This window comes from Rhinoderma darwinii, chromosome 2 (genome assembly GCF_050947455.1).
Source record: "Rhinoderma darwinii isolate aRhiDar2 chromosome 2, aRhiDar2.hap1, whole genome shotgun sequence".
Lineage (NCBI taxonomy): Eukaryota > Metazoa > Chordata > Amphibia > Anura > Rhinodermatidae > Rhinoderma > Rhinoderma darwinii.
The window spans coordinates 378,091,804-378,235,982 of record NC_134688.1 but is presented as its reverse complement, the minus strand read 5'-3'; the positions used below and the strand labels follow the sequence as shown (position 1 = coordinate 378,235,982).

Below are 144,179 nucleotides of genomic sequence, written 5' to 3'. Positions count from 1 at the left end.
GGCTGCTTGTGGCACCCGGGGGGGGGGGCCCAGTCAAGAGTTTGCTATGGGGCCCAGTCTTTCCTAGTTATGCCCCTGCTTTAGAGTGTATGCGTTCAACTTATCTTATCTGCCAAAACTCTTGTTGCTCTGATTCACTCTTGTCTTGACTACTGTAACTCATTACTAGTCGGTCTTCCCCTCACTAAACTCTCCCCTCTCCAATCTATCCTTAATTCAGCAGCCAGGCTCATCTTACTGACCAACCGCTACACCAACGCCTCTACCCTGTGCCATTCACTGCACTGGTTGCCCATTCCCTTCAGAATAAAATTCAAACTTATTACTCTCACCCACAAAGCTCTCCACAGTGTTGCACCTCCTTACATCTCCTCCCTCATCTCTGTCTACCACCCTACTCGGGCTCTACGTTCTGCCAACGACCTTAGTTCAAAATCCTCCATAATCCGAACCTCCCACTCATGTCTCCAAGATTTTTCTCGTGCTGCACCAGTCCTCTGGAATATGCTACCGCAGACAATCAGATGAATTTCCAATATCCCCAGATTTTAACGTGCACTGAAAACACATCTATTTAGACAGGCCTATAACATTCCCTAATCTAACTCCTTTCCATGGCCCTCGTTTTAGATTAGTCATCAGAATTATATTACCTCACACTCCTTCACTTCATGTCCGTCATACATGGATACTGGCTGGTGACCTGTTCATGCAGCTTTATGTACCACCCATTTGTATAAAAAATGGCTGGACTATTGTACAGAACAAACACTGTTACACTGTCTCCCTTATTTCTTCATAGATTGTAAGCTCTTGCGAGCAGGGTCCTCACTCCTCTTGTTTGAATTGTAAATTAACTTTGTCACTATGTAATGTCTGATATTGTCTGTTTCATGTTCCCTCTAAATTGTAAAGTGCTGCGTAATATGTTGGCGCTATATAAATAAAGATTATTAGTATTATTATGTCTCGTGTATCTGAAGAGCAAGAAACAGCTGCGTTTTCTTGGCTCTTTAGCTAAGATGTAAAGCAGTGTCTGTTTTTATCAGTAACAGGGATGTGACCATACATACAACATGTAACTCTTCATCTGCCTTGAGGCTGCTGGAGGCATGCACCTGTATGAGCTGTCGATATGCTTCTCAATGTATATTATTGCTGTGGTTGGAAGACTGGGTTTTTCAGTGTTTAACACTGATTGTATTACTGATGTTGGAAAGACTTTTTCTCCTATCTATACCACATTAATCTGTATTGTGTCCCTTTATTATTTCGCTATCCTCCTGTGCTTACTCTAACAACTGTCAAATTATACTTCAATGACTTCACCTGTTTTATTTTACTCCGTACAAAACAAATATAATTATTGACATTACTCATCGCCCAGGGGGCCATCAAGAACTCCCTGCATCAGTGATTACTGCCATTGGCTGGTCAATTCTGAATGGTCAATTGCAAAGTTTTTGGGCACAGTGAATGGTGCTGATTGGCGCTGTATATGACAACACCAATCACCACTATGTACAAAGTGGGCGGTGGTGGTCGTAGTACCAGCTCCCTGATGGCTGCAATTGGTTGGTCCTTTACAGGCCGTCTATTTGCAGTGTTAGCGGCGGTACTAAAATAAGGGTCACCGCTCAGCCCACCTCATTCTTGGACAGGAACAGCAAGCAGAGCAGTGTATACTTAGCTGTGTGGCATGTGCTGCCCTGCATTGGTGATTGTAGTGGCGATCTGCAGCTGCCATCTCCTCTATATCTCCCTGCAATTGTTAACAGCGTCGAACTGGCCCACAGGAGGATCCTCCGGTGGGCCCAGGCAGCGAGCTGCTCTTATCTGGCAGCAAAGCAGAGAGACATTGTCTCCCTGCCCCGCTACTTACCAGGAGCGTCGCTAGCACCGGGCCTTTGGGGCCCAAGCCCCAGATCTTTGGCCCGGTGCCTGCTACATTCAGGTTGCAATTGCGACTAGGTCTCAGCCGCCCCCACCACATCTATAAAAGTTACTATAGTAACTGGAGCATATGTCATAAAATACATGGGGCCCTGTCACTATAGTAACGACATATACTTACCCATCTTTTTTCCCGAGCGCAGCGGAAGTCCTGATGTCTTTTTGCGTCATGACGTCACGATGCTATGCGCCGCGGATGACGTCACGGTGCTAGATGGCGTCAGGACATCTGCTGCACCCGGAGCCTAAGAGGATGGTTAATGTAACATTACTATCTGCTGGGGTCCTGTATCTAATCCTGCCTTGTGGTAGGCTTAGATACAGGGTCGAACAGACAGTATCCTATATGGACCACACAAACAACACAAAACTTTGAACAGCATATTCCAACAAAATGAAACAAAACGTGTATGCAGGTGCAAGAACGCCTGTGACTTATGAAAAGGTTAGGAAAATTGTGGGCGACCCCACATCATTTTTTAAATTAACTTATTCATTTTTTAAATAAATAATTGGAAAAAAAGACATGGCCCGCCCCCCATTTTTCATAAACAGCCAGATACAACACAGCAGCAGCCTAGCATCACAACAAGAGTGGGAAGGGCCATTGTGTTTGGCCTTTCCCAACCTAATAACACCAGCCTGCAGCTACCCTAGTGCCCGACCATAACTACAGATGGTCAGGTACTGGATCACTGGATTAGTAACACAGAAAAGCAAAACAATTATTATCTTACCTTTCCTGGGTCCAGCGCTGGAGCCACAATGTCAGCGAGCTGGGCCCTTTACTTAATCCTATCATGTGTGATACTGTCTGCTGAACCACTGTATCTAATCTTCAAGAATTGTAGTCTGTACACCTTGATTGTGTTCAAAATAATCTTTATTTATTTCTCAGGATGAATGCCAGAGGCTATACGTGCAACGTCAATGTTTCGGTCGTGAGACCTTCGTCGGGCACTGAGCCGTACTGGGGACTCGATTTGTGTATAAATTGCGTAGTAGCGCTGCTAAAAATCATATATGGCGGCTTACCGCTCTTTATGGGCAGTCATAAAGAGCGGTAAGCCGCCATATATGATTATTAGCAGCGCTACTACGCAATTTATACGCAAATCGAGTCCCCAGTACGGCTCAGTGCCCGACGAAGGTCTCACGACCGAAACGTTGACGTTGCACGTATAGCCTCTGGCATTCATCCTGAGAAATAAATAAAGATTATTTTGAACACAATCAAGGTGTGCAGACTACAATTCTTGGCCTACATCTGGGTTGGGACCCTATCTCGAGCACCCGAAGATACCGGTGCTATCTGAACACAACCATAGATATATCTAATCTTCGCCATGGCTATAGGCTCAGAGTGCTACAGATGTGAGGTCTCATATGTATATATATATATATATATATATATATCTCTAAATGTGCACTAAGAACCTCCGTATTATAAGTAGATTTAGCTTTAGTGCATATTTATTTATATTTAGTGGTTTAGGTGGCATAACTGTCGCAGGGTGCTGTCGCCATTCTTTTTCTGCTATATATATATACAAGATCTAGCAGCCCGGCAGTGTGTGGGTGCAAGCTCTGAGGGACAGACCAAGTCCCAGATACACAGAAGTCAAAAAATTAGCCGCAACTCCAGATATCAAAGTGAAAAAAGCGGGTACTTTATTGCCCATGTAACGTTTCAGCTCCGTACACTGGAGCCTTTCTTAAGCCCCCCAGGTGCCACAAGCAGCCACCCTTATAAATAGTGCCCCTTGTAGAATGTCCCATGCAGCACCCCTGTTGACAGTGCTATATAGCCCAGTTTATAGACAGTGTCACACCCCATTTGTAGATAGCGCCCCCACCTCCCCCTTGTTGATAGTGCCATACAGCCCCCTGTAGATATCGCCATAAAGACCCCACTGTATATAGCGCTATACAGCTCCCACTGTATATAGTGCCACACAGCCCCCCTCCCTTGTATATAGTGCCACACAGCCCCCCTTAGTAGATAGTGCAGCACAACCCCTGTATATTGTGCCACACTCAGCCCCCTGTAGAGCCACAGCACTCCCCCTTGTAAATAGTGCCATACAGTTTCCCATGTGTATAGTGCCACACAGTCCTGTAGTATGACCAGGCAAAAGATTAATGCCACATGTAGGGTATCTTTAAAACAAGGAAACAAAGCATAATAATTAGAGGACTGTCTTTGTACTGTGGCACAAGCTAGGCCCAACATATTGAGCAAAGAAATGATATTTCTGTGAAAAAATGTTAATTTTCAATCTACTGCACATTAACTTTTAAAAAATACCAGTGGGGGTCAAAATGCTCACTAAACCTCTAGATGAATTCCTGGAGTGGTGTAGTTTCCAAAAATAGGATCTTTCTGGGGACATATCTTATGTTTTGGCACCTCATCTTCAAACCTGAAATGGTGCCTAAAATATATTCCAATAAAAAGGAGGCCCCCAAAAAAACTGCACAATCAGGGTTATAAATAACTTTCTTTGTTAAAGGGGTATTAATAGATTTTGCCAATTATCCCCTAACCTCAGGATAGGAGATAATTGTCTGGTCACTCGGGGCCCCACTGCTGCGACCCACACTTATCCCCCACCCCCCCCACAGTGAGGAAGATCTTGAATGGTGTAATCGTCGAGCATGCATCCGCTGCTCCATTCAATGTCTATGCCGCAAACATCCGAGTGCTGTACTCAGTTGTTTTCCACATTTTCATAGACTTTGAATAGAGCGGCAGTGAGCATACTCGACTGCTGCTCCATTTAATCAGGACCCCTGATCTTGCAATCGGTAAGGGTATTAGCAGTGGAGCCCCCAGTGATCAGACAATTATCACTGTGGATAGGTTATAGTTTTTGATTCTGGTACAACCACGTTAATGCCTGCTGTGTTACAGAAAAAATCGATCAAAGTTATATTTCTGCAAAATATCACCTTTACAGCGTACCTTCCTTTTCAGTGGACTTTCAGAATAACCTGTCATATGTGTGTACATGAGGAATATCAATATTTCTGGCAATTATATGACTTGTATGTGGCAATACTACAGTTTTCCCCTCCGAAGGCTCTCTCTAATTCTCAATTGTGTCAAAGCTAGGGGGCGGAGCCTAATTGTATCATGTCTTCTATTCACTGCACACAGAGAAGAGGCTAATCTTGCTCTCCTATGTCTATCTATCACATATCTAGAAGCAGCAGCAACATGGGGGAGAAGATTACACACCAGTAATGAGTAGTGTAGCTGAGAATCCAGCACTAGGGTCACATTTAAATTTTACCAGCAGCGTCTCTGCGTGTTTCTGTCAGTTCCTTCTTCCTCTCCTGTTCACCCCTCCGTAGACTTACATGAAGCGTGTGTGTTTGCTGACTCACTCCCTCTCTGCTCCCTCCTCCTGCTTCCCCCTCCATAGGCTTATATGCAGCGTATGTTGCTGAGTCACACTCTCTCTCCGCTTCCTTTCATGGCTCACCCCTCCATAGACTTACATGCAGCATGTGTTGCTGAGTCACACTCTCTCTGTACTCCCTCCTCCTGCTCCCCCCCTCTCCCCTCCATACAAAGTTATGGACAGGCAGGAAAGTCACACCCTCCACCTTCTGTAGTCGTCTCTTCTGCTCCGTTTGAAAACAGGGGGATGAACAGAGGATTACAGGTAGGGAGACACCTAGTGGCAGTAACTTCACACAGAATTTTCTTGGATAAAACAACTACATTTTAACAGCAAGGACATTACAAAGTTGATTTATATCAGCTATACTATTAGATTAGAATAAGTTGCTTGAAAAAAGTTAGTGTCCATTAATGGCTTCCCAGCAAAATATTGCCCAGAGCATCACACTGCCTCCATTGACTTGTTTCTTCCCATAGTGCAACCTGGAGCCATATTTTCCCTGGGTAAGACACACACACACACACACACACACACACACACACCCAATATCTTCCAATGCACCATGGTCCAGTTCTGTTCACTTGCCTATGGTAGGTGCTTTCGGTGGTAGACAGGGGGAAGTATTGGCACTTAGACTAGTCTGCAGTTAAGCAGCCCCAAACTTAGCAATCTGCGATGCACTGTGTGTTCTGACACCATTCCTATATAGCCAGAATTAACTTTTTTAGCAATTTGTGCTACAGTAGCGGCATCAAAGAGCCTTGGAGGCCCATGGCCCTGTCACCAATTTTTCTTCCTTGGACCACTTATGGTAGGTACAAACCACTGCAGGGAACACCCCACAAGACCTGTTTTTTGGATATGCTCTGACCCAGTCACCTAGCCATCAAAGTTTGGACCTTATCAAAGTTGCTCAGATCCTTTCGCTTGCCCATATTTCCTGCATCCAACACATCAACTTCAAGAACTGACTGTTTATTTGCTGCCTAATATATCATGCTAATACGATAAACAATGTTATTCACTTCACCTGTCAGTGGTTTTAATGTTATGGCTGATCAGTGTAGAACATCCCATTATTCCTATGTGTGTTAAACATGTTAAAGATATTTGGGCCTTGTTTATCAAAAACTAGCCTGGTTGCCCATAACAACTAATGACAGTGCAGGTTTCATTTTTTCAGAGCATGAAAGCTCACACAGGATTGGTTGCTGTGGGAAACAATTCCCAATGTCTGATATTGGCTACATAGTATTAAATGAAAGTGTGGTTCTGTAACTCAGCTCAAACTCCCCCTCAAAAAATATTCCACCAAGGTTATCTAGAATTCAGAGAGGTTGACATGGATAACGAGCAGTCCACAGTTTTAGATTCTCTGCAGATTCATCCATATACTTGACTGCAGTGATTTGGGGACTACATAGACATTTCACAAAGTCACTGGAGCTATTCAATAAAAGGTCGTTCTTAACTCCTTGCCGCCGCAGGCATTTTTTGCTTTTTTAGTTTTGTTTTTTCCGTTAGACTGACGGAGGGGCCGCCCTCTCTTATACTAACGGCCACTGTCGCTATTGACTGCAGAATCTATGTGGTTAAACGGCCATATCGGAGTTATGAAACAGCAGATACTCAATGGCGGATTATCATTAGGGTTGTTCGGGCGGCCGCCCGGGGCCCAAGTCTCCCGGGGGCCCCATGGCTGGCTGAACTGCACATGATCACACGGGCCCCCTCATGCCCGGTGGCATCGCTTGCACCAGAGGGGGCCCAGGTTCTAGCAGCAGCCACATTCATTTATATCTGAGTCCTCAGGACCAGTGGCGTAGCTATAGGGGTCGCAGCGGTCGCAATTGCGGTCACTTCATTCCGGTCACACTGAGGATTGGCCATCAATGTTTAGGGACTGGACAACCCCTTTAAGCCTACGATGTAGCAGGCTTAGAGGGCCCATTAGACAGGATCACAGATTGTGTGATCCTGTCTGCTGGGCCCTGTATCTAAGCCAATCATATGGTAGGCTTTAGATACATGGCCCATGTGAGATCCTGTCTGATGGGCCCTGTATATAAGCCTACCACACGGTAGGTTTAGATACAGGGCCCCAGCACACAGTAATCTTATACTGTATAAGATTACTGTCTGCTGGACCCTGTATCTAAGCCTACCTTGTGGTAGGCTTAGATACAGGGTCCCACAGACAGTATCACACATGGGCCCTGTATCTAAGTCTAACACATGTGTTACTAATCGTTTTTTTGGTGTGTTTTCTTACAGGTTCGGTTGTTGGACTACATCGGATTCCAGGACTGCTTTGATGACGGCTTTTTTTTTTATTATCAATAAAATGGTTAATGAGGGTTGTGTGGGTTTTTTTTATTTCAATAAAATATTTTTTCTATGTCTTTGTGGTTTTTTTTTAAACTATATTACTACCGCCTTAGTAATGGCCGCCGGCTGAGTGACAGTGTCCATTGCTAAGGCGGGGCTTAGTGTTAGCCGGTGCAGAGGCTGCTGCTGCTTTATTGTATCTGGCTGTTTATGAAAAATGGGGGGGACCCCACGTCAATTTAAAAAAATTAAATAAAAAATAATTGGAAAGAACGATGTGGGGTTCCCCCCCAATTTTCATAACCAGCCAGATACAATAAAGCAGCAGCAGCCTAGCATCACCACGGTGGGATGGGCCACTGTTTCTTGCCTTTCCCTGCCTAATACCAGCCTGCGGCCGCCCCAGTGGCCGACCATGACTACAGATGGTCGGGTACTGGTTCGTACCCAGCTCTTCCCAGTACCCCTGGTGGCAGTGGGTACCGGGGTAATAATGGGGGTTAGTGTTGGCCTTTGCACCGGCTAACATTAAGCCCTGTCTTAGTAACGCAGGTTGTCAATCAGCCAGCGGCTATTACTAAGTTTAAAAAGTTTAAAAAGATACAAGCACATAGAAAAAATATTTTATTGAAATAAAAAAACACAACCCTCATTAACCATTTTATTGAGAATAAAAAAACGCCGTCATTGAAGTCCTCGTATCCGAAGTCCAACAACCGAACCTGTAAAAAAACACAAACACACAAAAATAATTAGTAACACATAAAGAAGCAAAACAATTATTATTCTTACCTTTCCTGGGTCCAGCGCTGGAGCCGCAATGTCAGCGAGCTGAGTCCTGTATCTAATCCGATCATGTGTGATACTGTCTGCTGGGCCCTATATCTAATCCAATCATGTGTGATACTGTCTGCTGAGCCACTGTATCTAATCCTATCATGTGTGATACTGTCTTCTGAGCCACTGTATCTAATCCTATCATGTGTGATACTGTCTGCTGAGCCACTGTATCTAATCCTATCATGTGTGATACTGTCTGCTGAGCCACTGTATCTAATCCTATCTATAGTTGATAGGGTCATAGTGCTATAGATATGCTGTCTCCTATACACACATAATTTTTTTGGGGACGGACACATATGTATTGGGGCTATTTCCCCTGACATTTTAAGTGCTTAGTGACGCCCCTGGCTGCTAGTGCTGCATTGTTGGGTCACTTAGGAGACCCAGCGATGCAGCTGAAAGCTGCGGACCGTCGGCCATGAGAAGTTTGCGGGGGGGGGGGGGGGGCCCAATAAGAACTCTTGCATCGGGGCCCATGAGCCTTTAGCTACGCCCCTGCTCAGGACGTAGATACAAATGAATACTACAGGCTGCAGTTCACGTTCGGCTTGCAGCCTATAACGCGCTGGGAAGACTCCCTGCGCAGGCAAGTGTGATGAGGTACTGCATCAAGCTGGTCTGCGCATGCGTCTAGTCTGGAGGATTCACACGTGTCCAGCTGGAGCGGCTGCCACGGGGCAAGGTAAGTAAACTGTATATATTTTTTTAGGTGGGGACTATCGCTGTGTATATATTCAAGGAGGGGGCGGATTGCTCCGTTATACTATATACAAGGGGGAGTGCTGGGTGGCCCTATATGCAAGGGGGAGGGTAGCGCTGTGTGGTCCTGTATACAAAGGGGGGAGTGCTCTGTGACACTATATACAAGGGGGGAGTGTTGTGTGACACTATATACAAAGGGGGGAGCGCTGTGTGACACCATATACAAGGGGTGGAGTGCTGTGTGACACTATGTACAAAGGGGGAGGGCTGTGTAGCACTATATACAAGGGGGGGCTGTGTAGCGCTATCCACAGCGGTATGTGTGGCGCTCTTTATAGGGGAACTTTTTGGCACTATTTACAAGAGGAGGAGGGCTGTGTGGCACTCTCTACAGGGGGCTGTATGGCACTATCTATAGGGGGCTGGGTGTAACGTAACGCTGTCTATGGGGGGGATGTGTGATATCTACAGAGGGCTGTGTGTGGCGCTATCTATGGGGGTGTGTAATATCTACAGGGGCTGTGTGTGGCACTATGAACAGGGGGCTGTGTGTGGCACTATGTACAGGGGGCTGTGTGTTTGTGGTGTTTTACAGTGTGTGGTATTATTATATTCAGGCGCGCAGTGTTTGGTGCTATTATATTAAGGAGCACGGCATGTGGCACCATGATAACTTTATATTCGTTTATAGGTGTGTAAATGTGGAAAAGTGAGGAGCCGAAGACATATGAGTGGCAAATTCTGCAGAAATGAGTCATGGCCGGGAGAAGTCGTCATGAGCTCTGGACCGGATGGAGAAGAAAAGAGGAAAAAAACTACTAGAATCTGAGATGTCGTCACCTGTGAGTTACTAGATTTATAGAGAATCTGTCACCTCTCCTGACATGTTTATTATAGGAAATCCTTTTATTTCACAAAAAGTCTTTCTGCAGTCCAGGACTGATAGACAATTCCCCTTGTCAGGAGGATGTGTCCCTGCAAGGTGTGATACTGTCAGTATGTAGGGACACAGCCCTGTGACAAGGGGAATCGTAACACCCATTTGTTAATGCTTGCCCAAAAAGGTAGTCTTAAAAATAGTTACGGAAAGGCAGGGCGGCGGTGCGGAAGGGGGGCCCAAGTTCGGGTAACAGCCCAGGGCCCATGGTCTACTTAATCCGCCACTGCAGACACTCACTAAGAATAGTGCAGGCTCAGCCTGTGAGCTCCCTCCATACTTCCCCTTCCCGGCTATGATGTAACTGTCAGAGGATTCATCGACAAATATCTGCAAATATATGTGCTTGATCTCATCATGACACTCTCTTTTTAATTGAAGCTGGTCTGATGATCGGAAGATTGCCGCAGGTCCAACTTCAGGAGCCACCAGTGATCAGCTTTTATTACTGGGAGAATAAGTCCAAGTTGCATACATCTGTCGTTACGTTTTGCGGGGTTATTTTTAAAATGGTTCTGACGGACGTGATGGGATTGCAGTCTCAGTAGCACAATGCTACTTAGGCCTCTTTCACACTGCATTATTTTGGTCAGTATTTGTAAGCCAAAACTAAGATTGCGTCCATAGCATGGAAGAAGTGCAAATCTTTCCATTATACTTTTTCTGTTTAAGTTTCACTCCTGGTTTTGGCTTACAAGTACTGATGCAAAATACTGACCAAAATACAGCCGTCTGAAAGTAGCCTTAAAAGCATTTTTTCGTAAAACCCTATTATTTTATTTATGTTCAAAGTTTCAGAGGAATATTGTATTTAAGTACAGAAATGATTGTTCACAGAAGGTCACAACGAAATACATTTCCCGCATGTAATAATGTTTATGGAATTATATAAACAAGTTCTAGTTTTATTGCTCTATGTCACCTAGGGGCATAGTGGAACAGTCTTTTTTTTATAATAAACATAATTTTTGTATAAAAAAGTAACATGCAATAAACATGTGGAAAAGCAGAACAGGGATTCTGTAACTAGCATAACTGGAACATATGTTACCACTTTTTTTTCTACTTATACATTAAGTACATCATTTATGTTTTGTACCCCATAATGTTTCAGTTGTTTTTTGTTATGCATTATGCTCTTTTATAGCACAGTAAATATCAGATCGCACACTCATACTCCTCTCCTGGGAAAAGTCAAATACAGAAGTGATGTGGGCAGGGAAAGGAATACATACAATATAGGCAGCAGGGCTCAGGGAAAAGAATAGTCTGAGCTCAGACTGATCCCATTTGATAATCTTGAGGCCCATTATCAGTCTCTACTATTTGAGGTATCCCATACGCAGAAAATTTCTTGTCCAAATTTGGTATACTGGCACTTGCAGAGGTTGTTGAAACGGGTTCAATAACTGGAGACCTCGAAAAATTCGAAAAAACCGCATGCACCACAAATGGGTTATCTTTGCAAAGAAAGTCAAGGACAAGGGATACACTGAAATCAGGGGCGTGGCTATAGGGTTTGCACAGGTAACAGTTGCATCCGGCCCTGGAGCCTAAGGGGGCCCCAAAAGCCTTCCAGCCGCATAAGAAGACACTAGTATTATAAATAATATTGTAAAGGATCTGCCAGACACAGCGTCTGTGTCGACGCCCGTGGTTAATCAGTCTGCATCTGCTCCTAGCTCTGATAGAGTGACTCGATCTGCTACCACTCAGGCTGGTAGGCTGAGGAGTGGGAGAACCTATCACAGCCTGGCCAGACGGTTCTAGCTCCCGCCCTCGGTCTATTTAGACCTTCATTTGCTTCTGTCTTTGCCTGTGATTCTCTCTTGTTTCCTGGCTCTGCTGTTCCAGCTATTACTATTTACCTCAGCTTCATATTGACCCTGGCTTTACTGACTACGCTCCTGCTCTGTGTTTGGTACCTCGTACACTCCTGGTTTGACTCGGCTCGTTCACTACTCTTGTTGCTCATGGTGTTGCCATGGGCAACTGCCCCTTTTCCCTTAGCTTCTGTGTTCCCTTGTCTGTTTGTCTTTCGGGCACATATTGAGCGTAGGGACCATCGCCCAGTTGTACGCCGTCACCTAGGACGGGTCGTGCAAGTAGGCAGGGACTGAGTGGCAGGTAGATTAGGGCTCACCTGTCTGTCTCCCTACCCCGTCATTGCACCCCCGTATGCGATCAAACAGTTCAGAGATTAAGGGCAATGGGTGTCTGTTCTTTACCGTGATCTGGTTGAGACAAAGGTAGTCAATGCAGGGTCTTGACAAAGAATAATCCGGCTCCGGCCGGGGATGAGGATTTACGTATGATGCCCCTCTCTAGACTCTCCTTAATATAGGCAGACATTGACTGGGTTTCAGGTAAGGAGAGAGGGTATACTCTACAGTGAGGAGGGGATTAATCAGGAACCAAGTCAATAGGACAATCATATGCTCGATGTGGTGGCAACGTTTCCGCTTCCTTCTTGTTGAAGACATCTGAGAACTGAGAGTAACAAGGAGACAACCCTGCCAATGACTAATGTGGAGGAGACTGAGGCAGATGGATATGCCCCAGACAGCGGTTGAAACACTTGGGTCCCCACTGGAGAACCTCTCCAGAGTTCAAATCCAGGACTGGGGAGTGTAAAGGGAGCCAAGGCAAACCCAGCAGCACAGGGTTGATGGCCTTGGGCAGGACAAACAGGGAGATGAGTTTAGAGTGAAGGGCTCCCATTTGAAGCCTCAGCGGCTTGGTCACAGACAATATTGGGTCAGGCAGCGGCAGCCCATCTACCGAGGCCACGACCAAAGGCTTCTCCAGAAGAAAATCCACAAGGTCTTGGCGTATGAAATTGGCTGCAGAACCAGAGTCTAGGTAGGCAAAGACTGGACGGGTCCTCTCGCCAGCGACAATGGTCTCAGGTAGAGATGAGCGAACTTATGAAAAGTTCGGTTCGGCTGGTTCGCCGAATATCACGAAAAAGTTCGATTCGGACCGAACTAGTTCTGACCGAACCTGTAATTTCCGTGCGCCGAGCATGGTACTGTCCAGGGTGCTGAAAGAGTTAATGGGCTGCACTAACTCTTTCAGCAACCTTGACAGTACCATGCTCGGCGCGCGGAAAATAAAATTTTAATGTAATAAAAAAAAATACGTTCATACTTATATTCCTTCTGTCCGGCCTCCAGCGATGACGTTTCATCCATGTCGCCACTGCAGCCAATCACAGGCTGAAGTAGGCAATCACACACGTCACTTGACCGCCTCTGCAGCCAATCACAGGCTGCAGCGGCCTCTGCAGCCAATCACAGGCTGCCGCGGCCTCTGCAGCCAATCACAGGCTGCCGCGGCCTCTACAGCCAATCACAGGCTGCCGCGGCCTATGCAGCCAATCACAGGCTGCCGCGGCCTCTGCAACCAGTCACAGGCTGCAGCGGCCTCTGCAGCCAATCACAGGGTTTGTTTGTAATCGGTTACCGTAGAGACACACATTGTGTTTTTAACTGGGCGTGTTTATGTGTATGACGCTGACCAATCAGTGACCAGTCAGCGTCATACACTCCTCAACATCTGCACACTCCTCTCCTGAAATATTCTGTGCTGCTGTGAACTCTGCTCTTACCATTACGTAGATCTCAGTCTGTTACCTCTCCTCCACTCCTGTCCTCAATAACACCTTCACATGATTGGCAAGTCACCACCCCGCACAAGATCTGCACGCTCATCTCCTGAAATACTCTGTGCTGCCTTAAACTCTGTGGACAGGTCTTTTAAATGCTGCTGGGGAACCTGCTCGATCCACTATATAAGGCTGTGCCTCCATCCTCTTCTGCCCCAGTCACTTATTCCCAAGTACTGTAAACTTTCAGATTGGTTGCGCTGTGAATATTCGTAGAACGTGATTGGTTTATGTGCAGGGTAATGAACATACAGACAAGCAGTAGAAGACTGACTAAGGGCTGAGTATGTCATTGAATTCAGTCTTCTACTGCTTGTCTGTATGTTCATTACCCTGCACATAAACCAATCACGTTCTCCGAATATTCACAGCGCAACCAATCTGAAAGTTTACAGTGCTTGGGAATAAGTGACTGGGGCAGAAGAGGATGGAGGCGCAGCCTTATATAGTGGATCAAGCGGGTTCGATGCTGGCACGGGAGTGGACCAGTCCAGTCACCTGACCTGTTATCTGACCTCACCGGTCTGGTGACTGGTCAGGTGACTGGACTGGTCCACTCCAGGGCCGGCATCGACACCAGTGAGAACGCCGCCGCAATACTCCTGCCTTCTTCTGACGGTGAGTGAAAGCAGAGCGGAGAGTGGCAGCAGTAGGGCCGGCTACCTCTTATAAGGGTGTTGTGTTGCAATACTACAGGGGGCTGTGTGGGGAGCTATCTACAGGGGGGCTGTTTGTGGTGCTATCTACAGGGGGGGCTGTGTGTGGAGCTATCTACAGGGGGCTGTGTGTGGCGCTATGTACAGGGGGGCTGTGTGTGGAGCTATCTACAGGGGGCTGTGTGTGGAGCTATCTACAGGGGGCTGTGTGTGGTGCTATGTACAGGGGGGCTGTGTGTGGAGCTATCTACAGGGGGCTGTGTGTGGAGCTATCTACAGGGGGGCTGTGTCTGGCGCTATGTACAGGGGGGCTGTGTTTGGAGCAATCTACAGGGGGGCTGTGTGTGTAGCTATCTACAGGGGTCTGTATCTGGAGCTATCTACAGGGTGGGCTGTGTTTGGCGCTATGTACAGGGGGGCTGTGTGTGGAGCGATCTACAGGGGGCTGTGTCTGGTGCTATCTACAGGGGGGCTGTGTCTGGCGCTATCTACAGGGGGGCTGTGTCTGGCGCTATGTACAGGGGGGCTGTGTGTGGAGCAATCTACAGGGGGGCTGTGTGTGGAGCTATCTACAGGGGGCTGTGTGTGAAGCTATGTACAGGGGGGCTGTGTGTGGAGCTATGTACAGGGGGGCTGTGTGTGGAGCTATCTACAGGGGGCTGTGTCTGGCGTTATGTACAGGGGGGCTGTGTCTGGCGCTATGTACAGGGGGCTGTGTGTGGAGCAATCTACAGGGGGGCTGTGTGTGGAGCTATCTACAGGGGGGCTGTATCTGGAGTTATGTACAGGGGGCTGTGTCTGGCGATATGTACAGGGGGGCTGTGTGCGTAGCAATCTACAGGGGGGCTCTGGTGGAGGATTTTTCCATTGACCGGTAGCAGAGTTACACAACTGGAAAAAAAAATCCCCATCATGTAACTCTGCTACCTGTCAATTGAAAAGTCATCAACCACAGGGTCTCCCTCTTGACTTTCATTGTTTTAAGCCTTTTGGTTTGTCCTGCAGCTGCTGCCGCCGCAATGAGCAGATGTTATACCCAAGTTAGGAAAAGTAACATAAAGACGATATAACCGGATCCATAATATCTGTGATATCCAGACAGTCTAGAGATCCGCAGTGACAAAGTGCATTTGTTATTTGCAGAAAGATATGGCCGTGATTTGATGTGTTGATGCGGAATATTGGGCGTGGTTAGGGGAGTGGCTTTAAATGTCCCTCTTTTACAAATTCAAAAGTTGGGAGGTATGTGTGAAGGTGAGTTGTTGTTGCTTTTAAATAGAGATGTGTCCCAGGATGTATAATATCATTATATATGTGTACTGTCCGTCGATCCCTCTGGATATATAGAAGATAACTTCTTGTATATATCCAGAGGGATCGACGTACCCTACGACCGTACGATTTTGGACCATGATGATATGGTTCCAGACCACTGTGTGTATATATATCTATAATGATGCCTCCCTCATACTATGCCTCTCTCCTATGGAACTATAATCATTATGCAACAAACGACTGTTCTAGACAAACACATTTATATACCTTAACTCCTGTGCCCGCTTCATCTTCAGGGTGTGACTGTACACCCTATTGCGGGAATATATTGTTAATCAGGACATACAGTCACGCCCATTTGCGGGAAGGGTTTAAAAACTAAAACACGACCCGCAAGTAACATGCCCTCATAAGGTTATGTTGACAGAAAAATAAAAAAGTTATGGCTCTTGAAATGTGACGAAAATGAAAAAAAGGAAAATTAGCTGTATCTCCAAGTGGTTAAATGTTTAAATCAGACGTAACTATATTGATACTTGATAATTGCTCTGCATGGGACTCCGAAGTGCATCAGCGTTGTTTCTCCTGGGTGGATAGCTTACAGTGTTCCATCCTCACAGACTCACAGACAGGTGCCGATCCTTAGGGGGATCGGCACCTGAGTACAGCAGAGGTTGCTGCAAGGGTAGGACCAAACTAGGAAGGCCTCCCTCCCAATGAGCTTCTTGGAGCCGTTCTCGGATCCTTATATCAGTCATGGATCGACCAGCAGGGTCCATGGCCTGAGCATACTGTCACTTTGGGTTCGTGGACCCACTGGGCCGTACCGCCTTGGCAGTAAGTCAGCTGGCCAACAGTATGCAGCTTACATTCTATAGTTCGTATAGGGAACCTGTGGCAGCTCGGACAGTAGCAAGGCAGGCTCGGCTGGGACTAGGCAGCAGGCAGACGTCAGGCGTGGTGTAGCAGGACAGCCGTGGTATACAGCACAGCACGACTACAGCTCAGCACGGCATTTGACCAGAATAGCAAGGGATACAGGATACAGGTACGGGAAACACTGGGAACTGGAAGACACTAGGAGACCATTTGCATAGACAAACTAGGGGTAAGACAACAACGCTCAGGCATGGGAGGAAGGGGCTGGGCCCTTCTTATAGTCCAGGGTGCTCATGGGCCAATTAAACATAAAAGTCTGGTGTGCGCGCTGCCCCTTTAAGAGCGGACACGAGCGGGACCCAGCCGAGGTGTGTGGAAGAGAGCGCTGGCGTCTCCAGAGGAGGAGACTGGGCCAGAGCTCGTAGACCCATGGCTGCAGCCGTCAGGAGGTGAGTGAGCCTGATGGCTCGTGGCCATGGGCATGAAACACAGCTTTTCCCCTGCAAAAAAAAATCACAACCTTTGTCTGTTTGTCGCGGGTTTTACCTCTCCATTAAATTCAATGGGGAAATCCCGCAACAGAAGAGCAGCGATTCCGCAGCATAAATTGACATGCTGCGGATTTTAAAAAAACGCAACGCAGGTCAATTTATGAACGGTTTCTTGGCAGATTCTTTCAACTGTGTGTGGATAAGATATGTTTAAATCTCCTCCACTCTGCTGCTACTGTAATACGCTGTGGGTTTTCCGCAGTTAAATCTGTTGCGGAAAATACGTAGTGCTTACACTGTGTGTGTCCTAACCCATAAACTCAATGGGAGCTGTGTAAATCTGCATTCATAGAGCTCCCCCTAGTAATGGTTGTAGGAAGCCCCTTGGACAGTATCATGATAAGCACAAAGACATTTTTCTTACCACAGCAAAGATCTCAAAAGGGCAATATTTGTACTCTCCAGCAAAAATAGTCCTTGCACAATTAGGGCTAGTAACGTATTACAATAACAGAGGATTGGATGAGATTTGAAAAAAAAACTCATCCACACGCTGCGTACGTGATATGCGGAGATTCCGCACACAAATTGACCTGTGGTGCGTTTTTTTAAGCCGCAGCATGTCAATTGTAGTTTCCAAATCGCCGATGTTGCGGGTTTTCCCCATTAAAATCCAATGGCGATCTAAAACCCAAAACAAACAGTTAAGTGTTGCGACTTTTGCGGCGGAATCGCATCGATTACAGCGTATCCGCTCCGGTGGCCGCAGGGAATTCCGGGCGAAAAACCGTACCAAATTGTGGTGCAGTTTTTCAGCCCCGGAATGTCTGCTGCGGAAAAGTGCAGCATCAGCCGGCCTGCTGGCAGGCCGGCCTCCTGGAATGAAGTTTCATTCCAGGAGACCGCTGCATCCTGTAAATGGCTATAGCGGCTGTCACATGGGATAAAATTTCATCCCAGGAGGCCGGCCCTCTGACGTCATCCAAGCTGGCCTCCTGGGATGACTTTTACATTGCTTATGACTGTTGCAACTAATCACAGGCTGTAGCGGCGGTCACATGGGATGACACGTCATCCCAGGAGGCCAGCCTGGATGACGTCAGGCGGCCGGCCTCCTGTGATGACGTTTTATCCCATGTGACAGCCTCTGCAGCCAATCACAGGCTGCAGCACTTTCCTGGGATGAAACGTCATCCCAGGATGCCGGCCTGCAAGCATGACGGCTAATGCTGCACTATTCCGCAGCAGACATTCCTTGGGTGAAAAACTGCACAACAATTTGGTACGGTTTTTCGCCCAGAATTCCGTGCGGCCACCGGAGCAGATACGCTGTGTACCTTTTATGCAGCGTATCCACCCCGTGTGAACTTACCCTTACGCTACTACTCATATTCTTAATCACGACTGATAACGTTTTCAACTAATGCAGCAGCAGATTCCCGTTGATCATAAATTATAGTTTTGTTACAGAGTTATAATTATTATAATAATTATCTTGCTGAAAAGAATATTGATTGACTGATGTTTCCAAAACTGAATTCCCTCTTTATCAAGGTAAATAGAACAGACTTTAAGAACAATCAGTCTTAGGGCTTATTCACACAAACGTATAATACGTCCGTGCTACACGCGTGGAAATCGCATCGCACGGACCTATGTTACTGAATGGGGTCGTTCAGACTCAGGGGCGGACATACCGCATGTGCAGCCGGTGCAGCTGCACAAGGGCCCCGCGTGGGAAGGGGGCCCGTTCCTCTGCTGGCCGACTCAGTTCTCAGCTGCGCGATGCTGAGGACTGAGACAGAGGCCCGTGGACAGTAGCTGCGAGCCAGTGGCGTAACTACCACAGTAGCAGCAGTAGCAGCTGCTACGGGGCCCGGGGCATGGGGGGGCCCGTGTCGCCCTGACAGTCAGGCACATTACATTATATGCCACTGCCAGGCCTGGAGGCACGGGCCCCCTCATGCCTAGTAGTAGCATCACGAGTCACGAACATCACGAGTCACTAACATTACACTAGGCATCCGGGGGGGGGGCCCGGTGACAGCCACGGGGGGGGGGGGGGTGTCCGGGGGCACGGTGATATTCACTGCACACTGTGCACTCCACTGATAGTCCTCCCACACACAGTGGAAGAGGACATGGTAGGAGGAGCGCTCAGGCAGGGGAGAGGACAGGGGGCGGAGCTAAACGACCGACGCGAGACTTAGGGCGGAGGACAGTACAGTCAGGAGCCAAGGACTGCCGGAGTAAAGTCAGGACTGCCGGAGTACTAGCATCCCATAGGACGGGCGGAGGACGTGCAGACTGCAGAGGACAGGTACATGATGTACATCAAATAAAAAAGTTAATTTGAGAAGGGAAAAGTTTTTAGGTAGAAAAATCTGCCTCATAATTCCTTCCGGAATTTTGAGGCATATTTTGAACACTTCCCGCGTTTTTGTTGCGTTTTTTGGTGACGTTTTTCGGCCTTCGGGCCGTGGGCAGAAAAACGCAGCAAAAAATGCATTTTCTGCCTGCCATTGTTGTCAATGGGAAGTTGGAGACAGAAACGTCCGAAGAAAGGGCATTAGGCTATGTTTACACTGAGTATTTTGACGAGTTTTTTGACGCGGAAACCGCGTCGCAAAACTCGTCAAAAACTGACAGAAAATGCCTCCCATTGATTTCAATGGGAGGCGTCGGCGTCTTTTTCCCGCGAGCAGTAAAACTGCCTCGCGGGAAAAAGAAGTGACATGCCCTATCTTCGGGTGTTTACACCTCTGACCTCCCATTGACTTCAATGGGAGGCAGAGAAAGCGTATTTCGCGGTGTTTTATGCCCGCAGCGGTCAATGGCCGCGGGCCAAAAACGCCGCAAGAATCGGCGTGCAGGCAGAGGAAAATCTGCCTCAAACTTCCAAACGGAACTTTGAGGCAGATATTCCTCCTGCAAAATACTCTGTGTGAACATAGCCTAACGCTTCTTTTTCCCGCAGGCGTTTTTTATGGTTTTCAATAGGAGGCACTTTCTGACGTTTTTTGCCATGGTTTTCGCGTAAAAAAACTCAGTGTGAACTCCCCCTAACATAGTGGCGTAACTACCGCTATAGCAGCCGTAGCGGCTGCTACGGGGCCCGCGGCATGAGGGGGCCCGTGTCGCCCGCCGGCACGGGCCCCCACCATGGCCGGAGGCTCCGCTAGCTGCCGCTATGGCTGCTACAGCGCAACACCACTGAACACTACGGCAGAGCAGGGAGGTATCTCCCCGCTCTGCCATTAAACATAAGACATGTATCCCCTCTCCACAGGATCTCCACAGGACATGTATCCCCTCTCCACAGGATATACACAGGACAGGGGATACATGTGTGATCGCTGGCATTGATAGGGAGAACGGGGGACTGAAAGTCCCCTGAAGTTCTCCATCACAAACCTCGGACTTCCGGGGTCTGTGTCGGCAGCTCCGTAGAAATTAATGGAGCGCCGGTCGCGCTTGTGCGCATGCGTGACCAGCGCTCCTTTCATTTTTCTTGAGCTGCCGACACAGACGCCGGAAGTCAGAGGTTAGTCATGGAGAACTTCAGGGGACTTTCAGTCCCCCGTTCTCCCTATCGCTGCCAGCGATCACACATGTATCCCCTGTCCTGTGTATATCCTGTGGAGAGGGGATACATGTCTTTTGTCTTTTCACACTGTAGGTCGCATTTTTTGGGGGGGTTGGGGCTGTATGGCGTTCCCTACAGGGGGGGCTGTATAGCGTTCCCTACAGGGGGGCTGTATGGTGGTCCCTACAGGGGGGGCTGTATGGCGTTCCCTACAGGGGGGACTGTATGGCGTTCCCTACAGGGGGGCTGTATGGCGGTCCCTACAGGGGGGGGCTGTATGGAGTTCCCTACAGGGGCGGCTGTATGGCATTCCCTACAGACCCCCCTGTAGGGAACGCCATACAGACACCCTGTAGATAACGCCATACAGACCCCCCTGTAGGGAAAGCCATACAGACATCTACAGGGGGGACCGTATTGCGCTATCTACAGGGGGGACTGTATGGCGCTATCTACAGGGGGGACTGTATGGCGCTATCTACAGGGGGGACTGTATGGCGCTATCTACAGGGGGGACTGTATGGCGCTATCTACAGGGGGCTGTATGGCGTTCCCTACAGGGGGGCTGTATGGCGGTCCCTACAGGGGGGGGGGCTGTATGGAGTTCCCTACAGGGGGGCTGTATGGCGTTCCCTACAGACCCCCCCTGTAGGGAACCCCATACAGACCCCCTGTAGATAACGCCATACAGACCCCCCTGTAGGGAAAGCTATACAGACCCCCCCCCTGTAGATAACACCATACAGTCCCCCCTGTAGATAACGCCATACAGCCCCCCTGTAGATAACGTCATACAGCCCCCCTGTAGATAACGCCATACAGCCCCCCTGTAGATAACGCCATACAGACCCCCCTGTAGGGAAAGCTATACAGACCCCCCCCCCCTGTAGATAACACCATACAGTCCCCCCTGTAGATAACGCCATACAGCCCCCCTGTAGATAACGTCATACAGCCCCCCTGTAGATAACGCCATACAGCCCCCCTGTAGATAACGCCATACAGACCCCCCTGTAGGGAAAGCTATACATACCCCCCCCCCTGTAGATAACACCATACAGTCCCCCCTGTAGATAACGCCATACAGCCCCCCTGTAGATAACGTCATACAGCCCCCCTGTAGATAACGTCATACAGTCCCCCCTGTAGATAACGCCATACAGTCCCCCCTGTAGATAACGCCATACAGTCCCCCCTGTAGATAACGCCATACAGTCCCCCCTGTAGATAACGCCATACAGTCCCCCCTGTAGATAACGCCATACAGTCCCCCCTGTAGATAACGCCATACAGTCCCCCCTGTAGATAACGCCATACAGTCCCCCCTGTAGATAACGCCATACAGTCCCCCCTGTAGATAACGCCATACAGTCCCCCCCTGTGGATAACATCATACAGCCCCCCTGTAGATAACGCCATACAGCCCTCCCCCTGTAGATAACGCCATACAGTCCCCCCTGTAGATAACGCCATACAGTCCCCCCTGTAGATAACGCCATACAGCCCCCTCTGTAGATAACGCCATACAGCCCCCCCTGTAGATAGCGCCATACAGCCCCCCCTGTAGATAGCGCCATACAGTCCCCCCTGTAGATAACGCCATACAGCCCCCTTTGTAGATAGCGCCATACAGCCCCCTCTGTAGATATCCTCATTGGTGTGCTGCTGAGGACAGTAGTTCCACAGCAAATCGCTGTTGAGGGCATTGATTGGCTGCAGCGGTCATGTGCCATCGACCGCGCGTCACCACAGCAGCTTTGTAAACACAGAAAGGGATAGGGGCTGCGGAGGGGGAACGGAGGCGCCGGAGGAGGTGAGTATAGGTTTTTCATTTTCTTTGCTCACATTTAGGGACTTAGTTTAGATAAGAATTTAACCCGGAAAAAAATGTGTTACTTGTGTTCTAAACTGGTAATAAAATGTACAATATAAATCTTCCTTCATAATTTTTATTAGTAAGGTTTATTTTTATATGCATATATATGTTTAGGTAACTTTGTCGGTATTGGGGGGGGGGGCGGGGGGGCCCTGGCACATTATCTGCACAGGGGCCTTTTGCAGTCTGTGTCCGCCACTGTTCAGACTGTCAGTGAATTTTACACAGCATATGTGCGCTGCGTGAAACGCACGACATGTCCTATATTTGGCCGTGTTTCGCGCTGCACGCACCCATTGAAGTCAATGGGTGCGTGCAAATCGCGCTCAGCACACAGAAGGACTTCCGGGTGCCGCGCGTGATTCTCGCAACAGCAGTAAAATAAATTAATGAAAACAGAAAAGCACCACGTGCTTTTCTGTTTGCAAACATAAAAACAGAGTGTCATAATGATGCCGGCTGCGTAAAAATCACGCATCCGCACACCATATGCTGATGACACACGGACCTTTTGCGCGCGCAAAACGCAGCGTTTTTTTGCGCCAGCAAAACTGACACGTCCGTGTGAATAAGGCCTAAAGGACCGTTTACACTGGCAGGAATGGGAATGCAGGAAAAGATCAAGAATAAATGATAAAACTATTGTTTATCATGGATTTTGATCACTCATGCAACCGTAAAAATCATTGTTATCTGCAGTACTATCCACTTGTAGCAACACTTACATTTACAACGGCATTGCGGGCCTTTGTGAGAGCCTTCACTAGGTAACAATGATGCTCATCACTGGGCTGTAAGGAACTGATCCCAGCCAGCAGCAAGAATGGTAAAAATGGAAATGTTCATGAGATCCTTGGCAAATAATTGTCAAACCAGTGATTTTCCGTCTGTGGTTTGAAAAATTATTTTAAAGGGGTCGTTAGTGATCGACTTTGTTTTATGGGTCATCTTAAAGGGACGCTAAACCTAAAGTCTATCTCCACTTACTGTGCAGTTGAATCTATTCTTCCATTTATGTTACATATAAGTCACTATAGTGTTTTTCAATTGGATTACTGACAGGAAGCCCCGAAGACTCTCTCCCCTCCCATATTTGTGAATTACCTTTATAACTTTTATACTTTTAGTGCTTTTTAAAAATGTCAACTTTGAATGATTTGTATTTTATTCAGTTAGACTAAGTTTACACCATGTTTAGTGGGACCATTAGAAACAGTCTGTTGAATGTATGCCTTAGACATTTGGAACTATATGCCTATATAGTTATGTACGTCTTCCATTAACTCCCATTTAAGAAAAGAGTAAACTCCATTGTATATGTTTTTTCTTGCATGCAGTTGTTTCAAAAAGCGTAGTCAACTCAGCTTTTTAATAAAATTAAGGCAAATTTAACCCAATGTAAGCTATCCAAACATAAGCGAAAAGCACACTCTTTTGGCATGCACAGGGGTGGACACAGAAAACAGAGGGCATCTGTGCAAAAACAGCATGCGGGCACCCTTAAGCAAACATACCTGATACTTACTGTACATCTTCTCATATTTAAAAACATCCCTGGTAATCTAGAGTGGTGAAGGCGTTAATGGTAATCTATGGTAGTGAAAGAGGTTATGGTTATTTCTCTGTTCATCCACGGTAGTGAAGGGTTTATTGTTAACATCTGTGGTGGTCTAGTGTAGTGAAGGAGTTAATAATAATATCTCTGGTGGTCTAGGGTAGTGAAGGTGATAACTCCCTGTGCAGAGGCAAGACTACTTCCTTTTGCTCATTAATCTGTGTCTGTAAAATACACATATAGTGCCTCAATAGCTATCAACCAATCTCTGAGAAGCTCAAACAATCATAGAGTCTGCGTGATTGGCTGACTGGAATGAAGCAGTATCTGTGTAATCTATGATACACTAGTGGAAAGTGTGAGCAGGAGGCTAGAGAACTAGGTCACGACCCCCTTGGAAGTTGTGTAAGGACCACTGGGGTGTTGCGAGCCACTAACCGATGTCCTAGTTTCAACAGTACCTGCATTCTCAGGACTCAGATACAGATGAATCCAATACTGGAGCAGCTTGTAATACCGGCCGTGAGCAGCTTGGCGCAGACAGGCGCAATGTAGTGACATCATCACGTCTGTCTGTACCAAACCACACACTGTACAGACTGCAGGAGCTGAGGGATCTCCTCCACTCATCGTGGGAACGGGGATAAGAGAGTATTTATTATTATTTACTGTATTTTTTTATTAGGCACTATGCTTGTTGATATTAGTGCCTAATTATTATCCTTTATTATACAGTGTATGTGGGGCCACTATGAGGCAATATTCTGTATGGGGCAGATGTAGAGGCAGCTATGGGGGCATTATACTGTATGGGGGCAATATACTGTATGGGGCAGCTATGGAGGTATTATACTGTGTGGGGGCAGCTAGCGGGCAAAATACTGTATGTGGCAGCTGTAGGGGCATTATACTGTGTGGGCAGAAATGGGGGCAGCTGTGGGGTCAACTATGGAGGCAGCTGTGAGTGCAATATACTGTATGGGGCAGCCATAGGGGCATTATACTGTGTGGAAGCAGCTATGGGGGCTTTATATTGTATGGGGCAGCTATAAGGGCATCACCTTGTGTGGTGGCAGCTATAAGGGCATTATACTGTATGGAAGGCACTAAGAGGTAATTATACTGTGTGGGGGGCCCACTCAGAAGTCTTTTGCCCCCCTTCTGTTAAATCACCAGCTACACCTCTAATGGACGGCTCAAGTCACATGACCCACCATCAGATGCCATAGTAGGGTCTCAGCGACACACAGCATCAGCATACCTTGATCCAGTCCCCTCCTCCTCCCACACAATTATCGTTGTTTTTGATGCTGCATGGACTTACTTTTCGAATGGACCTAGGTACTGGCATCTAGCTACAAATAATGTTGACATACGTCAGACGAAATGAAGCAAAGTACAATAGTGGGGGGTCCCAAATGAAAGCCTCGGCCAAAAGTGGGTTCCAGCCTCAGAAAGTTTGGGAACCACTGGTATAGAAGATACTATATGTCTGCCCCTGGGCATAAGGTTTTTTAAAGTCTTTGGCATGTCTGCATTTTCTAAGTGTATACGACAAACGTGCACCACACGTGGTGTGAAGCTAGCCTTACTTACAGCAGCCAAAAGTCAACTATATGATCAAAAACACTTTTTCCCATGTAAAATCTTCCAATACACAATTATTTTTATCAACAACATCATGTGAAAAATGTTATTTTACATTTAAAAAACATGTATATTCCATTCTTTAAATAATTTTATTGTCAGACCATTGCCAGCTTGTTCTTTTCAACCCAAACCGCCATTCAGTTTTCATCATTCATCCATACTTTCTAAAAATTTTAAACCTGGGAATGAAATTATTAAAAAATACATAGAGGAATACGCTGTACAGAAAAGAATGATAGTGAGCCCATGGTCCATACACTGGAACATATACAATCTGGACCAGAAAAGTAACGAAGCCTTTACAATAAGAGAAGGGTTCATTTTCATTGCACACTGTATGACAATATGATTTGTATCACTTATATTTAATTCACAAATAACACTTAATAAAAATAAATCACATAATTTGATGTTGTCCATAAGGTTTTAAAAATTCCCAATCCAGTTGTCTGTTAAAATGTGTCCCTAAGAATTGCATTCTTCGCAGTGACAGGAAAGAATGTAGCGGTACGTGGCGGTGAGCCGGATACCTCCAGAGCAGCGGAGTCTTATTGCTTTCAGCTTAGATGTTTGTGGTCGGCAGCAATGGCATGTGGAGCGAAATGGCTGTTTTAAAACTGTGCTGAAGGAAACAAGAGGATCAGAGCGGGATGTTTGACTGCAGCGTCCTTCACACCGGGCCAGCAATACCATCTAAAGAAAAGAAAAGTATAATCAAATGAATGGCAACATTTAAATTCCATCAACTTATTTAAAGAGATATTTTCCGTTTCAGAAAGACAGAAGGGAAATTCTTGTTATCTAGGATATGTAACATAATTCTATTACGTGCATACAGCTCCTATGTGGACTTATATGTCTCCAGACTCTAGTAACAGACTACAAACAAGCCCTTTGTAGTCTGATCCTGTAGTCATGTGTCACTCCACTCCTTCTGTCTCCTCTATAGACAGACCTACAGATAGTAGACAAGCGGGAAGATCGAATAGACATATATCTACAGGATTAGACTACACATGGGGTTTGTTTGTAGTCTGTAGCCATGGAGACACAAAGATCTACATAGAAGCTGTATGCACAAAATGGTAGGAGACTTTTAATCATGACAATTTTCTATGTTGCTCAATTTAAGATTCATTAGAGTAATAAAGAAATGGTTACAAAAATGCACAAAGCCTTTTAGGGAGTTTATCTTTTGGCATATCATTAGGAATGTTAGAAGATTACATAAATCACTTGAATGGTTGCTGAACTGCATTATCAAACAGCCCATGTACTGGAGTAATGTTTTTTTCTGGGGGAAAACACAGACCATTTTTTCTAATCTCAAAGAAATCTTTTAAGGAACATAACATCTGGGTAACAATGGCAATTGTCCAGCTTAAACTTATATAAATAGTATTCCTAAGAACTGACGGTCCTTTCTCTTTGTTCGGAGCTTCAATGCCCTATCTGCCTTCACAAGTAAAAGACTAAGATTCTGGTTGCTGCCATAGGGAGCATAAATGCCGGCCTGTCAGACACATCTGAGGGAACAAAGTAACAGACCTGTTAAAAAATAAAACATGCCGGATCATTGTTATCCCCAACAGCAGACTTCAGGTGATACAGGTGATACACATACACATAACATTTTCAGTGGAAAACTGCCAACAATTATCCAGCTTAAAGGGGTTGTCCAGTCCCTAAAACTTGATCGGTATGGGTGGGCCACCCAGCACCCCCACCAGTCAGCTGTTTTGAAGGGGCCAAAGTGCTTCTTTCCTTATCTCCTCGTACTGTAATTCGCTAAAACATGTAGTGGTGGTTCACAGTATTACAGTCTTGTCCCATTGAAGTGAAAGAGAATACAAGTGTGTCAGCGATTCACAGTAAAAGGCAGATAAGGAAAGAAGGGGAAGCAGCTCTTACTGGCACTACGGTCCCTTCAAAACAGCTGATCGGTGGGGGTCCCAGCAGTAGGAGCCCGACCGATCAGATATTGATGGCTTATCCTGAGGATAGGCCATCAATTTTTAGGGACTGAACAACCCCTTTAAGTTAGCCACTATTCACATGGCACTGTTAAACTATGCTCATATGCACAAATTCACTTCAGAAAAATCTGCAGCAAATCCACAATGATATTCTGCAAAAAATACTTGACTGGGTTTTGAGGCAAATTTTACCCTTTGCTATGGTAAGGTTGACATCTGGTTTCAAATCCACCGCCTTTTAGCAGGAGTAGAGCATGCTGCAGATTTGAAACTCTGCAGCATGCACTAAAATATGAACTGACTTATTCCACAATGTGTGAATGGGATTTTCAAAACCCCATTCACTTGCATTGCACTGTAGATGCTGCTGTAGAATGTGCTCTGAAGTACCAGAGAGAAGAAAACAGGGAAAGAGGAGTCAGGCTACCAATGCTGCCACACGCCATGCTGTGCCAGGCAGCAGAGCGTTGAAGTAATGAAGTTTGTCCTCTTGCACATGTCTACAGTACAAAGGCTGGGCAGCGGCTCCACAAAGGGGGCACTGAGAGGGGCATTTAGGGTAACAGCAGGATGGCTAGTTTGTATACAGTTTCTATGCAGCCACAACTCATAATAAGGAGCACTACTGTTATCGTTGCCCTAACTAATTAGAAACATTATAAAGACACTAAGGCTATACTTATGTCTAATGTATTTCCAATTTTAATTAGGAGCTCATTTTAATATTTCAGTTGTGTCTCTCACGCTATCTATCATTATTACCTAAAATGGGATACAGGTCCAGACATTAATTACTCACTCATATAATGTATCCGAGGCTTGGTGGTCAATACATTAAATTATTTTATCATAATGTTAAGCGTAGAGGAACAATTCCATTAATAATTTATATAGATCTAATACGATAAATGATGCGACACATATATATATATAGTCTATTTTATTTTTTATTTTTTTTGGGGGGGGATGTATGTCTTGGAGATTGTGCCCCAAAGCTTTTAAGAAACTAGCAATGTTCCTGGCTGCTAGTGCTGCATCGATGGGTCACTTAAGAGACCCAGTAATGTAGCTGAAATAGGGATAAGGACACCAGATATAATGATCTTTCATGAAGCCACATTTCAACATGGTTTATTTAAAGGGAATGCATTATCAGAAAATTACATATTATTTAAATCAGACATTATAAATATTATTTTTTTCATGTGACTATAAAAAGATATGTCGTTTTTACGCTATCCAATGTAGCAGACTTTTCAACTTTGCTGTGTAGAATGGGGCAGAATCTTCACATTAACATTAGAGAACAAGGAGTTTAATGACAGATGATAGCTCTATTGTATTGCTGGAGGTTTAGATCAGGCAGTATAAGAACACTATACACACACACACACACACACACACACACAGTCTATTGACACTTTTCTGACATGTAAGGACTCATTCAAACAGCATTATTTAAGTCAGTAATTTGCATGAGTATTTGATAGCCTAAATCAGAAAAGAAAAGTATAATGGAAAGATTTGTAACTCTTCCTTATTACAAACCCACTACTCATTTTGGCTTCAAATTTCTGATGCAAAATACTGACCAAATAATGCCATCTGAATGGGGCTTTACTTCCATTCAATGCTGCTACCCCAAAGCACATACACCCTGCTGTACTGTCCATACAGACACTACAGAAATGAAATGTGTGAGTCCAATATGGCCGCCACGGGGATGTTTTTAGAAATAAAAAGTAAATAACTACAACATTTAAAATACATAGATAATAACCACATTATTTCTCCTCTACATACCCACATTTAACTAATGAAAATAAAATGTTAATAAATTAGACATTCCCTTTCATATGGGACTTCATATTTTAGAGTATTTTGGTTTTCATAATGAATAGGGCAAGATACTAACTGTAACAGTTTGTAGAATTTCCACATATTTAATTACAGACATAGTTTGCAATTTTCTTAAATGGGCTCTCTGCTTTGATCAATCCCTACTTGCTGATTAAAAATGATCTCTCTGCTGGGACCCCTAGTGATCAGTTGTTATCTGTGGGGAAACCTGGCAGTAAGTTTCCCTGCAGCGCCACCACATGGAAAATGAGGGGTTACACAGTGCCCATTCATAGCAATAAGTTGTCTGAGCAATGCTGGACAGGACAGGTCCTACAGGGCAAGAGACTCTCTTTGTATCCACTCACCACTCCAGCGAAGAGATGAGGGTCCTGAACAGAGGACCCCCTCTATCAACTCAGAATTACTTAAGGCTGGATTAACATGGGTATTTTTAAGCCACAGATTTGGCCATAAACTCTGCATGTTTTGGATGCGGATTTGTTGTATACTGCTGCAGATTTAAACTTTTGCAGGGGTAAATCCGAATCAAATTCCATTTGTAAAACATGTCGATTTTGCAGTGTATCCGCTGCAGCAAAATCTGTGGTGTAAAAATACACTGTCACGATCCGTGGGTATGTGGACCCACTAGGCCGCACCGCTGTAGCGGAGTAGCAGCTGGCCAAACAACGTCCTAGTACAATAGTACTATTAATAGTCCACACAGTAATGGATGCTCGGCATAGATGAACTTGAAGACACCAGATCTGGTTTATATCAGCAGGCGTGACCGGTGGCACAACACGACTCCAACAGGTTAAGGCCCAGGAACAGATATACCACGAAATACAGGTAGCAGAGCACGGGAACAACGGGAACAGGATAACACTAGGGGACCATTTGCTAAGACTAACATGGGTAAACACAACAATGCTCAGGCAATGAGTGAAAGGGAAGAGCCCTTTTTATAGTCCAGGGTGATCATGGGCTAATTACAGATCTTACTCATGTGTGTGCACTGGCCCTTTAAGGCCGGACGCGCACGCGCGTACACTATGGGAACCGGTGCAGCGATGCGGAAGTGAGTGCCGGCGTCTCTCAGGAGGGAGATGCCACCCGGCACTCACTCGTCCTTGGCCGCGGTCATCGGGGGACAGGTAAGAATGATGGAACGCGGCTGTGGACGTTACATACACCGCGTGTGAACCCACCCTAAAAAGTATATATGAAAATATGTTTTATATGACAATGTACTAATTTAGGGAATTAAATAAAAATATCTTGTCCACAAAGATTAGAGAAAAATGTAAGCTTAAAGAAATATAAAGTGGAAAAAAGCCAGCATAGAAACCCAATATTGAGGAAAATAAAAGAATGGGAAGCCAGCCACCTGGTATCTTGGAATAATTTTCAATGTTCCTGTTCAAATACAGTTTACAAAGCAAATTGATTTCTGAATGGCTTTTATTGTGAAACCCTCTTTTGCAGTTAATAAGACTCGATATTAGTGTTGACTGCCATTAAATCAAACATGTTAGGCATATATTCTTTCATATCTTTCCAATGTAATTTCTATTTTTTTTATTGAAGACCTATCAATGGAAAATGTTCCAGGAAACAATGTCCTATGAAATAATAGGGCATGTCTTTAAAACAATATTCAAATGGAAAATAAAGAATCACCTTATTATCTCACTCCCATTAACAGTGGAAAATATAGATAAGACGAGTAAATACATACAATATACTGTATATTTACTGAATTTCCAATGTAATAGTAGTCATAATGGGATGTATCTACCAGTTTATCATTGAAAACACTGAAGGAAGAGGTGCGCCACAATCCATATCTCATTGGTGCTGATAGATTTTAACCACTTGCTTGAACAATTAACTTCAGTGATAATAGAATAAATTCCAAGAACAAGGATAAAATAGGAACATTTAAAACATTTTAAAATATCAACCTCTATCCCACATAAACTTACACACTAAAATAACCTATGTAGTGCTTGAATTGGAACCTTTAATTATCTAGAATTAAAAAGAAAGGGCTTAGGTACCGAATATATAAGGTACTAAACCAAAGCTGCAGTAGTATTGCTAACAAGTCCCTAAATGCTCCTGACACCAAAGGCACAATCAGAAAAGGGCACTCCAGACCAGAAGCTGTCCACAAAATCCATTAATCAAAGCCTGATGAGATCAGACAGCCTATGATATATAGATGTAGGGATTTATTGGGTTATTAATTAATCTGACAGCTCTGCTACAGATTTTCTTCTCTCTGATTGACATACTGAGATCATACTTTCTCCTCCCAAGTGCCAGAAGAAAAGAGAAAAGAACAAAAAAAAAACCTCACTAGGCTACAGCCTATATCCAAAAGGAGGTCATCCAAACCAACTGGCCCTGAAAGGGTTAGGGACCAGTTGGCTCCCTTTGCCAAATCTTAGGGAGAACCCATCTATGCGGCAGCATTTGCATAGACTGCTTGCAACATCCCCTAAAGCTCAATAGTCTAAATTTGGTTCCCCCAGAATGGTGAGGAACCCAATGGCCATACACAGGCTCCCTCCCTGCCTAGACCTTCAGAAGAAAGAATTCAATGGGTAATCAGCCACAAAAATTATCTTAATGTTCCCAACCAGGTGTCATCACTCCAGGAACACTTTGCACCTCAAGCTTTTACACTTCCCAACCGTGCAACGTCAATCAGGAGGCCCTAGACCACCCTCAATACATTCAGGTCTTAACCTTCTTTTATATTTATATTTCTGTCTAATATTAACAGTTCCGATCAACCACTGATAAGAACAGTAACTCTCTTAAGTGCTCACAAAGACGCAGACTATCACAAGTCCTCTTCAAAAGAAGGACCTCCAAGCCAAAAAGTCAGGGAGCAGGGTCAGGGACCAGTTGCTTAAGGAGAACCTGTCTATGTTTCAGTATTTGCATAGTGATTTTCGCGCAGCCGCCATCATTATAACACTCTGTTTGTATGTTTGTAAACAGAAAAGCACGTGGTGCTTTTCTGTTTTCATTCATACTTTTTACTGCCCTTGCGCGAATCACGCGCGTCCCACGGAAGTGCTTCCGTGTGCTGCGCGTGATTTTCACGCACCCATTGACATCAATGGGTGCGTGATGCGCGAGAAACGCTCAAATATAGGACATGTCGTGCGTTGAAAATCACAGACTGTCTGCTCGGCCCCATAGACTAACATAGGTCCGTGTGAGGCGCGTGAAAATCACGCGCATTGCACGGACGTATTAAACATTCGTGTAAATAAGCCCTTAGGGTGCAGTCACATGCAGAAGATTTTGTTGCGGAAATCCATGCACCTGCTGCAGAAACAAACCTATTCAGGTGAATGAAACTGTTTATCAGTTGTAGAAATTTCTGCAACAAAATTTGCCACGTCTGACTGAAACCTAAGGGCATATTCACATGGCCTATTGTCGTCCGTTTTTTGGGAAGTAAACGCCTGTTTTTCGTGGCGTTTTTAAGCGTGAAAAAGAAGTGCAGAACACTTCTTGGGACGTTTTTGGAGCCGTTTTCAATAGACTCTAGTGAAAAAAGCTCCAAAAACGGCCATAAAAAATGCAGCGAAAAACGCAGCGAAAATCGCGTGTGGCACAAAAAACTTCTGAAAATCAGGAGCTCTTTTCCCTTGAAAACAGCTCCATATTTTCAGACGTTTTTGGTCATTGCGTGTGAACATACCCGAACACTGACAGGCAGCCAATTAGCTAGTAGTCTAATAGACTTTCGTACATGGCAGACCTGGGGCCATTTTTAGGCCTCTGTCTGTCATGGCAACGCATCGGCACCCTACCATTGACTTGCGGGCGTGCCATTGGGCTTACAGAGCGACCCCCTCCCTCTGTAAAACCACCTAAGTGCTGTGGTTGCTATTGATTGCCAGCCGTGATTGGAGTTATCGTTAGAGCATGCTCAGCACTTGTGCCTGCACCATCACTGTGTCGTAATAGTCTAGCGGTTCGCAGGAACAGCCAGCTCAATGTGACGCACTATTACGACGCAGGCATTTGCACATGCAAGTATAATTAATAGAAGATTATAGGGGTTGTCCAGTCTTATGTAAGTATAGCCTAAAGCTTAATCACTGTATAATGAAAAATAAATGATATTTCTATTAGAAAAAATAATGCATATTTCTAATAAGTAATAGGCCTCATTCAAACTTGCAATATTTTGCTTCAGTATTCGTCAGCCAAAACCAGGAATGGGTTCAAAACACTGAGGAGGTGCAAATCTTTCCAGTATATTTTTTCACTGTTTATGTTCCACTGGTTTGGGCTTATAAAGAATGATTGAAAATACACAATGTACACCGTGTTCCAAATTATTATGCACATTGGATTTAAGTGTCATAAACATTTAATTATTAGTTTTTCAATTAAACTCATGGATGGTATTGTGTCTTAGGGCTCTTTGGATCATTGTAATCAATCTCAGACACCTGTGATAATTAGTTTGCCAGGTGTGCCCAATCAAAGGAAAACTACTTAAGGGTATGTTCACACGCTAGCTTGCTTTTACGGCTGAAATGACAGCCTGTTTTCAGAAGAAAACAGCTGCCTCGTTTCAGCCGTAAAAGCTCCTCCTCGTATTTTAAGAGGCGTCTGAGACGCTCGTAAATCTTGAGCTGTGCTTCATTGAGTTCAATGAAGAACAGCTCAAATTACGTGGCAAATAAGTGCCCTGCACTTCTTTGCCGAGGCAGTCAATTTACGCGTCGTCGTTTGACAGCTGTCAAACGACGACGCGTAAATTACAGGTCGTCTGCACAGTACGTCGGCAAACCCATTCAAATGAATGGGCAGATGTTTGCCGACGTATTGTAGCCCTATTTTCAGGCGTAAAACGAGGCATAATACGCCTCGTTTACGCCTGAAAATAGGTCGTGTGAACCCAGCCTAAGGGTATGTGCACACGATGAGAGGCTTTTACGTCTGAAATGACAGACTGTTTTCAGGAGAAAACAGCTGCCTCGTTTCAGACGTAATTGCTCCTCCTCGCATTTTGCGAGGCTTCTCTGACAGCCGTAAATTTTGAGCTGCTCTTCATTGAGTTCAATGAAGAACGGCTCAAATTACGTCTGAAAGAAGTGCCCTGCACTTCTTTTGACGAGGCTGTATTTTTATGCGTCGTCGTTTGACAGCTGTCAAACGACGACGCGTAAATGACAGGTTGTCTGCACAGTACGTCGGCAAACCCATTCAGATGAATGGGCAGATGTTTGCCGACGTATTGTAGCTCTATTTTCAGACGTAAAACGAGGCATAATACGCCTCGTTTACGTCTGAAAATAGGTCGTGTGAACCCAGCCTTAGAAGGACGTTCCACATTATTAAGCAGGCCACAGGTTTCAAGCAATATGGGAAAGAAAAAGGATCTCTCTGCTGCCGAAAAGTGTGAAATAGTGCAATACCTTGTCCTGCACTTCTTTTGACGAGCCGTCATTTTACGCGCCGTATTTTCACAGCAACGCGTAAAATAAAGGCTCATGGGAACAGAACAGATGTCGTCCATGTGCTGTCCGTAGTTTTCACGCACCCATTGACTTCAGTGGGCAGCTAGGTGCGTGGAATACACCAATATAGGACATGCAGTGAGTTTCACGCAACGGAAACACGCTGCCTGAAAACTTACGCATGTGTGAATAGCCCCATTGTTTCAATGCACAACACACGGACGAGAATCACGCTCGTCTGAATGAGCCCTAAGCCTATCATGTGCGATACTGTCTGCTGGGGCCATGTTTCTAAGCCTATTATGTGTGATACTGTTTGCTGAGACCATGCATCCAATTCTATCCAGCGGTGTAGCTATAGGAGTCTAAAGCCATGTTCAGACGTGGCAGAGTTTTTCCGCTGCAAATGTTGGTGCAGATTTGGGGCAATTACGCAACGAATCTCCACCAACATTTGCATATTTGACAGGTAATTCAGACGTTGCAGATATCACAGCGGACTTGCCACAGATTTAAATTTTTGCATTGCAAAGACTGAAATGTGCAGTGAAATTCCGCTTCTTCTCCGTAATGGAATGAGCATGCTGCGGAGGGGAAATTCTGCACCGCAGCCTGATTTCCCCACAGTTATTTTCTGCAACGTCTGAACTAACTTTCCTAAAAATGTATAGAAAGACGTGTGAATGTGCCCGTAGTCTTACAGATATGCTATCTCCAATATGTATGTAAAAATGTATTTTTTTATTTTTTGGTGGGTAAATATATGTGCCCCTGATCTTTTAGGACCTTAGCAACGCCCCTGATGGAACTAATAGGGTTATAATCCAAATGCAAAATCCCAGCCTTGCAATCTAAACCATAAAATGTCTGGTGAATAAACAGTAAGTCACTCAGCAGCTGGAGGCTTACTTGTGTCTTACTGTTTGGGTATACTCTGTGTAATATCTGTCGTCACTTCCTTTCCTCAGTATTATTTGCTTTTTAAATTGTACTGGGGATTCTGGGAAAACCCATAAACCACATTACATTTTAATTGCTTGGACTCGGCCATTACAAAATGTAATCCTTTGATATGTTACAATAAGCAGCAGCTCATGTCTGTGTTATACAGGGAGTTTTGTAGGATTTACTACATTTTGTATATAAATTCTGGTTCTGAAATGTTTCATGTTTTACTGGAAGCCATCGGGATGTATATGACAAAACAAATTATTGTGCATCATTGCTAGATTATAGTTTTCATTAAATAAACTGCTGGTTTCAATTATAAATTCTAGCTTGGACAATACACTGCAGGGTTGAATGGTTTTATTCTTCAGACGGGGATTTAATTAGGAAACTTTCACCTCTTCTTTTTGTAACAAATTTTATTTCTTGAATTATTTCATTGTTTCTTCACTAATTTAATTATTTCTTTAGATGTAATGGAGACAACCAGGGGATTATTTGTTGCAGATTCCGTTGGAATTCTAAATTTCTTTCATGTTGTATTTTTCATTAAAGTGATATTTCGCGAAGATTTATAATGTCTCTTTGGGGCTTAACCCCTTAAGGACCGAGCCATTTTAAATTTTTTCATTTTCGTTTTTAAGTCCCCGCGTGTCCCCGAGTTGTAGTTTCTAATGACACCATTTAAAGTACCATATAATGAACTAGCAAACTGAAAAAAAATACTTTGCGGGCAGAAATTGGAAAAAAACCTGCGATTCCTACATTGTTTTTTGGTTTTCATTTTTACAGCTTTCACAGTGCAGTAAAAGCAACTTAACTTTATTCCGCGCCTAAATACGATTACGGGGATACCAAATGTATGTAGTTCTTTTTTATATTTTACTACTTTTATATTTTTTTTTACTTTGTTAAAAAAAAAAATTTTGTTTCACCACATCCTGAGAGCAATAACTTTTTTTTTTTCCATGAATAGAGCAGGGTGAGGGCTTATTTTTTTGCAGGACGAGCTGTATTTTTTATTGGTACCATTTTTTGCAAACTAAGGTGACCAAAAATTAGTGACTTTGGCGGTTTCAATTTTTCGTTTTTTTACGGCATTCACCGTGCGAGTTAAATAATGGTTTATTGTATTAGTTAAGACTTTTACGGACGCAGCAATACCAACATTTTTACATTACTTTAGAGGGAAAATTGGGTTTTTAGAACTTTTAATATTTTTTTTTCACTACTAATCACTTTAGTTAACTTTTTTTTGCACATTTTATTAGTCCCTCTAGGGCACTTGAACCAGCAATCGTTAGATTGCTGGTACAATACACTGCAATACTAATGTATTGCACTATATTGTCATTTTCACAGGCTTCTGTTAAACTGCGCCAGAGACATGGCTTAAGAGAGGCAGACAAAAGGCAGACATGGGGACCTTCATTAGGCCCCTGGGCTGCCATGGCAACCATCGGCACCCACGATCACCTTGTGAGGGTGCCGATGAGCTGTCGGAGGGGGCTGCCTCCCTCTTTTCAACTCTTCAGATTCTGCGGTGGTGATTGACCGCAGCATTTGAGGGGTTAAAAGTCCAGGAACAGCACGAATGCTATTCCCTGCTGTTAGTCCCGGGTGTCAACTGTAAAACACAGCTGACACCCGCAGCGTATGGAGCACGCTCAGCCCGTGAGCACGCGCCATACTTCCCTATAACGCTTATCACGTACATGTACATGATAATGCATTAAGTGGTTAAAGAGGCTCTGTCCCCACATTATAAGTGCCTTATCTCTTACATAATGAGATGGGCGCTGTAATGTACAGTAGATTACATTAGTGTTTTTTATTTAGAAAAACGATCTATTTTCACCAAGTTATGACCTATTTTAGCTTTATGCTAATGACTTTCTTAATAGACAACAGGGCGTGCTTTTACTTTTGACCAAGTTGGCCTTGTAAAGAGAAGTGTATGACGCTGACCAATCAGCGTCATACACTTCTCTCCATTCATGTATTCAGCACATAGTGATCCTGCGTTGTATACTATGTGCAGTCACATACACACACATTAACGTTACTGAAGTGTCTTGACAGTGAATTGACATCACCTCCAGCCAGGACGGGATGTCTATTCACAATCCCGACACTTCGGTAATGTTTGTGTGTGACATACAGCACAGCAAGCGTAATCTCGCGAGATCTCGCTGTAAATGACAGAACAGCGTGATCTCGATGTGCTGTGTGAGTAAATCACACACAAACATTACCGAAGTTTTGGGATTGTGAATAGACATCCCGTCCTGGTTGGACGCGATGTCTATTTACTGTCAAGACACTGCAGTAACGTTATAGTGTGTATATGTGGCTGCATATAGTGAACAGCGCAGGATCACTATGTGCAGAGTAAATGAATGGAGAGAAGTGTATGACGCTGATTGGTCACTGATTGGTCAACGTCATACACTTCTCTCCATAACGCCTACTTGGTCAAAAGTAAAAACACGCCCAGTTGTCTATTAAGAAAGTCATTAGCATAAAGCTAAAATAGGTCATAACTTGGTGAAAATAGATTGTTTTTCTAAATAAAAAACACTGTTGTTATCTACATTATGGTGCCGATCACATTATGTACAAGTTAGGGCACTTATAATTTGGTGACAGAGCCTCTTTAAGCAGAAAAAAATAAACCTTTCAATATGCTTACTTTATACTGCACTTTTGCAATAGTATGTGTTGAAGAGTTGTCAAACATGTCACGTGACCATGGAGGGCAGTGATTAGCCGCCATAGTCATGTGACATGCCGTCACTATGGATGACAAATGTACAAACCTGGGGAAATCTTCACCTACAAAAAGTAGATTCAGCTATAGTATACAGCCATCAAAGATGTTTTTCACGAGAATAAAGTTGTAGTTTTGATTGATTAATTGATTAATTATTTTAATTGATCATTCACATCAATCCCTGTCCCTAATGGGGCTCACAATCTAATTTCCTATCTCAAACAAACAAGGACCAATGTTATAGGATGTCAAATCACTGGAGTAGCCGGAGGAATCCCACCCAAACACAGGAGAACATAAAAACTCCAGTTGTTGCCATTGATCAGAACCTTGGACCCCAGTGATGCAAGGCAACAGTGTTAACTATTTACACATGCAGGGGGCGCACTCAGCAAATGTTCAGGCTGAATAATAAAAGGCGGATTTCAAGAGAAAACAGACTTTGAAATCCATGCGTTTTTGGAGCTGATTTTCAAAGCATTTTTTATTTTTCCAAGTGTTTTTAAAGCTTTTTTTGAGGCATATTGTCAAAGTGTTTTTTGAAGTGTCAGTGGAAAATGGGAAAAATCTGTGTCACTTGTTTTCTATGAAGCATATTTTTATGAGGCGTTTTTTAATTCAGCAGTGTAAAAAATGCACCTTATATGAACTACACAGTGTATTTCCCGTTTAAATCAATGGGAAGCTGTTTGCAGGTGTATTTCAAGATTTAGGCCGGATTCACACGAGCGTGTGTGTTTTGCGTGTGCAAAAAACGCTGCATTTTGCACGCGCAAAAGGTCCATAAAAGCTCAGTGTGTCATCACCATATGATGCGTAGCTGTGTGATTTTCGCGCAGCCGCCATCATTATGACACTCTGTTTTTATGTTTGTAAACAGAAAAGCACGTGGTGCATTTCTGTTTTCATTCATAGTTTTGACTACTGTAGCGCGCATCACGCGCGGCACACGGAAGTGCGTCCATGTGCCGTGCGCGGTTTTCACACACCCATTGACTTCAATGAGTGCGTGATGCGCGAAAAACAGGCAAATATAGGACATGTCGTGAGTTTTAGGCAGTGGATATATGCTGCGTGAAAATCACTGACAGTCTGAACGGCCCCATTGACTAACATAGGTCCGTGCGTCGTGCGTGAAAATCCCGCGCGTTGCACGGACGTATTATAAGTTCGTCTGAATAAGCCCTTACACTCTGAAATCCGCCTGAAAATATTCTGTGTGAACTTGGCCTTAGGGGGGTTTCCTAGTGCATGAAAACCCCCTTCTGAGTAGTTCAGGAACAAATTTCCAGTTAACTGGTTGCCGATACAGGACGAAAATGCTCGTCCTGAGCGGCGGGTACTTGGCGCATTAGGCGCATTAGGACGAGCCTGTGTGACAGCCGTCTGTGAGCGCGATCGAGAACGGGGCGACAGCTGTAATACACAGCCACGGCCCCGCTCTGACAGCGGAGAGGAGAGAAACATCTTCTCTCTGCGTTAACCCTTTAAATGCCGCGAAGAAAGCTGATCGCGGCATTCAAGGAGGTGGGACTGCACATTGATCGCGTCACAGAAGATAACTGTGACACGATCAAAGCCCACAACTTGTATAGCCAGACAGCTCAGGGTCCATTGAAGGACCCCAGGGCTGTCTGAACATATTTCCTGTTGTTAGGGTATACTGAGGTATGCCCTAACAACTGCCTGTGTACAATCAGTAACAGGCTAATGTACTGGCATATAGATCTATGTCAGTACATTACAGTTACAAAATCAAAATCAAAATAATAAATCCCTTTATGGGATTTAAAAAAAAAGTTAAATGAATGTAAAAAACAATTAATGATAAATAAATAAATAAATAACTAAAAAGTAAAAAAAAATACACAAACACACGTTTTTTTTATAATAAATAAATTTTTTAAAATATAAGTCCCAAAACATAAAATATTATAGACATATTTGGTATCGCCACGACCGTAACAACCTGTACAACAAATGTATAACATTATTTATGATGATCGGTGTATGGTGTAAAAAAATAAAATATTAAAACTGCTGCGGAACTGCTTTTTTTCTGCATTTTCACCAAAATAAAAATGTATATAAATTACACGATAATGTATTTGTACCAAAAAAATGGTACCTACATAAAGTACAACTCGTCCCGCAAAAAACAAAGTCTGATACAGCTACGTCGTGCAAAAAATAAAAGAGTTATGAGCGTCGGGATGCAAAGAGGGAAATATAAAAAAATTGTTCTGTCCTCAAGGCCAAAATTGGCCGTGTCCTTAAGGGGTTAAAGGCCTAAATTATTTCTGCCACCACTAGAGGGAGCTCTTTGCATATGAATATAATATTGAGTTCAATGAGAGCTGTAAAAATCCTTATTGGGATAGTGGGAGCCGCAGGATGACTGAATTTGATCATATTACACTATGGATGTGTGAATGGGACCAGATGATTTGGAGCTTAGTAACAAAAAAACAGAGACCCAACCTTTATAAGAATTAATGACCTATTTATTAAATAAAATTATAGGTGCACTTTCCTGCCAGAGACCACCACTAACTCTGTGCCATTCTAAACAATATAACATTATTTAATAATACAATTACAATAAATGGTTAAGTGTTGACCACTAATGCATCATAGACCTCCAGGGATATTAGATATTAAGACATAACCACCCGGTGTATATCAATACACCTTCTTCACCTTAGACCACCACCAGGAGTATGATATCACTAACCTCGAAACCAGCCATGTAAAATTGTATGATGTAATTGATGAAGAAATGTGACAAATTCTGTATAACTGAGGGCATTTTGCTGTCTCCATTGGGGGCACCAACATACTTGGAAACACCCTTTAAAGAACCCTGTGTTTGCCCATGACTTGTTATTTACAAAAAAATTGTATTTCAGGTTTCATACTGCCCACAGACAACACAGAGAAAAGTCTGGGAAACACGGAATGCTGGGAAGTGTAGTTTCTACTGCAGCTAAGAATGTGACGCTGCTTAGAACTACATAACCTGCCAACTGACTAAACCCTGCAAAGGCAAAAAAACAAGCCACGAGTAAAACACAATTTCATGCACACAACTCTGATGTTATAAAGGATTTAGAGGTACCTGTATTTTTTTTCCAGAAACCTACACCACTTTTGTGCACTTTTTAGAAAAAAAATTCCAGAAAAATAAAAATTGTATTTTATACTTTTACTATCTCTCTCTCTCTCTATCTTTTCACGCAGCGTGTGTCCGTTGCGTGAAACTCACTGCATTTTGGTGCATTTTTGTGGATCACACACCCATTGAAGTCAATGGGTGCGTGAAAAAAATAGACAGCACACGGACGACATCTGTGTGCTGTCCGTGTTTTTCACGTACCAGTTGCTAAAGAAATGATGATAATTTTTTTTTTGCTTACGCATAAAACGCATGACATACGAATGACATATGTGCGCAAAAAACGCTGACGAGCACCGTACAATGATGCCACACGCAACTGCAACGCAAGAAAAACGCTAATACGCTAATGAGCAGCCCAGAAGAGGCTGGACGCAGCCTGCAGGGCTTAAGGGGAAGCCTCCATGACCTCCCTGGTAGGAAAAGGGTTAATAGGTGAGGGAGAGTTGGAGGGAGAGTTAGGAGGAGGTGGAGGAGGGACAAGGAGGAGTCAGGGGGCCGTTGCTGAGCTTCCCGCTGTTTTCGGCATTGAGCCGGAAGCAGCGGGAGGAGTAACACAGGGAAAGACAAGCTCCCCGTTGCCCGCGCTACTCACTATGTCGGAGGCAGTATTATTAGAGCGGCTGCGTGCCGCTGCTGTGCACCACGGTCCCGGATGGCTGGAGGAGAACGTGGCTGCATTAACGAGGATCCCGGACGCCGTTTCGCCACGTCAGGCCCGGCGTTCGGGGTCTGTTGCAGGGGACAGGCTCCCCTCCCCCGGCCCACTTCCTAGCATTACTATGGCGGCGGGGGGGGGGAGTCGGCAACAACCGCTCCTGCTCGGAGCAGGCAGAGAGCGTTGCCGGGGGTGACGGCGACTCAGGCCGGGTCGACCCGTCCCTCCCGGCGGTCCCGACCTCCAGAGCGCCTCAGTCCTGAGGCAGTCCCGCGGACACGGCGTCGCAGAGGGAGCCCGATCACGGACGCTGCAGGCCAGGCAGCTGGGAGGACCGCCCCTTCCCAGGCCCTGCGTCCTAGCAGGAATCCCAAGCCGCGACGGGGTCCGGCGGTAAGCAGGGAGTCGCAGGCCGGGCTCCCTGTCACCCCTCCCCCATCGGATGGAAGATTCGGAGGACAAGGTACGGCCGTCCCGCCTGGTGATGTTCCGGCCAGGGGGCAGGCTTCTTCAGGATCATCAAGACGGACGCCTAGATCTACAGCGACGTCGAGGCAACAGGTCCGGTCGGAAGTCTGGGTTCCAGCGGTCGGGCGGCAGGTTGCCGGCCCATCGGTCAGCGCTTCATCATCTCCGTTCCGAAGATGTCGGTGGGATGGCCAGTCGTCTGCGAGAGAAGAGCTGGAGGAAGGTGAACTGGACGCGTATCGTCGAGGTCAGGATGGTCCGGCTGACGGGAACACAGCGCCTGTGCAGCCCGGTGAGTGTATAACTCCATCATTGTCATATCCAGCGATTTTTATGTCGGGTGTCGGCGGGGGGGCTGCTAGCGTCGCATCGGTGGCAGGTAGTGGCGCGGGCGGGCGCGATGGCGCGGGTCTGGCAGATTTAGTGGGTTGCTTGAGAGAGCTGGTCGGGCGCCTAGATAGGGCGGCGGCGCCGGTAGTCACGGAAGTGTCCCCGGCGGTAGTTTGGGAAGGCCCCAGGGACGTGGGATTGTTACAGGCGCGGCCCGTGACGGCGGTTAGAGAGGCGGTCGCGGTGTCGGTACAGACCGAGGCACAAAAAGATGGCGATCGTGTGCGTATTGATGATCGTGCTCGTGGGGAGGTGTATGTTTGTTTCGAAGGTCCGATGGGGGCGCATTTAAAGCAGGAGGTGCGTGAGCGGATCTGGAAGGACGAATATGTTGAGATTTTTTCTCTCTTGCCGCTCGCTAAATTTAATTTGGATAAGAGCAAGCGGGACGAGAGTAAAAAGGACGAGGAACGGCGGCGGTATAGGCTTATCCCGCAGACGTTCGTTAATTGGTCGCAGGCGTTCGCCATATTAGCCAGTGTGATAGGGGAAAAGGCGCCGGAAAATTGTTCGGCGTTGTTTTGTTATTTTGATGCCATTGGGGAAGCTCACAGGGCGTATGGGGGTCAGGCGTGGCTGCGATACGATGAGCAATTCCGTCAGCGGAAAGCGGTTCGGCCGGCGATTCGGTGGGACCAGAAGGATATTGCTCTCTGGTTACGGGTTACGGCTCCGGTTAGGCAGTCCTTTCCCGGGAGCGCCGGCCAAGGAGGCCAGTCTAGTCAGGTTGGACAAGGCGGCGGGGGAAAGGCGGGTTTTTGCTGGCAATTTAATGAAGGCCAGTGTAAGTTCGGGGCCTCGTGCAAGTTCAAGCACGTGTGTTCCGAGTGTAATGGTGCATCACACGGGGCGGCAAAATGTATGCGAAAAAAGAGGTCAGGGAACCAGTCCTCCGCGGCTGGTCAAGGGGGTGTCACCGGTGAGGGTGGAAAAGATGGCCCCTTATCTAAATGAGTATCCGGATAGGGCGGCGGCTAAGTTGCTTTACGAGGTATTTTGTGTTGGTTTTGTTATTCCTCTGCCTCCTTATGAGGTTCCGGTTACGCGGAGGAATTTAAAATCGGCTTACTTGCATGCCAAGGTCGTGTCGGAAAAATTGTTAAAAGAAGTTTCGTTGGGTCGCATGTCGGGGCCTTTTGTTGATTCGCCAGTAAAAGATTTAGTTGTGTCCCCGTTGGGTATTGTTCCTAAGCGCGAGCCCGGAAAATTTCGTTTAATTCAACACTTATCGTATCCCAAGGGTTCGTCGGTAAATGACGGGATTGATCACGAGTTGTGCTCCGTAGTCTATACCTCATTCGATAAGGCGGTGGGTTTAGTGCGGGCTGCGGGTCCAGGCACGCTGCTAGCAAAAACCGACATCGAGGCGGCGTTCAGGTTGTTGCCAGTTCATCCAGAAAGCCAACGGCTGTTGGGTTGTTTTTGGAATGGGGCTTTTTACGTGGATCGGTGCCTTCCGATGGGGTGTTCCCTTTCTTGTGCATACTTTGAGGCGTTTAGTAGCTTCGTGGAGTGGGTAACGAGGGGAGTATCCGGGGTCGACTCGTTGATCCATTACTTAGATGATTTCTTGTGCGTTGGCCCGGGGGGTTCGCCGGTTTGCGGTAATTTGCTTTATGCACTACAGAAGGTGGCGAGCAATTTTGGGATCCCTTTGGCGCCAGAAAAAACGGAGGGCCCGGTAGCGACGATTTGTTTTTTGGGAATTGAAATAGATTCGGTGGCAATGGAGTGTCGTCTCCCTGCGGATAAGCTGGGTGCTTTGAGGCTGGAGGTACGGCGGGCTTGTAGACTGAAGAAAATGACGCTGCGGGAGCTTCAGTCGCTGCTGGGGAAGTTGAATTTCGCCTGCCGGATTATGCCAATGGGGAGGGTGTTTGGTAGACGGTTGGCGGCGGCAACGGCGGGAGTGCGTGCGCCGCATCATTTTGTGCGGCTCAACGAGGAGCATCGAGCTGATCTTCAGGTTTGGGATGACTTCTTGGGCCAGTACAATGGTCGCTCGCTGTGGATGGCCCCAGCGCAGGATACGAGTGATTTGAATATTTTTACGGATGCAGCTGGGGCGGGCGGTTTTGGGGCTTATGGGGGAGGTCCGTGGTGCGCAGGTCAATGGCCGGCTAGTTGGGTGTCCAGTGGACTCACGCGGAATCTGGCCCTGCTCGAGCTGTTCCCCATCGTGGTGGCGGCGACCATTTGGGGGGACAGGCTCAGGGATAAGAAGGTTCGTTTTTACTGCGACAACATGGGGGTGGTGCTGGCCATTAATAACATCACGGCGTCCTCTCCTCCGGTAGTTCAATTGTTGCGACATTTAGTGTTGGTGTGTTTGTCGTTGAACGCGTGGGTGGTGGCGGTGCATGTGCCGGGAGTACGGAACTGTATCGCTGATGCTCTTTCTCGCTCGCAGTGGGACCGGTTTCGGCAATTGGCACCGGGAGCGGAACGTCTCGGTTTGGCTTGTCCGGAACATCTTTGGGATCTGGTCTCGGTCCCGTAGAACAACTGGTACAAAGGTCTTTGGCGCGCACGACGTGGAGTGCTTATTCTGCTTGTTGGAGGCAGTGGGAGGAGTGGGTAAGAGAGTTGGGTGACGTCAATACGGATAGAGACAGGTTGGTGGCACTTTTGTACTGGTTAGGGGACGCCTGGGAGGCGGGGTTTTCAGTGGCAAAGGTGAACCGGTTCATATCTGCGGTGGCGTTTGGTTTTAAGTTGCGAGGCTTTCAGGATGTATCTAAGGAATTTCTGGTGTTACAGGCTTTGAAGGGGTTGCGCCGAGGTAGAGTGGAGGCGGATAGTAGAAGGCCTGTGTCGTTTGCTTTGCTTAGCTCGTTGGGCGGTTCATTAGCATCGGTCTGTCGGTCTTCAGACGAAATGGATTTGTTTCGGTTAGCTTTTTCGTTAGCGTTCTTTGGGGCATTTAGAATAGGTGAGTTGGTGTCGCCAAGTACCAAACAGGCAGGGGGGCTGAGATCTGGGGAAGTGAGCTTATTCGCAGATCGGCTGGAGGTATGGTTGCGTGGGTCAAAAACTGACCAATTAGGGAAGGGTAAGCTGAGTTTTGTTCGCCCTCCCGGGGTCGGTTATGTGCCCAGTAGAGTGCATGCAGGGTTTTAAGCCGCAAGCGGGGTCTCCAGATTTGCCTTTGTTACGTCATGTGGACGGGTCGTTTTTGTCCAGGTTTCAGTTTGGAGCTGTATTTAAAAAATGTCTGACGGCGGTTGGTGTCGCGGCGGGCTCATATTCATCTCATTCCTTCAGGATTGGCGCAGCAACTGAAGCGGGGCGCTGGGGGTTGGATGATGAAGGGGTGCGGCGCATTGGTCGTTGGGAGTCCAACAGATTTAAGTCCTATGTCCGCCCCCATTTGTTATGAAGTTTGTTGTTAACGCTTAAGAAATGTTTTATGTGGTGGTGTCTAATTGTTTTTTCCGTTTCAGATTCGCCTCCGTGTTTGGTGTGGTTGCTGGGTCATTCTTATGTGCACTGGGGGGCTTTGAGGGCGGACGTCCGCCCGGACGGTCGCCAGTTGCGCATTCCGCGACAGGAGGCGGTTGTGCATTGGCTGGGATTTAGAGGTATGTCATGGAGCAGGGTGTTGGCGGAATTCCAGACATATGCCCGGCTTGATAGGGTTCCGGAGGTCTTAGTGTTGCACGTGGGTGGGAATGACTTAGGAGTCCGCCCCTTTCGTGAGTTGGTGCGGGATATCAAACACGATATGTTGTGTTTGTGGGTTTCTTTTCCCAAGTTGGTGATAGTGTGGTCGGACATAGTCCCGAGGAAACATTGGCGGTTGGCTAGGTCAGTGGAGAGAGTCAATAAGGCTCGCATTAAAGTTAATCGGGCGGTGTCCCGTTTTGTAGCAAAAAACGGGGGCATTTGTGTGCGGCACAGGGATTTGGAGTCAGGAGTGGGGAACTTCTGGAGGAGTGATGGGGTTCATCTGACCGAGGTTGGCATTGATCTTTGGAGCTTGGCGATAGCAGAAGGAATAGAAAGGGCGGTGGTGGTGTGGCGGAACTCACAGGCTTAAGGTGGTCAAGGCCTGTTTCGCTGTGGCGGGGGGAGTCCTTGAGGCCAGTCAGTACAAAATGGTGGGGGGGTCGCATTGGGGGTATGCGTCCCCCAAAAAAGGTACATGGTTGAAGACTTCATCGGGTGTTATCCCTTTGAAGTGGTCTTCTGGTGGAAGGTATATCACTTGAAGGCTTCATCGGGTGTTATCCCTTTGAAGTGGACTTCTAGTGGTCGGTATATCACTTGAGGGCTTCATCGGGTGTTATCCCTTTGAAGTGGACTTCTAGTGGTTGGAGCCATCTGCAGAGGTGAACGGTGCTTCCGAGCTGGTTTACGGCTGGAGGTAATTGGTGGTTTGCAGATGGCTAACTCGGTGTGTTCTTAAAAAAGGAATATCTGAAAGGGCTTCAAGGACTTCCTCTGCTCGGGTTAATGTTAACGTTAAAATTGTTATTTACGATTCTGACCCATGTTGGGTCATGTGAATTATTAGGAGGAATTCTCTGGTGGATTCCTAACTAGTTATCCGAATGTTTCGGATTTAAATTGTTTTTATAAAACTGTGAAATTAATAAACAGCTGCTGTGGCCATTTCACAACCAACCTCGGTGTCACGTGTCTTTCCTAAAGGTGGGGGTGGAGGGATATGATGGGTAAGGGAAGGTTCATTAACACACGACTCTACTTAGGCAGGTCAAGAAGAGGCTGGACGCAGCCTGCAGGGCTTAAGGGGAAGCCTCCATGACCTCCCTGGTAGGAAAAGGGTTAATAGGTGAGGGAGAGTTGGAGGGAGAGTTAGGATGAGGTGGAGGAGGGACAAGGAGGAGTCAGGGGGCCGTTGCTGAGCTTCCCGCTGTTTTCGGCATTGAGCCGGAAGCAGCGGGAGGAGTAACACAGGGAAAGACAAGCTCCCACCCTCCCGCCCTTGGTTTGTTACCCCTGTGGGTCTTTATGTACGTCCGTCTATGAGTGTTGTGTTTGATTTGTGTGCTTATTTAACATGTTTTTTCCTTTTTCCGGAGTAGGTTCTGTTGTCATGGCAGCTGGCGGGGGGAGTCCTTGAGGCCAGTCAGTACAAAATGGTGGGTGGGTCGCATCGGGGGTATGCGTCCCCCAAAAAAGGTACATGGTTGAAGACTTCATCGGGTGTTATCCCTTTGAAGTGGTCTTCTGGTGGAAGGTATATCACTTGAAGGCTTCATCGGGTGTTATCCCTTTGAAGTGGACTTCTAGTGGTCGGTATATCACTTGAGGGCTTCATCGGGTGTTATCCCTTTGAAGTGGACTTCTAGTGGTTGGAGCCATCTGCAGAGGTGAACGGTGCTTCCGAGCTGGTTTACGGCTGGAGGTAATTGGTGGTTTGCAGATGGCTAACTCGATGTGTTCTTAAAAAAGGAATATCTGAAAGGGCTTCAAGGACTTCCTCTGCTCGGGTTAATGTTAACGTTAAAATTGTTATTTACGATTCTGACCCATGTTGGGTCATGTGAATTATTAGGAGGAATTCTCTGGTGGATTCCTAACTAGTTATCCGAATGTTTCGGATTTAAATTGTTTTTATAAAACTGTGAAATTAATAAACGGCTGCTGTGGCAATTTCACATCCAACCTCGGTGTCACGTGTCTTTCCTAAAGGTGGGGGTGGAGGGATAGGATGGGTAAGGGAAGGTTCATTAACACACGACTCTACTTAGGCAGGTCAAGGGCTGGTGTCTCCAAGGTGTAGGAGCTATAACATGGGTAGGTAACCTCACTTACATTACCACTTTGACATGCCAGACTTCTTGGTGTTACATTATGTCCATATATTTTGTGGTACTTTGTGGTACTCAGTATTACTAGAAATCTTTCTCTTATTTGAAATATCTGTGATAACAAACTATACTATCTTGGACTAGTTCAAATACATACATGGGTATTTTTTACCCATAATTACATTGTATGTACCCTGACTCTGTTTTTTTTGTGGTTCATGTATTACATTCCAAGCTATACCCATATGCCCCTCGCTTGGTAAAGACACCTTATATTGCACTGCATGCTTCATTTTTTAACCTGTCTTGTCAAAATATATGTTTATAATAAAATACTTTTTGTATTTTTCATAAAATTCTGTGTTAATTGACCTTATTTGTAGGCTATATTGTTAATATAATAGGTCAATACACCAAACTTCTACTTGGTAACTTGTTTAATCTTTCATCACTGATGTGTGTAAGATTTTTCTCCTGGATGTACAGATAGGCTGTATGAGATTTCAGTAGATTTTTATAGCGCTGGCAGGGGACCGGAAGTCTAGTTGCACAGTCTTCCTTGAGGATGACACGACCCTTCGTCTTGTGACCGGCCCCACCGTACTCCATGTACTCGCTGTACTACTGCCTCTGCTTGTACATGGAATACAGCGGGGCAGGTCACATGACGAAGAGTCGTGTCATCATGAAGGAAGACAGTGCAGCTAGACTTTTGGTCCCTCTCCAGTGCTTTAAAAATCTATCAAAATCTCATAATCAGCGCGACGGAGGACCGGAATTTATATTAGTGAGTGTACTCCCCTTCTGCAGGGAGTACACTGCTAATGAACAAAGTCAGAGCTCCAGCACACGATATGATATGCAAAAATACAAAACTATCTATTTGAGTCAAAATTAAAACAAGAAATTTAACCCCTTCCCGACATCCGCCGTATATATACGGCGCTGCCGGGAAGGTGTTCCCGCAAAGCGCAGTACAGTTACGTCGCAGTGATGGTGCGGGCTCAGAAGCAGAGCCGGCACCATCACCGCGGGGTGACAGCTGTATTATACAGCTGGCACCCTCCTGTAACTGCCAGGACCGGAGCTATTCTCCGATCCGGCTGATTAACCCCTCAGATGCTGCGCTCAATATTGCGCAGCATCTGATAGGTTTTCACCCGACCGGCAACCCAGTGATGCAATCGCTGGGTTGCTGTGGCAATCGGACGCCAGAAAATGGCGTCCGAGTCTGCCTTGTACGGGAGCCTGCGTCCTCATAGGCTTGCTGTCAGTGAATAACTGACAGCGCTAATACACTGCACTAGGTATGAAGTGCAGTGTATTAGAGTAGCAATCGGGGCATCAGGCCTTCATGTGGGACAAGTAAAAAAAGTAAAAAAAAGTTAATAAAAATGTGGTAAAACAATAAAAACACACACGTTTCAAATAAAAATAAAGCTAAACTGACTTCCCCATAGTAAGACTTTTATTATGGGAAAAACCGTAAAAATTAAAAAAACTATACATAATTGGTATCGCCTCGTCCGTAATGACCCAAAAAAACAAGCCCGCACACCGCTCAATCAACTGAAAAATAAAAAAGTTATGCCACTAGTAATGTGGTGATGAAAAACATCTCAAAGCGCAGGCCGGAGGGGAACATTCCTTCAGTTTCAGGGCCCTAGTATTTAGGAATTAGAAAAGGGAAGGGACAAAGCACATCTGCTGGAAGCGAGGGTGCCCATATTATACCAGCGCAAAACTTTCCCAGCAAAATTTCCCAAACTACAAAGGAGAAAAAGTCCCCAAAAGGTGCAGAGCGTTACAAAAGGGGGATAAGAAAGAAAACCGTTTATCAGTGTGACACTGGCCTGCGCATAACGGATTGCTTCACAGCGTAACACACATCTATGGATAATTGTATTATTTACCCCATTATTATACCCTCTTATTATGCCCTGATGTACTCCGCACAGATTACATATACCCCCACATTATAAACTGAAATACCAGCAAAACTCAAACAAAACTACCAAGCAAAATCCATGCTCAAAATGGCGGTCTTTCCCTTCTTAGCCCTACAGGGTGCCCAAACAGCAATTTATGTCCACAATTAAGGCATTACCACACCCGGGAGAACCCGCTTAACAATTTATGGGGTAAGATTCTCTAGGGGCACAACATATTGTGCGGTGAATGGGCAGATCAGTGGAAAAATTGCAATTTTCACTTTGCACCATCCACTGCGTATTCATTTCTGAAAAACACCTGTGGAGTCTAAATTCTCACTACACCCCTTGATAAATGCCTTTAGGGGTGTAGTTTCTAAAATGGGGTCACTTTTGTTTGGTACATCAGTGGTTTTGCAAATGCAACATGGCGTCCGCAACCCATTCCAGCAAAATCTACGCTCCAAAATATAAATACCGCTCCTTTTCTTCTGAATGTTCCCATGTATGTAAACAGCCGATTATAACCACATATGGGGTGTTACCGTACTCGGGAGAAATTTCTTTACAAATGTTGGGGTGCTTTTTCTTCTCTATTCCTTGTAAAAATGAAAAATGTTGATCTAAAACGACATCTTATTGGAAAAAAAAAATATTTTTAATTTTCATGGCTTAATTCTAATTAATTCAGCAAAAAACCTTTGGGATAAAAATTTTCATTATACCCCTAGATGATTCCTCAGGGGGTGCAGTTTCCCAAATGGAGTCAATTTTGGGGTGTTTCCACTGTACTAGTACTACAGGGGCTCAGCAAATGTGACATGGCACCCAGAAACCATTCCAAAATCCAAATGGTGCTCCTTCCATTCTGAGCCATACCGTGTGTCCAAACAGATGTTTATGGCCACATGTGGGGTATTGTTTTACTGGGGAGAAATTGCTTTACAAATGTTGCGGTGCTTTTTCTCCTTCAGTCCTTGTGGAAATGAAAAAAAAAATACCTAAACCTACATTTTCTTTCAAAAAATGTTGATTTTCATTTTTACGGACTAATTCCAATAAGTTCTGTAAAACACCTGTGGGGTCAAACTGCTCACTGTACCCCTAGATCATTTTCAAATGGGGTGTAGTTTCCAAAATGGGGTCACTTGTTGGGGGTTTCCACTGTTTTGTCCCTCAAGGGCTTTGCAAATGCGACATGGCCACCACAAACCATTCCTGCTAAATTTGAGTTCCAAAAGCAAAATGGCGCTCTTTCCCTTCTCAGCCTCGCCGTGTGTCCAAACAGCCGTTTATGACCACATGTGGGGTATTGTTTTACTCGGGAGAAATTTCTTTACAAATTTTATGGTGCTTTTTCTCCTTTAGTCCTTGTGGAAATGAAAAAAAAATTAGCTAAACCTACATTTTATTTGAAAAAATGTAGATTTTCATTTTCACAGCCTACCTCCAAAAATTTCTGCAAAAAACCTGTGGGGTCAAAATGCTCACTATACCCCTAGATAATTTCCTCAAGGGGCATAGTTTCCAAAATGGGGTCACTTGTTGGGGGTTTCCACTGTTTTGTCCCCTCAGGGGCTTTGTAAATGTAACATGGCCTCCGCAAACCATTCCTGCTAAATTTGAGCTCCAAAAGCCAAATGGCGCTCTTTCCCTTCTAAGCCCTGCCGTGTGTCCAAACAACCGTTTATTACCACATGTGGGGTATTGTTTTACTCGGGAGAAATTGCTCTACAAATGTTGTGGTGCTTTTTCTACGTTAGTTCTTTTGGAAATGAAAAAAAATTAGCTAAACCTACATTTTATTTGAAAAAATGTAAATTTTCATTTTCATGGCCTAGTTCCAAAAATGTTTGCAAAAAAACTGCCGGGTCAAAATGCTTGCTACACTCCTAAATAAATTCCTCAAGGGGTGTACTTTCCCAAATGGGGTCACTTTTGGGGGGTTTCCACTGTTTTAGTTCCACGAGACCTCTTCAAAGCTGACATGGTGCCTAAAATATATTCTAATAAAAAGGAGGCCCAAAATCCACTAGGTGCTCCTTTGCTTCGGAGGCCGGTGCTTCAGTCCATTAGCGCACTAGGGCCACATGTGGGTTATTTACTAAAACTGCAGAACCTGGGCAATAAATATTGAGTTGCATTTCTCTGGTAAAACCTTCTGTGGATTCAAAATGAATTTCTGGATAAAAATAATGAACTTTGTAAATGTCATCTCTACTTTGCCTTAATTCCTGCGCAAGGGTTAAGAGACTTTATAAATGCTGTTTTGAATACTTTGAGGAGTGCAGTTTTTAAAATGGGGTGACTTATTGGGGGTTTCTATTATCTAAGGACCTCAAAGCCACTTCACAACTGAACTGGCCCCTGTAAAAATAGCATTTTGAAATTTTCTTGAAAATGTGAGAAATTGCTGCTAAAGTTCTAAGCCTTGTAACGTCCTAGAAAAATAAAATGATGTTCAAAATTTTGCCAGTAACATAAAGTCCAATGTGTCACAAGAAAACAATCTCAGAATCGCTTGGATAGGTAAAAGCATTCCGGAGTTATTACGACATAAAGTGAAACATGTCAGATTTGAAAAATGAGGCTCTGTGATGAAGGACAAAAGTGGCCAAAGAGGGAAGGGGTTAAAAATCCCGGGGAGAGAACGCCTACGCATTTCGAACTTTTCAGTTTTTAATCATATGATTAAGAACTGAAAAGTTCGAAATGCGTAGGCGTTCTCTTCCGGGATTTTTTAATTTCTTGTTTTAATTTTGACTCAAATAAATAGTTTTGTATTTTTGCATATCATATTGTGTGCTGGACCTCTGACTTTGTTCCTTGGATTTCTACCTACTCCCGACCTAGCTCTCTTGCCCGTGCACGGATCAATCAAGGAATGTGGCTTCCTTACTTCAAATGAGTGGTTACCGAAACAGTTTTTCTAGTACACTGCTAATACTTTTCGGTCCCCACTATAATGACGGGGTAGGGAGACAGACAGGTGAGCCCTAATCTACCCGCCACTGAGTCCCTGCCTACTTGCAACGACCCGCCCTAGGCGACGGGGTACAACTGGGCGACGGTCCCTACACTCAATAGGTGCACGACAGACAAACAGACAAGGGTACAAAGAAGCCAGGGAAATGGGGAAGTTGCCCACGGGAACACCGTGAGCAACAAGCGAGGTGAACGAGCCGAGTCAAACCAGGAGATGAGCAAGGTTATCCCCTCCAATGGACCAGGTACTGGAGGGAGCCTTGGACAATCCTGCTGTCCACAATCTTGGCCACCTCGAATTCTACCCCCTCAGGGGTGAGAACAGGGACCGGAAATTTCCTCGAGGGGGCCAAGGACGGGGAGCAGCGTTTAAGGAGGGAGGCATGAAACACGTCGTGTACTTGAAAAGACGGGGGCAACTCCAGTCGGAAGGAGACAGGGTTAAGGACTTCAATGACCTTGTATGGCCCTAAAAACCGGAAAGCAAACTTCTTGGACGGGACTTTAAGGCGCAAATTTTTTGACGATAGCCACACCAGATCCCCGACCACAAACAAGGGGTTAGCAGAACGTCTTCTATCTGCCTGAGTTTTTTGTATGCTCTGGGACGCCTCTAGGTTCTTCTGAACCAGGGCCCAGACTGTGCACAGTTCCCGATGAACGACATCTACCTCGGGATTGTTGGAACTACCAGGTGAAACGGAGGAGAACCGTGGATTAAACCCAAAATTACAGAAAAAGGGGGAGGCCCCTGACGAGTTACTGACCCGGTTATTAAGGGAAAATTCGGCGAGGGGAATGAATGAGACCCAATCATATTGACAGTCAGAGATAAAACACCTTAAATATTGTTCTAGAGACTGATTAGTCCTCTCAGTTTGGCCATTAGTTTCAGGATGGAAGGCCGAGGAGAAGGACAGATCAATCTCCAACTTTTTACAGAAGGCTCTCCAAAACAATGAAACAAATTGTACCCCTCTGTCAGAAACAAAATTGACAGGGACCCCATGGAGACGCAGGATGTGTTTGACAAACAAGGTAGCTAACGTCTTAGCATTGGGTAGTTTCTTGAGGTGCACAAAGTGGCACATCTTACTGAAGCCGTCTACTACAACCCACACCACCTACTTGCCTTGAGATGGAGGCAAATCGGTGATGAAATCCATGGAGATATGGGTCCAAGGTCTCTGGGGAACGGGCAAAGAACATAGCAAGCCCGCTGGTCGGGACCTGGGAGTCTTGGACCTAGCACAAACTTCACAAGCGGCGACGTAGGCCTTAACGTCTTTGAGCAACCCAGGCCACCAATAGTTTCTGGCAATGAGGTGCTTGGTACCCAGGATGCCTGGATTGCCAGATAGTGCAGAGTCATGATTTTCCCTAAGTACCCTTAGCCGGAATTGCAGGGGAACAAACAGCTTGTTCTCAGGAAGGTTCCCGGGAGCTGAACCTTGATCAGCCGCAATTTCAGAGACTAAATCAGAATCAATAGAGGAAATGATTATACCTGGAGGCAAAACACAAGCAGGATCTTCCTCCGAAGGAGGGCTGGCCATGAAGCTATGCGACAGTGCATCAGCCTTAATATTTTTAGACCCAGCCCTATAGGTAACCAAAAAGTTGAATCTGGTAAAAAAATAGCGCCCATCGAGCTTGTCTCGGGTTTAGCCTCCGGGCAGATTCTAGGAAAACCAGATTCTTGTGGTCGGTAAGGACCGTTACCTGGTGCCTAGCCCCCTCCAGGAAGTGGCACCACTCATCAAATGCCCATTTAATGGCTAATAGTTCGCGGTTGCCAATATCATAGTTACTCTCAGTGGGCGAAAACTTCCTGGAGAAGTAGGCACAGGGGCGGAGATGGGTGAGGGACCTGGTACCCTGGGACAAGACAGCCCCCACACCCACCTCGGACGCGTCAACCTCCACAATAAATGGCTCCATTTGGTTGGGCTGATCCAGCACCTGGGCCGAGATAAAGCACTTCTTAAGGACCTCAAAAGCCTGGACAGCCTCAGGAGGCCAGTGGAGGAGATCAGCACCTTTGCAAGTGAGATACGTAAGAGGCTTAGCGATGACCGAGAAGTTAGCAATAAATCGCCTGTAATAATTAGCGAACCCCAGGAAGCACTGTAACGCCTTCAGGGAGGCAGGTTGGACCCATTCCGCCACAGCCTGGACCTTGGCGGGGTCCATGCGGAATTCATGGGGAGTGAGGATTTGACCCAAAAATGGTATCTCCTGCACCCAAATACACATTTTTCGGTATTAGCAAACAGTTTGTTTTCCCGAAGGGCCTGGAGCACCTTCCTGACATGCTCAATGTGGGAGGACCAGTCCTTGGAAAACACAAGTATGTCATCAAAGTACACTACAAGAAATACCCCCAGGTAGTCTCTTAAAAATCTCATTTATGAAATTCTGGAAGACCGCGGGAGCATTACACAACCCAAAGGGCATGACGAGGTATTCAAAATGACCTTCGGGCGTGTTAAACGCGGTCTTCCACTCATCCCACTCTTCGATGCGGATAAGGTTATAAGCCCCACGTAGATCAAACTTAGAGAACCATTGGGCCGCCTGAACCTGATTGAAGAGATCAGGAATCAAAGGAAGGAGATACTGGTTCCTTACAGTGACCTTATTCAAGTTTCGGTAGTCAATGCATGGCCTAAGACCACCATCCTTCTTCCCTACGAAGAAGCCAGCACCTACCGGAGAAGTAGAGGGGCGAATGTAACCCTTGGCCAGGCATTCCTGGATATACTCTCTCATGGCTTCACGTTCGGGACAATAGAGATTAAATATCCTACCCTTAGGGAGCTTAGCTCCTGGTACCAAATCAATTGCGAAATCGTATTCTCTATGAGGAGGTAAGACTTCGGAAAGAGAAAACATCAGCGAAGTCCTGAACAAACTCAGGTAGATTGTTCACCTTCTCAGGGAGAGAAATAGAATTAACAGAAATACATGACGTCATGCATTCATTACCCCATTTGGTGAGATCCCCAGTATTCCAGTCAAACGTGGGATTATGCAACTGCAACCAGGGAAGGCCTAAAACCAAATCGAACGATATTCCCTGCATCACCAATGCAGAGCACTGCTCCAAATGCATGGAGCCAACAAGGAGTTCAAAAACAGGGGTATGCTGTGTAAAATAACCATTAGCAAGAGGAGTGGAGTCGATACCCACTACCGGGACAGTTTTAGGCAAATCAATCAATGACATAGCTAGAGACATAGCAAATTCCACAGACATAATATTAGCAGAAGACCCTGAATCCAGGAAGGCACTGCCGGTAGCAGACCTACCACCAAAAGAGACCTGAAAGGGAAGCAAGATTTTATTACGTTTCATATTTATGGGAAATACCTGTGCGCCCAAGTGACCTCCCCGATGGTCACTTAGGCGCGGAAGTTCCTCCGGCTGCTTATTCTTACGCCTAGGACATTTGTTCACTTGATGCTTGTCATCCCCACAGTAGAAGCAGAGACCATTCTTCCTGCGGAACTCTCTACGTTGTTGGGGGGACACGGAGGCCCCGAGTTGCATAGGTACCTCCGAGTCTTCCGTGGAAGAACGAAGCAACGGAACCTCGGGAGGCATCATGGGGAAGTCAGAAGAGAAAACACAAAAACTTTCAAGTCGTCGTTCCCTGAGACGTCGTACCGCTAAAGCCATAAAGCCATAACCTGATCTAGGGAGTCAGAAGAGGGATAGCTAACTAGCAGGTCTTTCAGGGCGTTCGACAGACCCAATCTAAACTGGCACCTTAAGGAAGGGTCATTCCACCGAGAAGCTACACACCACTTCCTAAAGTCAGAACAATACTCCTCAACAGGTCTCTTACCCTGACGTAAGGTCACCAGCTGACTCTCGGCAAAGGCAGTCTTGTCAGTCTCGTCATAAATGAGCCCGAGAGTAGAAAAGAAAAGATCAACGGAGGAAAGTTCAGGGGCGTCAGGAGCCAAGGAGAAGGTCCATTCTTGGGGCCCGTCCTGGAGCCGGGACATATTTATACCCACCCGCTGGCTCTCAGAACCAGAGGATTGGGGCTTTAAGCGAAAATAGAGCCTACAACTCTCCCGAAAGGAGAGAAAAGTCTTCCGGTCCCCTGAGAAACGGTCAGGCAACTTGAGGTGGGGTTCAAGAGGTGAGGTGAGGGGCACTACCAGGGTAGCATCAGGCTGGTTGTCCCTCTGAGCCAGGGCCTGAACCTGTAGGGAGAGGCCCTGCATTTGCTGAGCCAGGTTCTCAAGGGGGTCCATAGTAGTGTCAGGGACCAGGGTAGACTAGGTATATGGGCTTGTGATTATGTAATGACGGGGTAGGGAGACAGACAGGTGAGCCCTAATCTACCCGCCACTCAGTCCCTGCCTACTTGCAACGACCCGCCCTAGGCGACGGGGTACAACTGGGCGACGGTCCCTACACTCAATAGGTGCACGACAGACAAACAGACAAGGGTACAAAGAAGCCAGGGAAATGGGGAAGTTGCCCACGGGAACACCGTGAGCAACAAGCGAGGTGAACGAGCCGAGTCAAACCAGGAGATGAGCGAGGTACAAAAACGCAGAGCAGAAGTGTGGTCAGTAAAGCCAAGGTCAATAACAAGCAGAGGGTCAGTAGTTCAAGAAGCTGCAGCAGGGCCAGGAAACCAGCAGAGAAGAATCACAAGCAAAGGAGGAACAGGAAAGGCAGGTATAAATAGACAGAGGGCGGGAGCTAGCTCCGTCTGGCCAGGCTGTGATAGGCTCCCCCACTCCTAAGCCTGCCATCCTGGGTGGTGGAAGATGGAGTCAGTCTCACAGACATAGAAGCAGGTGCAGACTGATTACCTATGGGCGTTGACACAGAAGCTGTGTCTGGCAGATCCTTTACACCCACATAACCCCTTTAAGTGAGGCTATGTAGAAGACTATGATTCACCGGTCTTTACCTGCTATCATCATGGTCTAGAAAGGCAATATTAGCGGTAAATAACATGCCACTTTGGTGCAGGAATGGAAAATAGAAAATAAGGTGGAAGTGATAGGTACAGAAGTAGAGAGCACTATTCATTCTAAAGTTGCGATTGCCAGATCACATTGATGAGCATTATGGCTACTAAGGAGAGTGAAGGGGTAGCCTTCATATAATGTATTGTATGCCATATCTCATTATTGCTTGTTTTAGCTGCTGGCCCCTATTTATTTGGCAAAGTAAAATATAGAAGATAAGGAATTCCTTGATAAATAGACATTGCCAAATACTGTCTGCTTATATCATTTATTAACAGTCAATTTTTCATGTACAGCAGGATTTCTAATTTTACTGGGAGCATTCTCAGTCTGAAAAGATGTAGAAAATAAACAAGTTTTTCAATAAAATTCTTTAGCTGAACTGTTGTCAGGAATTATGTTTAGTAGCGTAACAGCCGTTTCTTGACAGCCTGTTCAGAGATACTGCATCACATGTAAACAGCCTGTCAGTGTACACCCATGCTACTGAAATAAAAATATATTTATACAATAATAATTTTATAAAAATGCAGTGGAGGAGTGCCACCAACAAAGCACGTGAACAATATAGGACTTCTGTCCGATTTGTATTGTATTTGTTTGTGTATAGTGTTTTTAGTGGTTGATATGGGTATTACTGACACTTTTATGAGCACTGGCTTTTATGCATGATGTCCATAGAGTCCAGGAGGCTGACTGCATCTTCAGCTTTCATAAAACGTAGCTAAACTTAGATAACATTGGGAAGGTAAAACTGACGGCAGGAGATGTTGCAGGGAAGGCAGGATGGCACGGGTTCTAAGGTAACCATTCAATGCCAAGTGCTTAGCACTTGCATAGGTGCTTTACAGGTGAGGCGATACAGAAAAACCTCGGAACAAAAGAGAATAAATATGTTACCACTAAGCATATATAGGAATATATATATATGAATTAATATTTGTTATTGACCCAAAGAAAACATTAAAACAATCAGAAACAGCTGCACTATTGGTTTCTGCTTTCAATATTATATATCTAAGGTTTAGTTTACATGGGCATTCCTGCCCATAACGACGAAATAACAAGTCAATCGGCGCTCATTTTTAGTCCCTTTTACACGGGTGATGCTTTCTGTAAGGGGATGAATGATTGTTAATATGAACGTTCGGTCTCAGTCAGATTGCATCATTGTCGACAGCGCTTCTCTGTTTACAGGGGAAGATGTCCTGCCACAAAGATGATTTTATAGACTTCATAAACCATGTGATCGGCGGACAAATGAGCGTTTGCTTATTTGTTGGCTGATCATTGCCTTATTTACACAGGCCAATAATTGGTTGAACGAGCGTTCTTACAAACGCCTATTCCCGATTATTAGCCCATGTAAATGGGCCTTAAATTCACTAGGTTGATATGACCAGTACCGTAATAGTCATCCGCATATTGATGTTTGTTTCCCTTCTTGTATTTAAACAGGTATTGGGTTGCAAATAATTTCAGCACTGTATAATGAAAAGTTATGACATTTTTGAAATTTATATTGTTCCACATTTACTAATGATGTCTAATAGTTAGACAGAGTAAATTTAGAACAGGCAATCAGAAAATGTGCCAAATTTATCACAGTGGTGCAAGCTGCAAGATAATTTTGGCACATCTTGCATGACCTGTTAGACACTTTCCTCGTTCTTATACCATTTTTGATTTTTACTTTGCACCGGATTTTTGTGCCAGTTTTTTTTATACAATTTTGGAGCACATTAGAACATTTAAAGCCACGCTTCTTTGCCGCAAGCTGCGCTCCTTCCTCATTAAGCTACGATTCTTGTCTGGAACACTTTTATTCTTGTGAGGTGCAAACATCAAAATTGTGCCAAACTTTCTAGACCCAGACACAGTAGTAAATATGCCCCTATGTGTATACATTTGTCATGATTTTCAAGATCTTGGCTTGCTGTAATTGAATATAATGCTTCATTGTTTACTTCCAGGAGATTAGAATCAGTTCTTGCAATTGAAATCTATGGCAAAGTTAGTTCTCCAAGTTCGGTTGTTAAGATCATAACTGGATCACAGAACCAGTTGTTGGCATAATCATGACTTGATTTTCTTTGACAGTCCAAGAGAGCCAATGGCATTCTGCCCTGCTGTTCACCACATAGACTGCAAGCCTATTTTATTTGGTGGTCTATGTGGCAGCACAGAAGGCCAATGCAGGCCAACTCAATTCTATATGTTATCATGCTCTACTGGGTCAGGATGCAGACTGCCTAAACCAAAGGCTGGAAGTGGCCTGCACCACTGAACCACTGGCCTGCACCACTGGATTAATCTTGGGAGCGAGAACAGGTGTGAAATGCCTTGTATGGCATACTTTATGGAGATACTGTCTAGCACTAAATCTCTGAAAGCGCTGTAGATCGTTATTCGTAAGGGCACTATCTGAAGTATTTAATGTTTAACTAAACGTTTAACAAACTTCTGACATGTCATAGTGACATGTCAGAAGTTTGGATTGGTGGGGGTCCGAGCACTGAGACCCCACCAATCGCTAAAACAAAGCAGCTGAAGCGCTCGTGTGAGTGCTCAGCCGCTTCGTGTCTCTTCGGCTTTTTCATAGACCTTCTATTGAGTCAGTACTCCGATACATTTATTTCCAGGAAAAAGCCGAACAGACACGAAGCAGCTGAGCGCTCACACGAGCGCTCCAGCTGCTTCGGTTTAGCGATTGGTGAGTGTCTCAGCGCTTGGACCCCCACCAATCAAAACTTCTGACATGTCACTATGACATGTTAGAAGTTTATTAAACGTTTAGATACCCTTTAATAGGACACTTTGGAGTAATAACTTTTTAATACAAATATTTTAAGAGATTGTTCAGTATTAGAAAAAAACATTTTCGATTTTTTTCCCAAAAAAACCACACCAATGCTGTCCAATGATTGTGTCTGGAAGTGCAGCTCAGCTGCATTCAGCTGAGCTAGAATACTAGATGAGCCCATGGCCGGAGATGGCTCTGTTACTGGAAAAGTTTAATGTATTTTCTAATTCTGTACAACCCCTTTAAATTGAACCTTTAATAAGATAACGACACTTTTCTTTTCACATTCTGGATGCACTTCGATGGTCATTTAGTGGGTACAATTCTGCTGAGTAGTTTAGGTTTGCTTGGCCATAAAATGCGTACCATAATCTATGGAAAGCTTTCCATCTCCTAGGTGTAGCTAGGCTTTCCTCCACATGGGGCACAAATTCAGTTTGTTATGCTGGCCCGGTATCTAAATTCCTTGACCAAGGCAGAATGCATTGCTGGTGCTCCCCTCTCGTACCCGACACCCCGAGCTATGTCCATGTGTCCTGACTCCAAAATAAAGCAGCTCTAGTAAATCTTGAACGCAAAAATGTTGCAAGCTATAGAGAAAGTCTGATCCATAACAAATTAATTATTGCTCATACTGGCAGTGAAAAGGTTAATGGCTAGTATGGTTAAAAAAAATAAAAAATAGAATTTCTGCAAAAGGGTTCATTTAAGTGATATGTTCTAGAGATATTTCACATCACAATCTATGCATCAATGCACCAAAGGTTTATCTTGTACGCTGCGCTCCGTGTTCTATGGTCCACAATGCTATCAGATTCTTGGTGCTGAATTATGCCAAGAGAACCCACAACATCTGTGTCCAGTTATGATTAACTTCAATTTTTTTCAATTTGTGGTGTGTCAAATACATTGTAAAATTCTATTTAAACGCAAACATTTGGTGAACAGATGTTTATTGTAAATATCAATGTAACTATTAAAACAAGCCAAGCATATCTGTTTTGATCAGATTTTAATACTATATGAGTCCTATATGTTTAGTCTTTGTCACCGTACCTTAAAGCACATGTTCGCCTTTAAATTATAATCAACATAACAAGTTGGGTTACTCTGTAAATACATTTTATTATCTCATGGCTTGTATTTTAGCCCAAAATGGCATTTAAAAGTCTGCTGGTTGCTATTGGACACAGCTGAAAAGCTTGTCAAAAGACACATTCCTAACAGCTGAGGCCCTATTCACTTCACGTTTTTGCCCTATGTTTAGCATGTATGCAAAGAAAGCTCCTGATGAACATGCTAAACATGTCTATAGGGCATCATTAGCGCAATGGAGGCCGAAAACGTGTTCTTCTGGCCTCCATCGTGCTGGTATACATCAGTATACTTATTTTTTGAGGTGTAGAATAGCGTAGTAGACTAGGCTATTCCATACCATGGAAGAACATATACCGCGTGATATAATTTTTTTAACAATGCAACCTATGGGTGACATATGACCAACAATGGTTATATATATACCCTTTCTATAGCTCCATTACAGCAGGAAATTTCCAAATGCAAACTAAATACAGCAAGTTATTTTCGCCATGCTTCCGCTACAATTTTTTTTCCGCTACGTGTATTGGTCCGCATGTATCCACCAGCCAAGACCTTTAAATTACAAGCCTTAATATAAAGGGCAACGCTAGTGGATATGTGCTGACCACTATTCGTAGCATTAAAAACCAGCGTAGATAGTGCCGCACTCAGTTTCCCCTGTACAGTAGATAGTGCTCCCTGTAGATAGTGCCACACACTGTTCCCTGTAGATAGCGCACCCTGTAGATATTGCCAAATTGCCCCTGTAGATAGTGCCACACACTGCCCCTGTAGATAATATCACAGTGCCCATGTAGATAATGTCACAGTGCCCTTGTTAGATAGTGCCACAGTGCCCCCTGTAAATAGTGCCACAGTGCCCCTGTAGATAGTGCCACACACAGCCTTGTAAATAATGCCACAATGCCCATGTATGTAATGCCACAGTGCCCCCTTTAGATAATGCCACGGTGCCCCTGTAGATAATGCCACAGTGCCAATGTAGATAATACCACAATGCCCCCTTACGATAGTGCCTCAGTACTGCCTGTAAATATTGCAACAGTGTCCCCTGTAAATAGTGCCATAGTGCTCCCTGTCGATAGTGCCAGTGTCCCTGTATACAGTGCCCATGTAAATAGTGCCGCAGTGTCTCCTGTAGATAGTACAACAGAGTCTGCTGTAGATAGTACTGAATGCTTTAACAAGCACTCACCTGCCCCGTGCCATCCCCTCCTTTAACAATGCAGGCCTGGTATCTTCTGACCAAGCCTGCTCCAGCAGCACAGCGCAAGCAGCATGATGACGTCATCACGCAAAATATATCACAAGAAAAGCGCCAAATGCACGGAAGGGAACTTATGGTTCCCTTGCCTCACCAGCGACGTTAATTGTATCTACATGCTAAGGACGCAGATAGACTTGAGTACAGTAGTATGTAAGGACCTCCTGGTCCTGGTCACGGGAGGGTTTCCAGGCAACTGAATAATGCTCCTGCATGCGCCACTGATAATAGCCTACCGGTGACAGATGCCTAACAGTGGCATCCATTTAACGTGTACATCGTGCAAATATATATATATATAATATTAATATATATACATCAGGATATATTACTGGCATACACACTAAACATAGCTAAAATGAGGAGGGCATTAGCTGGGCTTCTATCATCCAGTGTTAGGGTATGGTCACACGGCTTATTTTCAGCCATTTTTCGGGCCGTAAACGGCCAAAAATTCGGGACCAGAACGCCTCAAAAACATCTGCCCATTGATTTCAATGGGAAAAACTGCGTTCTGTTTCGACTTGCCATTTTGAAAAACGTCCCCGAAAAAGAAGTTCATGTCACTTCTTGAGCCGTTTTTGGAGCCGTTTTTCATTGACTCTATAGAAAAACAGCTCCAAAAACGTCCGTAAAAAAACACTGCGAAAAACGCGAGTTTGCTTAAAAAACGGCTGAAAATCAGGGGCTTCCCTTGAAAACAGCTCTGTATTTTCAGACGTTTTTTAGTAAGCGTGTGCACATACACTAAGGGTATGTTCACACGGCCTATTTACGGACGTAATTCGGGCGTTTTTGCCCCGAATTACGCCCGAAAATAGCGCCTCAATAGCGCTGACAAACATCTGCCCATTGAAAGCAATGGGCAGACGTTTGTCTGTTCACACGAGGCGTATATTTACGCGCCGCTGTCAAATGACGGCGCGTAAATAGACGCCCGCGTAGAAGAAGTGACCTGTCACTTCTTTGGCCGTAATTGGAGCCGCTATTCATTGACTCCAATGAATAGCAGCGCTAATTACGGCCGTAATTGACGCGGCGTTCAAGCGCCTGCACATGCCGGTACGGCTGAAATTACGGGGATGTTTTCAGGCTGAAACATCCCTGTAATTTCAGCCGTTACGGACCCCCGCCGTGTGAACATACCCTTAGAGTTAGTCTTAGCTATACCAGAATACTGTTAAGTGCCGGATGTAATGAAGACCCTTCCCAGGAGGCAAATCACCAAAGCAAGCTCTGTGCAACAAGCAATGCCGGGAGGTTTTAGCAGTGGAGCCATTTGAATCCTGTTACCCAGTTGAATGTAAGTTACCCAACAGTTTATGTAGACTGGAGATTGATGTGGGTCCCAGTGGTTAGACCCTGAATGATCTAACATTTATCGCCATCCAGCTTAAAAATGCGGCCGCATTACAGCTGTCTAAATGAGGCCTAATGCTGGGATTTTTATCGCGACTTGCAGGTGACCAAATTATGTTGTGAAATCCTAGATTTAAAGGGGTTATCCGGGGACCAAAAATTGCTTTGCATTCATATTTTTATGTAAAAAGAAGTCACTTACTAATGTAATTTAATTAAAAATTCGGTACTAAATGATGCCATTCAAACCCGGCTGATGCTCTGCTTCGGGACTCCACTACTGCTGCCGATGTCACTGTCCATATATGGACAGTGACTTCAGGGGTTTCTTATCGCTGGAGTCCCCGAGCAGACCATCAGCTGATGCTCTGCCTGGGGACTTCCGTACTGCTGTCAACATCACTGTCCATATATGGACAGTGACAGTGACGTTGGCTGCAACGCTGGAGTCCCCGGGTAGAGCATTAGCTGATGCTCTGCTAGGGGACTCCAATACTGCTGCCGACGTCACTGCCCATATTTGGACAGTGACAGTTACGTTGGCAGCAGTGCTGGAGTCCCCGGGCAGACCATCAGCTGATGCTCTGCTCGGGAACTCTAGCTATAGCAAACCCCTGAAGTCACTGACCAAATGTTGGGAGCAGTGCTGGAATGTGACTGCCCCTTGCGGTCATGCCATTGATAACACACTGACACGAACAGCACAGGAAGCAAGCCCTCGTGGGGCCACGTCAGTGCATCATCAATATTAGAAAAGCTCTAGTACTTCTGTGAACAATTCACTGGGTTTGAACGGCGCCGTTTAGTACTGAATTTTTAATTAAAGTACATTAGTAAGTGGCTTATTTTTACATAAAAATATGAATGCAAAGCAATTTTAGAAATGTTTGGTCGCCGGATAAACCCTTTAACATCAAGTGAGCAGCATGACAACTTCATTGTTCCTCTATGGGGAAAAAAGTAACGGGAGAATTTCGACATAAAATTGTCATGATTGACACATGATCTCATAAGGATATATTGAGGTTGCGTGCAAGACAATATTTTATAAATTAACTGTGTTAGAAATATAAAATTGCCAAGATAATTTACTTTAAAAAAATCACTATAACCAAGTGGCCTTATAAGAACATATAAAATGAAATAGCAATACAAACCCAACCTTGTTTCCTGGGGCTGTATTGTACACATTCTTACTATAGTAGGTGTCTGGACATCTAACAATAACAATGCTTTCCAGAAGTGTAATAACATTTATATGTAGTGATGCCAACTTGTAACCAGCTTTCTCTAATAGAACACAGAGAAAACAATAACACTGACGGGTTAAACCACTGCAGCACATCTCACCACTGAAAAACGTTTTTACTTGTCTTTTCACATATGGTTACTGTTCATTGACACACTAAGAATGGGTGAAAAACAGATGGCCATTATATACCTGTAACATTTTGGAAGGTCAAAAACTGTGCAAAAGGTTTTTTTTTTTAAATTTCCTGCAGGACCATGATCTTCAACTGGGACCTCCCCAGCCAGACCATTGTCGTGCCTGGGCCTCACCGCCAGTGGTTAAAGTCCATGGGAAATTAAAGAGGACCTGTCATCTCTCCTGGCCTGTCTACTGAAGTAAACACCTGTATTCCCCATGAAATAAAAATTCTGGAACATACTGTATTTTCTTAGAGCACTGCATTGTGATGTTCCTCTGTTATTCCTCCTAGACATTTATGATAAATTGACAACTGGGTGTTACCATTTTCCTTGTCAAAGTGTTTGATCACTACACAATCTCACTCTGTCAGCACTGATTGGACAATGTCAGTCTGTGTAGGGACACACCCCCAACTGGTAACACCCAGTTGTCAATTTATTTATACATTTCTAAAAGGAAAACCAGAGGAACGACACAACGCAGAGTTCTAAGAAAAAAGCTCCAGAATTGTTATTTCATTTGAAATACAATTATTTACTAATGTCAGGAGAGATGATAGTCCCTCTAAAAATATTTTGTTTAATCTACCTTTCCAATGTCTCCTGAATAATTACAACGAGCACAAAATGAGTCAACTATGTTGCTAAACCAGAGTTTTCTGAAGCCAGAGAAAGGCCTACAATGTATATAATATTAATTTGAAAACTGCCTCCCTAGCTGTGCCTCGCCAAAAACTGGGGGCACCTCATTGGTGAGGCCTGGCTCACAGTTTGAGAAGCACTGGTCTAAACCAATCTATTTGCAGTTGATGGGGTTATTCCATTCAGGGGCGTAACTAGGAAAGACTGGGCCCTATAGCAAACTTTTGACTGGGGCCCCCCCTCCCCCGGGTGTCACACAACCCGCCCTGTAGATAACGCCATACAGCCCCCTTTGTAGATATCTACAGAGGGGGCTATATGGTGCTATCTACGGGGGGGCTGTATGGCGTTATCTACAGGGGGGCTGTATGGTGTTAACTACGGGGGGACTGTATGGCATTCCCTACAGGGGGGGACTGTATGGCATTCCCTACAGGGGGATGTATGGCACTATCTACAGGGGGGCTGTATGGCGCTATCTACAGGGGGCTGTATGGCGTTATCTACAGGGGGACTGTAAGGCGCTATCTACAGGGGGGACTGTATGGCGCTATTTACAGAGGGGGCTGTATGGCGTTATCTAGACGGGGGACTGTATGGCGTTATCTACGGGGGGGGGCTGTATGGCGTTCCCTACAGAGGGGGCTGTCTGGCGTTATCTACAGGGGGGACTGTATGGCGTTCCCTACAGGGGGGGTCTGTAGGGAACGCCATACAGCCCCCCCCCTGTATGGAAAGCCATACAGGCCCCCCCCTGTAGGGAACGCCATACAGCCCCCCCCTGTAGGGAACGCCATACAGCGTCCCCCCCTGTAAGGAACACCATACAGCCCCCCCCGTGTAGGGAATGCCATACAGCGTCCCCCCCTGTAGGGAAAGCCATACAGTGTCCCCCCCTGTAAGGAACGCCATACAGCCCCCCCTGTAGGGAACGCCATACAGCCCCCCCTGTAGGGAACGCCATACAGCGTCCCCCCTCCCAAAAAATGCAACCTACAGTGTGTCCTAATAAAAGTGTGATATATGTGTGATCGCTGGCAGCGATCGGGAGAACGGGGGACCGAAAGTCCCCTAAAGTTCTCCATGACTAACCTCTGACTTCCGGCGTCTGTGCAGCTCAATAACAATGAAAGGAGCGCTGGTCACGCATGCGCACAAGCGCGACAGCGCTCCATTCATTTCTCCGGAGCTGCCGACACAGACCCCGGAAGTCCGAGGTTTGTGATGGAGAACTTCAGGGGACTCAGTCCCCCGTTCTCCCTATCTCTGCCAGCGATCACACATGTATCCCCTATCCTGTGGATATCCTGTGGATAGGGGATACATGTCTTTTGTTTAATGGCAGAGCGGGGAGATACCTCCCTGCTCTGCCGTACTGTTCAGTGGCGTCCCGCTGTAGCAGCCATAGCGGATGCTAGCGGAGCCTCCGGCCATGGTGGGGGCCCGTGCCGGCGGGTGACACGGGCCCCCTCGTGCCGCGGGCCCCGTAGCAGCCGCTACTGCTGCTACGGCGGTAGTTACGCCACTGGCATATACGGCATATACTTATACTGGCATATACGGTTACGCCACTGATTCCATTCAGGACAACTGTTGTCGATACGCTGTACTAGTAAGAATCACTCTTATATATATAACCTCTTGGCTACATTTAACATAAATGTACGGTTTTCAAATCTAGTAATTAGGGCCAGCGTGGTACATTTACTGCACTTTGGCTCAGCGGTTGTGCCTGCAAAATTAACCCGCAGGAGGATGTTTGTGATTGATAGCTGCCAACCCGCAGCAATGGCCAGGATCAGAGAAAACTCTGATACTGGTGATTTAACCCTTATATCTCTACGATCAATGGTGCTCACAGCATAACAACAAAGGGGTGGTCTTTTCTAGACCAGATTGTTGGCCTCGTCAATAGTGATTGCCGGGGTTGACAGTTTTAAAGGACAGCACTAGTCCTAACGAAGTCCCTCGTGACTGTCCTGTGTAATCTCCTCTTAGGGCAAGCCTGAGGGCATTTTAGATGCACAGGCAGTAATGCATTAGAACACATAAGTATTTCAATAAATTATAATAAAAAATAAAATGTAAAAATATCATTGTGGGACAAAAAATTTGAATTATAAAAAAAAATATGCAAGCAAAAAAATAATTAAACACAATTATATTTTTTTTATCTGTTTTTATTAAATAAAAGTTAGAAAACATAAAAAAAAAATACATAAACTAATTATTCCTTTAATCACTACAACCTGTACAATAAATTTGAAACATAAATTAAGATGTTCGAAAAACTATGGAAAAAAAATGGCTGAATTAAATCTTTTGCACATTCCACTAAAATATATATATATAAAAAAAAATAACAGCTTAATGTTTTATACTAAAAATGATGCAAAAAAAAAAAGTGAAGCAGGGAGGATATGGTGGCATAATATATCACCAGGATTAGGCCCCATGCACACGACAGTAAAAAAATCTCCGTAATTGCGGACTGTAATACGGTCCGCAATTACGGACCCGTCCGGTTCTATTGGTCGCGGACACCTTTCCGTATCGCTATGGATAGGTGTCCGTGCCGTAGAACTGTGCTGGGAATTGTGGAGCATGTCCTACTTTTCGTTTTTTACGGGCCGTGCTCCAATACTTTGTATGGGAGAACGCCCTGAAAATGCGGGCTGTGGCCCGCGGCCGTCGGTGGCCGGTCGTGCCTGCAAACGCGGGCTGTGATCACTATAACGGCTGTGTGCATGAGGCCTAACCAGACAACCATATTGATATTTTCTATCCCGCATCCTCTCCTCTATGTATGCTGTTGACTGATCTGTTACTTGCAGACTACTGAAGAATACGTTAAGAATCAATTTCCTAATACAACTTTGTTGAAAAATTGAAACATCTGGATCAGTTCCACCTACGTTATCACTGATCACATATTATCATTCCAAGATAATTGTTTGAAAACTACACACATCCGATAGTTTAAAGATATCAGACAAAAAGCACCATGTGAAATGTGTCTGCCAGCACTTCACATGTTCAAACCCATTATTAGCATTCACAAGTTTTTGCACAAGGCCATCAAATTTGTGATGTGTGGGGGTTCATTCCTGCGACCTCCACGATAAGTAGAATGTTCCATATTCAATGAATGTCATTTCCTGGGAATACTATATTATGTTCCTGTTTTCTAATAGTCTTTCATTTCCCTAGCATTTTTTTCTAACCATTTTCTGTATGTGTAACATATCTAGCTCTCCACGCTCCAGCGCCGTCTCTTTCCCAAACCGGTCACCGCCACAATGAGTCTCACTGCAGAGTTTGCAGGAATTCCCGGGTGGTGCATGTGCAAAGAGCACGGACACCCAGCTAAGCCAAATGAATCCCTTTAACAATAAATCCACTTAGTAAAATAAGTTTACTTTTACTTTCACAGTTTACTTTTAGTTTAGTTTTAATAGAACAGTTTACTTTATAGCATCACTTTTGCCAAAGTATTTACATGGTACAATTTCTTATTTGTTATTGCTGTACAGTTGTAATAGACTTTAAAGTTTGGCACAATGTGCTGTGATATCACAATGTTTTATCTGTCGTTTTCCAAAGAAATCCAACTCCATATGAAACAAGTTATCTCAACTTACACTATTTCTCAAGCTACCATAGTGGACATTTAAAACAGTTCAATAACAAATTGAACTCTGCTACATCTGTATAATCAATACAGTAAGGCCGGATTCACACGAGCGTGTGCGTTTTGCGCGCGCAAAAGTTCAGTGTGGCATCTGTATATGATGCGTGGCTGCGTGATTTTCGCGCAGCCGGCATCATTATGACAATCTGTTTTTATGTTACGACACAGTAAAGAAGGAGGTGCTTTTATGTTTCCCTTCACTTCTTTAACAACTCTAGCGCGAATCACACGCGTCACTGGGAAGGGCTTCCGTGTGCCGTGCGGAATTTGCACGCACCCATTGACTTCAATGGGTGCGTGCTGCGCAAAACACGGGCAAGAATAGGACATGTCGTGAGTTTTACGCAGCGGACATACGTTGTGTGAAAATCACGACCTGTCAGAACGGCCCCATTGACTTACATAAGTCCGTGCGACACGCGTGATTTCCACGCGCGTAGCATGGACGTAATACACGTTCGTCTGAATAAGGCCTAAAAGCAGTAACGCCATCTCACCCATTTGTATGGCCTAACACATCAGTAATGCAATTTTTCAGAGGTATGTTTAATTTTTTTGTCACCTGTAAAACTTTACCATTGCTCAATTTTTTACGTAAAAAAAACCCAACAAAAACATGTAATCTGTTGCTCCTTAGCAAAATACTGCAAACTGCTGATTTGTAAGCATGTACAAGAGTACATCATTCCTAACTTCATACAGCAACCATCCCAGGGGGTGGGGGTGTAGATTTTGCAGGTATACAGTCTATTTCCGGGTCAGAAAAAAATCTTTGAACATCAAGTTTTTGGGTTCTGACCCACATAATGTTTACAAGCAGGAAGCATTGCTTACTTTTAGTTTCTTACACTTAGCTTTTCTTTATGCGCTCTATTGTACAAAAATGGGACAGGGTTTTAATATCTATGTATTCGGCCTATGCAAATGTAGGTAACTTCTAAAAAAAAAGAAAGTAGCCTCATGCACACGAACATATTTTTGTCCTCCCGTAAATACTGGCGTAAATACGGGTCCTTGGTCACACGTATTCGACCCGTATTGCACCAGTATTTACGGACCCGCGCCCGTAAATACGGGCACGTTTTCGCTGCAAAATTATACTGCAGTAATCGGCAGCCCTTCTCTCTATCAGTGCAGGATAGAGAGAAGGGAAAGCCCTTTCCGCAGAAAAAGTAAAAGAAATTCATAATTACCCGGCCGTTGTCTTGGTGACGCGTCCCTCTATTGACATCCAGTCCGACCTCCCTGGATGAAGCGGCAGTCCATGTGACCACTGCAGCCAGTGATTGGGGGAGGCCGGACTGGAGGAAGAAGCAGGGAGTTCTGGGTAAGTATGAACGTCTTTTTTTTTTTACAGGTTGATCTATATTGTGATCGGAAGTGTGATCTATATTGTGATTGTTTAACTCTTTCAGCACCCTGGACAGTGACTATTTACTGACGTCGCCTAGCAACGCTCCTGTAATTACGGGTGCACACACGTAGTCACCCGTAATTACGGGAGCCCCATAGACTTTTTTGTTTAGTTGCAGCACATTTACTAAGAAAATCTTCTGACGGGCACCAAATTTAAAACCGCGACATGCAACTGTTTATCGTACAGTTGCATACTTCACCCATAGTCTCCCATGTTAAAGAAATATATAATGTGCAGTATAGCATAATTTTCAGCAGAATACCTCTGTATTGAAAAGTATAGTTGACTATGCTTTTTAATTCATCTGAAAAAAAAATGTGCCAAAAGGACATTCTGTTGCCATATGTCCAGTTCATGGGTAGATGCTTTTTGTGTATTCGCTGGGAGATATGTTTAGATATACTGTAAAAATAGTCTAGTTATAGCTGCCACCCAGGTATGCCACATCAGATGAGCGGTCGTTTAGTTCATTTAAATGGAGCAATCGTCGTTAGTGAGGGAAAGAGCAATGATTAATATGATCATTCATCCCCATACATTTTGCATATTGTTGGCAGCACATCCCCTGTTTAGGGCATGACCACACGTGGCGGATTTCCTCCGCAACTGTCCGCATCAATGCCGCACAAAATGTGCAGTAAATTGATGCGGACTAGCTGCTGCGGACTGCGGGAAAAGTACTTCCCTTCTCCCTATCAGTGCAGGATAGAGAGAAGGGACAGCACTTTCCCTTGTGAAAGTCAAAGAAATTCATACTTACCGCCCGTTGTCTTGGTGACGCGTCCCTCCTTCGGCATCCAGCCCGATCTCCCTGGATGACGCGGCAGTCCATGTGACCGCTGCAGCCTGTTATTAGCCTGTGATTGGCTGCTGCCGTCACTTAGACTGAAACGTCATCCTGGGAGGCCGGACTGGAGACAGAAGCAGGGAGTTCTCGGTAAGTATGAACTTCATTTTTTTTTACAGATAGATGTATATTGGGATCGGCAGTCACTGTCCCGGGTGCAGAAACAGTTACTGCCGGTCGCTTAACTCTTTCAGCACCCTGGACAGTGACTATTTACTGACGTCTCCTAGCAACGCTCCCGTCATTACGGGAGCCCCATTGACTTCCTCAGTCTGGCTGTAGACCTAGAAATACATAGGTCCAGCCAGAATGAAGAAATGTCATGTCAAAAAAGCAAGACGCATCCGCAGCACACATAACATGTGCGGACTTCATTGCGGAAATTAGAATCTCCATTGAAGTCAATGGAGAAATTCCGCCATGAGTCCGCCACTGCTCCGCAACAGACAGAGCATGCTGCGGACACCAAATTCCGCTCCGCAGCCTATGCTCCGCAGCGGAATTTTACGCCTCGTCTAAACGAACACTGCTAAATTAAAGTGTAAGTCAATGGACAAACGGCTCCGCTGCGGATTAACGCTGCGGAGTGTCCGCAGCGGAATTTAAGTGAAATTCCGCCACGTGTGAACCCAGCCTTACACAGAAGCAGACAATGTTTTTTTGCACGCATAAAAGATGCGATCAACAATAAACGAGCATTTGCTCATTTATCTGCTAATCGCTGCCATGTTTTCAGGGTGCAACGATCGTTCCGTCGATCGTCTGCCTGTGTAAAAGAGCCTTTAGAGTTTAAATGTAGAGCCTTTGGAGTTTAAATGTAGAGCCTTTGGAGTCTTATACAAATCTTATACAAAAGTACAAAACATACAACTCTAACATAGTTTAAAAATAAAAAAGTAGGTGCATGAAAATGATCTTGTTGTTGTGAGACCCATCCCTAGAAGTAGGAATCTGCTTCTTCAGTTCCTTTGAGGGTTAGGCTGTGACAGGAAAGTGCCTTATTATGACTTTTACTGTTTTCTACATCTAAAACCAATATTTTTTTTGGGGTATAATAAAACAACAGAATATTGGTCTTACATGGTTTAACCATTAGGCTCTGTTCACATATTGTTTATGAACTATGTTCGTTGTAAGCTTTAAAACAACACTACATAGCTGTGCCTTGAGAAATAATAATCAGTTTTAGTATAACTTTATGTATGAAACTACAACTAAGTCCTAAAACAAAGCACCCAACTTGTTCTCTCCAAAAGGCCACCTCCTGGAGAAGACCATCCCTTCTTTAGACCAGATTTTTCTGTGATGAATTTTCAATTTCCTCATATTTTATGTATATTATATTAATATTTAATATTTATGCCTTCTTCTTTGAGGTCCCCTCATTACAATTTTAATTAATAAATTGCAGAAAAAGATATGTACAGTAAATAGTGAGATAAGAAAAGAAGATACCTTTACCTTTGCAGTGCATTTGTGCTGTGGATGATTAATAGAATCTACATAATGGTGCCTCATACAACGGGCTGGGTCTGATTCTGTGATGAAAGTGTTACTCTTTTTCATGTCAGCCTTAGTTAATATTGCCATCAGTGACAGTGCAGTAATCCATGAGAGTAGGACATAGTTTCCCATTGTTCTTTAAAATTTATGAACACAGCAAAATGAGGACCTTAAAAATGTAGGATCCAAAAGTACAAGCTGCGTGGTGTATGTAGACTGATGTCAACTCCTTTCATTATCTTCTTTGTAGCCATTGGTCTTGGTGCTTTGGTTGGATAAAGAAGTGGTAATCCATTGTTGCATCTGCTGTAAAATTGAACAAAGAAACATTCATTATAACAAATAAGTATCTATCTATCTATCTATCTATCTATCTATCTATCTATCTATCTATCTATCTATCTATCTCCTTTATTCTGTATGTCTGGCTATCTTCCCTTTGTAACCCGATTGCATTTTCTATCTCTTGTTGAAAATATACATGAAATATATATACAATTTACTTTTCTACTTTGCAACATTTTATATATATATATATATATATATATATATAAAATGTTGCAAAGTAGAAAAGTAAATAAAATAGAAGTGTTAATAGTTTTTTTTATCAATTAACAAAATACAAAGTGAATGAACAGAAGATAAATCTAAACCAAATCGATATTTGGTGTGACCAACCTATGCCTTCAAAGCAGCATCAATTTTTCTAGATACACTTGCACAAAGTCATGGATTTTGTAGCTAATAATCAGGTGTATGATTAACCAATGACACCAAACAGGTGATAATGAGCATCATTTTTATATGTAGGTTGAATCACAGTTATTAACTGTAACAGAAACAGCTGTGTCGGGGGCTTAAAACTGGATGAGGAACAGCCAAATTCTGCTACAAAGGTGAGGATGTGGAAGACTGTTTCATGTAACAGGTCCACCATGGCAAGACTGAGCACAGCAGCAAGACACAAAATAGTTATACTGCATCAGCACGGTCTCTCCCAGGCAAAGATTTCAAAGCAGACTAGGGTTTCAACATGTGCTGTTGAAACTATTTTAAAGAAGCACAAAGAAATGGGCAACGTTGAGGACTGCAGATGCAGTAGTCAGCCAGAGAAACTGCAGCAGATCAAAGACACATCATGCTTACTTCCCTTCTAAATGGGGAAGATGTCTAGCAGTGCTATCAGCTCAAAACCGGCAGAAACCAATCTACTGTTCGGAGAAGTCTGGCAGAAGTGGTCTTCATGAAGAATTGCAAAAAGCCATACCGTCGACATGGAAACAAGGACAAGAGACTCAACTCTGAACAAAAACATAGGAATTGGGTGCCAAAAAATGGCAGCAGGTGCTCAGGACTGATGTGTCAAAATTTTACATATTTGGCTGTAACAGAAAGCAGTTTGTTCGCCAAAGGGCTGGAGAGTGGTACAATAATGAGTGTCTGCAGGCAACAGTGAAACATGGTTTAGGTGCCTTGCAAGTTCAAGGCTGCATTTCAGCAAATGGAGTTGGGAATTTGGTCAGGATTATTGGTGTCCTCAATGCTGAGAAATGCAGGGAGGCGTCTGATTGGCTCCAAATTTAATCTGTGGCAGGACAACAACCCCAAACATACAGCCAATGTCATTAAGAACTATCTTCCGTGTAAAGAAAAAAAGGACCCACAAAAGTGATGATATGGCCCAACAGAGCGCTGATCTCAACATCATCGTGTCTGTCTCGGATTACATGAAGAGACAGAAGGATTTGAAGAAGCCTACATCCACAGAAGATATGTGGTTAGTTCTCCAAGATGTTTAGAGCAACTGTGTGCAAGTGCACCAAGAAGAATTTATGCTGTTTTGAATGTAAAGGGTGGTCACACCAAATATTAATTTGATTTAGATTTCTCTTCTGTTTATTCACTTTGCATTTTGTCAAATGATAAAAAAAAACTATTAACACCTCTATTTTTTAAACAAATCTTACTTTGCAGCATCTTTCCACTACTGGCTAACAAATTTGCACAGTACTGTGTAGAGAGAAAGGGAGATACACACACACACACACACACACACAAAAATATGTATATGTATAATCGTTACTTAAAGAGGCTCTATCACTACATTATAAGTGGCCTATCTTCTACATAATGTGATCGGCGCTGTAATGTAGATAACAACAGTGGTTTTTATTTAGAAAAACGATACATTTTTATGGAGTTATGAGCACTTTTAGATTTATGCTAATGACATTTTTAATGCCCAACTGGGCGTTTTTTAGCTTTTGACTAAGTGTGCGTTGTGGAGAGAAGTGTATGACGCTGACTAATCACTGTCATACACTTCTCTCCATTCATGTACTCAGCACATAGTGATCTTGCTAGATCATGATGTGCTGTCACATACTCACACATTAACTTTACTGAAGTCACCTCCAGCCAGGACGCGATGTCTATTCACAATCCCGACGCTTCGGTAACATTTGTGTGGGAGTTAATAACAGCAGGCGTGATCTCGCAAGATCACATAATGTGGTGACAGAGCCTCTTTAAGTATAAGATGTATACTATTTATAATTAATAATACTTATATCCTTTATGTTTTGTTTTTTTAAAAGAATAAACTAGATATAAATGACTGATTGTAAACTTCACTACATTTAAGCTCATGGTGACACAGCATGATATAACGGGGCTAGCAAAGATTCTGAGGGGACAGAGTATTTACCATTAGCATCAGGGGTCACAAAGTATACTTGTATTTCCGTTTTTGCCCTAATATATAGTTGGGAATGATGATAAATATATGTATATATTTTCACTTGCTTGATTTGTGTTTATGTGGCAGGTTAAGGTGGCTCACTGTGGCTTTTGAATCGGTGCTGGGATAAATGGCCTGGACGCCATGTCCTGGTATACTTTGTTACACCAAAATCAGTGTGAGGACGCTGTCAACATAGGTATGCTAAGTGCCTCACACTGGGGCAGTGCTTATCTGATAAAAAGCAGCAATTCCTGCCTATTGGAATCAGTACTCATGCTGCGGTCCTAGATAGTAGTGTTGAAGAAGGCCAGAGAGAGACAAGGGGACGTACCCCTGCCAGCCTGAGGAAGGCGCTAGTACAGGGCCGAAACGCATTGTTTAATATATGAAAATAAAATAGTTTTTAAACTTTGACATTGCATGTTGTCAGTTTGGAGTCTATGCCAGTGCCTAAATTCCCTTTATTTTTGCTTCCTTCTTACCATTACTGTTGATGATCAACAGATTCTCCAGATCACCTAGGGGAGGAGCAGCGACAAAGTAATACTCCATTTGATACGTTTCGCAGCATTGTGACTGAATACACACAACCTGATAAAGTTAGCAGCTTTGTCACAGCCTACCAACCTTTTACATTTTTACCTACGGTACTGCACCATGAAGTCGTTCACCCGTGTGTCCATTACATGACCAGGACAGATTTTTATCCACTTGAAGTAAACAATGAAAGTTCCTATTGAGTGACTGCAAGCAGAGATCCTAAAAACTATAAGGAATTGATATTGAAAATTTATTGGACTAAATTACTGCGGAAAACACTAAACTTAAACAGATTCTGCTTAATACTAAATCCCTTGTACAGCATATTAATATTTTTTGTAATTTGCCCCATATGCTTCTCAAACCCCATAAACTGCTTTTTATTAACTCTTGGCAAAAAATACGAGTTTGGAATCTGAGAAAACAATATGGCTGTACATATGAATGAAACAAACACTACCACAAAACTCCGGGTCAAAAACATGTCCAGCATAAAAACGAGATAGTACATGATCCCTGCCCGTTGGCATTTCCTCACTATTGATGTGTTAAGCGGCCATGTTACAATTAGAAACAGATGAATACCAATGATTAGCTTTGCCAAGACTTTAAAGCATTAAGTTAAGATGTAAAACACATAAAAGGTATACGTTATACCATACAAGTGCTGTTAACTACTACTTGACTTTATACATCTAACTAGTCTGAATTTAAAGAGGACCTGTTACCTCTCCAGACATGTCTGGTTTAGTAAATACCTGTTTTCTCCATGAGGTAACATTTCTTAGAACACTTGGTTGTGCCGTTCCTCTATTATCCCTCCTAGAAATGTATAAATAAATTGACAACTAAGTGTTACCCTTCAACTTGTCTAAGGGGTGTGTCCCTACACAGTCTCACTCTGTCAGCATGGATTGGACAGTGTCAGCCTGTGTGGGAACAACCTCCCAAATGTTAACCCCTAGTTGTCAATTTATTCAAAAGTTTTAGGAGGAATAAAAGGAACGGTATAACATAGAGTTCTAAGAATAGATGCTCCAGAATTGTTATTACATGGAGAATAAAATAATTTACTAATTTTATTTACTAAAACAGACAAGTCAAAAGAGGTGACGGGTCCTCTATAACTCTGCAGGATTGTATAACTAGGTCAGCCATTGAAGTGGCCGGTCCTGGATGTAGGTGACTGCTGAGCTCTCCAGGGATGAAACTGAATATTTTATTCTTTTACTTCTGTTTCATTATAAATCACTTTACACAAGATCACTCACTGCTTGCTCCTGTGTTTTCCACTATTATATGACAGATCCATAAGCACTGGGTATGTGGTGAAAGCAGAACTACTGGGTCCAAAAAGACAGAAAACAGCTCCAAGTGTGACAAGTATTAAACCCTGTAGTGTTAGATCCAGGTACAGAGGAAACCTATGTATAAAAATATATATCTTATACAGTATATTTATAATCCATTATATAGTATAGGTCTATTATGACCTTTTGAAGCAAAATAGTAAAATTAAAAATTTAATAATGAAAAAAATTCTTAACTAAAATAACAGATGTCTACATGTTATGAATACTACGCCATGGAGAAACACAATTAGGACTAGATTTTTAGGAATTGAGCTGAACAAGGAGGTTTCTACTGTCGGAGTCCTCCAGAGAGAGCTGTTTTTTGAAGCAAGGGATCCGCCACTATAAGGCTGGGTTCACACGACCTATTTTCAGACGTAAACGAGGCGTATTATGCCTCGTTTTACGTCTGAAAATACGGCTACAATACGTCGGCAAACATCTGCCCATTTATTTGAATGGGTTTGCCGACGTACTGTGCAGACGACCAGTAATTTACGCGTCGTCGTTTGACAGCTGTCAAACGACGACGTGTAAATTGACTGCCTCGGCAAAGAAGTGCAGGACACTTCTTTGTAACGTAATTTGAGCCGTTCTTCATTGCAGTCAATGAAGAGCAGCTCAAGATTACGGGCGTCAAAGACGCCTCGCATAATACGAGGAGGAGCTTTTACGTCTGAAACGACGCAGCTGTTTTCTCCTGAAAACAGTCTGTCTTTTCAGACGTAAAAGACAGTTCTCGTGTGCACATACCCTAATAACATTTGCATTCCCTGAAGCAGACAACTCCTTAGGCTGGAAGCACACATGCAGTTTTTGATGCAGTTTGAGGTGTAGTTTTGATGCATTTCATATATAGCTATATGGAGTTCACGATATTATTTAAAAAAATAATACTGTATCAATTAATCCGGCTCGGGTTAACTCCAATAATAAAAACTCCAGACACATTTGTACTTTTCTAAACAGGGGTTGACTCAGGGTTGGCCACAGTTTGGTTAAATGGTTTAAACACAAGTAACACTTAATTAAAAAGCAACATCAATAACTAAACCATTTAAAAATCAGTCTGTTAAACCTTGAATGCAAAGCTGTCCTCTGAAGGAGAATGTGGGTAAGACATGTACTAAACACCTGCCAACTGTGACCGTAAAACCACATTTAGCACTGTAGCGAACCGTCCCAATGATCAAAACCCAATATACAGGCAAAACCGTTGGTCAAGGTAAGGAGGGTGTGAAAATTGTTCCCTTCGCTCCCTACCTAATATAACTCTACTTTCCCTATATGTCCGAGTAATGTGAGCTAGCAGGCTTGTAGACACAGTGACCAGTCTGCAGCCTCACTGTATTTCTAACAAGTGTTACTCACCTCACCCGGCTCTAGCGATGAGTACCGTCAAGCAGCTCTCCTCCTCACCGTGGTTGGTAGCATCAGGTTGCAAGGGCAACTGGCACCCGCTGATGATGTCATGCCTGGAGGGCTATTTAAAGGGGAACCATACTGTCATGCCTTGCTTGCAGATCAAGGTACATCCTTTGTTTGGCTATTGTTCCTATTTGGCCTTGGCATTGTTCCTGGATTATGCTCCTGTCTTGCCCTTTTGTCACTTCGTTCCTGTGGTTCTATTCCTGGTTTTGACTCCTGACCATGGTTCTGTCTCATCCGTCGTTTTGCTACTTTCTGGCTACTATCTGTTGACGACCCCTGGCTATGGTCTTCGCTCTGCTATAGCGCATCCACCACCAATCGGTTACTATTGTGAGATCTGCAACCAGAGAATCGACTGGGAAAGTTTATATCTCCATGTTAAAAGTGACAATAACGGTGAGTTTCCTTAGACTCCACACCCCAGTTTAGCCAGCACATAACAAATTGTGGTTTAGATTATCCACTTGAGAGAGAAATGCAGCAACATTGCAGACAATGTTAACAACTTTCTGTTAGTGAATTGCAAAGAAAAGGTCTGCAGCAAAAACAGCTGAACTTGGAAGGAAAAGGCTACACTGAGGTATGGTACATAATGTTTTTACGGAGGTACACTTTTGTGTATCCAGAAAAAAATATTCATTAACTTCTTTGGCACATATCCGTTGATGTAAATAAATATTTTCACTTGATAATACACTTATTCATCATTTTCCTTCCTGCTGAAGAATTAATTAGATGAGTAGTTTATCGGGCTAGTTTTTGTTTTTTATTGTTTTTGAACAATTAGCATTAGATGTTTTGCTTTGCTGTCATATGTGAAGTAGACGGCTATCAATCACTCCATAATCTACTTATCTGCTTTTTCTGAGGACAGATTGGATCTCATGTTGCCAGAATTCAGAGCTTGTATTGATTAACTCTAATAAGATTTAAATAGCTGTCTACAAGCTGGAATTTTGGCTTTACATCCTTAACTGGGCTGTGCTTCAAACACAGCATGCAATAGTCCCTCCTGAATCCATTTTCTGTCAGGGCTGCTACTTTGATGGGCTTTATGCTGTTTTATCTAAAAGCTTTCAAGGGTTTTAAGAGTTTTATAAAACAGGTAAATAATTCATGAAAATTGATAATAGTATTAAGTTAAGAGTTTTACAGCATGGGTAAATATTTATGTTGTTGTAAAAGTCACTGTTAAACAGAATTAGTAAAATAGAGAAAACTTACATGTGATATCACATTATTATTTTTTATGGATTCATACTAGTATAATACCACTTTTATTGTGAGATCTAGGGCAAGATTAAAGAGGCACATACAGAAGCACAGAGTGGTTCTGAACTTAGGTCTGGTGCTGTATTTATGTACTCAGCTTTGTTCTGGTGCTGTATATATGTACTGAGCTTGGTTCTGGTGCTGTGTTTACATACTGATTTTGTTCTGGTGCTGTATTTACATACTGAGCTTGGTTCTGGTACTGTATGCACTTCTTTGCCGAGGCAGTCAATTTACGCGTCGTCGTTTGACAGCTGTCAAACGACGACGCGTAAATGACAGGTCGTCTGCACAGAATTTTGTGAATGGAATCGATATGATTGACATGGATCCAATTTATTAAATGTAAAAAATGTATTAGGGCATGACCACACATGGCGGAATTCCTCCGCAACTGTCCGCATCAATGCCGCACAGAATCTGCGTTGCAGATTCTGCAGCGGATCTGCACAAAATGTGCAGAAAATTGATGCGGACTGGCCGCTGCGGACTGCAGGAAAAGTGCTTCTCTTCTCCCTATTCAGTGCAGGATAGAGAGAAGGGACAGCACTTTCCCTAGTGATAGTCAAAGAATTTCATACTTACCGCCCGTTGTCTTGGTGACGCGTCCCTCTTTCGGCATCCGGCCCGACCTCCCTGGATGACGCTCCAGTCCATGTGACCGCTGCAGCCTGTGCTTGGCCTGTGATTGGCTGCAGCCGTCACTTACACTGAAACGTCATCCTGGGAGGCCGGACTGGAGACAGACGCAGGGAGTTCTCGGTAAGTATGAACTTATATTTTTTTTTACAGATACATGTATATTGAGATCGGTAGTCACTGTCCCGGGTGCAGAAACAGTTACTGCTGATCGCGTAACTCTTTCAGCACCCTGGACAGTGACTATTTACAGACGTCTCCTAGCAACGCTCCCGTCATTACGGGAGCCCCATTGACTTCCTCAGTCTGGCTGTAGACCTAGAAATACATAGGTCCAGCCAGAATGAAGAAATGTCATGGTAGTAAAAACAATACGCTCCGCAGCACACATAAGATCTGCGGACTTCATTGCGGAATTTTGACTCTCCATTGAAGTCAATGGAGAAATTCCGCCATGAGTCCGCAACCAGTCCGCCACTGCTCCGCAACAGACAGAGCATGCTGCGGACACCAAATTCCGCTCCGCAGCCTATGCTCCGCAGCGGAATTGTACGCATCGTGTAAACGAACACTGCTAAATTAAAGTGAAAGTCAATGGAGAAACGGCTCCGCTGCGGATTAACGCTGCGGAGTGTCCGCAGCGGAATTTAAGTGAAATTCCGCTATGTGTGAACCCGCCCTTTAAGTCTCTCTCCTGGCAGAGCGCATACTGTAGGTTAGTTGCCATTGTATCCATATTTATAATTTCTTACAAATCGAGGATAGTCCTGTTCTGTTTTCGCAAAAAAATAAAAATACTACTAATCAACAATTTTTATTTAAAACATAATTTCCTCTTTGAAACGTATATTTCTCTATGAAACTGTGAATATTGATAAAATACATTATTACTAATTCTGTAAGATATTCTATGGTTATGCTTTGTTTTGGACTTATTTTTCTATTTGGTTTTAAATTGCAAAATGTTTACTACTAATGTAAAAAAATAAAATTTTAAAAATTTAAATCAGATAGTAGAAATCCTCAATGCAGGTATGCAATGACACAATCTTCTTATTTATTACTATACATACACTGTTCAGCCATAACATTAAAACCACTGACAAGTGAAGTGAATTACATTGATTATCTTGTTACAATGGCACTTGAGAAGTGGTAGGATATATTAGGCAGCAAGTAAACAGTCAGCTCTTGAAGTTGATGTAATAGACACACGAAATACAGCAGGTCTTGTGGGGTGTTCCCCATAGCCAGTGGTTAGTACCTACAAGTAAGGACAATCAGTGAACCGGCAACAGGGTCATTGGTGCACAAACCTCAGTGATGAACAAAGGCTAACTCGCCTAGTTTTATCCCATATTGGTGGAAGGCAGCCCGGCAGAGGCAGTGTGATGGTCTGGGCAATGTTTAGCATTCATGCGGATGTTACTTTGACATGTACAACCTACCTAAAGATTGTTGCAGACCAAGTACACCCCTTCATGGCAATGGTATTCCATAATAGTAGTGACCTTTTTCAACAGGTTAATGTGCCCTGCCACATTCCTGAAAAATTTGTTCAGGAATGGTTTGCATTGAGGAACATAATAAATAGTCCAAGGTGTTGATGGCCCCCAAGTTCCCCAGATCTCAATCTGATCAAGTATATGTGGGGTGTGCTGGAAAGACAATTGTACGAGGCCCCAGCTCGCAACTTACAAGACATGTTCAGAGGTCTTGTGGAGTCCATACTTTGAAGGGTCACAGCGGTTTTGGCGGCATGAGGGGGACCTACACAATATTAAGCAGGTGGATTTAATGTTATGGCTGAATGATGTATATCATACCTCATATATAATAGAGCTAGATTCCTTCAAAATGAACTCGTCCGCCAAGGATTGCGACAGCGTTTGCAGAGTAAAGCACCTTTTCTTAAGATCTTGAAATGTTTCGGCATACATAGATGAGGAGGTTAACTTGGAGGTTAAATCTAGCTCTAATTTTCAAAATCTATGACAAATGATGTATGTATGATAATAAATCAGAAAATTGCTACATTACATAAGTGCATTTCAGATTTATAGTATTAGATTTTCTATGTTGGATTCAAATAATTTGGTTCTCTGACAGACATGTGGAGGTCTTACTATCTAGTGCAGTATGCACTCAGCTTGGACACTTACTGAGGTTTGTAGATTTATTAAAGTGAATCTCTACTTAAATACCATTGTTTTTATTAGGTCCAAAATTGTGTGATGATTTATAAAGGTTTACAGAGCTTCAAATCTCTTGAATAAACATAAAGAAATAAATGATACAATTCTGGTTGCTGCAGTCTCCACTAGAGGGAGCTGTAGTTTGTCAAGGCACCATTTAGTGCACCATCTAATGCACTGGGAAACTGGAAACAAATTCTCTGTGGGGTGGAATAGGAAAAAACTTTGATTCCACTATTGTTTTTTATGTTTGATTTTAACGGTGTTCACAAAAACGACATGTTAACTTTATTCTGCGGGTCAATACGATTACGGCGATACCAAATTTATTAAGTTTTTTTTATGTTTTACTACTTTCACAAGGAAAAAACTAATTGTTAAAAAAAACCTGTTTTGTGTCGCCATATTCTGTGTGTAATAACTTTTTTATTTTCCTGTCACAGTGTGAGGGCTGGTTTTTTGAAAGGACGGGCTGTCGTTTTTATTGTTACCATTTTGGGGCACACTAGTTTTTTTAATCATTTTTTATTCCATCTTATGTGTGAGACAATGTGAACAAAAAATAGTTATTCTGTCATTTGACTTCTTTTTTTTTTAGCGTTCGCTGTGTGGGTTAAATAGTTATATTGTAATATTTCTGCCATTTATGGACACAACGATACAATTCATGTTTTCTTTTTTTTAACATTGCTTTTGTGGGAAAATAAGAAAAGGTTTTTTATTTTTACTTTTAATATATATTTTTTTTATATATTAAAAAACGTTATCTGCAGTCTATCGTGTTTTTTACCAGCTCCTATTAAGCAATGCCTCTGATAGGGCTTCGGGCACAAAGATGGCAGACCTTGGGGCCTTCATTAGGCCACCAGGCTGCCATGACAATCATCGGCACCCCGCGATCGCATCGCAGTGGGCGATGGGCTGTCAAAGAGGGCCGTCACCGCCTTTCTAACGGCTTAGATGCCGCAGTTGCTATTGACAGAAAACGGATCTCTGACCGTTATAAAGATATATTAAGAAATAAGGTCAGAATTTAGGATGTATTTAGATAAAAAACATTCTATTTTTTTTTATTTATTATTTTTAAAGAGTGGACATTCATGTTACCATTTCTATCATCAAGAGGTTTTAGGATTGATTGTCACTCAGAGCAGAAGGATAATATAACAGTAGTCAGCCTAAGCTAAATAAAAAGGGACAATAAATGTGGCCGCACTTCCTTCCTTCACTTTTGCAAAAATTGCTGCCGCAACAAAACAGGAAAATACCAATTTATCTATAAGTAAAAGAACCATAATTACTAAACTTTTGTAATAGGGTTTTAACTTCTGATTTACTAGTTTATAGCCACTTTTCCATTTGGGTGGAAATCCTCTGCTGTCTTTCTATAGATCCTAATCAACTAATGGTACAATTAAAAAGCGGGTAACATTACTAAGGGCATGACCACACATGGCGGAATTCCTCCGCAACTGTCCGCATCAATGCCGCACCTAATCCGGGTTGCGGATTACGGCTGCGGATCTGCACAAAATGTGCAGAAAATTGATGCGGACTAGCTGCTGCGGACTGCGGGAAAAGTGCTTCCCTTCTCCCTATCAGTGCAGGATAGAGAGAAGGGACAGCACTTTCCCTAGTGATAGTAAAAGAAATTCATACTTACCGCCCGTTGTCTTTATGACGCGTCCCTCCTTCGGCATCCAGCCCGACCTCCCTGGATGACGCGCCAGTCCATGTGACCGCTGCAGCCTGTGCTTGGCCTGTGATTGGCTGCAGCCGTCACTTACACTGAAACGTCATCCTGGGAGGCCGGACTGGAGACAGAAACAGGGAGTTCTCGGTAAGTACGAACTTCATTTTTTTTTACAGATACATGTATATTGGGATCGGTAGTCACTGTCCCGGGTGCAGAAACAGTTACTGCCGATCGCTTAACTCTTTCAGCACCCTGGACAGTGACTATTTACTGACGTCTCCTAGCAACGCTCCCGTCATTACGGGAGCCCCATTGACTTCCTCAGTCTGGCTGTAGACCTAGAAATACATAGGTCCAGCCAGAATGAAGAAATGTCAAGTTAAAAAAGCAAGACGCATCCGCAGCACACATGACATGTGCATGACAGCTGCGGACTTCATTGCGGAACTTTGAATCTCCATTGAAGTCAATGGAGAAATTCCGCCATGAGTCCGCCACTGCTCCGCAACAGACAGAGCATGCTGCGGACACCAAATTCCGCTCCGCAGCCTCTGCTCCGCAGCGGAATTGTACGCATCGTGTAAACGAACACTGCTAAATTAAAGTGAAAGTCAATGGAGAAACGGCTCCGCTGCGGAATAACGCTGCGGAGTGTCCGCAGCGGAATTTAAGTGAAATTCCGCCATGTGTGAACCCGCCCTCACTCTACTGTAGAAAGGTTTCAAGGGACATGAGGTTTTATTTTCCCAATACGGAACCACTTGTCATTTTTTTGCATTAATTGTATCCCCTATGATTTAAATAGCATATTTCTGAGAGCCAGCCACTCAACTTCAAGACTATCACGGACATAAGAGGGCACAACTGCTAAACATTACATCTGCTAGCTACACAACTGAGACATATACCGCAAATAATAGTCTTATAGAAATTAAATTAAGAAAATACTTAAAGGGGCAGGATTATTTTAATGCTGTTGGTATTCCTGGTCAAAGTCATAATTTCGGGTTCTCAGATGCAATGAATTGCTGTTTTTCTTCGATCTTGAATGCTGCTTCAAGGTCTTTCAACTGATGGGAATGAAGCAATCAGCCAGGGTTTGCCCAGCACTTCTATGAAGTAAGGGTATGTGCACACGTAGTGACCAAAAACGTCTGAAAATCCAGAGCTGTTTTCAAGGGAAAACAGACCCTGCTTTTCAGACGTTTTTTGAGCAACTTGCGTTTTTCGCTGCATTTTTCGCTGCGTTTTCGCGGCGTTTTTTACGTCCGTTTTTGGAGCTGTTTTCATTGGAGTCTATGAGAAAACAGCTCCAAAAACGTCCAAAGAAGTGTCCTGCACTTCTTTTGACGAGGCTGTATTTTTACGCGTCGTCGTTTGACAGCTGTCAAACAACGACACGTAAATGACAGGTCGTCTGCACAGTACGTCGGCAAACCCATTCAAATGAATGGGCAGATGTTTGCCGACGTATTGTAGCCTTATTTTCAGACGTAAAACGAGGCATAATACGCCTCGTTTACGTCTGAAAATAGGTCGTGTGAACCCAGCCTAATACTAGCTACTTGGAAATGTTGTATTACTTTAAATATACACAAATGGAATGGGGAAAGGCGCCACGGACTGGCATTGGCACTGCGACGCAGTTGAATTTGATGCGGTTGTCAGATTGCTTGTTTATGTGTTGCAGGTAAAACTACTGGATAACTGCCAAATGGTGAGCCCATAAGGGCCTATTTAGTAATGCCCACACAATTTTGCAGACGAACACAAGTTTTATCTGCAACATTGCGCAGTCATTAAGGCCTTATTCACACGGACGTGTCCGTTTTGCACGCGCAAAAAACGCTGCGTTTTGCATGCGCAAAAGGTCCATGGGGCATCAGTATATGGTGCGTGGCTGCGTGATTTTCGCGCAGCCGGCATCATTATGACACTCTGTTTTTATGTTTACAAACAGAAAAGCATGAGGTGCTTTTCTGTTTTCATTAATTTATTTTACTACTGTTGCGCGCATCACGAGCGGCACCCGGAAGTGCTTCTGTGTGTCGTGCGTGATTTGCACGCACCCATTGACTTCAATGGGTGCGTGCTGCGCGAAACACGGGCAAGTATAGGACATGTCGTGAGTTTCACGCAGCGCACATACGCTGCGTGAAAATCACTGACAGTCTGAACGGCCCCATTCACTAACATAGGTCCGTGCGACGCGCGTGATTATCACGGATGTATAACACGTTCTTTGTCTATACTTTAAACATTCTTGATATTGCCATACTGTCTGTTGTAGAACAAGTTATACACCTATGTTTTTACTTTTACATTTAGTTTTATAACAGATCCAAATGAATGAAACAACTGATGCAAAAATATCATTCATTTTTTAAACCACGTTACAATTTGTGGCAGATCTGGCAATTTTGTTTATAATGTTTCTGAGTTTAGGAAAATTGGTTTGGATATATTGCTTATTCCCCTGTATCATGCAAGATGAAGCAAGTTATATATTTAAAAAGAATACTTTTTTTTTTTTTTACTTTTATTACATGTTGAAAGGTAATTCAAAGCAACTTTTTTTTTTTACAGTGCATTACTCCAGGGCCATGCATGCCAAACACAATGTATTGGCAGCTATTCAGCTTTGCTTTATAAAATTATTTATTTTCTATATTTTACATATACTGTATATATGACTAAAACTTTCCATTATACATTTATAACAGCGAAATTGAGTTTGAATAATATTCGAAAACACCTAATTTATAAAAAAAAAAGATTATATATTTTGATTTTATGCTAGAATATTTTTGTCAAATAAAATGTGTAATATTTTTAAAGTGTGTTTTTTCTTTATTTGGAAAAATATTTTTGAACACATGATATTGAATCATAGTAATATAAACTGATATTAAACATTAAATAAAACCTTCCCACATTTCGAAATAGAAAAGTAGAAGAAATGCTCTTCATATTTATGTCTCGAAGGAAGTTTTTATTTATATACTATACTGTATTGTGCATTTGTTTATTTTAACGTGCACCTATCGTTTATATGTTTTTCCATAAATAGTGTGTGTAAGGCCTCATTTACACGAACGTAATATACGCGCGTGCGACGCGCGTGCTTTGCACGCATGTCGTACGCACCTATATTAGTCAATGGGGCAGTTTAGACGATGCGTGAATTGGGCTCAGCGCGTGTGCGCAGAAAAAAACTCACGACATGTTCTATAATCGTGCGTTTTTCGCGCACTCACACACCCATTGAAGTCAATGGGTGCGTGAAAACCACGCATGCCGCACGGAAGCACTTCCGTGCGAGCTGCGTGATTCGCGCAAGAGCTGTCAAACTCCTGAATGTAAACAGAAAAGCACCACGTGCTTTTCTGTTTACAAACATCCAAACGGAGTGTCAAATTCGAGATGAGCGCACCGAACTTCACCGGGTTCGGCCAAACTCGTTTTGACCGAAACCGGTAAAAAATGTTCGGGTACGCGACGTCAGGAGACAGTCACTGTCCACGGTGCTGAAAGCGTTAAACTGGTTCAGCACCATGGACAGTGACTTCCGCTCCGAAAATCCATGAACCTGTAAAAAAAAAAGACGTTCTGACTTACCGATAACTCCGGTCCGACCTCCCGGGATGACAGTTCAGTCCAAGTGACAGCTGCAGCCAATCACGGGCCAAGCACAGGCTGCAGCCAATCACAGGCTGCAGCGGTCTCATGGACTGCGGCGTCATCCTGGGAGGTGGGGCCGGATGACAAGAGAGGGACGCGTCACCAAGGCAACGGCCGGGAGCCCGGACTGGGGGAAGCAGGAAGTTCTTGGTAAGTATGAAAGACTTTTTTTATTCACAGGTGTATATTGTGTTCGGCATTCACTGTAGAGGGTGCTGAAAGAGTTACTGCCGATCAGTTAGCTCTTTCAGCACCTTGGACAGTGACGGGCGTCGACTAGCCTCATCTCTATGATGGCGGCTGCGCGAAAATCACGCAGCCGCGCATCATACACGGATGACACACGGAGCTGCTAAGTGCCTTTTGCGCGCGCAAAACGCAGCGTTTTTTGCGCGCGCAAAACGCACACGCTCGTGTAAATGAGGCCTAAAGATAATAATCTTCATAATATATTTTGTCAAAGAAAAGTGTCTCTATTTTACCTGTAAGGGTATGTGCACACAATAGCAGGCATTTACGTCAGGAGAAAACAGCTGCCTCGTTTCAGACGTAATTGCTCCTCCTCGCATTTTGCGAGGCGTCTCTGACAGCCGTAAATTTTGAGCTGTTCTTCATTGAGTTCAATGAAGAACGGCTCAAATTACATCTGAAAGAAGTGTCCTGCACTTCTTTTGACGAGGCTGTATTTTTACGCGTCGTCGTTTGACAGCTGTCAAACGACGACGCGTAAATGCCAGGTTGTCTGCACAGTACGTCGGCAAACCCATTCAAATGAATGGGCAGATGTTTGCCGACGTATTGTAGCCCTATTTTCAGACGTAAAACGAGGCATAATACGCCTCGTTTACATCTGAAAATAGGTCGTGTGAACCCAGCCTAACTGTACAAAATCTCTGCACTCACTGAAAAAATTATGACTGTTATACTCGGATCAGGCTGCTGATCATGGAGAAGCATGAGATTCTACACAGTATAGAGGTTGGGAAACCATGGAGAGCTCACCCAGGAACCTATTGTAGTTCATTAGACGTAACCACAGAATTGTGTACTGGGGACAAGGTGCAGTACTCCTGAGTGTGGGAGAAATTCATAGCAGGTAGTGTCTGCCCCATCTGAAACTGAACTCAGGAAAGACTGACAATTAGGGCAAGTTCACACAGGGCGTATCCGCCGTTGCCTGCTGGGAATTCCAGCCCAAAAAAAGCCACCAAATTGTAGTGCGAATTTTCGTCGGAATGTCCGCTGCGGAAATCCTGCAATGAAATGATAGCCATGGAGACGCATCCCTCCGACGTCTGCAGCCCTGGGATGACATTTCATCCCATGTGACCGCTGCAGCCTGCGATTGGCTGCAGTGGTCACATGGGATGAAACGTCATCCCATGAGGCCAGCCTGGAAGAAGAAGCACAGAATTCTGGGTAAGTATACAATTTATTTTTTCCTGAGTTGCGTTTTTTGCGGTGGAATCGCAGCTTTTCCGCTTCAAAAATCGCGACATCTGCTATTTGTTGCGGGTTTTACCTCCCCATTGAATTCATTGGGGAAAACATGCAACAAAAAGCAGCAATTATGCAAATACAATTGACATACAGTGGATTAAAAAAATCACATCGCAGGTCAATTTGTGCGGTTTTTCCGCTTATCATTTACGCAGCGTATGGATGATTGTAAGGGTATGTTCACACGGTAAGTGGCTTTTACATCTGAAAAGACAGACTGTTTTCAGGAGAAAACAGCTGCGTCGTTTCAGACGTAAAAGCTCCTCCTCGCATTATGCGAGGCGTCTTTGACGCTCGTAAATCTTGAGCTGCTCTTCATTGACTTCAATGAAGAACGGCTCAAATTATGTTGCAAAGAAGTGTCCTGCACTTCTTTGCCGAGGCAGTCATTTTACGCTTCGTCGTTTGACAGCTGTCAAATGACGACTCGTAAATGACAGGTCGTCGGTACAGTACGTCGGCAAACCCAGTCCAAGTTGAACTGTGCGACGTCTGGCGCCATTTTCCTGTGGACCGGAAGTCGCGGCCGGACAGTAAGATTACTACTTCCGGTCGCGGCTTCCGGACTTGTGCATTTGGAGCGGCGGTAGCAGACGGAGCGGACAGACCGGAGGGAGCGGCGGCGGCAGGAGCAGGTAAGTGATTTCTATGTATGTTCGTGTTTTAGTGTGTGTTTACTACTGTATGTTAACCTACTACACTGTGTGTTAGCTCAAAAAATGGCGGCACACAGTGTAGGAGGTTTAACCGTTCAATCCCCTCCTTTCTCCTGGCACTAGCCAGGATAAAGGAGGGGGGGGGATTCTGAGAGCTCACTAGAGCAATGTGGTTGCGTTACCACATGCAATGCTGCAATTTTGGGAATTGCTCCATCTAGTGACCAGCGCTGTGAAATATTATAAATTAGAATCTAATTTATAATATTTCCTGACTCGTGAAAAAAATTTAAAAAATTAGAACAATGTTTAATCACCTATACACTAATTGTTTAACTAAAAAAAAAAAAAAATTTTTTTCTAGCGACACTTTCCCTTTAAGGCCCTTTTTTACACGGGCCAATAATCAGGCAAACGAACGTTCATGTGAACGCTCATTCCCGATCATTGCCCTGTGTAAACATAGCAATGATCAGCCGATGAATGAGCAAACATCCCTGCGGTAGACTGTTATTCATGAGGCGCCGTCTTTCAACGGCCTGTCTTTAAACTCGCTGACAGCAGCGGTCACAGGGAAGGCCCTGAAGTACTGCTACTCCATTAACCCCCTATATGGTGGGGTGCCTCTGTCACCCCATTGGCACACTCGCAACGCGATCGTGGGGTGCTGATGGGTTGAAATGGCAGACGGGGCCTAACAAAGACCCCCAGGCTGCCATAGCTATATGCCTATAAGGCTGTGTTATAGGCTTGGCCTAATAGATTGCCTGCCAGTTAATCACTGACCGGTAACAATGCTTTAGTATACTGAGTTTACCAAACATTATGAAAGCGATCAATAAATTGCATTGTGAAATCCCCTAGTGGGACAAAATAAAAAAGATTGATTTAAATAAAGTTTATTACAAAAAGATATAAATAAATAAAACCACTTAATGGCATTCAAAGTAATTTTGTTTTCTCTAGGTAGTGAAAAAAAAGTCATACATATATATGGTTCGTTGCAATCATAACTACCCATGTAATACAGTTAACAAGTTATTTAATCCGCATGGTGAACGACGTAAAAAAAAACAACAAAAAAAATATATGTCAAAATTGCTTTTTTTTCACATTCCCCCTTTAAAAAAATTATAAAAGTTAATCAATAATTGTTATCTACCCGAAAATGGTTCTATTAACAATATTACTTATCCCGCATTAAACAAGACCAGATACGGCTTAATTCATGGAAAAATAAAAAAGTTATGTCACACTGAATGCGGCAATACAAAAACTACAAATTCTGCCAAAATAGGCTCGGTAATGACGGGTGTCGTAAACTCTCCGGTAATGAAGTGGTTAAATACAGTGTATCAATAACTATTGACCAAGCTTGAGAAAGACCCAATAATTCAGTTGCGGAAATTCTGCAGTGTTTACGCTACATGGGAACCCCTAAGAGAGCTGCTGCTGATTTCTGCAGAACCAGAGTAGGTGCCAAGAAACACCAAAGTTCTTTAGATTTCTGGTTGGGAAACACTGGCATATTTGTAATATTACTGCTCATATGTATATAATATATATATTTTTTACTGCTCATATATATATATATATATATAATTGTTCAGCTTTTAAAAAAACAAACAAAAAAAAAACCAATATGGATATATGCTTAATGATAATGAGCTTGTGCCATTATAATAATATAATAATAATAATCTTTATTTATATGGCGCCAACATATTCTGCAGCACTTTACAATTCAGAGGGAACATGTACAGACAATATCAGACATTAAATAGTGTCAAAACGAATTTACAATTCAAACAAGAGGAGTGGGGACCCTGCTCACAAGAGCTTACAATCTATGAGGAAATAAAGGAGACACAAAATGTAAAAAAGTGCTTGTTCAGTACAAAGACCCAGCCATTATTATTTGTAGGCTTATGTTGCATTTATATGGTAGACATAGTTCTAACATCTGTTAGACATAAAGTTAATGCTGATATACAAATGAACATAAGATTATCCACTTTCTGATTTATATACACCGTACACTACTACTAGAACATTTATGAACCTTATACATTTTATGGCAATTTTTTTTTATTATTTTTTAAGCAAAATAGTGCGCGTGTCGTGATAACTTGTTTGAAAAGCTAGAGAATGTTCTATTCCTTGTTCCAATGCTTGGCTGGCATTCATATACACTAATAACATGTGCCATAAACGGCACACAATTTGGTGCATTTTATAACTCCTCTTAGCCACACAAATTTTAGATTAAAATTTTAGATTTGTTTTAAAAAGGTTTAGATCTGTAGAAAAAGTGACTAAAACACAACTAATTTGCTTCTTCGCGCAATGTATGGCACAATTTTTGGCACATTTTGCTTTGCAAATCTCCCCCATAGTTTTCCATTCATTTATGCAGAAATTAGAAAATGAAATCCAGCACAAACCTACTAGCCACTCTATATAAACATATAGTTGTCTCTTTACTAAGTAAATAATAGGTAGGTATGACAGATTGAGAGCAGGGCATCCTGATTAAATTACTCACATGAATACAAATGGCATACATGGAGAAAAAGTAATACTATTGTGTCCGAAAAAAGACACTGCTTTATTTAGCTATAGCTTATTTTACAGTATATACATCCGTAAAATTATTTTGGACTCGGTTTGTAACCCTGGAGAACAGGCAATGCATCGTAGTTATTTTGCCCACTGTACAGGTAAACAGACATGAGCAAAGAGTCAAAGAGCTCTATTGATGGGTACATTCAAGACATTAGCCAAAATATGGCTATCCATCAGTATAGTAAGCTCCAAATATCACAAAATAACTGGAATTCTACATACAGTACAGTTTAGTAGGAATTATGGTTTTGATTATTTATCCTCTATAAAGCATGAAAAATGTAATTCAGAGAATAATTATCCAATACGTATGTAAAGTGTGAAATGATGAGTTGCAGAGGCTGTCTACCTTATAGTCAGAATGTTTTATGGATTTGGTTCTGTTATGATGTCTTACACTGTAACATGCACATAAAATCTTTGGCACACTGGCCTATGTTTGTATCTATGAAAACAAAGATCTTGAGATATGAAATGTTTATTCCTCTCGTGTAGACTACACCCACCATAACTACCAGGGGTCCACAAGCGCTGTGAAAACGTGCTGTGTATCTATGTATATACAATAAGTAGGTATATGTGAAAGGTTTAGCTCGTGCAAATTATTTGAAACAAATCTGTCATCTGAATATTCTGCTCTATGTAAGTGTCGTTTGGGTAATCGGAGCCATGAAACAATATTGCAGACTCATAGTTATGAGTCCACTGTATTCATGAGGGGAACGCTCTCCATGGTGACTGACAGGCTGCTGTGTATATGTTCATACACAGTCACTCCTGACAGAAGTACGCTGTATGTTTTCATTGCTCCTATTACCCACAAACAACACAAACATTTAATGTATCATATAATGCAGTGATCTCCAACCAAAGACCAATACCGGGCCGTGGATAATTTGGTACCGGGCCGTGCTATCTGGTATCCGCCTCAGTGGCTGCAGGGAATTCCGGGTGAAAAACTGCACCAAATTATTGGAATGACAGCTGCGGAAAACTGCTAGCAGACCGGCCTCCTAGGATGACGTTTTATCCCAGGAGACCGCTGCAGCCTGTGATCGGCTGCAGCAGTAGTCACATGGGATGAAGCGTCATCCCAGGAGGCCAACCCTCTGACGTAACCCAGGTCAGCATCCTGGAATGACGTTTCATCCCATGTGACCGCCACTACAGCCTCTGAATGGCTGCAGCGGACACATGGGATGAATTGTCATCCTAGCAGGCCGCCCTGGAAAAAGAAACAGACTTCTGAGTAAGTATAAGATTTTTTTTTCCTGAGTTGCGTTTTTTGCTGCGGAATCCCTGAGATTCCGCCGCAATAAATGCAACAACTGCTATTTGTTGTGGATTTTACCTCCCCATTGAAATCAATAGGGAAAACCCACAAAAAATAAGCAGCGTTTACGCAAATATAATTGACGTGCTGCGGAATAAAACTCTGCACCGCAGGTCAATTTCTGAGCGTTTTTTTCTGCTCACTATATACGCAGCGTGTGTATGATATTTGTTCTATCTCATCCACTTTGCTGCTACTGTATTATGCTGCATAAAATCCGCAGTATTTACGCAACGTGTGAACTGACCCTAAACTCCGGAAAAAAAACCCTACCGGTCCATTGAAAAATTGGCTTGCATGAAACTGGTATTTGGTTAAAAAAAAAAAATTGGGGACCACTGATATAATGTACTGGTAAACTTTCAAAAATAATTTTGTGGGGTGAAATGTAATTTTTTTATGCCGTTTACCGGGCAGGATAAACAACATTATCTCAAATGGAAAGAGGAAGTAGAAGATTGGCACTGCCCTGATTCAGACACAATGTTGACTCTGCATAGAGATCCTTGCCAGCTTGTAAACGTGGAATAGGCTTTCAAATTGTTGCCCACAGGGTGCTCATCGACTGAAACAGCACGCTTAGAAAATATTTACGAGGCACTCACCGTTTGTGGCAATAAAACGAATTCATTGATAACGATCTCGGTCTGTTTAGTGTGGAGAAACCGTTATAAATAATATTGTAATCGTTTTGAAATTTACAGACGAAGCGATACCAATTTTTTATTTTTTCACTTTTTCCTTTACTTTAACCCCTTAAGGACACAGCCTGTTTTAGCCTTCAGGACACAGCCAATTTTTTCAAATCTGACATGTTTCACTTTATGTGGTAATAACTTCGGAATGCTTTTACCTATCCAAGCGAATCTGAGATTGTTTTCTTGTGACACATTGGACTTTATGTTACTGGCAAAATTTGCTCGATACATTAAGTATTTAATTGTGAAAAACACCAAAATTTAGCAAAAAATTGCAAAAATTTGCATTTTTCAAAATTTATATGTATCTGCTTGTAAGACAGATAGTAATACCACACAAAATTGTTGCTAATTAACATCACCCATTTGTCTACTTTAGATTGGCATTGTTTTTAGAACATCCTTTTATTTTTCTATGACATCACAAGGCTTAGAACTTTAGCAGCAATTTCTGACATTTTCAAGAAAATTTCAAAAGGCTATTTTTACAGGGACCAGTTCCGTTGTGAAGTGGATTTTAGGGCCTTATATATTAGAAACCCTCGATAAGTCACCCCATTTTAAAAACTTCACCCCTCAAAGTATTCAAAACAGCATTTAGAAAGTTTCTTAACCCTTTAGATGTTTCACAGGAATTAAGGCAATGTAGATGTGAAATTGTCACATTTCTTTTTTTTTTTTTGCAGAAATTCATTTTTCATCTATTTTTTTTGTAACACAGGAAGTTTTACCAGAGAAACGCAACTCAATATCTATTGTCCAGGTTCTGCCGTTTTTAGAAATATCCCACATGTGGTCCTAGTGCACTTATTGACTGAAGCAAAGGGCCTCAGAAGCAAAGGAGAATCTAGAAGATATTGGGGCCTCCTTTTTATTAGAAAATATTTTAGGCACCATGTCGGGTCTGAAAGGCTCTTGCGGTGCCAAAACAGTGGAAATGCCCCAAAAGTGACCCCATTTGGAAACTATACCCCTTGAGGAAATTATCTAGGGGTATAGTGAGCATTTTGACACCGCAGGTTTTTTGCAGAAATTATTGGAAGTAGGCCGTGAAAATAAAAATCTACATTCTTTCAAAGAAAATGTAGGTTTAGCTAATTTTTTCTAATTTCCACAAGGACTAAAAGGAGAAAATGCAACACTACTTTTGTAAAGCAATTTCTCCCGAGTAAAACAATACCCCGCATGTGGTCATAAAAGGCTGTTTGGACACACGGCAGGGCTTAGAAGGGAAAGAGCGCTATTTGGCTTTTGGAGCTCAAATTTAGCAGGAATGGTTTGCGGAGACCACGTCACATTTGCAAAGCCCCTAAGGGACCAATACAGTGAAAACACCAAAAAAGTGACTCCATTTAGGAAACTACACCCCATGTAGAATCCATCTAGGTGTGTAGTGAGCATTTTGAACCCACAGGGGTTTCATAGATTTTATTAGAATTGGGCAGTGAAAATAAAATCCTTTTTCTTCAATAAGACGTAGTTTTAGCTGAAAATGTTTCATTTTCTCAACAAATAAGTGAAAAAAAGCACCCCAACACTTGTAAAGTAACTTCTTCTGTGTACGGCAATACCACATATGTGGTCATAAACTGCTGTTTGGGCACAGAGTAGGGCTCAGAAGGGAAGGAGCGCCATTTGGCTTTTGGAGTACAGATTTTGCTGCATTGGTTTCTGGGCGCTATGTCGCATTTGCAAAGTCCCTGTGGGACCAAAACAGTGGATGCCCCCCAGAAGTGACCCCATTTTGGAAACTACACCCCTCAAGGTATTCACCTAGGGGTGTAGTGTGCATATTAACCCCACAGGTGATTGGCAGAAATTGGTGTGCACTCGATGTTGCAGAGTGAAAATTGGATTTTTTCCATAGATATGCCAATATGTGGCGCCCAGCTTGTGCCACTGGAGACACACACCCCAAAAATTGTTAAAAGGGTTCTCCTGAGTATGGCGATGCCATATATGTGGAAGTAAACTGTTGATTGGGCACACTGTAGGGTTCAGAAGGGAGGTAGCGTCATTTGGCTTTTGGAGCGTGGATTTTGCTTGTAGTAGTTTTGTTTGGAGTCTTACTGGTGTTTCCGTTTATAATGTGGGGGTACATGTAAACTGGGCAGAGTACATCAGGGGCATAGTCAGGTGGTATAATAATGGGGTAAAAAAAAACAATAAAATAATCCATAGATGTGTGTTACACTGTGACACAATCCTTTCTGCACAGGCCGGTGTCGCACTAATAAATGGTCTTTACTTATTCCCCTTTTGGTCCACACTCGGGATCTTTGCAGTTTGAGGAATTTTGCTGGGAAGTGTTGTCCTGGTATAACACGGGCACCCTTCCAGCAGATATGTTTGGGCCCTCCCCTTCCTGGTTCCCTAATTTTAGGGGCCTTGATAATTCTCCACTTGAAACAGAAGAAACGTTCCCCTCGGGCAGGCACAACTGCATATTTTTATTTCCTGGCTTATTGGAGCCTTAAAGAGGCTCTGTCACCAGATTCTCAAATCCCTATCTCCTATTGCATGTGATCGGCGCTGCAATGTAGATAACAGTAAAGTTTTTGGCCAAGTTATGAGCTATTTTATATATTTGCAAATGAGCTTTGAAATGGACAATTGGGCGTTTTTTTTCGTTATGCCCAACTGGGCGTGAGTTGTGTTTTTAACTGGGCGTGTTTACATGTATGACGCTGACCAATCAATGACCAGTCAGCGTCATACACTCATCTCCATTGATTTACACAGCAGCGATGTGCAGCCGCATACACAGAGATTAACGTGAATCGAGTGTCCTGATAATGAATACACATGAAATCCAGCCTGGACGTCATGTGTATTCAGAATCCTGACACTTCTGACTCTTTTCTTTGAGATTTCCAGCAAGGGAAACGAAATCTCGTTTACCTCCGTAATCTCGCGAGATTACGCATGGCTTGCGGGAATCTCACAGAAAAGAAGTGTCAGGATTCTGAATACACATGACGTCCAGGCTGGATTTCATGTGTATTCATTATCAGGACACTTGATTAACGTTAATATCTGTGTATGCGGCTGCACATCGCTGCTCTGTAAATCAATGGAGATGACTGTATGACACTGACTGGTCATTGATTGGTCAGCGTCATACACGTAAACACGCCCAGTTAAAAACACAATACACGCCCAGTTGGACATACGAAAAAAAACACGGCCAGCTTAGATGACGCGGGTCATTATTGACACATTGTAATACACAGCTAAAATCTGTAAAATACAGAGGGGCCTAAGCCAAAAAGTTTACCAGTACAATATTTGATATATTAAATGGTGAAATTAAAAACTGAAACTCGTCCCACAAAAATGTCTATGTTGATGTAGAAATAAAAAAAGTTATGGCTTTTGGAAGGCAGGGAGGAAAAAAATGATTTTTCATTTTTAATGGGTTCCATTGCAGCTTTCCGTCGGAGGATCCCATGAACGGAAATGCCATTTGCATTACCATTGATTTCAATGGTAATTCTTCCGTTTGCCTCGGTTTCCGTTTGTTTCCGTTCCGTAAAGTTTCAGTTTTATTTTCACGGAAACAATAGCACAGTCGACTGTGCTATTGTTTCTGCAAAAAAAACTGAAACTTTCCTGAACAGAAACAAACGGAAACCAAGGCAAACGGAAACATTACTATTGAAATCAATGGTAATGCAAACGGAAGCTTTAGTTTCAGTTTGGCTTTCCGGTCATGGGTTCCTTCGACAGAAAACTGTAACGGAACCCATGAACGGAAAAGCAATGCTGATGTGAACACAGCCTAAGAAAATGAAATATATGTCTTCATTATAGGTATATAGGACCGAGCCGGGCTTGGTAAACGGATTGCTTGGGACTCAGAAAGTAGAGTCCTGCTCAGAAGTACACCATTGTTAGGAATCTTACTTCATTACTTCACATAATATTATTCACATATCTTTCAGCAGGGTACATGCTGCTCGATACTACTTTCTCATTAGAAGAATCAGGCCAATAATCGATATAGGTGACACTAACATGTAAATCTCTGAATGATGTAAATGATCCTTATAGAAAGGGGTAGAGTTTACACACACAGCCGTACTGCCAGCAAGGATACCAAACACGGGCAGAGGTGCGTCAAACCATCAAACCGTCATTCCTTGTCAGTGAGACAGTTGACAATTTATGTCAAGCTTAAAGGGGTTTTCCAGAAGTATGTATTGATGGCCTATCCTAAGAATGGCTGAACTGTAGTACCAGACACAGCTGCATGCACAGATGAGCCGCGGTGTCTAGATAAACATTGACCTCCAACGATCACACATTGATGGCCAATATAGAAGATAGAAATTCGAGGCACTCACCGTTAGTGGCAATAAATAGATTAATTGAAAAAGATCTCGGTCTGTTTGGTGTGGAGAAACCTACGGCCGTTTCGCGCAACAAACGCTTTTTCGATGCCCTCGCGTCACCTCCTCTTTGCTCCATTTATATCATGCTCTACATGAGCTTACATAATAACCTTTTTCGTAAAGGTAGCAAAAAGGTACACAATGTTAAACAGCAAAATTGTACAATGTAACAGTGCACATTAAATCTAAGAAAATACAACAACATTTATATTAAGAAGGAACTAAGGTCGTTGCGGTCATTCAGACCCAGCGGTCCTAGTGCCTCCATTTTTAACATAATCTCAGCCTCCTTTTGCAATAAGGTATGGTGTCTATCTCCCCCTGATGGGGCTGATTTAATCTGAAAAATACCCGCAAAATACATGCCCCGGTAATCATTACCATGGCATTCGTTCATATGTTGCATGAGTCTCGGACAGCCCTTCCCTGTTTCTAAAGAGCGAACATGCTCACCAACGCGTTTTTGCATTGAACGGATAGTTTTACCTATATAAAATCTCTCACATGGGAAATAAATTCCGTAGACTACATATTGTGTCTTGCGAGTTATCATATTTTTTATACAAAATGTACAGCCCCCTATCACGTATAAGTAGATTACAGAATCTGCACTGGCCACATCTATAATTGCCCTTCGGCATTGCTGTTGACAACCAATCTACTGTGTCTGTGCGTGATGTGAATCGCACCTCAACTAATATATCCCTCAGATTCTGACATCTACGAAAAGAAACAAGTGGACGTCTGGCTGCAACCTCCGCTAGCAATGGATCGTTCTCAACCAGATGCCAATTGTTGTGAATACTGGAACGTATAGCATCACTCATCTGACTAAAACCGAAAGATAACACAAAACGCTTGTTATCCTTAACCCCTTCAGGACTGAGCCTGTTTTGGCCTTGTGGACACAGATGATTTTTTAAAATCTGACATGTGTCGTTTTGTTGTGGTAATAACGTTGGAATGCTTTAACCTATCGAAGTGATTCTGAGATTGTTTTCTCGTGATATATTGTACTTTATGTTGTGAAAAAATGTAGTCGATAAATTAAATATTTATTTGTGAAAAACCTCACATTTTGGCGACTATTTGCAATAGTTAGCATTTTTCTAAATTTAAATATATCTACTTGTAAAACAGATAGTAATACCACACAAAATAGTTACTAGTTAGCATTTCCCATATGTCTACTTTATGTTTGCATAGGTTTTTTTCACGTCCTTTTATTTTTCTAGGACGTTACAAGGCTTAGAACTTTAGCAGCAATTTCTCACATTTTCAAGAAAATTTCAAAAGGCTATTTTTTCAAGGACCAGTTCAGTTCTGAAGTGGCTTTGAGGGCCTTATATATTAGAAAGTCCCCATAAATCATCCCCATCATTTTGAAAACTGCACCCCTCAAAGTATTCAAAACAGCATTCAGAAAGCATTTTAACCCTTTATGGAATTTCACAGGAATTGAGGCAAAGTAGAGGTAAAATGTACAAATTTATTTTTTTTTTGCTGAAATTCATTTGTAAGAAAAAAAATTCTGTAACACAGAAGATATTACCAGAGAAATGCATCTCAATATTTATTGCCCAGATTCTGCAGTTTTTAGAAATACCCCACATGTGGTCCTAGTATGGTAATGGACTGAAGAACCTAAGAAGAAAAGGAGCACCTAGTGGATTTTGGGGCCTCCTTTTTTTAGGAATATATCTAAGGCACCATGTCAGGTTTGAAGAGGTCTTGTGGTGCATAAACGGTTGAAACCTCCAAAAAGTTACCCCATTTTGGAAACTACACCCCTCAAGGCGTTTTTCTAGGGGTATAGTTAGCATTTTGACACCACAGTTTTTTTGCAGAATTTAGTGGAATTAGTCTGCGAAGATAAAAATCACCTTTTTTTCTGCGAAAACATAGCATTTTTTTATTTTTACAAGGAATAAAGGAGAAAAAGCACCCCAACATTTGTAAAGCAATTTCTCCTGATTACATATGTGGTCATAAACTGATGTCTGGACTCACAGCAGTGCCTAGAAGGGAAGGAGCACCTTTTGGATTTTGGAGCACAGATTTTGCTGGATTGATTTTCAGTGCCATGTTGGGTTTGCAATGCCCTGGAGGGACCAAAACTGTGGAAACCCCCCAAAAGTGACCCCATTTTGGAAACTACACCCTCAAGGAATTTATCTAGGGGTATAGTTAGCATTTTGACCCCACAGGTTTTTTGTAGAATTTATTGGAATTAGGCCGTGAAAATGAATAACAAAATTTTTCGTCCACTAAAATGTTGAGTTTTTTAATTTTCACAAGGGATAAAAGATAAAAAGCCGCCCAACATTTGTAAAACAACTTCTCCTGAGTACGGCAATACCCCATATGTGGTCATAGATGTTTTTTTTATTAGAAATTAATTAACCCTTTCAGGACTGATCCTTTTTTGCTTTTTCATTTTCGTTTTTCACTCCCCGCATTCCAAGAGCCATAACTATTTCATTTTTCAATCAATAGAGCGGTGTGAGGGCTTATTGTTTGCGGGAGGAACTGTAGTTTCTATTAACATCATTTAAAGTACCATAAAATTTAATAGGAAACTGAAAAAATAATAATTTGCGGCTGAATTTTGAAAAAACTGTTATTCCTCCATTGTTTTTGGGTTTTTGTTTTTACGTCTTTGACCATGCGGTAAAAACGACAACTTTAGTTTTATTCTGCGTTTCAATACGATTACGGTGATACCAAATTTATATAGTTTTTTTTATACTTTACTTCTTTTACAAAAAATAGACTATTTGTTAAAAAAAAAAAATAGTTTTGTATCATCACATTCTGAGATGCATAACTTTTTTATTTTTGGTCTATTGAGCAGTGTGAGGGCTTATTTTTGGCGGGACGAGCTGTAGCTTTTATTGGTACATACGATTTCTTGATCACTTGTATTAAAAAAAAATTGCGCTAAGGTGACCAAAAAACTGCGATTTTGGCGGTTTAAATTCTTTATTACTTACGGCATTCACCGTGCGCAATAAATTACGTTTAACTTTATTCTGCAGGATGATACTATTACGGCGACACCATATGTATATAGTTTTTTTTCTGTTTTGCAGCGTTTGCACAATAAAATTACTTTTCAATAAAATAATTTATTTTCTGAGACACCCTATTCTGAGAGCCATAACCTTTGTATTTTTTTAGTCAAGAAAGCTGTGGGAGGCCTTGTTTTTTGCCGAACGGGTTGTAGTTTTTATTGGTACTATTTTGGAGTACATGCAAATTTTTTATCACTTTTTATTCTATATCTTGGGAGGGGTGGTGACCAAAAAATAGCTGGCATAGTTTTTCATTTATTTTGTTTGCCGTGTTCACCATGCAGGAAAAATAACATTATAGTTTTATAGTTGGTGTTGTTACGAACGCGGTGATACCAAATATGTGTACTTTTTAACGTTTTCAATTTTTTCCTATAATAAATTACTTATTATAGGAAAAAAAAACTTTTCTTTTTACACTTTTATAAAACATTTTTCGAAACTTTTTTTTTACTTTTTACACTTTATTTTTTTACCTGCAGCTCTGATCGCTGCTAGAATACATTACACTACCTGTGTAGTGTAATATATTCCAACTGTCAGTGTGACGTCACAGTCACTCTGACAGTAAGTCAGGCTAGTCCTCATAGGCTTCCATACATGGCAGACACGGAGGCCGTTGCCTGGCCTCCGAATGCCATCACAAGCATCAGCAACCCCCACAATTGCATGGGGGCTGCCGATGTGCTACAAACCCCCTAAATGTGGCGATCACAATCGATCGCTGCATTTAAGGTGTTAATTGCCGAAATCACCAGCGATGAGCCACTGATGGGCAATAAGCCGCTGAACGGGGACAGCTGACCTCCCGGTTCTCGATGCAACACCTTGTCACCGACAGTGTGCATCGAGAATGACACCGTGACTTCCTGTCACTCTGACAGGAAGCCTATCCGGACCAGCTGGAGGTTGGTCACGATGGGCTTACATCCATGGCAGACACGGAGGCCATTGCCATGCTAACTATCGGCAAACCACGCGATTTCAGACCGGGGTCTGCCGATATGCTAGAAACCCCTGAAATGCGGAAATCGCAACCGATCGCCGCATTTAATGGGTTAATTCGCCGAAATCAACAGCAAAGGACCGCTGGCCGGCAAGAGTGGAGTGTCAGCTGTCAGCGACAGCTGACATCCTGGTTCCCGATGCACACTGTTGCCGAAAGTGTGCACCGGAAACAACTCAGTAACTATACGTCCTCGTGCGGGAAGTAACCTCCCACGACGACGTATAGTCACTGACTCGTGCGGTTAGGGGTTAATAGTATTTTTATGTTTATGTTTTGATTGTAATAAGGATCGTTAACTCTTATTATTTACTCTTTCAAATTATCTTGCAATGAGGAATGATGGATACCCTCGTCTGAGTAGCCTGAGTTCCTCAGATTGTTTAAAGAACGTGTCGTCATGGTTGTTTATTCTTCTTAGGCGGGATTCACACGACGGAGTGCCGGCCGGTAAAATCGGCCATTCTGCCCGGCCGGTTTGCATAAAGTTTTGCATCCATGCCGGGCCGGGCAGATCTGGACAGTGACATCAGCGGCAACTCCTGAAGGGGAATCCCCATGTGTTCGGGAATTCCGCTTCAGGAGTTTCCCCTGATGTCACTGCCCAGATATGGACAGAGACATCAAGCGCTCTGTCCAGGAGCGGAATCCCCGAAAACACGGGGATTCCGCTCCTTCAAGGAGCTAAAGTGCGGCTAGCACATAGCAGAGTGGGGAGATAAATCCCTGCTCTACTATAGTGGCGTCGCTGCAGTAGTAGCAGCCGCAGCAGCAGCAGCTGCTAGCGGCGCCATCGAAGGTGTCGCCGGGCCAGGGCGCTTTTAAAACAAGCAGGGGAAGGGAGCCAGCGCAGCGCTCCCTTCCACCTGCCGTACACCCCGGCCCTGCCACACAGTGTACAGCGATGCCATTCGTCAGAATGGCATCAACTCCTCCTCCTCACACGCACTCTGCGCTGTGAGGAGGAGATAGAGCGCAAGCGCCGGAAAACCCGGCCATCACTCGGGACACATCCCGGTGATGGCCGGGTATTACCCGGCCCCATAGACTTCTATGGGAGCCGGGCGGCCGGGTACCCAGCCGAAGATAGAGCATGCCCTATTTTTTTACGGCCGGTTTTCCCGGCCGTCAAAAAATCGGTCGTGTGAATAGCCCCATTAGGGGTCTATTATTCCTAATGCAGCCGGGTGCCGGCCGATTTATGAACGACCGGCACCCGGCTGGGAAACCCTGTCGTGGGAATGAGGCCTTAATCTCAAAAAGTGAGCGTATGGAGGGGACCGCATAATGTGCTTGGGATGATAGCTATCGAATCTTAACAGTGTGTTAGTTGCGGTTGGTTTTCGATATCCCCTTGTCTGCAGATGTCCCTCATTTACACTAAGGTGCACATCTAAGAACTCAATCACCTGGTCTCCAAATTTATAAGTAAAGTTCATGTTCATGTTATTATTGTTAGAATACACATTGATGGCCAATAATGTACCAGAAAACCCCCATAGGGCTACATAGTCAAGTACATAGTCAAGTACATATAACCATCCCATGACAGACTGAATTTACAACTGTGTGGATAAATATTGTTATGTTTTGTAACATCAAAGAAACTGGGAAAAGGACCAAAGAAAAGAAGCTGGTCAGAAATGCTAAATGTCAATCCCATAATGTCGGCATGTGGTTCCTGGGACTCCTGTATTTCACCGCTGATTTACAAGACTGTCTGGGATACAGAGGAGTGTAAATGTGGTTTCTGAGATTATTCTCAGTAACAAGCCTGACCAATGTTTATTTATTAAAACACTTTATTGCAAAAGCAATGTAAGGTTTTGAGTTTTGTAGAGAATTTTGAGTGTGTGTTTTTTCTTGTTTCCTTTAGACAATATTGCTGCATTGGAAACCACCCAGCATGTGACTGGGTAATGTTTGTGTAGTAGACACATGTGAAATACATTAGCATAGCACCTACAATGGCAGCCTATCCCTTTTCCCCCTGCTCCGGAGGATCTCTGCAGGGACATGGAAGTCAGTAGAAGTGGGCGGTGGGGGAAGCAGCTGCCTTTTCGTTTTCACGCAGTTCCAGTAAAGGTGAATGAGGCTACATCTGTAACTAACTATGATGAATTTGAGGAATGTACACATTCCAGTCTTACACATGTGTCAAGTTAAATGTATTCTAATGACAATTACTATTTAAGGGAAATCAGTTCTTCAAACATTGACTCCGACAACTCAATATTAATGACCTGTGGAGGATATTATATACCTGTGGATATTTAAAGAACTATGGACATCATGTGCTCATTATTTCATGCTCCAACCGGTTTTCTTTCAGCTGAAGAGAAATATATTTCAGAGTTTAATTAAAAGCGACATGTTGAAACCGAAGAGCACTAATACAAAAATTGCTTTCAGCCTACAAGTGCAGGGTAAGATATTAATTGGTCAAGTTACGCAATGAGACAAAAAGTCACATGTTTAAAGGGAACGTGTCGGCCTGTAAACGACCCCCCCCCCCCCCCCAAACGACTGTAATGACAGGATAGGAGAAAAGATGCCGATTCTGAATATGTCATTTTGTATGTCTGTGCTCCAGGGCATTTGCCTTAGGATCTAATCCCCAACTACTCTACTGCTCACAGTTTTTTTTATACACACTTCATGTTTCTAAGCCTTGAGGCTAGACCATAAGGATATATATCGATTATAGGACTCAAATCAACTAAGGGTCGCTCTTTTTAGAGCGCATGAATAGCCTTTGGTTGGTTGCTAAAGGGATAGTATCTATACAGGTGTGAGTGAGTCTCTAACCGCCCAAACATCCATAGGGTGTATGTTTAGGAGGATAAATACCACTCTGCCTGAGAGAACACTGGATGATAGAGCATACTTGTCTGAAATATTTAGAATCTAGTATCTATACTTTATGAGTGTTTGGTACGTGCTGAATTACCTAACAGTATTATCAGGGTGTTTTGTTTTTCTTCTTTTTTCATCACAATTTATTCATTAGTAATTAAAGTTACATTTTAGAGGGGTTCCCCCTGCCGCTAGTAATTATTAGTTTTATCCAGCAGGGGATATATGTAATTGAACTCTTATTTATCAGTTACTTTTCAACCAATAATGTTTTAAACTACTCTATACCTCAAAACTAGACTTAATCAACACCGGTGCACCATACGTAAGAGGAGGCTGGATTTACCAGTGTCCAAGCACTTCTCTGATATGGGACATATCGAACGACAACTAAGGTTTCTGATACTAGATCACATTCCTCCCAAGAGAAGGGGAGGTAACAGAACGAGATTAATCAAAATTAGGGAACTACAGTGGATCAAAAGACTAAACACCCTTAAACCTAACAGTCTTAATGTTGACTTTGTGATGAGTGGTTTGGTGTAGGATCCACTTGGCACCATATTTATGTCCTCTAATTTTTGTTTGATGTTCCCCATCTGTACTATGACATGGTAGAACCATTTTGCCCTACTAATGATTTATTTGATTTTATATAGGTTACCGACAAATACTGTTCTGTATAATTACCTTCATTTTCTTTATTCTTACAGAGACGAATTTCAGTCCCATTTCATGGAGATAAATATATATCTCTCTTAACGTTAATCACATTCAGGGATCCAGGAACTCGCTGTCACACCATTGCACCAGTTTTTGAGTATCCACAAATTATAGACAACTTTTGTACATTCCCATTTTAAATAACTTGTTAGCATGGACCTGGGATTGCTGCATTTAATTCTCATGTGTGTTCACTACACCATGGTACATCTTTGTCTGGCTTCCACTACTAGGTAGTGGGTCCCATGTTCTAACCTATCCACATCTGAAGGCACCATTGTTGACAAGTTGGCACATGGGTGTGTGACACACGCCTGTAGTGCTTGTCTTCATACTGCGACATTTGACACTGACTGCCTACATGACAGTTGGTTGACATTTGTCTCCTCCTCTTCCTTCGTTTGCGCCTTGGGATTCCACTGATCACTAATTAGTGACCCTAATACCTATTAAGTGACTTATATTGGCATTAAATATGTTTACATATGGTAGGCTGCAATCTCCCCTGGTGACATGCTAGACACCTTCCCTACAATGTCTACTTATGTTTCTAACACTGTTTCTCCCCCCTCCCCCTCACAGAACACATAGACCTTTTCTGCGCTAATATTCTTCCCCTTGTAATTACCAACAGGACCGGGTTGTACTTTCTATGCATGCGCCGACATGTGCTGTAGTTTTCCCCTTGCCCTTACTTAATACGGCCGCTGCTAACATCCACTGGCCTACGGCACATGCGCGGACATGTGCTGCTCGGCTCTGATGCTCGGTACCACTATTCGCTCCGCGCATGCGCGGTTCAGAGAATTGGACGCCGCTATGATCACTGTTTCCCTGCTTCAGATTACTCGAGGTTGTTCATTTTAACATTTATTATTTTCACCTGCACTTCCCTTCTGGGACACTGATGTTACCACTCAAATGTTGCCACAATAAATTATCACTATAGTTTACTGTACTATTTACTTTTTTTAGCTACATAGAGACCGATGTCTTTTTGAATATATGTGCTATACCACTTTGCATAACACTGTATATACACCTGCTATATGAACTATGTACTGTACACCACTATTTTTAAAATGTTCATCCTAAATTGGAATTTGTGTAATTGATTGACATGGATTGTGTTATATACCCTGTTGTTTCACCATGTTATAGCTTGAGAAAGGCTCCACTGGACGGAGCTGAAACGTTGCACTGAGGGTAATAAATGACCCCTGATTTTTTCACTTATATCTACGGAGTGCTGTCTGTTTTTTGTTTCGACATACGCGGGAAATTGGTCTGTTCCCCAGAGCTTGCAGCCACATGCTGCCTGTGCTGCTGGGCTTTGGATTGTCTGTAATATGTAATTGGATACAAAGTTGGCTAAAAGTGTATAAGCATATTATAAGTGAAGCAGCTCCCAAGATACATATAGGGATCATTACTGGTTAACCTGTTTATAAATAAGGCAGAGGTTGGATTGAGTAATACTCCTCTGTGTTGCAGATTGTAGTATTACTATGCTAGTATAGTGGTTTGAGTATTATAGTGTATGTTATTAAATAATTATAGATTTATTAATACTACATTTATAGATTATAGATTCTGAAGGGGCCTCAATGATAAAAACAGTCTTACACAAAAACTGTCCTTTTTATCTTTATTAAGCAATCAGTGCTCTGCTTTCACACAGGACGCGCTGAATGAGGAGAAAATTGTCAAATGACATTTCATGTAGTTAAATGCAAGGCTCTATATTTTGGCTCAAAGAAATATGCAGGCCATAAATACCTTCAATGGACCACCACTTACCAAAACAGAGAGTGATTGCATGCTCATAAATCTATCTGCGGCATCTAGCGCTAACAGGATACTGTCTTCTACCACAAGGGGCATGGTTTCAGGAGAAGAATGCATTATTTTGCTACTTTGGTGCCTGTTTTTGAACGTATAGTCTAGTTTTGACCAGCAGTTTATGAAAATGATATCATGGATCTCTAGCAAGTTTAGAAAATAGCAGCTAAATTAATTAGTGGCATGGGAAATCTCAGTTATGAGAAAATATATCCAAATTAAATGTATTCACTAAGTGAAAGCTAAGGGAGACATTATTGTTTTTTATTAAATTTATTCAGTAATCAGTCCTTGCAGATAAAAGATAAGTGATATAATCTCATAATGCGAATATGCCGCTTCTGTAAGAGCCCAGGCACACCTCCATATAACCGATCCGTTTTGTGCGATACAGCTCCCATAGACTGGAATGGTCTACACTGTAAGTTCATGTGCCTCTGATTTTATATGGAGGCACACAAAGGTATTTAAAAAAGATATTGTGCCACGTTCCAATATATGCATTGTCTCTAGGAATCCACCTTATGGCAACGCATGTAGTGCTTACAAATTAATAATACAGAACCGTAAATTACTCTATGTGTCATTGTGTATGGTCTATCCATGTGGGTTTGTCGTGTACATGGACTTATAGAGCTATAAAATAATAAAACTATGAGAATTTTTTTATTACATTTTTCTTCAAGAACATAATATCCAGGGCTACTGGTATTAACAGTGTAGAATGTAGATCCATGGATGTGTCTGATTGCCAGTAGGAGTGAAGGACATTTTCTATTGGACTATGTTATTAACCTCTTAACGAACTGACCTATTTTGACATAAATGACAAAGCATACTGTTTAAGGGTCATAACTTTTTTATTTTTCTGTTGACACAGAAAAACATGTTACCTTTATTCTATTGGTCGATACGATTATGGCGATACCAAATATGTTTAATTTTTTTTTCTGTTTCACTACTTTTGCACAATAACATATTTAAACAAAAATAATCAGTTTCTGCATCACCACATTTCAAGAACTATATGTTTTGTTTTTTTCCGTCGATGCAGCCATATGTGAGCTTGTTTTTTGAGAGAAGAGATGTAGTTTTTTTGTATGGCATTCACCATGCAGTTTAAATGACATGTTAACTTTACTGATCAGAACGTTACTATCGTGGCAATACCATATTCAGTTAGGTCTAGAATTATTTGGACAGTGACACAAGTTTTGTCATTTTAGCTGTTTACCAAAACATATTGAATATACAGTTATATAATCAAAATGGACTAAAAGTGCAGACTCCAAGCTTTAATTTGAGGGTATTCACATTCTAATTTGAGGAAGGGTTTAGGAATTATAACTCTTTAATAGGTAGCTGCCACTTTTTCAAAGCACTAAAGGTAATTGGACAATTATCTCAAAAGCTATTTAATGGGTTGCGTGGGCTATTCCCTCGTTAATCCATCATCAATTAAGCAGGTAAAAGGTCTGGAGTTGATTCCATGTGTGACATTTGCATTTGGAAGCTATTGCTGTAAACCCACAACATGACGTCAAAGGAGCTCTCAATGCAAGTGAAACAGACCATCGTTAGGCTGAAAAAAATTAAGAAATCCATCAGAGAGATAGCAGAAATGTTAGGAGTGGCCAAATCTACAGTTTGGTACATTCTTAAAAAAAAAGAGTGCACTGGTGATCTCGTGAACCCCATAAGGCCTGGACGTCCATGGAAGACAACAGTGGTGGATGATCGCAGAATCCTTTCCACCTTCACAACAACTACCCAAGTGAAGAACACTCTCCTGGTAGTAGGTGTATCAGAATCTAAGTTTAGCATAAACAGAAGACTTCAATAAAAGCAAATACAGAGGGTTCACCACAAGGTGCAAACCATTAATCAGCCTCAAAAATAGAAAGGCCAGACTAGACTTTGCCAAACAACATCTAAAGAAGCCAGCCCAGTTCTGGACCAGCATTCTTTGGACAGATGAAACTAAGATCAGCCTGTACCAGAATGATGGGAGGAATAAATAATAAAGAAATATTAGGCATGGAACGGCTCATGATCCAAAGCACAACACATCCTCTGTAAAACATGGTGGAGGCAGTGTGATGGCATGCCAGGGCATGCATGGCTGCCAAAGGCACTGGGTCACTAGTGTTTACTGATGATGTGACTGAAGACAGAAGCAGCCGGATGAATTCTGAAGTGTTCAGGGATATACTTTCTGCTCAGATTCAACCAAATGCAGCTAGATTGATTGGACGTTGCTTCACAGTACAGATGGACAATAACCCAAAACATACTGCGAAAGCAACCCAGGAGTTTATTAAGGCAAAGAAGTGGAATATTCTGCAATGGCCAAGTCAATCACCAGATCTCAACCCGATCGAGCATGCATTTCACTTGCTTAAGACAAAACTTAAGGCAGAAAGACCCACAAACAAGAAAACTACTGAAGAAGCTGCAGTAAAGCATCACAAAGGAGGAAACCCAGTGTTTGGTGATGTCCATGGGTTCCAGACTTCAGGCAGTCATTGCCTGCAGAGGATTCACTACAAAGTATTTTTTTTATTTAGTATTTAGAAATTTTTTTGCAATTCCTTAACTTTTTACAGGATATTTTTGTTCAAGCCCTTGAATTAAACCTGAAAGTCTACACTTCAATTGCATTTCAGTTGTTTCATTTCAAATCCAATGTGGTGGCATGCAGTGCTCAAATCATGAAGATTGTCCTTTTTAATTTTTTTTACACTTTTACAAAATAAAACCACTTTTTATGGAACTTTGGTTTTATTTTTCACTGTGAACTTTTTTTTATTATTTAATAATAAGGGGACATCACAATGCGATCTTCTGATCACTGATATAATGCTCTGGTATCCTCAGTATACTAAAGCATTACTGTCTGTCAAACTGTCTTCACTGCCTGTGTAAAACTGACAGTCTATAAAGCATACAGTCATGGCAGGCCTGGGGGCCTTGTTAGGTTCCTGGCTGCCATAGCAACCCAATGGCGTCCAGTAATGGCATTCACGGGCCGCCGATGGTTGACAAAGGGAGTCCCCTCACTCTGTCAAACCACTTAAATGCCACGGTCACTATTGCATTAAGAGCTGGGACCCGCATCTATCAGACATTTTTGACATTTTATGTGGATATGCTATAAATGTCTAAGATGGGAAAACTCCTTTAATACAATAGCGTGAAATCCAGTGACTCACCAGTGACATCTTCTCAAATTGGAGTTGCTCACTTTTAGTTTTCTTCAGATTGCCCTGATGCCTTCTCCCCACTACGAATCGCCTATTGCAGAATTTGCAATACAAACTTCTTTGGCTTCTCACTTTTCTAGCACCTCCCCACCCTCTACAAAAACCTCACCATTTATAGTGCACCAGATAGAAATAATGCCCCCTCGGTGCCACACACACTATAATAGTACTCTCTTTAGGCCCCACAATTATAATAGTTCCACACACATCCCCCTGTAGATCGTGCCCTACACAGCCCCCTCCTGTAAATAGTGCCACACACAGTCCCCCCTCTAGTAGATAGTGCCCCACACAGACACCCTCTTGTATATAGTGCCACACACAACCCCCTCTTGCAAATAGTGCCACACACAGCCCCCCCTAGTGGATAGTGCCACACAACCCCCCGCATAGTGCCACACAGTCCCCCTAGTAGATAATGCCACACAGCCCTCTCCCCTGTATATTGCCACACAGCCTTCCCCCACTGTATAGCGTCACACATCCCCCCCTAGTAGATAGCGCCACACAGCTCCCCTAGTACAACCCGCCACACAGCCCCCCTAGTAGATTGCGCCACACTGCCCCCCTAGTAGATAGCGTCACACAAACCCCGGAGTAGATAGCGCCACACAGCCCCCTAGTACATACCGCCACACAGCCCCCCTAGTAGATAGCTCCACACAGCCTCCCCCAGTAGACAGCGCCACACAGGCCCCTAGTAGATAGTACCACACTGCCCCCTAGTAGATAGCGCCACACCATCCCCCTAGTAGATAGCACCAAACAACCCCCTAGTAGATAGCGCCACACAGCCCCCTAGTAGATAGAGCCACACAGCAACCCCCAGTAGATAGCACCACACAGCCCCCCTACTAGACAGTGCCCCACAACCCCTATTCCTAGTAGATAGCAGCACACAGCCAGCCCACCCCCAAAATCAATTGTACTTACCTAGTCCCATTTCCGCGACGGACGGAGCACTGTACCGTCTAAGTCAGGACCCTTGCGTAGGCCAGCGTGATGCAATGGCATCATCACTCCAGTCTGCGCAGGGACTTCGTCCCAGCATCTTATAAGCTGAAGACCTAACGTGGCCTGCAGCCTATACTATTCAATTGTATCTACGTCCTGAGGAGACAGATACAATTGAATGCGGCAGTCGATAGCACCGGGCCCCCTCTAGTGCTAACGATGCCACCGGGCATGAGGTGACCTATGCCGCCCGGCCCATAAATGATGTGCTGGGCCCCATCATGCCGCAGGCCCCGTAGCAGTCGCTATGGCTGCTATAGTCGGCAGGGGGCCCTAAAAGGATGGTGGCCCTGGGCAATTGCCCAGTTTGCCCACCCTAATGCCAGCTCTAGCTACAAGAGTAAGCAGCGGGGCAGGGAAACAATGTCTTTCTGCTCCGCTGCCAGATAAAAGCAGCTCGCTGCCTGGGCCCACCAGAGGATCCTCCGGTGGGCCATTCTGACGCTGATTACAGATCTTGGGGAGGAAAAGGGCATGATTGCCTAAACAGGAAAAGGGTTGATTGCCTACTCTGATTGCAATTGAGTGATTACCTTCGGTTCGACACTTTAGTCAAAGACGGTACCTTACTACCCTTTCGGTATTGGATATCTGTACCAGCACTGTTGAATCTACACTTTCTACACTACTCTTTGCCTAAAAAGATAATAACAGCATATATCACAATAGGAGATCTATTCAGAGATCCTATTCAATATGAAAAGATGACAACCCAGTCTTCCTATCCTGAAAATGTTCTTTCATCTTTATACAATATTATACTAACAGATCGCTCACCCCTGAAAAGAGCATTTATTTCTCTTTGGGAAAGGGATTTAGACTTGGTCTTCTCCACAGAAAAAATAAAAGCAATGTACAAAGTCTCTCACGGGCCATCCCACCGTGTAAGAATTCTAGAAAATGTGTAAAAAATTGTCACCGGATGGTATACTATTCCGATGAAGACCCAGAAATGGTTCCTATCAGCACCTGATATTTTCTGGAGATGCTTGAAGGGCAGAGGGACTTACCTGCACATTTGGTGGATATGTCCTGCCCTTCAACCCTTTTGGAACTCCGTAATATCTCTAGTCAAAAGTATTTTCCACATACCCAATTCTCTTAAGCCAGAAAATATGTTACTCAACTTACCCAAGTGCCTACAACAAATCAACTAATACATTTATAATGCACCTCCTGGCAAAAGCAAAACTCATCATTTCAACTCTATGGAGATCTTCGTCTAGTCCATTAATAGCTCACTGAATACTTAAAGGGAGTCTGTCACCAGATGTCTGTATCAGACTAGCAACAGTGTATTATAGATTAGGCTAACCTGATTCTAATATGTATTATTTTTTGGTCAAGAGTGTCTATCAGAATGGTGACGTAAAGGTTGTACTGTTCAGGTGCAGTAATCATAATCGCCGCATGCGCAGTACAACCTTTATGGTCACCGTTCTGATCGCCACTACTGCGTATGCGCAGATTATACCAATATATATCGCCTGGAGGAACTAATGGCCCTATCCTCACACAGTATCTTCATCTTTCAGCATATTTAGAAACCTTGGCAAGTCTCCCGCTCTTCTCCAACATACTTTTTGCCTGTGGCATTCACGCCCCTCTAAAGGACTCTGATCTAAGAACTACCTACAAAGCAACAAGTTACTTTTAAAAAGCTTCTGTCATTCCGACCCCACCCCATATTCATTTCTGATTATCATTTACAATGCTTTAGTTAAAATTTAAAATATCTAAAAACAATACTTCGAACGTATCCAACAAGCAGCAGATAAGGGGTACAACTTTCATTCTAAAAAAAACCAGTGATAACTAATTGTAATATACATTTTCATGTCTTTTCTATTTGATATGCCTGATTATTCTTTACTGATGCCTTAAGGCCCTATTAGACATGGCAATTATCATACAATTTTTTTTATAATCATTCAAATGTAAGGGATAATTGCCACATATAATAACGTGTAACGATCGAACGATAAATGATAAATCATTGGATTTTCGTGGATCGGCCACAACTACCTGTATGAAAGATTATCGTTCATTGCCGCCACATCCTTTTGTCAAATCAGAATTTTCCAGTCACTAGCAGTTCAGAGATGAGTTGTGGGCGCAAGAGCAACGATCACTGTAATGACTGAACAGCGAAAATCTTTAGCAATTATTGTCACGTGTAGTAGACCGTCTTTCAAATATTAAATCATCACCCTTCACTCGTACTTGTACTCTGAACCAATGAAATACTGCTAGCAGATACACTTTATCTTTTAGGGTATGTTCACACGGCTTAAAAACAGCTGAAAAATCAGAAGCAGAACGCCTCCAAACACCTGCCCATCGATTGCAATGGGAAAAATGGCGTTTCGATCCGATGGGCCTTTTATTTACGCGGCCGTTTTGAAAAAAACGGCCGCGAAAATGAAGTGCAGGTCACTTCTTGGGACGTTTTTGGAGCCGTTTTTCATTGACTTTATAGAAAACAGCTCCAAAGACGGCCGTAAAAAATGCAGTGAAAAACGCAGCGAAAATCGTGAGTGGCTTAAAAAACATCTGAAAATCAGGAGCAGTTTTCCCTTGAAAACAGCTCCGTATTTTCAGATATTTTCGAGTTTGTGTGTGAACATACCCTCACTGTGTTAATAAAAAGATCATTGAAAAGAAAATAACACGTGTATAGAGAAGTCTGGGCTGATTATTTGACTTATAGCAAGTTTACGCTACTTAACCCTACTCTCTATATCAGGTACATAAAAGGTACACACTAAACCCAACATCACCTACTATTTGAGCCCAAACATTTATGAGGTTTAGCTTAATACTTGTTACTTAGGTAAGAACCTGATTTCACCAACTAAAATGCTAAATAAAATAACCAGAAATCAAGAACTTCTGCAGCAATTGTCTAGAACGACTTCATCTCAACAACAAAACATTAACAATAATAGATCTTTCGCTTGCCAATGCTTCTCAATTTAAAAAAATCAATGAAGTCTGCTTCTGACCTTTCCGTGTAGAATTCCTAATGTTATTTTCAATCAATGGTTGTTCTGTCTTTGCTGTAACAAATGAATTACATACCACACAGAGCAATTACTACGATTGACCATTAAGTTATGCTGAAATACAATAATAAACATATAAATGATAATAATAATAATAATAATAATAATAATAATAATAATAATAATAATAATAATACATATACAAAACAATGGCAATACTGGGCCCATGAAATGTGTACAACATAGAAATTACATAATTATAATCTGTAACAAAGGAAATAAATGCTATATCTAATGCGATCTAGGATTTGCGGAAGTATTGATGAGTTTGTAGTCAGCACATTGAACACAATATAATTTGTTTATTGAAAAAGTGCCGTGTTATGATCTGACATGCTCTCAGTGGCTGGTACTGTGGTGATTTGTTTAGTTATGGGTATTTAAGGTGTTGAATCGACAATATGTCGCGAGTATGTTTGTATGTAAGTGTGTTATGCATTTAAGATTTTCTGTATTGGACCTATAGCTATACTTTAGTTGTTGTTATTGGATAAGTGGATTCAACCTTAACCCCTTCCCCCTGCTTGCATTCTGGCCCCTGATGACCAAGCCATTTTTTAGGTTTTCCATCGTCGCATTACAAGAGCTATAACTTTTTTATTTTTGCGTCGACATAGCTGTATGAGGTCTTGTTTTTTGTGGGACAAGTTGTATTTTTTAATAGCACCATTTTGGGGTTCATATTATTTATTGATTAACTTTTATTAACTTTTTTTGGGGGGATAGAAAAAAACCTGACATTTCGCCACACTTTTTTGAGTTATAAATCTACGCCGTTTACCGTGTGGTATAAATAACACAATAACTTTATTCAACGGGTTGTTACGATTGCAATGATACCAAATTTGTTGAGATTTTGTATGTTTTACTACTTACACAGTAAAAACACTTTTTTTTCAAAATTATTTGTTTTTATGTCTCCATATTTGAAGAGCCATAACTTTTTTATATTTTTGCCGATGCCGTCGAATGAGGGCTTTTTTTTTTTGCGGGACGACTTGTAGTTTTAATTGGTATCCTTTTGGAGTAGATGCGAGTTTTTGATCACTTTTTATCACATTGTTTTTAAGTCAGAATTCACAGAAAACCGCAATTTTTCCATTGCTTGTTATTTTACTTTATTTTCTACGGCATTCACCGTGCAGGTTAAATAATTTAATAACTTTATAGTCAGGGTCGTTATGGACGCGGCGATACCAAATATGGGTAACTTTTTTGCTTTATTTCGTTTTTTTTAATAGTAAAGCAAAAGTGGGCTTTTCATTTTTTTTTATTAACTTTATTAAACTTTTGTTTTACTTTTTTACTAGTCCTACTAGGGGACTTTATTATAAAAGCGATTGGATGATCGCATATTACACTGTAATACTTCGGTATTGCAGTGTATTACTGCCTGTCTGTTTAACGCCTGACCTAGAAGGCATTCACTAGAGGCAGACCTGGGGGCCTTTATTAGGCCCCCGGCTGCCATCGGAGACAGACACTCGGCGATCTTATCGCCGGGTGTTGGTGGGAGAGAGGGAGAGCTCCCTCTCTCCAAAAACCACTCAGATGTGGCGATCGCTATTGAGCGCCGCATCTCAGGGATTAAACAGGTGAGATCGATACTAATATCGATCTCACTCATTCGAGCAGGGATGCCCCCAGCCCTCAGATACCTCTGGCAGCTGAGAACAGGGAGATTTAATGGCTCCCTGCTTTGTTTATTTATTCTGATGCAGCACCGTGAAAAGGCTATTGCATCAGAATAAAGCCCACTAATGACCGCCATGAAAAGGCGTATCGGCGGTCATTAAGGGGTTAAAGTGGCATGACATCTATTCTAAGGCATTGGTACCGATTTGCACTATAGTCTAAGGGACTGTTCACATCACCGTTGTTCTTCTGTTGAGGGGTTCCGTTGTAGGCTTCCGTCGGGTTAACCCCTCAACGGAAAGGCAAACGGAAACCTAAACTTATCAATGGTGATGGAAATGGTGATGGAAAAGATGCTAAAGGTTTCCGTTTAACATCGTTGTGACAAGGTTCCGTTGTTTTCATGGAATCAATAGCGCAGTCGACTGCACTACTGATTCCATCAAAAACTACGGAACCTTGTCACAACGGTGACAAACAGAAACCATTAGCTAGGTTTCCGTCACCATTTAGTTCAATGGTGAGGGAAACGGAAGCTTAGGTTTCCGTTTGCCTTTCCATTGAGGGGTTAACCCCTCAGCAGTAAGGAACGGTAATGTGAACATAGCCTTATTCATGTATCCTAGTCTGCAACAGAATCACAGGTAAAAAAGGGACCCTAATTCACCCATGCAACTTTGTTTCCTAACTAAACTCTTTATCAAGCTCCATTTAGGAGCCAAAGTGTTGAATGGTTGAATAAGGATCAATTATTTGATTGGATTTGAGTGCTGCCGTTCTTCTGATTAATTGCATCTTAAAGAATGGCTTATTTATGAGTAAGAAATTTATCTAACTGATTCTCCCTGCAAATTGTTGCATATCCCTATCTTTCGGCACAATTCCTTTCCTAATCGCTTATGCCAATGAATACAAAAGCAGTCCATACTGTAATGTTAACATCATGGCACTCACTTGGTTGGTTCATAGCAAGCTGAAAAAAATCCCTTTGCTGAACATGCGCGCTATTACTAACAATCCCATTTGAAAATCAAAATGCATGGAGGTGTTTCAGAAGATGTCATAAAATAAACTGGATCGACTGCTCTTGGCAGAAATATTATTAATCATTATTATTATATATGATTACTGGTTACCTTAAATAGCTTAACCCATTAAGGACGTAGCCTATTTTGGACTTTAAGACACAGACCCTTTTTTTAAATTTAACATGTTTTACTTTATGTTGTAAGGGCAGGTTCAGACGTGGCGGAATTGCTGTGGAATTCTGCTGCGGACAGTCTCCAGTGGCCATTTTTTACAGTTGTTTCAATACATTTTATGTCAAGTCAGTTCAGACGATGCGGAAAACTCCGCTGCGGACCATAGGCTGCGGTGCGGCATTTTCCCTCAGCAGCATGCACTGACTTGCGGAGAAGCGGAATTTCACTGCGGATTTCAGCCTTTGCAATGCAAAAACTGAAATCTGTGGCAAGTCCGCTGTGATTTCTGCAACGTCAGAATTACCTGTCAAATATGCAAATGCTGGTATAGATTCATTGCGTAAATGCCCCAAATCTGCACCAACATTTGCAGCGGAAAACCTCTGCCACGTCTGGCCATGCCCTAATAACTTTGGAATGGTTTTACTTGCATCAAAGTGATTCTGACATTTTTTTGTTGTAATTTTAGTTTGGTTCGGTTTCTATTAACATTCATAAAAAAAATAAAAATAAGAAAATTTGGAAAATTAAGCACTCTCCTAAATTTTAACTCCTCTGCTTCTAAACTGGATAAATAAACTACACAAATTACTAAAAAAAAAATAAGGTTCATCATGTGTCTTCTTTATTGAAACCTTTTTTTTAAACTGAGTTACATTTTTAGGACGTTATAAGGGCATGCCCACACGTGGCGGATTTCCTCCGCAACTGTCCGCATCAATGCCGCACAGAATCTGTGTTGCAGATTATGCGGCGGATCTGCCCAAAATGTGCAGTAAATTGATGCGGCTAGCTGCTGCAGACTGCTGGAAAAGTGCTTCCCTTCTCTCTATCAGTGCAGGATAGAGAGAAGGGCCAGCACTTTCCCTAGTGAAAGTAAACGAATTTCATACTTACCGGCCGTTGTCTTGGTGACGCGTCCCTCTTTCGGCATCCAGCCCGACCTACCTGGATGACGCGGCAGTCCATGTGACCGCTGCAGCCTGTGATTGGCTGCAGCCGTCACTTAGACTGAAACGTCATCCTGGGAAGCCGGACTGGAGACAGAAGCAGGGAGTTCTCGGTAAGTATGAACTTCTATTTTTTTTATAGGTTGCTGTATATTGGGATCGGTAGTCACTGTCCAGGGTGCAGAAACAGTTACTGCCGATCGCTTAACTCTTTCAGCACCCTGGACAGTGACTATTTACTGACGTCTCCTAGCAACGCTCCCGTAATTACGGGAGCCCCATTGACTTCCTCAGTCTGGCTGTAGACCTAGAAATACATAGGTCCAGCCAGAATGAAGAAATGTCATGTCAAAAAAGCAAGACGCATCCGCAGCACATATAACATTTTCATGACAGCTGCGGACTTAATTGCGGAATTTAGAATCTCCATTGAAGTCAATGGAGAAATTCCGCCATGAGTCCGCAACCAGTCCGCCACAACTCCGCAACAGCCATTGCATGCTGCGGACACCAAATTCCGCTCCGCAGCCTATGCTCCGCAGCGGAATTTTCTGCCTCGTCTAAATGAAGCCTACTAAAAAGAAGTGGAAGGCAATGGAGAAACGGCTCCGCTGCGGATTAACGCTGCGGAGTGTCCGCAGCGGAATTCAAGAGCAATTCTGCCACGTGTGGCTTTGCCCTTAGGCTTGTAAGTTTAATAAGAAATTTTTATGTTTTTAACAAACTTTGCAAAAACTTTTTCTCAGCTTTGAAGTGGCTTTGAGGGGCTCATATATTAGAAGACCCTCACAAATCACCTCATTTTAAAAACGGCACCCCTCAATGTATTCAAATCAGCAATTAGTAGGTTTGTTAACGCTTTTAGGTGTTTCACAGGAATTAAAGCAAAGTGGAGGTGAAATATGCAAGTTTAATTTTTATTTGCAAATATGAAATTTTAATCCATTTATCTTCGTAACCCAGCAGGTGTTAACAGAGAAACACAACTGGCCCTAGTGTGGCTACTTGACTCAAACACAGGCCTCAGACATTAAGGAGCACCTTGTAGATTTTGGGGCCACGTTTTTATTAGGGATTTTCAAGGCATTATTTCATGTTTGCAGAAGCCTTGAAGTGCCAAAAAGATAAGAAATACCCCCTAAAAGAACCCATTTAGGAAACTACACCCTTCAGTTAATTAATCTAGGGGTGCAGTGAGCACCCTGATCTCACAAGTGTTTCATAAAATTTATTAGAATTGGGCTCGTGGAAATGAAACATTTTATTTTTTCCAACAATATGCAGATTTAGCTAAAAAAAATTCATTTCCATAAGGAATTAAGGAGACAAAGCACCCCAAAAAATGTTAGCCAATTTTTCCTGAGAGCAGCAATACCCTTTATTTGGTCATAAACTGCTGTTTGGGCACATGGCAGGGCTCAGCGGGGGAGAAGTATATTTGGCTATTGGAGCACAGATTTTGCTGGAATGGTCCCTGAGGTACCAGTACAGTGGAAATCCCAAAAAAGTGACTGCAATTAGGAAACTTCATCCCCTTCACCCTTCAAGGAATTCAGCTAGAGGTGTAGTGAGTATTTTGACCCCACAGGTGTTTCAAAGGATTGATTGGAATTTGGGCCTGGCAAAATGAAAAATATTTTCTTTCCCAATAATATGTAGTTTTAGTTACCTATTTTTCATTTTTACAAGCACTATAGGAGAAAAAGCACCCCATAATTGTTAAGCAATCTCTTCTATATATGGCAAAATATCATTTTTTTTGTAGTAAACTGCTATTTGGCAAAACAGGGCGGGGCTCAGAAGAGAAGGACCGCCATTTGTGTTTTGGAGTACAGATTTTGCTGGAATGGTTTGCAGATGTTGTGTTGTATTTGCAGAGCCCCTGAGGTACCAATACCAGAAACCCCCAGTTCCAAGTGAACCCATTTTGGAAACACAACCCCTCAAGGAATTCTTATAGGGGTGTAGTAAGCATTTTGACCCCAAAGGTGTTTTGCAGAAATGAGTCCGCAGTGGATGCTGCAGAGTGAAAATTTTAATTTTTCCATAGATATACCATTTTAGTGCTCAATATGTTATGTCCAGCTTGTGCAAAAAGACAGCTCTCGAATTATTACGCTGTTTCCTGATTTAGGAAACCCCCTACATGTGGCCCTAATCTGTTGCCTGTACATACGTCAGGTCTCAGGAGTGAAAGAGCAACATGCGCAATTGAGGCCTAATTTGGTGATTTACACAGCATTGACCCACAATTGCAGGGGCCCTGAGCTCAATTAGTAAAAGGAACCCTTATGAAGCGACCCCACTTTGTAAACTACACTCTCAAGTTATTCATCTAGGGGTGTAGTGAGAATTTTGACCCAACAGGTGTTTTCCAGAATTTCATGCATCTTGGAGATTTGTTTCATTTTTTTTCCAGGCATTGTGCAGCAGCAGGAGGTTCAAGTGACCTCCATTTGAGGGGAATGAGTAGTTTAGCTGCTGTGAACAATTAAATTATTTTTTTTGAGAAACTTTTATTAACATTTTTGGGGTGGAAATTGAAAAAGAAAACGAATTCTTCAACGTTTTTGAATAAAACATTTTTTAAAGTTCATTGTGCGGTTTAAAGGACATGTAAACTCTATTCTGTGGGCAGGACCGTATTTACCACTAGGCACTGGGGGTGCAGTGCCTAGGGTGCCTGTAGGGGGACAGCTGGAGGATCGTATTTTTTTATTAAAAACTTAACTCGTGACATGACAAGCCAGGTCACTCACAGGGCAGGGGGGGTGCGCTTCACCAGCGCTCCTTAGTCTGTGAGACACGCCCACTGTTAATGGATTGGCCAGAGCAGCAGTGGTCAATCCGAGAACAGTGGGCGTGTCTTAGACTCAGTCTAAGAGCATGGTAGGGGTAGCTGACCGCAGAGCAGAACAGGAGGGCACCGCAGCAGGTCAGGTAAGTGTTGCTACATGCTTAATGTAATGTAGTGTAGTGTTGGGTTGCACGATGCATCCATACTATTTTGATGCCGTGCACCCTCAAATGGTTCAACACCGTTAATTAATGTATACTAAGCTGTGCAGCAGGTCGTTCATGCGCACTGCCGCTCCATTCATTCTCTTTTTATAAATACTTTTATTTTCATTTTGAACAATAAGCATATGATAGTAAAGTGCAAACATGGGAAGGCACACACATCGGCACGCAGGCCACCATTGTAGAAATTTGAAAAACAGCGTCAAGCAACTGAGAAAATGTACAAGAAAACTTGCCAGTTACACACCGTCACCGGTTGACATTTGCAGAAAACAAGAAGAATGGTCAGATAAGAAGGAAGTAGAGAAAGTCAGAAAAGGATATAGGAAGGCGAGGAAGGGGAGGAGGGGTAGGAGACCTGCTCCATTCATTCTCTATGGCAGCGACGGAAATAGCCGAACGCTGTATTCACCTATCTCCGGCGCTCCCATAGAGAATGAATGGAGCGGCACTGCGCATGAGCGATCTGCTGGTCGGTTCAAACGAGGTGGGAGTCACAGCTGTCGGACACCCAACGATCAGCAAGTTACCCCTTGATAGGGGGTAACTTGTTATAACCGGAATACCCCTTTAAAGTTTAAAAATAAAAAAGTACAAATAAAGTCATGTTAAATGTAAAAAAAATTAACCCCCCCCCCCCATTTTTTACAATAAACCATAAAATAAAAGTCTCAATACATAAAATATACACGCATTCGGTATTGTCGCGACCGTAATAACCTGCACAACACATTTATAGCATCATTTATGATGTGTACAGGATAAAAAAATTAAAGAAAAACTGCTTTCTTTCACTTATTAATGTGGGGCACGAGGTGTTGTGAATGTTGAACCTCCATGTGTCTTACATTAATAGTAATTAACCCAATCATGTACCTCACACATTAACCCAATGTTGGCCATTATGACAGAGAAACACAATGGGGTTAATTACTATTAATGTGAGGCACACGGAGGTTCAAAATTCATCACACCACGTGTCTCATATCAGAAAATGGAAGAACTTTTATTATTGTTGGCAAAGTATCGGAATCGAAGTCCAAATTCTGTTATCATGACAGCCCTAATGTAATGTATTGTCTTCAATTGTAACCGCAGCCTTAGGCTGGATTCCACACGAGCGTGTGCCTTTTGCGCACGCAAAAAATGTGGCGTTTTGCCTGCGCTAAAGGCACTTGACAGCTCCGTGTGGCAGCATCATATGATGCGCGGCTGCGTGGTTTTCGCGCAGCCGCCATCATTATGACATTCCATTTGGATGTTTGTAAACAGAAAAGCACGTGGTGCTTTTCTGTTTTCATTCATCCTTTTGACTGCTGTTGCGCGAATCACGCTTGTCCCACGGAAGTGCTTCCGTGTGACATGCGTGGTTTTCACGCACCCATTGACTTCAATGGGTGCGTGATGCGCAAAAAACACGGAAAGAATGTTCATGTCGTGACTTTTGCGCCGCGGACTCACGGGGTGTAAAAATCACGCACATGTCTGCACGGCCCCATAAACTAATATAGGTCTGTGCGACGTGCGTGAAAATCACGCGCGTTGCACGGACGTATATCCCGTTCGTCTGAATAAGCCCTTAGGAAGCAGATACAATTGAAATCACAGGTGAAGCAAGGGAACCATTAGTTCCCTTCCACATCATTCAACGCTTTCTTGTGGCGCAGGCAGTGCGATAACGTCATCGCGCCGCCTGCCGTCGTTCTGCCGGAGCAGGCCTGATCAGAAAAGACCAGGCCTGCATCAACGGAAACTTTATTGCTGAGCCCCACCGACTATATTAATTCCTAGTGCAGGGATTCCTTTGTATCTGAAGGAATCCCTGCTCTAGGTTTATAGTGTCACATGCACCCGAGATGCGCCAAAATTCTGGCGCATCTCGGGTGATCCTGTGTCACTTACAAGGCTTAGTAAACTGAGCAGTGACAGCTCTTAGCTGTCATTGGTTAGTTTACATCACGTGGTGGCCGGTTGCCTAAGTTCATTGGCCTACTTTTAAAAGCAGGCCAATGAACTGAGGTAACCTGGGACCACGTGATGTAAATGAACCAATGACAGCTAAGTGCTGTCATTGCTTAGTTAACTGTCACAGACCCAGGAAGGCAAGTATGATAATGGTTTTGCTTTTTTACTTATTAATGTAACGAATTTTTTTGTGTTTTTTTTTTTTTTACAGGTTTGGTCGTTTGACTACGTCGGATTCGAGGGCTACATTGATGACAGCGTTTTTATTTTTAATAAATTAGTTAACGAGGGTTGTGTAGGGGGTTTTATTTCACTAAAATATTTTTTCTGTGTCTGTTTTTTTAAACTATATTAGTATAGTATGGTAGACAGCGTCCATTATTAAGGCGGGGCTTAATGTTAGCTGGTGCAGAGGCTAACACTAACCCCCTCATTATTACCCCGGTACCTACCACCACCAGGGATGCTGGGAAGAGCCAGGTACGATCCAGTTCCTGACCATCTGAAGTAATGGTCGGGCACTAAGGCGGCCGCAGGCTGGTATTAATAGGCTGGGAAAGCCCAAAGACAATGGGCCTTCCCATCCTGGTAATGCTAGGCTGCTGCTGCTATGTTGTATCTTGCTGGTTATGAAAATTGGGGGGACCCCACGTTGTTTTTTTAAAATAAATAATTGAAAAAACAACTTGGGGTCCCCCGTATTTTTCATAACCAGCTAGATATAATAAAGCGCCTGCCGTTGTTCCGCTGGAGCAGGCCTGATCAGAAAAGACCAGGCCTGCATCAACGGAAACTTTATTGCTGAGCCCCGCCGACGCTAGTAACTCCTAGTGATTCCTTTGTATCTGAAGGAGTCCCCACACTTGGTTTATGGTGGCACACGCACCCGAGATGTGCCAAAATTCTGGCGCATCTCGGGTGATCCTGTGTCCCTTACAAGGCTTAGTAAACTAACCTGCTATGCGTTTTTTAAAATCCGCAGCATGTCAATTTATGTTGTGTAATCGCTGTTATTTTGAATGTTTTCCCTGTTGAATTCAATGGGGAGGAAAAATTAGAACATGTTGCGATTTTTGCGACAGAAAAGATTCGTTATCGGGGGCATCAGACCTAAAAGTGCCTAAGGCAACACAAATATATATTGCATTTTGAAAATGTTTTACTACTTTTACAGAATAATAACACTTTTATAAAAAATAAAAAAACAAGCTTTTGTGTCGCCATATTTAGGCTGGGTTAACACAGAGTTTTTTGCAGGCAGAAAATCTGCCTCAAAATTCCATTTGGAATCTTAAGGCAGATTTTGCCCTGACTGCACGCCGATTTTCGCTGCATTTTTCGCCCGCGGCCATTGAGCACCGCGGGCAAAAAAGGCTGCAAAATATGCTTTCTCTGCCTCCCATTCGTAAATGCCCGAAGATAGGTCATGTCGCTTCTTTTTCCCGTGAGACGGTTTTTCCACTAGCGGGAAAAAAACGCCTCTGCCTCCCATTGAAATCAATGGGAGGCATTTTGAGGCATTTTTTGGCGCGTTTTCCGACGCAGTTTCCGCGTCAAAAAACGTGTAAAAAAACTCAGTGTGAACTGACCCTTAGAGATCCATAACTTACTTTTTGCGGGACAAGCTGTAGTTTTATTATTACCATTTTGGGGTACATGCTACATTTTTTGTTAGGTAAAGTGACAAGAAATAGAAATTCTGCCATTTTATTTTATGCCATTGACTGTGCTGCATAAATTATATGTTACATTTATTCTGCGTGTCGATGCGATACCAAATTTATATAGGTTTTTTTGTTGACTACTTTTACACAATAAAAATGTTTTTTTTCTAAATCATGTTTTTGTGACGCCATAACTTTTATTTATCCATTGATGGAGCTGTGTGAGGGGTTGCTTTTTGTAGGATGAGCTATAGATTTTATTGGTAGAATTTTGGAGTACATGCAATTATTTGATCACGTTTTATTCAATTTTTTGGAGGCCAGATGTCTAAAAATAAGCAATTCTGGATTTTTAAAATTAATTTTCTGCATTATGACTATCATTTTTTAACTAACAGGCAGACATTTTTGTGGTATTGCCTCAATGCATTTAAAATAAAATAAAAATAAACACATTTTCCATTGGTCTTGATCAAAAACGTCCTATTGTTTAGGATCTATAGCTCCTATGCAAACCTAGCCATCTCCATGGTAACAGACAACAAACCAATCCTGTGTAGTCTGATACTGCAGTCATACTGTTTTCCTTCAGCCTCCTACTTCTTGATAACCTACCGATTGTTCTTTAGCACAATGCAGGTTCAGTCTACACCATTTTTTTTGTTGTCTGTTGCCATACAGACACATAAGTCTGCATAGAACTGTAGACACAAAATTATGGGATATTTTTCTTCATTTTTGATTTTAGATCTATTGGGTCATTAAAAAAAATCCATTGCAAAGGTGGACATGGTCTTTTAGCAGTACAAAGCTGGACAAGAATCAGTAAAGGAAAATATGCACAGGGGTGTTGGGCATTAGGATTTATCACAAATTGGTCACATCCTATAACTTTCTCATTTTTAGTTTAAGGTGGAATTTCCCTTAAAGATGTCCATTTTCCCCATTGACATACATTTTAATTCTATGATAGCAGTTGCAGCTTTCAGATCTAGTGCCACTTATTTTAAGGCAAATAATAGACTCTCTACTACTACTACTACTACTACTGCTACTACTGCTACTACTACTACTACTACTACTACTACTACTACTACTACTACCCAATGCTCAGGGTAAGGGTTGACCAATATAAACAATGGAAGTCTTGTTATGCTTTGATGCTCAGCCCTGATCTGTATAGCTTTGTGTAATACGTGGGGTCATATATTATTTATTGTCAGTTATTCATATAGCTTCAAAATACACTATTCTGCCACACTCTATAATAGACCCTGTCCCTAGTATGTCTCACAATCTAATTTCCATGTCTCAGGCACACATGCTATGGCCAATTTCATAGGAAACAATTAATCTAAGTATAGTTTCAGAGTCTCGGGGGAGACCATGTGAATAAGGGAAGAACATACAAATTCTAAGCAGATGCTGCCATTGTCAGATTCAAATATATGCCAAGTCATCTATACTACAAGGCTGAAGTTCACCGAACTATAAATGGCTACCCACAAAATAAATAAACATACAAATAAGGAAACATGCCACTAAGCTATCAAGAGATAGATAGATAGATAGATAGATAGATAGATAGATAGATAGATAGATAGATAGATAGATAGATAGATAGATAGATAGATAGATAGATAGATAGATAGATAGATAGATAGAGAGAGAGAGAGAGAGAGAGAGAGAGATAGATAGATACAGAAAGATATATACTTAAAAAATTTATACATTGCACCATATTTGTGCTTGATTTAATGTTTATATTAAGTGAAATATATAGGGGGCAGATATAAAAGCCCTATCAAAGCCCCTATTCTTGGGGGCCCATGAATCTATCGAAGAGAGCAATAGCACTTTTAACAAGCAAAGTGGTGGTTCAACGACATATTTATTGCACACTAATGTCATTATGTATACAGTTCTCTCTCACTATACACATTAATTGCCTTTCATATTGTATAAAGATCTTATATAGAGAGATGTCATCACAATTGGTGGAAAATGAAGTTGCTGCCTGTTAGGTGATGTGTCCAAGTAGACGATGGATGGATGGATGGATGGATGGATGGATGGATGGATGGATAGATGGATGGATAGATAGATAGATAGAAAAACAAAGGAAGGCAGCACTCCACAGCAGATGATTTTCAAGTAAAAAATAGCATTTTTTTTCACCCATGAGCAGTGCAATGTTTCAGCCCCAGCATGGGCCTTTCTCAAGCATGGGGCTGGGGCTGAAACGTTGCACTGCCAATGGGTGAATAAAAATGACATTTTTCACTTGAAAATCATCTGCTGCGGAGTGCTGCCTTCCTTTATTTTTCTATATATGGAACCGGTGATCAGGGTCCAAAGGCTTGCACCCAAAGAATGACAAATAAGGCTATGAGCCTATAAGTACTGCTCTCCTTGTGTTTTGTAGATAGATGAGAGAGAGAGAGAGAGAGAGAGAGAGAGAGAGAGAGAGAGAGAGAGAGAGAGAAAGAGAGAGAGATAGCAATATGCCTTTCACCATATGTGTGTGCTTGATTTAATGACCCAGGTAACCTAAACCTATTTAGTGGAATTTTGACCCCATAAACTTCAATAAAGGTTTCTAAGTTCAGTAAAAGTCATTTAAATTGAAAGAGGCCATGTAAATAATTCCCCCGTTAATACCTCTCCAAAGCTTGTAAGAGAAGCAAAGAAAATAAACAATGCTGGGAGGCACATTAAGCATGTAGCTAAAGTGGAAGTGATTGAAGTGCTGCCCATCAGAGAAACGGTTCAATGTCGGGCATGCACAGACAGCCAGCTGTTCTAAGGGCTCATAACCTTCTCCTTTATTGTTCTGCTCAGTTAGAGGTGGGGCATGAGAGGGATTCCAAACATAGCACATGTTTATACAGAAATGTTAATATGTTCCACACTCTCACATACATAAAAAGGAAATAACAGCTGATCAAAATCAAACCAGACAGCAAACTCTGAGAACACTCATTTGGAGAACTATGGAAAATCCAGGAGAGCTGATCACCCACAGGGAGGCAAGAATAATCTAACTACAGCTGCCCTTTTATCTAGGGATCATCACAATTTAAGCATCCAATGGAAAGGCAAAAGTATTTAGCACCAAACTTGCCAGTGCCCTAATGTTAATGCCTTTGTCTGGGTTTGTGAATTCCACATTATTATTCACAAAGCATTCTACAGGCAGGTGACATTCAATACAGTTTTCAATCCTTGATCTTTCACTTCGTGACTTTCAGTATTTTGTTATAGATTTCCTAAACATTTGCATACATACTTAAAGGGCATGTCTACCTTTTACTGCTCTAATGAGTCAAACAAACATATATTCGATGGGTTAGCAAGAAGTAGGGGACAGGTGGAAGGGAGTATGACTGCATGAGCAGACTACACAGTGTTTGTTTGTAGTCTGTAACCATGGAGATGGCTATGTTTGCATAAGAGTTGTGGACACAAAATGGTAGGAGATATTCAAGACTACATTCAAAGTTGTTTTGTTTTTTTATTTTAGATGCATTAGGGCAATAAAATTTTTTTTTTTATTGTATTAAAGTATGATTATATTTTTACCTAAGGCACGCAGTTAACCAGTACCCTGATCTGTGATAATGAGGGGCAAGAACCCCTTGTTCACTCTTCATTTTGGATACATTTTTGAGTTTGTGTGATATGAGATATTTTTCATGCCTACAGTTAAAAATTCTCATTGCACATTGATATGCATAGGACACAAAATGTAACTGGGAGAGCAGGGACCGCAGTATGTGAAAACGATACCATTAGGGCTGTCTGCTGTTTTCATGAAACATTCAGCCTGTGTTGTTGAATTGCAAATGTATAAGATGATGCAGGGACAGCCATACTAGCAGGTAAGGGGGCCCATTGTCACCTTAAAAACAACTTCCTTTTATCTATTAGGTTTCATGTAAGGTACTAAAGGTCCTCTTACACCGGCCGCCAACTTTGGCCTGTGCAACGAGCACCGATCAATGAGACAGCTCATTGATCGGCGCTCGTTTGCTTCAGTCACGAGGAGCTAGTATGGGGGCGAGCGCTCGTTACTCCAATCGCTTGTCCCCATATATTATTATCATGTCGGCAGTGCGCCTCTTTGTTTACACAGGGAGATGTGCTGCCGACAACGATAATATTTTAGTTTTTTAAAACAATACGATCAGGAGATGATCGAGCGTTTGCTCGGTCATCTGCTGATCGTTCCCCTGTTTACACAGTGCAATTATCATCAACGAGCGTTCTATGAATGCCCGAAAATTGACCTTAAGGTAATACATTTCTTGACTTACAATCACTGCAGGATTGTTAGAGACATTTAAGGGAGTGATCTATGCTGTTATTCAAGAGCTAGGGACCCATATACTGTTCTTGCACAAGGGCTCTGTGCTGTCTGTTGTGTCCACCCCAGTAATGATGCATGTATAATAAAATAATATTTCTAATAATATATAGCAAACAGCACACACACACACACAAAATATAGCTAGTCTTTTCATTGTATACTGTATGCAGTGTTATAAAGTAGTCCCTGAACGTAGGTCTAGGTGCATACCCACCAACAGCCTAAATATATCTCACATCGCCTATCATCTTCTCCCCTTAAATACATTTTTTTTTTTTATTTCTGTTACTTATATAGCGCAAACATATTCTGCAGTACTGTACGGAAATTGTCCTCACTCACTGTCCCCTGTGGGGCTCACAATATAAATACCCTATTTGTATATTTTTGTAAGCTTCTATTATGAGAGATTTCTCCTATGTCTTGTTACTGACATGTAAGAGGCATGTTTTTTTTTAATGTTTTATTACTATTGTATTATGTTTTGACTTCTGTTTTGTACCACATTGTACTTCATCACGGAAGATGATGGTTCTTTATCAATAAATAATAAGGCTATAAACTGTCCGGACTTATTGAGTGTCACCACAGCAGACATCTCCTTTACATTATGCACTTTTTACTTCTCTAGAATTGTTACTGTGTATCTTTAGATGTATCTCTATTAAATATTAAATTTTTGCTGAAATTCAGCTTAATAGATTTCTAAAGAGCTACTAAATATTATTATTTTCATTATTATATAGTATTATCATCATTTGTAATATTTATCATTGTTAAGCAATATTTACAGAGTAACTAATTTCTGACTTCTACAAATAATAATCCATACACTTCGATAACATTATTAGGTGCATAGATTAAGTGCTAGATAATAACAATTTTAACGTATTGTAAATGTAGATCTTCTTACCTTTCAAAGTGTTTCCCAGAAATCCTTAATAACTTCCATCCTTAATCCAAGTGTTTGAAAAAAAAATTGTGCAGCCCAGAAATATTTGAAAAATCTCGTATTATTCCACTATAGGAAAGACAAAAAAAAAAATTTAGAAATGTGATTTTTTTTTTGTACTGCGCTCATTGTCGAACATCACTGCCCCCAGTTCAGCATCTTAGCTGCCTAGTTCACACTTAGAACATTTGTTGTGCCTCAGTAACTAAGTCCACTACTAAATATACTTGTCTGAGGTCCTGCCAACACAAACACGGTATATTTCCTCCTAGCCAGTAGCCAATCATAGACCCCCATGAAATCCTTCCTAATCCATAACCAGTGCACTTCAATCCATGACAAAGCTTCTCTAACATTAATATAAATATTATTGTATAAATTGAAAGAGGTGCCGCACAGTGTGACACACGTAGCTTTAAATAAGTCTTGCCTATTGTTCCTGTCATCCCAGATATCCCAGGCAGATGCTGTGCGGGAGATCAGGGAACATATGTAATCACAAGAGAACAGGCTCATTGAAATTAGCAAGCGGAGCTTCAGAGGCTGCTCTGAAACCACAAAGCACTGAGGCATCCATAGAACTTCATAGAGAGTTACAGGCACAGGAGAACTGAGGTGCCTGTCTCTGGTCATGCTCACTGTAACCACAAATGTACAGGCAGGTTGGGTATAACTTTATAATTAACAGATGTTCCACATCTCTCACAGCCATCTGACTTACAAGCAGTCTCGCCCTGTGCTGTGACTTCCAAGCAATATATTAGTATATCAATATATGTGTCACACGCTCCCCCTCTCTCCAAGCACTCTGTTTCTTTCATTCCCTGTCTCTTTTTCTCTCTTTATTTCCCTCTCTTGTCTCTTCTCACTCAAAACTTTCAACCTTTTGTATGCCACCGCTCTCTGTTTCTTTCTCAGTCTCTCTCCATTTTTCTATTTCTATTACTTTCTAATTTTCTACCCCTCTCAGGTTGTAATTTTATAAATAAAAATGTTTCATGATAAAATGAAAAAATAAGCTACTTCGCAAAATGAATCATATTTGCAATCTGCAGACCTTTTCAAGTTTTCTGTAGTCAGTAATGTAGACAAGTAATGTGTTTGTTTGTATGTATGTATATGTGTGTGTGTGTGTGTGTGTGTGTGTGTGTGTGTGTGTGTGTGTGTGTGTGTGTGTGTATATATATATATATATATATATATATATATATATATCTTAGGAGGGTAATATGGCACCCATTGTGTGTAAAAAAAATTATAATTGTGGCATTCTCCATTCCATGCTGTTTCATGGAGGTATTCCCATTATTCGCAATGCTTGTAGGGAAGAATAAGGTGCCTCACACTGTAGTAAATGTCTGTGAAATACCATGAGCATGGGCCAGAAGTACAATTTCTTCTAATTCTAATATACAAATAGATTAGTATATAATACAAATAGGTTCCAATTGTGATGTTTAGTAAACATGAGGATCATGAGATTATATATATATATATATATATATATATATATATATATATATATATATATGTATATATTTAAAAATAAAAAATAATAAAAAAAATAAATTATATATATATATATATAAAACACAATTGCAGGAGAAACATACACATGTGCATGGATATAGCCATGGCAACCGGAATGCAAACATCTATTGTTTACCTTGCTGTCTTTACTAGAAAACATTGCACTATAGAAGTATAAAGTTTATAAATGACTAAACGTATTATATATAATTTATATATTGTTTATAAAAAGTTTACAACCCCCTCAAGATACAGTATTTATAGTTAAATGTCAAGTGGAGCTACACAAGGACTTTATACACGCTCCACGCACACAGTTTTTCTATGTGCATGATGACGAAGGGTTAACATAACATATATTATATCTCTATATAATACAATGTATATAATCCATCTCCCGCTTTTTCTGTCTATCTCACCCCTACCCATCTCTCCTCTCACCACTCATCACACTCTTTTGTCCCTTTATGACAAAATTATCTTATTTATTTTCTCTCTCGTCCTTTTTTCCTTCATTTCCTCCCCCTGACAATCTCTTTTTTTTCTTCTTAATTTCCTCCCTCTGTCACTTTCTCCTTAATTTCCTGTCTTTAATCTCCCTCTGTTCCCTTTTCTCAGTTTATCTCCCTATTTCCCTCAATCTCCTTTCCCCTGTAATCTCTATCCCTGTTCAGTTCACTCACTTCTCCTTCTTCCTTCCCCTGTGTTGCATGGATCGCAGACAATAAGTTGGAGCTGTAGTTAGAGCAGAAGAGAAGAGTGGGGTAACGTGAATGTCAGATGGACAAGAGCCATTACAGTCATATATCAATCAGAATAGCAGCAAATGGGAGTACCAGGGAAACATGAAGCCCTCCTTATCTGGGAAATCACTAAACACAATTTGCTGAAATAACCACAAACTAGATTCACATGTTTATGAGCCTCATAATGTGCACTGGTATAAACTACAGAGGAATGCTGTTTTTAAGTGCGGTTCTCAAGTAAATCATCCCAGCTAATGTTTCAGAATTGTGATAGTTTAGGATAAAACTAGTGAGTAAGTAAAAGTACCCTGTTTCCTGTATACAATATAAGGGAACTAGATATAGAACAAAGAGAGTCTACTATTCACATACACACGTGTCCCCCTCAAACCACGTTTGTTTTTCCCACATAATATTCTTTACATTTGTTATCATTTCTGAGTTGGCTATGTTTTCAAATACCCAGGGGCGTAACTAGGAAACACTGGGCCCCATAGAAAACTTTTGACTGGCCCCACAGCTGCCACACAGCCCCCCTTGTACCTAATGCCCCCTGTAGATAGTGCCCCCTGTAGATTGTGCCATACAGCCCCCTTGTAGATAGTACCATACAGCCCCCTGTAGACAGTACCATACAGCCCCCCATGTAGACAGTGCCATACAGACCCCCATGTAGCCAGTGCCACACAGCCCCCCTTGTAGACAGTCATATACAGCCCCTCCTCTAGACAGTGCCATACAGCCCCCCTGTAGACAGTGCTATACATACCCCCTGTAGACATCGCTATACAGAACCCCTGTGTGATGGATGGTCAAATTGCTTATGTTCTCTGTATTAAACTACACTATGAATTATCAAGCAGGATGCCGGATTATGAAGATATGTATTCTCCATTTTGGAATGATCTCTTTCTGGTACTGCTTAAATCACAAGGGAATAAGTTATTACTTTGTGTTCTTTTTCGTGGCCTTCAATACTGGTAGATAGGAGTCTGGCAGAACGCCTAGACCTGAAATAATCATTATATTTCCAATTAATTCTTTATCTCAGTATTTCACACACATATATGAAATCATCACATAGCCTTATGAAAACCTCCTACATTTCTATTGTTTGTAGGCCAGGATTTGCAGGTGTTAGAAAGATCACGTGACCTCAGTGGGAAGGTACCCTATGACGTATTTTCAGTCTACGTGTAAAATGTTATGATTGGTTGTTCCATGAGAGGTAACACCCTGGTTAGAGGGTACGCCCTGAGGGTATATTAACCTATGTATCTTGACAATAAATGAGAATATTGATTGAGACGACAGATTGCTATTGTCTTTATTGATCTCCCGGTGCACTGCTGATACTTCAATTACCATATTTGAATACCACCTGACAAAGCAGAGGGAGCCCATTAGAGCGCCCATCCCAAAAGGTGCTACCTGGAAGGGGTTTCTTCGACACCTGTATAAAGCGCTTTACAGTTCACCTTGTAGACAGCGCCATATACCGCCCCCCCAACCCAAAAAAATTATATTCACCTCGGCCCCGTTCCCACGATGAACTGAGCTGTTCCACAACGCCGACGGGATCCTTGCGTAGGATGGCATGATTAAGTGACATCATCACGCCGGCATGCGCAGGGATCCTGCCCCTGCGCCTAATAGGCTGCAGGCCAAACGTGGCCTGTAGCCTATGGCAGAGCAGGGAGATAACTCCTTGCCATAGTGTATAATAGTACGCAGATATTATTGAATGTGGCTTCGCTACCGCTGCAGCAGCTAAAGCGGCGCCACCGGGCATGGTGGTGCCGTGTCGGCAAACGGCACGTGCCCCTTCATTCCGCAGGCCCCGTAGCAGCCACAATGGCTGCTACAGCGGTATTTACGCCATTGCAAATACCCTTTAAGGGGATGGTCACACGTGGTATATTTGTTGCTGGGATAAGACTGAAGATCAGTTTCATACATCAGAATGGGGTTTTTTGTGCAGCATGTGCATGGAGTTCTGAAAGACACATTCAGATTAAAGGGGCAGTTGGAGAAATTTCTGCAACACATCTGAGGGATGTGAACATACCCTAAGGCAGGGGTGCAAAATCTGCTGCCCGCAGGATGCTTGCGTATAACTCCTAAGCGTCCCGGATTCAGAGGGACAGTCCCGGATTCCGGGCGGCCGGTGGTATATCCCGGTGTCAACTGTATCTGCGTCCTCAGGATGCAGATACAGTTGAATCCAGTGCTGAAGAAAGGAAACGTCAGCTCCCTGCTTCAGCATTCACTGTACACTTGTCGAGGACTCCCCGGGCACATGGCTACTTTGAGCCCGGGGAACCCCTTGACGTCACCGTTCATATATGGATAGTGATGTCGGATTTTGAACTATGGAGTCCGCGGCCAGAGCAATGCAAGCTCTCTGGGGGACTCCTTTCTTAGGAAAGCCCTTGACGTCACTGTGCATCTATGGACAGTGATGTCAGTGGCCCCTCCAGGAGTGGAATACCACTCCAGAGAGTTACCAATGCTCTAATTGGGAAATCAGGCATCTCACATCCCCTAACATCACTGTCCATATATGGCCCTCAGGAGCTACTGCTGGAGCGGATTCCCCAGCCAGAGCATTGCCGACGCTCTGGCCAGGAAGTACGCTCCTAGAGCCCCTGTCGTCACTGTCCATATATTCAAATTAATCGTTGTGATGGCCGTTAAAAACTGATCCAGGCCCATACAAGTGAACTTCAGGGCACAGCTCTACTTTTAACACTGAGCCCAGGGAAGCCCTTCACGTCACTGTCCATATATGGACAGTAATGTCAGGGCTTTTGACTATGGAGTCCCCGGCTAGAAGATCGCAAGCATATATGGACAGTGACGTCAGTGGCTCCTCCAGGAGTGGAGTCATTGGCCAGAGTGTCGGCTTACGTGCCTATTAAAAAAAAATTAAATAAGAATGTCCATGCTAACAATATTTTTTTTAAAGTATTCAATTGATTATAATGCCACATACTGCCTCATGTTAAAGGGGTATTCCCATCTTGTTCATTTATAGCATATCTACAGCTGCATGCTTTGCTCTTTCGGTAACTCCCATAGACTTTAATGGAGAGAGCTGTATGCAAACGTGACTACCTCTCCATTGGATCAAAGGTGAAAATCAATCCCTGCCAGCTGCTTTGAATTAGTAAATGGGGATCGTGGGACCATTATTTTCCCAATAAGTAAGAGTCCCAAAGATGGGACCCGCACATATCAGGCATTACCCAAGATGGTAATACCCCTGTTAGTGAATTTTTATACTAAGGCAATGTCACTGTATCTGCTGTTGGTGCTGTGGCAAATAGGCTTACTATTAAATTCATATTTTTATGCGATGTTTTAAAATAAATGAAATGCTATAGATCAGAGTGTGAGCACCTCTAGAGGCTTGGAGAAAACCAGCAAGGACAATAAAATAAATGTTGGACTTGCTTTGTATTTGCAAAAATATGAAAAGTACAAACGTAATACTCGCCGCAAGGTCATTTACCATGTGCTTCTTATTAACACATTGAAATAATGATGTGCTAATTGACAAGTATCATTTTCCTAAAGCAGAACAACACAAACAAATATTCAACATCCATGTATAAATATAGCATATGAGGTTATTTGGAAAATAAATTATCCTTAAAGGCCTTTTTCATGGTTGTAGTATTTCAGACCATCATGCTTTGCAGCAAGGTAATGCATGGTGCTGGAAAGTGACAACTGTTTTTAACCCCTCTTATGTTACTGGTGGGGGTGCAGTTCAGAGCATGGGGTACATTTATACTCCATTATCTGAACCAGTTTATGGTTTAGATTGTGTTAGGATTTTTGCATTCAAGTGGAACATCACTTTCATTCTAGACTTTTCATTTATCAGGCATCAAGTATGGAAGTAAAACTGACATATTGAATTAATTTGTTGTTGTTTTTTGTATCATTTTGCTTACACTGAGTGCTAAATAAATTAAAATATACCCAAAGTGCACATTGTACTAATTAGACGGCTCGGCTGTTAAAGAGCAGGCAGAATAGAAAAGCTGCAACATATGTTTTTTAATGTGCTGCAGGTTTAGCAGCAGTACATGGGTAACCATTTTTTGTACTCAATGATCTCAAGGAGCTATGATAGGAGTATATTCACATGCAGCGGCATGGCTGGATTCACAGGTACTTCGTGTTGTTTTTATTGGCGCTTTTAGTCACATTTTTGTGGTGCACAGTACATGTTACATTGAAGCCTATAGTCAAATATAAAAAGCACTACATACACTGCGTCTTTATTTGTGGTGTTTTTCTGGCAATGTTGTGATCAGCGGCATTTGTTTTTTCAAAACGCAGCATGCTGTAAGTGCACCAAGAACGCCACTCAAAAACGCCATACGAAATGCATGTTACATATTAATACCACTGACATTTTTAAAAGCGTTTTTTTTATGCAGTTTAAAATATCTATGTGTCAAGGAAACCTAAGTTCAGACATGGTAGAATTGCTGTTGAATTCCGTTGCGGACAGCCCACAGTGGAATTCTGCAGCAGCCGTTTTTTACATTTGTTTCTCTACATTTTTAGGAAACTTAGTTCAGACGTTGCGGAAAATAACTGCGCGAAAATCAGGCTGCGGTGCAGAATTTCCCCTCCGCAGCATGCACAATATGTTGCGGAGAAACAGCAGAATTTCACTGCGGATTTCAGCCTTTGCAATGCAAAAACTGAAATCTGTGGCAAGTCCGCTGTGATATCTGCAATATCTGAATGACCTGTCAAATATGCAAATGTTGGTGCAGATTCGTTGCGTAATTGCCCCTAATCTGCACCAACATTTGAAGCGGAAAAATTATGCCACGTCTGAACGTGGCCTTTTGGTACTTAGTCGCAGTTTTCTTACAATTGTATTCACCATTTTAAATAGACATGGTTCCCATTGTATTGAAAACCACAACCACAATGGAAACTTTGACAATAATAAGTAAAGTCGGAAATACACACGTTTTTTACCACAGATTTTGCTGTACGTTAATAGTGTGCCTTGCTGCCGCACTTGAACCTTTGCATACGAAAATACCTTAAGAATAAAAAACTTTATCAAGCCGTGTGCATCCTACTGTTTCTTAAGTTGAGCTTCACTGTGGAAAAATTAAACAGACAACAAACTATGGTTTCAGCAAGCTTGCTGTGTCCACCTATACGGGGGATACTGACACGGGTGAAATCAGGTAATAATCATTTCTCTACTTTGTGCTGCAGAAGCTCAGGGAATTAACAAAGGTAGCGTAATAATAAAGATAAGTTCAAAAATGTCGGGGCTCTGTAACAGTTGAGTCAGAAATGATGTTGGAGAACTCATCTGCGTGTGCTAGCCTTCTGATTTTCTTAGAAGGTGGAATGCCCCAATGTATACGATCCTACGACTCCACTGCATACGCTAGCTCGCCAGGTATAATAGCATTGCAAATAATTATTTAATGTCTGAGGCCTATGAATAATTGGGTACTATGGGAAGATCTTCTATTTGATGAGCTTGTGGTTATGCATGGATGAGAATTCTGGCACAATAAGGGTATTAACTATGTATCATAGTTGGTGGCTGGAGGCTCTTGGATTATATTTGAACAACTGGAAAGTTCATTTAATATACCAAGATAGGCTTTCTACCGATTTCTCCAGCTTCGACATACCTTGCAGGCTGTCACGGCCGCTGCTTCGGACCGCCGCCGTCCCTTACCTCGTGACGGTCACGACCACAGACCTCTGGTATCCTGCCAGCATTTCCTTCCTAGGAGACGCCAGCACTCGCAGCTATCCCACCCTCCTCTAATTAGGGTGCGCGTGCTCATCCCTGGCCTTAAAGGGCCAGCGTGCACATCTACAAAAAGCTCCCTACCCAATCCCTACTCACTCCCCTGTATAAAAAGGACTCTGCCCTCTTCCTCCTTGCCTGAGTGTTGTTGTTGTTGTCTAACCCATGTTAGTACTGAAAACGGTCCCTTAGTGTTATCCTGCTCCCAGTGTTCCCATATCTTGCTTCCTGTATCCTGTTGCTGTATTGTTTCCTGTGCCTAAGCCTTTAGTTGGAGTCGTCTGGTGTCATCTGCCACGTCTACTGCCTCGTCTCCTTTCTACATTGTGTACAGACAGCATACCAAGTCCGCGATCCTCCAGGCAGTGGACCACATGAAAATGCATGCAAATAAGAGTATAAACGCTCCTCCTCAATTCTTTTCCAAAGCTAAGGTCTGGCTGTCCTCTAGAAACATTTGTCTCAAAATGCCTTTGCACAAATTTGCTCCCAGGTTCCGCAGCCCATTAGAAGTCTTGCAACGTATAAACCCTGTGTCCTATAAACTTCGGCTGCCCCCTACTCTCAGAATCCCCAACTCGTTCCACATGTCCCTCCTCAAGCCTGTAGTTCTGAACTGCTACAGTCTCCTAGTTTTGCAGTGGCTCCAAGCAGTTCTTCTGATGTTTTTGAGGTGAAGGAGATTCTGCACTTCAAGAGAGTAGAAGGAAGAACTTTCTATCTAGTGGACTGGAAAGGGTTTGGCCCTGAGGAGAGGTCCTGGGAGCCAGAAGAGAACCTTAATGCCCCTACCCTCATAAAGAAATTCCGCTTTAGCTCTGGATCCAAGAAGAGGGGGCGTAAGGGGGGTACGGTCACGGCCGCGTATTGCCACTGTTCTTTACCTCGTGACGGCCGACTAGGAGACGTCAACACTTGCGGCTGTCCCGCCCTGCTCTGCTCTGATTAGGGTGCGCGCGCTCGTCCCCGGCCTTAAGGGGCCAGTGTGCGCACCGACAAAAAGATCCCTACCCAATCCCTACTCACTCCCCTGTATATAAAGACCACTGCCCTCTTCCTCCTTGCCCGAGTGTTGTTGTCTACCCATGTTAGTACTGCAAACAGTCCCTTAGTGTTATCCTGTTCCCAGTGTTCCCATATCCTGCTTCCTGTATCCTGTTGCTGTATTGTTTCCTGTGCCTAAGCTTTAGTTGGAGTCGTCTGGTGTCATCTGCCACATTTAGTGTCATCCACCACGTCAGACACAACCTGCCCCGTCAAGCTCCATTTGTGCCAAAGCTTCTGCTACTGTCTGTTCTCTTACAGGTATCCTTGTGCTAATGACTTTGTATGGACTTTGTATAAACTATGATTTGGCCAGCTGCCACTCCGCTACGGCAGTGCGACCTAGTGGGTCCACATACCCCGATATCGTGACACAGGTACAGTTCCCAGGGTATCACAG

At 42.9% G+C, this 144,179-nt stretch overlaps 1 protein-coding gene and 1 long non-coding RNA gene across 3 annotated transcripts; one reads left to right on the top strand and one right to left on the bottom strand.

Moving 5' to 3' along the window:
• Positions 1 to 25,908: 25,908 nt before the first annotated feature.
• On the bottom strand, positions 25,909 to 134,837 carry NDP (norrin cystine knot growth factor NDP). Of its 2 annotated transcripts, none has more exons than XM_075850757.1 (3): positions 134,609 to 134,837; positions 75,250 to 75,597; positions 25,909 to 26,501 (listed from the first exon to the last, which is right to left on the bottom strand). In XM_075850757.1, the coding sequence occupies exons 2-3, from the start codon at positions 75,421 to 75,423 to the stop codon at positions 26,274 to 26,276; spliced, it is 402 nt and encodes a 133-aa protein (XP_075706872.1). In that variant the 5' UTR covers positions 75,424 to 75,597; positions 134,609 to 134,837; the 3' UTR covers positions 25,909 to 26,273. The 2 variants fall into 2 exon arrangements, with proteins under 2 accessions (XP_075706872.1, XP_075706871.1); XM_075850756.1 differs by lacking the exon at positions 134,609 to 134,837 and adding an exon at positions 78,677 to 78,796.
• On the top strand, positions 79,893 to 110,904 carry LOC142741373 (uncharacterized). Its single transcript, XR_012881112.1, has 4 exons — positions 79,893 to 79,985; positions 108,003 to 108,211; positions 108,459 to 108,552; positions 109,696 to 110,904. It is a non-coding gene; the product is annotated as an uncharacterized LOC142741373 (long non-coding RNA).
• Positions 134,838 to 144,179: the final 9,342 nt, after the last annotated feature.

Excerpts from the sequence above, each read along its gene's own strand:
- NDP (XM_075850757.1), bottom strand. The coding sequence starts at position 75,423 with ATGGGAAACTATGTCCTACTCTCATGGATTACTGCACTGTCACTGATG. Across the intron at positions 26,502-75,249 it reads AGCACAAATGCACTGCAAAG|ATGGTATTGCTGGCCCGGTG; the intron begins GTAAAGGTATCT and ends TCTTTTCTTTAG.